Below are 144,179 nucleotides of genomic sequence, written 5' to 3' on the forward strand. Positions count from 1 at the left end.
CATGGAACATTTGGCTCTTCCCTACCATCTATTTCAATCTCTAAATCTGCACCTCATCTAACTCATTCTGTTCTTTTATTTCTTTTCTTTTCTCCTCCTCCCGTTTCTTCTGGTGAGGAGACTTTATGCATATGAAAATATATTTTCGTGTGTGGTGGCTCACTTGCCTTTAAGACGTACATATAAGATGAGTGTATCGATGATAAAAAGTTGGGTATTATTTGAAATAGATGAGTATTTGTATTAAATTACTTCCAAGAGGTTAACTGCTAATTCAAACTATTCATGATGGTGGTTTGTGGTAATCGCTAGATCTAACACTTTGACAAATGAACATTGACAGAAAAGAAAACATTGTAAAGAAAAGGTTATTGTGACATTTTAAGTCATTATGTTTTGTTTTTATATGATATTAGATACTCAAACATTTAATTCTTACTAAACCTACCTAGTAAACCAGACTGTACAAGAAAATTAGTGACATAAACAGATTGATCATTAAACAGATATTGCACGGCGAGGGCGGCTCATTTCCATTGACGAATAATCTGAGACTCGCGTATATTTATCATTGTTAATGAATATGTGCTGTGAAGTTATTACCTCACAAATAAACAGTATGTTTCAACACTTAAAGCATACAGGTAATCAAATGTTATGCTATGAACCAATAACCTATACCAGCATAGCTAAAACTAATATAGAAAAAGTGTCTAAACGAATTTGTTTTCACGAATACAACACTTAATACATGCACGTACCCTAATAAATGCAAATTCATTGCTTTTATGTACCACAAAAGTACTATGGGCGAATTGAGAATTGGACGAAATCGATCATTTTCAAGACGTTTTGTTACAAAACACAAGGCAATAATACCCCTACATACAATAAATAAAATATTACACCACAGAGAATATCGGGTTGAACCATGCAGTTTTTATCCGCAAGACTGGCGTCTGGAAGGAAACTCCTGTCCTCAATTGTGCATAGCATAGAATCACATGCATTTAAATGCGACAAAACAAAGACCTTCTTGGTAATCTAAATCCAACGATCTTTCCATTGACATAAAATATGACGACAAGGTTGTATTTCCTTTGTTGACTTTTAACAACATGGACTTCACGATGAAAAGCAAATCAAAGTTTCTGCAGATTTGAAATTTGATCGGAGAAGCATATCCCGGACTATCCCGTACATTCACCTGTTTTATGTGATTGCAACATTTAGTGCACCCTGATGAACAGAGTGGTATAATTCAACGCAAAAGGTGGGTATAGTGGTACATATGTAGTAATATCAAAATGTTTGTATAGAAAGCCTTGTGTATAATAGAACTCTATACTGATATTATATAATTTCCTTGCAGGTTGTACACTAATCGGTATTTAAAAAATGAACTATCAGAGCTACATATTGTTTAAAAATATGTATGGTAACGCACCTATTGTTGATAGTTTACTTTCATTTGGACTGTTGTTAGCAAGACAGTTATCAATTATAGTCTTCATGAAAGGTGATGGTAACGAACAAGTGAGTGATCAATCTTATAACTCCTATAAGCAAGATAAAATAGAGAGTTGGGTTAACACAGACCTCTGGACACACCAGGTACCTACATGTAGGAGAAATATCGGGATAATGGATTATTAATTAATCAAAATGGTCGATAAGTAAAAATTGAAGCATTCACCCCTTGTAAGATTTTGTCCAGTCTCCATACCCTACTGCATTTTTCAAATTGACGAGAATAAACAAACATATTTTGATGTATTATTACTTAGGGATTATTTCCGTAGATAATTAGCTAAGCTTCGATATAGGGTAATACTAATAATTTTGACCTACAAACTAATAGTATATTACTTAAAGCATGTTGGTTGTAATTGCCAATGACCTGAATTTGATTTGATTTACCACTCGCCTGTTTATAGATATCGATAGTCATGCTTGTTGCTAGGGTGTAAAAACACAAACTTAACTATCTTCGAAATAACCAAGCAGGTCTGGCATATTGTCACGCATTTTTACGACAATGATCAAAAAGATAATGAATGGTGCCCTTTAAAACATGTGATGATTACAACTTCTATATCTAGGTTCTATGACTTAAAAAAACACACCATAAAGAGATGTTTTGTTAAGTGTCTAAGGTTTGATCTTTTCTAACATCAATGTCAAATGTCAGATCTCATATTACTTCATCTTTTATATATCTCCCTCATGCATAGCTCTGATCCTTGGACGAATTTGGCTCCAGTTTTTTGGCACTCTAGGTTTCCTTTTAGTTCTTACGGGTTTTTGTCATTTTGAATATCCAAATATATATGTTATTGACATTATTCGGCTTGAGCATCACTGAAGAGACATTATTTGTTGAAATGCGCATCGGGTGCATCAAAATTGGTACCGTATAAGTTTTACATTCTCATGCACGAAGAAATTGGAAAAGGTAGTCTGTGCAGTATTTTTCATTTGAAACAAAACTTGTGTGGTATAATTAGATCTCTTTTGTTGAAATAGATGAGTATTTGTATTAAATTACTTCCAAGAGATTAACTGCTAATTCAAACTATTCATGATGGTGGTTTGTGGTAATCGCTAGATCTAACACTTTGACAAATGAACATTGACAGAAAAATAAACATTGTAAGGAAAAGGTTATTGTGTCATTTTAAGTCATTATGTTTTGTTTTTATATGATATTAGATACTCAAACATTTAATTCTTACTAAACCTACCTAGTAAACCAGACTGTACAAGAAAATTAGTGACATAAACAGATTGATCATTAAACAGATATTGCACGGCGAGGGCGGCTCATTTCCATTGACGAATAATCTGAGACTCGCGTATATTTATCATTGTTAATGAATATGTGCTGTGAAGTTATTACCTCACAAATAAACAGTATGTTTCAACACTTAAAGCATACAGGTAATCAAATGTTATGCTATGAACCAATAACCTATACCAGCATAGCTAAAACTAATATAGAAAAAGTGTCTAAACGAATTTGTTTTCACGAATACAACACTTAATACATGCACGTACCCTAATAAATGCAAATTCATTGCTTTTATGTACCACAAAAGTACTATGGGCGAATTGAGAATTGGACGAAATCGATCATTTTCAAGACGTTTTGTTACAAAACACAAGGCAATAATACCCCTACATACAATAAATAAAATTTTACACCACAGAGAATATCGGGTTGAACCATGCAGTTTTTATCCGCAAGACTGGCGTCTGGAAGGAAACTCCTGCCCTCAATTGTGCATAGCATAGAATCACATGCATTTAAATGCGACAAAACAAAGACCTTCTTGGTAATCTAAATCCAACGATCTTTCCATTGACATAAAATATGACGACAAGGTTGTATTTCCTTTGTTGACTTTTAACAACATGGACTTCACGATGAAAAGCAAATCAAAGTTTCTGCAGATTTGAAATTTGATCGGAGAAGCATATCCCGGACTATCCCGTACATTCACCTGTTTTATGTGATTGCAACATTTAGTGCACCCTGATGAACAGAGTGGTATAATTCAACGCAAAAGGTGGGTATAGTGGTACATATGTAGTAATATCAAAATGTTTGTATAGAAAGCCTTGTGTATAATAGAACTCTATACTGATATTATATAATTTCCTTGCAGGTTGTACACTAATCGGTATTTAAAAAATGAACTATCAGAGCTACATATTGTTTAAAAATATGTATGGTAACGCACCTATTGTTGATAGTTTACTTTCATTTGGACTGTTGTTAGCAAGACAGTTATCAATTATAGTCTTCATGAAAGGTGATGGTAACGAACAAGTGAGTGATCAATCTTATAACTCCTATAAGCAAGATAAAATAGAGAGTTGGGTTAACACAGACCTCTGGACACACCAGGTACCTACATGTAGGAGAAATATCGGGATAATGGATTATTAATTAATCAAAATGGTCGATAAGTAAAAATTGAAGCATTCACCCCTTGTAAGATTTTGTCCAGTCTCCATACCCTACTGCATTTTTCAAATTGACGAGAATAAACAAACATATTTTGATGTATTATTACTTAGGGATTATTTCCGTAGATAATTAGCTAAGCTTCGATATAGGGTAATACTAATAATTTTGACCTACAAACTAATAGTATATTACTTAAAGCATGTTGGTTGTAATTGCCAATGACCTGAATTTGATTTGATTTACCACTCGCCTGTTTATAGATATCGATAGTCATGCTTGTTGCTAGGGTGTAAAAACACAAACTTAACTATCTTCGAAATAACCAAGCAGGTCTGGCATATTGTCACGCATTTTTACGACAATGATCAAAAAGATAATGAATGGTGCCCTTTAAAACATGTGATGATTACAACTTCTATATCTAGGTTCTATGACTTAAAAAAACACACCATAAAGAGATGTTTTGTTAAGTGTCTAAGGTTTGATCTTTTCTAACATCAATGTCAAATGTCAGATCTCATATTACTTCATCTTTTATATATCTCCCTCATGCATAGCTCTGATCCTTGGACGAATTTGGCTCCAGTTTTTTGGCACTCTAGGTTTCCTTTTAGTTCTTACGGGTTTTTGTCATTTCGAATATCCAAATATATATGTTATTGACATTATTCGGCTTGAGCATCACTGAAGAGACATTATTTGTTGAAATGCGCATCGGGTGCATCAAAATTGGTACCGTATAAGTTTTACATTCTCATGCACGAAGAAATTGGAAAAGGTAGTCTGTGCAGTATTTTTCATTTGAAACAAAACTTGTGTGGTATAATTAGATCTCTTTTGGGGTTTCAGAAAATGTTAAACTTCCCGGAAGCTGTAACGGGAACCGGTTTTTCCATTAAATACTTCAGAATTTTGGTTATTTTTCAGAGGCGTAGCTAGGACTATTTCAATGTGTATGCCCGTAAGATAAAGGTTTGACCAAGGTGCACAGCACCGATTGGGGAGGGTGGGGGTGTAGGTGTAGGAGAGGGTTGCCCATATTGGGACTCATTTGCATTACTCTGAGCATCGAGACATTAGAAATTGTATAACTTTTCAAAGAGTTTTAAACTGTTAAGTCGAGTGATCGAGTCATTGTGGTCACAATAAATTTATAATATATATATATATATATATATATATATATATATATATATATATGTATACATCCATTATTTCTATCATGTAGGCCTAGAATACATTATTTTAAAAAGAATGATTTTATAAACTAGAAATATATATGAAAATATGAATTTTTGCAAATATTTATGGCCAAAAATGTGTATTGAAAATGAAAAAAAAAGAACAAATGTATAGGCACGTGCCAACTCGAGCCTAACGAAGCTACGCCCCTGTTTTTGTCCCATTAATCTCGCTTATAAATGGTTGATATGATTTCACATATGTTATTGACATTATAAATCGCCAGAGTATAGTCAAATGTTTTTTTTTTTAAACACTTCTGGTCTCCAAATATGGCTGATTTTCTTTTTTCAAAAACAAATGTACCCGTGAGTTTTCTCAGAAACGGAAGCAGATTTATTTGTTTTCAAAACTCACTTGTGGTGGACAGCTACGCACCACTTACTGTATTTCTTAGTCCACCCTTTTTGACTAGAACGCTTTTAGATAGAGACGTGAAACTTTCAGGAATTTAAGTCAGTAATGTGCCGCTATGATTTAATGACTGAAACATTTGGAGTTTCTATTACATCACAGGTTGTTTTCTGTATATTTTTGTAGATGTTAACCATCAATTTCTATTGAACTACATGTTGTATTCTGTAATGTTGTAAAATTATTCAATATGACAATCTTCTATAGCATGCAAACTTGTACGTTTACAAGCACCAACAATATTTACACTCTCACCTCGGTATTTCGCCAACCTTTATATCGCCACCCCCATAGCGCTATCAAAACGAATAGAATGGATTGCCATACACGCTAAATAACCCAATATCATAATGCCAAACTCGCTTATTACCATTCGCCCCTCGTTTTCGGGTACAAAATGTCAAATTACCTTCATAAATCCACGGAAAAGAATGTCAATACACCAGGGACCGGTTTTTAGAATGTTAACTTTAATCCACCTCCAGTAGCTGTGTTAAGTCTTCATACTTTGGTTACCAATAGCCACGGGCACTGGAAGTTAATGTAAATATATAGTATGTGCATGTATAAAAAAGGAAGGGTAGGACACTCTTTTTGAGGCAAATTCGGGTTTGGGTTATTGTGGACATTTCTCAAACGGCCTGACGCGATGAATCGTTCACATATGTCTTACTTTCAATATCTGTAGGGTTTCGTTTCGTTCCAATGCCGTTCATACGAAGAAAAAGATGTTTTTACACCTCCAAGTGTCTAAGAATTTCGCTAGACTGTCTTTCTTCCGGTTTAATCGCACCGAATCGAAATGCAAGTTCTGATTGGTCAATGTAATAAACATTTATAAGTTTATATTGTCATTCTTATTGGTTCTGAAATAATGATAAGAATATTTGAACTATAAAAACAAACATGGCTCATGTACTTAACCACTAGTCTCTAATACCATCATGAAGTAATAATCCTGAGAATTTTTTTTTTCTACATATGTATTTATGGATTAGATAACATGTGTCAATTCAGACTTTAATTTTATTATTGACCAATCAGAACTTACCTTTCAATTCAGTGCGATTAAACCGGAAGTTAGACAGTCTAGCGAAATTCTTAGACACTTGGAGGTGTAAAAACATCTATTTCTTTGTATGAACATTTATAATGAACGGCATTGGAACGAAACGAAACCCTACAGATATTGAAAGTAAGGCATATGTGAACGATTCATCGCGTCAGGCCGTTTGAGAAATGTCCACAATAACCCAAACCCGAATTTGCCTCAAGAAGAGTGTCCTACCCTTCCTTTTTTATACATGCACATACTATATATTTACATTAAGGTAGTACTCTACATCGTCATAATGGCTGACTTCCTTTAAAAACATGGATGACAAAATCGATATCAGCAATATTTGACTTTTCCTTTTCCATTTAAATACCTAGCCGAGTAGCTCAGTAGGTTAGAATACCGACTGCTGAACTGTAGGTCGCAGGTTCGAGTACAGCAGGGGTTTTAATTTTTTTTCAGATTACCTTCTACTAAAACTGTATTTTTTGACAAAATAAAGTAAATTTTCAAATTTTCAAATTCAAAATATTTTTGTACATAGCCTACACTTTTCATCTACATCAAATTTCTCTGGTGTAGCATACCTCCTTAACTTACAGTGCCCGTGCCAATAGCCACCGACTTCATTTTCTGTCAACTCCAGAACCAAAACAAAAAATTTAAATTGTTCAGACATTTCCAATTCTGTGGGCTTCGCCTAGACCTACATGGTGCCTCAAGGCGGCCCCATACCCCCTGCTTCATAAAGTTTCTTCCTAACTACAATTCCTGGATCCGCCCTTACCTTGTATCATTTAAAACTGATTCAAAGGAATGGTGATGATAATAAAATTGATATAGCGCCTTATATACAATAAATTACTCCAAGGCGCTTTACAAGGGTAAGAAGAAGAATAAAACAATAAAACACAATTAAATAAATTGAAATCGCGTAATATCTTCTTTCTGTAAAATCGCCAAATTAACAAATTATGATTAAGATCAATATCTAAAGTTTTTTTTTTAAAGATTTGCATGCATAAAATTTATGTATTTTCTTGAGGTTATTTGATATAAACACTATTCAATTAAGGTTAATACAGAACAGTTGTTATTACGATTTTAGGAAGAAGTGAACTGCACTGATATTATTCTTTGCATGGTGATATTCTTCAAATTCAGATTAATCTCTCTTAGCATAACTAGTAGAAATGGAGTGGTGGATCAAGTATTATGCTTTTAATAATAATAATAAAAAAAATGAAAAACAAATAAATGCGTAAGAAAACAGAGATATAAAATGATTTAGATATGTATGTGAACAGACTATCATAAGGTGATTATCATTTTCTTTATGATTATGTCAAACTGTTTTGAAAAAAGAACTAAGATTATAAAGAGAATACATATTGCTATAGCCCCTCCCATACATTTTGTTCAATTATGAATCACACAATGCTATAGACCTTATTAGGTATATTGATGTTCATGGTATGTAACAGCTGATTGATGGGCAGCTATTCAGTTCTTTACATCATGATGTTGTCCTGTAGATGGTTGGCGTATCGCTCCGACTTGTATAGTCCAGTCATTCTACTGTTTTACCTCAAACTAATTGCAACAGAAATGGTTTTTGCGAAACTTGTAGTGGAATATGCTTATAATGATCATATAAAAAATCGAGAAAAATCGAGAGAGGGGAAAGTCGTCGATTTGCTAATTTAAATTAGCACATTTTCATAGCATAAACTTTGTTACGACATGGCTTCCATAGACGCAAAAGAGTTTACAAGGGAGATAATTGAAGTTATGTAGACGCTCTTATATACTGGTAAGTCAATTTTATCCTCTAAAATGCTAGTTTGTTTCAGGCATGTGCTAATTTTTGACCACTAATTACATTTTCATACGAAAAAAATTGACTTAGTTTGTATAAAAGCTAATTAATGAAGTTCAACGTTATACGATATTCTATATATACTATCCATATTATGTCTGATTCTTACAGACATCGGTTCCAAAACATCTAAAACCAAGTGATCATATAATCAAAGAACTACAATTTGAAAAATATAAAATATTAGAGTCCAACTTCTCTCCAAAACAAAAATATCATATCAATATGTAAACCCTCGCTAACAACAAACAAAAAAGTATGGAAAGCAGTTTTATCACAAAGAATACACATATTAAATATGAAAATACTGTCATTTACCATTCAAATGTTATGGCCAAAGTTAAACATTTTGCGGACTGACAAACAAACGAACAGAGCAAACACGATTACGGGATCATACACAGGAGCGGATCCAGTAATTGCGGTTAAGCGGGGAGGGGCGCAAGTTTATGAGGCCGGGGGTCTGGGGGCCGCCTTCAACTCCTGCATGGATTTTACAGGGCTTGAAATATGTCTCCTAATAAGTTATTTTTACTATTTTCTGTCATTTAGGATAAAAGTGAAATTAATAAAATGATGCAAATTTTAAGGGGTTTTTTTTGGGGGGGGGGGGGGTGCAAGTTCTCCCAATAAAAGTAATTAAATAAATAAAAACATTTTGTCATTTATTTCTCCGAGCGTGGAAGAAATTATTGCTTATTTTATCGTTTACAATTTTCTAAACAAAAGATCATGATTTACCTTAATTTTGAAAATTTTAAGGGGGGGGGGGGGCGGCTGCGCCCCCTTAAATCCGCCACTGATACACTCATGATTTTAAAATCTCAAACTGTTAAATATTTTTTATGAATTAATTATCACTTCTTTAACTGTCTCATATAAATAGTATCTCATTTTGTGCCAGAATCAATGTTTACGAGTTTCATATTAACTCTTCTCATTTTCATCGATTTTTCTTCCAAAATAAGGCTTTACACCTCATAAAAAATCATTCATTTGAAATTTTGGTATGAATAAAGTAGTTTGTGAATGTTAACACCGTTCCTGATGATTATAGCAATTATGTTTCTTTTATTTCTTTTAGGTGTGAAGATAAATGATAAATCCCGGTTTTCGGTGATTTTTTTATCAAAATGTACGATTTTGACCCCAAAATACACGTTTCCCCTTTGTTTTGTGCTCTCGATTTTTTATATACGCTAGAGCATCCCTTGACTCACCGTTTGAAAACAAAAACATTTCTGTTGCAATTAGTTTGAGGTTACGCTATATTTTTGTCTAGAATGACTGGACTAGTACGATGCAAGCTTTAACAGAGGACAATAATCCGCTGATTCAAACAGAGGCATTGAAGTAGTCCCAGGTCTACGTACGTCAACTCTGATCCGAATAGGAAACTGAGAAAAAAATATCCATGAGGATATGTAAAAAAGCATCTTGATCAAATCGAATCTTGATAATATTTCATTTTGATATATAAATACATGTAATTGAAACAAAAGTACGTTTAGCGGGACACATGTAGATCTAAAGATTTCATATAGTAACCGTGTTCATCGTCATTTCAGTACAAATACAAATAGTGTTAATATGTAAGTATACAAGGGTGATGATGATGTGTGATGGGGTTTGCAACAACAACAAAGAATAATCCCGAAACCTATAACGGCACAAAAATAAGAGAACACATTTACTTTAGCATTTAAAACTCAGAGTGATTCTTATTACCCCCTTCTTTTGTAATTGACGCAGAAAGATTTAGTTCATATAGGGCTGCACAGCACTTCGCGTGGCTTCACGAGATTTCGTTACGCGAGTTGATGATCACTACTAAGCATATATGCACTAGAATACATAGTGATGTAAAGTTAAAAGTCCGTCAGGTATATAGACAAGATGGTATCACAAATGCACAGATCACGTAAGATCAAACTGATAGATTTTATTGTACATTTGTCAGTTATCATCGAAGTAGGACATCATCAGCTGTAGTGTACATTACAGGAACGACTGAAACCGGAAGTTGTGTTTAGAAATCTACAACAATAAGTTTGTATCATGATACAATCTCGCTAAGAGCATCTAGAATAATCTGCTGATGATGGACACTCCCCTTTAAACAATGTAATCAATTTCCATATTTTGCGAAGTACTTTTGAAAAGCTTTGAATGCTGTTTTATATCAAAGTCATATCTATATCATTACTGTCACTGAAAAAGTTAGAATGATCTGTTAATGATGGACACACTCCTTTAAACGAAAGGTGAAGATAACGAACAGTGATAAATCTTATAACTCCTATAAGCAAGAAAAGATATAAAGTTGGGCAAACACGGAAATTAGTGGGGAAATTAGCATAGACCTAAATTTTGCAGCCCTTCACTGGCATTGATGACATCTCCATAGGAATGAAAGGTGGAGATAACGAACAGTGATCAATCTCATAAATCCCATAACCCTTTAACTACCAGAAATTTTCGAGTTTTCCTTCAAAGCAGATACAAATATTTCAAATTGAAATTAAAGCATTTTCTAGTAACATTTTTGTTATATAACCTATGCATATTCTGAAAGGAAAAATCTTAAAGATTTTAATTATGCACTAAAATGTAGTGTAACGGTTGCCATGACAACAAAAATACCCCACAAATCCCCCCAAAAATGTGTTTTTCACCATTTTCGTCACCTAAAACACACAAATTGAATGTTTATCAACCATCATTTAAATAAATTTTAGGAATAGTTGTATTCATATACATGTATTACATGCATTCATGAAATTGAGTGTCATTTATTGTAAATATAATCATACATGTATATTAACATTGAAGTACAAGATGCGCATAAGTTACAGTAGACTACATGTACGTGTAATTATTGTAAAATGTTCCTTAAAACTTGAAGAAATTTTTTAATGAAAATTAAAACTTTCTCTACGCATATTTTTTAGAATATAACTCATAAAAATTTCAAAATGAAAAAAATAAGTTTCTAATTATGCAGTGTAACGAATTTTTACAGTTACCATGGCAACTAAATGAGTCCATGAATCACAAAAATATGTTGTTGGTTTTTTTTCCGGTACATTTTTGTTGTTGATTTTTCATTCCTTCCTTCACATGAAAATACAAATTGACCAGTAAACTGCTACACTAAGTTTTGAATTATGTAGTATGATCTGATGTTATGGTTGCCATGGCAACACAATAACCCATAAATCGCTAAAATGAGTTTTTCATCCTTTTCTTCCCTTGAAATAGAAAAATTGTTCAATAAACTACCACAATACTTACGTCATGTACGTAATAATATCATGAAAACTAGCAGTACAAGTTCAAATATACATGTAAGGTTTATAAACCTACAATACATACAACCATATGCCTATAGAAATTAGATACCTTTACTCTCCAAATTCTAATATAATATTGTTCAGTAGATCATAAATGCGTCAATAGCTTAGTTCGTTTATAATACAATAAGCCAATTACATGTACATTGCATCCGCGCAAGTCACACTTACTAAGTCCGGGAGTACCATACGTACATTAGGCGTGGTTTGCGACGGTGAATATATTGATAAAACAGTATACCATATATTTACAGCGTTATATGATCTAAATTAATTGTTACTGAATTTTTTCTATTTATATTATAAAAATAATGCGTACATTGTCTCGCCTCGATCACGCATAGAGAACTACTCCATCGGCACCGACGCTTTTTTCGCTGATGTGTCTCACATGCAAGCCGTTTTCTCATAGGACTGAAGAAGTTTCCGATCAGACACTGGGCAACGTCTAGTGAGAAATCAATTAGAGAGTAATGCCTGTGAGGTTTCACAGTACCTGAGGTGTTCAACCATAGAATATAAAACGTGTTTCCTGCAGTCACGTATAATAGGGGGAGGGGGTGTTGCCATCCCCCAACTTTTCTCAACACCTTTCAATGTTAAAAGATACATTTGGTGACCCCTTCCATATTTCATAATAGTATTGAAATATAAAAATGTAAAGTCGAAGTTATGAATTGAACTTGTGTACATGTATTGAAAGGTGCACAACCCCCTCCCCCTTTTTTAAGAAGTCGAAGTTTGGGATTGTTTATGAATCGGCGCTAATACATGTCACATCCCTGCATTTAAAATTTATTTTCGGAATTTTTTAAAGGTTGCACGTTACTCCCGCATCCCCACCCCGAGTTTGGAGAATTTAAGTGCTGATTGTCCTAAAGAAGAACCTTTTTTATGTTTTTGGTTTATCTATTCATTTATCCATTTATTTATTTTTATTTGCTCGTCAAGAAATTTAGACAATGGTGTAGGGATTTTTTCCGGCTTCCCCTCCCCCTGTTGAAAAATTATGCTACATACATGTACGTGCCTGTCCTGTATAAAATACCTGCATGTCGTAATGCGGTTATCCTGCAGGTCTTTGTGTACTGAGTATGTACCGTACATAATAGAATCCCTTTTTACAAAGTGGTTTCCATATGAGTGAAAAATTCTCGAGAGGGACATTAAACAATATTCAATCAATAGAGTACATTTTCTTGCATGATTTTACATGTAGTGATAATTGATCACTAATATTTTAAGCGTACTTTTAAAATCATCACTATTTAGTACTATATGTAGATCAGAGAGTCTTCGTCGGCACCGTACACAATCGTACTTTTTCTCTGACATAATTCAAAATGTTTGCAATATTTTGTATTTACATATATGCATATTTTATGCTGTAGAATCACGTGTATGTGTTTGTGTTTGTGTGTGTGTGTTTTATGGTGTTTTTTCAAATAACGGGAATTTTATTAAAATTGTTGCCATTGTCATCAAATATTTAAAAAAAAATACTGATGCATTGTCATCTGACCAGTGCATATCATAGAAATGATTATATGTCTCTGTATATTTTGATATCGGGTAATTGGTTAATTCCCATCAAAGATACGCATTTCGTTTGTCGGGGTCCAGTTGGGGTCAGGCCGTCCTGTACTCGATCTGCTTTCTGTTCCTTACATATCGATAACTTTTGCTATTTCCCCAAAACTGATAAGAGGTAATATCAGCAGAAAGTAACAGTATAGATGATAAAAGAGGGGGCGGACAGGATGAGAGGAAGGATGTGCATGGAAGAGGAGAAAGAGGTTTAGTGGGGAGGTTCTTTTACTTCTTTTCTTATAACTCCTTCGTTTTTCCTTTTTCACATCTAATTTGCATCAACGGCTATACGTATTCGATGCCATACCCATTGTGTTTTAACAGATAAAAGAAACAATTAACAAATACAGAATATAAAGAATACATTTGCAACATCGCGTAAGCCTGTTTTATCTATATGTATCATAATCGTTGCGGTGCATATGGGTAGTAAACTGGCATGCAATACGCTTTAGTACCCAAATGAAATATGCAATTCATCACTATTCAGGGGAAGAGAGGGGGAGAGGACCACCGCCTGTCCGCCCCCTCATGTAAGGAGTCCATTTCATGAGAAGGACCAACATCTTCATAGAACTTTACAATATTTACGCTATGGAGTTGATGCGACTAGAAGTAGAAATCCTCGTCCGTAATGTCACTCAAATGACTGTCCAGTGTACACTGGTGACCGTGTTTCTCTATATTCTGATTCATTGTCCTTATTATAGAAACTTCTTCATAACTGTAGTCATCTACACCAATGTCTGACGGTGACCCAACGGACAACAAAACTGAGCCTGTATCGCTATCAGCGATATACTCCATGATTAAATTATTCGCTGTTTATGTTAGTCATGACAACGTAACAAGAAATGGAAATATTTAGTCAAAAGAACTCATTTGACTTACTTGTACTGAAGTTATTTTTCTTTAAATTCTAACAGATTATTATTGCAAATATAAACGAAAAAATCATAATCTAAACGCTAACACTTTTAAATGCTCTTTAAACCAGGTAGCACGCAGGAGACAGGTGAGATGCGCAGAGATCTCTTCCCCCTTAGAACGTGATCACCCGTTCAGGTCCAGGCACCTATGTCCACATAGGGCCCCCTGTGTTGCCCCTACGTTGGTAGTCAAACTGACCGCCTCCCCAGTTCCCCACAAAAAATTGCACGCGACCCTTTCCGCCATATATGTAAATTTGCACCCTGTTTCTTATTACGATTAATAAATATTCAAATTTGTATCACTCTTGTTAATCCAGCTAGCTAAGCAGCCTATAGGGGATTACAGGGCAGCCACCCAAGCTTCGACATAGCTACTGGGTTTATTCAGCATATTAGGGCAAGGTCAACTATTCAATTCAGGCAGTAGGCCAAATGTCTCACGGCTGGTAGTGCTGTATATTTATTAAAGTTTAATTTTAGCAGAGTAGCTCCTCTAGTTAAATTTAAGGGGTACCTGTAAATTGCGAAACGAAATCGAAACGAAACGAAACGAAATCTACCGAAACGAAATCTACCGAAACGAAACGAAATCTACCGAAACGAAACCCTCCGAAACGAAACGAAACCTACCGAAACGAAACGAAACAGATTGTATAACCGAACTCTTTTAATTATAATAATTAAAAATGGTATCTTAGGCCCCTGTGAAAGATACCACATATAACATTCGCCTCCCCTTTGATGTAGGCTTTCGGCTTGACTGTTACAAAGTTTTAAAAGTTGGAAAAGGGGGGGGGGGGAGTAAGCACAAAGTACATATCCGTAGTTGATTAAATACCATGTACAAGTAGTTTTGGATCCATAAATTTCAGAACCGAGGGTTACAGTCTCAGAGATCTGGGGAAACACATTATACGAGGGGTGGGATCGCCGACGTTGGATCCGCCTTTGGGCATAGATACATTGCTTAAAGAAGCTCGTGTCTGAGAAAATTGAAAGCAGGAAGAGCTCTTAACCTCTTATTTTATCTCTAATTGCTGAGGTGCGAGTACTTTCAATAATGGAAAAACTCTATACATATGGGGTGTTGCGAAGACGGGGAATTGAAAACGGGACGGAAAACGGAATTTTTTTAATGCAATAATATTAGGAGGAGGTCGGCATTTTGTAAACTGAAAAGGCTTAAGAACGAGGGAATTTTAAGCAGAAATCACAAAGAGAACGGGAGGGCATATTCAGAATCCACCGTTTGATATACTACATACAAATACACAATATCCACATGTATACATATATTTGTCTTTAGAGCAAAAATACTGAAACATGTATTTATGTCCAAAGGCGGATCCAACGCCGACGACCCCATCCCTCGTTTAGTGTGTTTCCCCAGACCTCTGACCTGTGAGACTGTAACCTTCCGTTCTGAAATTTATGGATCCGAAGCTAATTGCACATGATATTTATGTACTTTGTGCTTACCCCCCCCCCCCTTTCCAACTTTTAAAACTTTGTATCAGTCAAGCCGAAAGCCTACATCAAAGGGGAGGCGAATTTTATTTATATGTGTAAACTTTAACAAGGGGCTAAGATACCAGTTTTAATTATTATAATTAAAAGAGTTCGATTATACAATCTGTTTCGTTTTGGTAGGTTTCGTTTCGTTTCGATGGGTTTCGTTTCGTTTCGGTAGATTTCGTTTCGTTTCGGTAGATTTCGTTTCGTTTCGTTTCGATTTCGTTTCGCACTTTACAGGTACCCAAATTTAAGACATCCGAGGTCAGGTCATGGTCAATGAAGCTAATTCTTTTATCAATTTTTGAAATTATGCATTTCACCTACAATCAATATGACTAAATTCATGCGTACATCTAGCATGTGTACATCAACATTATCAAATACGAATCAAATATTATGGAATATAAATCGAGATTTATATAATTATCGCATATAAATAACAAGGTTACCAAATGTAAATAAATAACAAGATTATCGAATATAAATCAAAATTTTCGCATATAAATATTAAGATTATCGAATATAATTAAAATTTTCTCATATATGAATAACAAGATTATCGAATATGATTAAAGAGTTTCGTATATAAATCAAGATTTGTATAATATTGCAACGTTTTACACACCGTAAGTGTATCTGTTCAATGCTGAATTTTTATATGCATATATACAGTACATCGTCGCAAACCACGGGTTATTGTTTCATTCTATTTCACAAACGTTTGTGAAATAGAATGAAACAATAACCCGTGGTTTGCGACGATGACATACAGTAGTACATTGTCATTTGATAAAGTCAATTAAAGTATATGTACCAGATCTAGAGTAAAACATATCTATGAGATACACATACTATAGCTTAAATACCTTGTATACTATTTTTAAAAATCATTTTAATTTAGATCATTCAAAAATAATAAAAGCAACATTTACGTTTTAGCTAGACGTAGGTTGTGTACATTGACGTCGCGTCATTGCGCGACAAAATCACATGGGACATTTATTTGGACATTAAGTATCTTTTCGTTTTCCTAAATGGACGCGGGATAAAATGAAATGTTGTATATTCTATGTAGTAAATTTTATGTACTTTCTGTTAGTTATATTCATTAAAATATTCGCGTTGGAATAATGCTTAGAAATAAGACGTAAAATGGTAGAATTGTTTAAAAAGCGCGGTATTTGTAGAATAAGGACATTTCACTGGACACCGATAAAATCAATCTACTTTATGGATATACTCAGAATTATATAATACTGGCATACATTGTGCTCCACGATACATGTACATTATAAATGTAACAAGGATAGTCAACTTCCCCCTGCATTAGGCATGCTACTGGTCATGATGATTTGCATTTGCAGTCTATCTACAAACACGGGACACCACTGACAGGCACTGTCTTTGCCATTTTTAAGGTCGCTATATCAATTCTATGAACTAAATGTTTAAAGTAATTGGATTATGGTTTTTAGATAAGGACGTCACAATCATACACCAATTCTTACGTTATGTGAGACAAAATCAATCATTTTATTAATCTGTGGATAAAGCGTATGCGTATTTCATGTAACGCGGGACAACGAAAAATGACGACATCTGCGTGTATTTATTGCTAATGAAATGCGTGTAAATTATATTTTATATAAGCTATTATCATTATTTATATATTTTCCTTGCCATTGATGTATAAGACTTTAATAATCCACAAAATATACAACTGTGTAAACATAGCGGAAACATTTTCTAATGCACGTATGAAAGTAACACCAGTACCGTGCGCGACGTCATTACATATTTACATCTAACACACACTGACAACTTGTTCGTAATGATTAACTTATCAAAATGTACATTTTAATCCTTTCCATAACCTACATCATATTTATTGCCTATTCATCTAATAGAAATATACATATATACCTTTTTTTAATTCATGCATGCGAGGCACTCAAATGTAAACAAAACTTTATTCTTCTAGATTATATAATACATGTACGTGAAAAAGATAGAGAAAAAACACAATTCCGTGCGCTTTAGCCATTTTTCACACACATATACTTAGGCTGAATGCGGACATGTACGTGATAAAGATAGAGAGGAAAAAACTCCACAAATCCCGTGCGCATTATACCACCTTCACACTCGCGGATTTTTCTTACGAGTCCTTACGGATCTCCGACTCGTAGTCAATCACAAGCATTCGTAAATCACTCGTCGGTATCCATGTCTAAATTGTAACAATCCGTGTACTTTTTTGGATTTGTGGAATATGTAAGGATCCGTAAGAAAAATCTGTGAATGTTAAGGTACCATTAACCATTGTTCACACACGTATACCTAGGCTGAAGGCGGACACGCTTACATAGGGAAATAAATGTACATTGTATTTAGGTTGTAAAACAGTAGTTCTAATTCATAAAACAAAAACAAAAACTCAATCACAGATTTACCGTTATAAATTTATTTACTTTTTCCACGTAAATATAGTTATGTATCGTTATATAATCTATTTGCGCAATACACACGCACGCTAATGTCAAATGACGTCAAAGTGCATTTTTATCGCGTTTAACTTGTAAAATGCATTACTTTCAAGAAAAAATAGGTCTATGACACTTGCCCGTACCTAAATATGACCGTAAGAAAAAATGAAGCAAATGTTTCAACCTTTCCAAATATGATATACGTTTTCAAATATTGTGTTTTTTAGAAAAGATTTTACTTTTACTAACAGAATATAGCACAATTTTTGTCATTTCGGCTTAATTTTCCTACTTTCCAGTAACGGTGTGCGATTTTGAATGCATGTTTTCGACTAGTTCCGAACATCGCACAGAAAAACTTTGAGTAGAAAAACTGTTTAGTTTTTACTCTACTTTAGAAAATATGATTTGTTTCATTATATTCCAATTATTAACAAACCCCCCCAATTTAATCCCGTCGGCACATAAAAGGCGTCAAAATGCGTCACTGGGCGTTAAAGGGATAAGCAATAGAAATAGACAGTTGGGCAAACAAAGACCCTTAGACACACCAGAGGTGGGATCAGATGCCTAGGAGGAGTAAGCATCCCCTGTCGACCGGTCACACCTGCAGTGAGCCCTATATCTAGGTAAACGGAGTTATCCTTAGTCAAAAACAGTGTGCCCCGGACGGTCTAACAATCGGTATGAAACACGTCGGATAGCACTTGACCCAATGGTAGGTTGTATCGTGAAAAGTTCTCAAACGAAACGTTAAACAATATTCAACCAACCAATCTACATAACAAGAAGTTCTTGCGGCAGTTAGATATATCGATCATGTTTTATCTATTAACAATAATCATTTTCATTCATGTATCGATTCAATATACCCCAGGGAGCTCGGAATGAAAGACACTACAGTCATCCACATATGCTGAATTATTTGATATTTTATTGAAAATAGATCATAGACATCAAAGACAAACTAGCAACTCACCTTTATGACAAACGGAATGATTTCAGCTTCTACATCGTGAATTTCTCATTTTTATGTAGCAATATTCCATTATCACCTTCATATGGTGTTTATATCTTTCAATTGGTTCAAGTCGCAAGAGCGCGCTCTACGTCTGGTCAATTCTCGTTTAAAGTAAGCATTTTGCAAATTCTGTGGTCGTTACAATGATCTATTTTGCCAATACAAACTATCCTTGGGTCAAATGGAGTCTGACGTGTTTCACACCGATTGCTAGCCCCTTCTTGTCAGAGAGATTTTGACTACGGATTGCTCCGTTTACCTGACAGAGACATAGGGCTCATGGCTGATGTGACCAGTCGGCAGCGGATAATTATTCCTCCTAGACACCTGATCCCACATCTGGCTTTTCCAGGGGCCCGTGTATGCCCCGCTCTTTATTTTGTATTTCTTATGGGTATTATGAGATTCGATCGCTGTTCGTTATCTTCACCTTTAATCAATAGTTTGTTGATATAGGAACATGCGGTAACTTGTTTGTTTACAATCACTGTAGTACCAACCTTATCGTAGGCCGACGTTGTGTCCTTTGGAAAGGCACTTTACATGAATTTCCTCACTCCACCCAAGTGTAAAAGGGGTACCTGGCTATAGACAGTGAAAGATATTGTTAGAATGTTAGTGCTCTAGTGTTTGTAACGGCAGCTTGCACTGTATGCTTCCTAGGAGGCTGAGAAAGTTCTAGATTGATATGAGGTCTGCCGGGGTAATAATGCATTGTGAAGCGCTTTGAGCAGCATACGCTGGAAAAAGCGCTATATAAAACCAATCATTATTATGTTATAGCTTATTGATATAATAGTGTAGCTTGTTGATATAGTTATAAGTTGTTGATATGGCGATGTAGATTTTTGATGCGGAAAAATTTACATATATTTTTAGATGTCTAGTCACGCCCCCTCAAAGAAGAGGTGCTGGGTATTGATATAGGTGGACTTTGTGGTACTTCGAAGGAAATGGATGTCGATTATTCCTCGTTAGAAGACCTTGGAGAAATTCGAGATTTAGGACTGAAATCTGTGGATGAAAAAAATGTATCGGTCTCTGAAAGCAGAAAATCACAGGTTTGTGCTCTGCGGAGTTTACATATGGTATAAGACAAGTCTCACATAAATCAATTTTGTCATCTTCTTTAGAATCAATCGACCAATGTTAACCTTTGTCATAAAGGATCTTTGGGATTCAAAATTATTCAGATGAAGGACCACATTCCTTTGCAAGGGGGGGGGGGGTAATTAAGAAAAGGTGAAGATATGGTGCAATTTAAAAAAAAATCTCAATGGACATTGGACCAGAGAAGACAAAACTTATGTTCAAGCTGATGAGTATAGAATCAAATTTGTTCAGGTCATGACCCCGGGTGTATAAAGGATGTAAAATTTAAACGGGGTTATAAAGGAAACTATTTTTGAAAACTGATTAAGAATAGCCTTGATTAGTCATATTTATAGGCAAGCATTCTCAGGTAGATGAACAACACAACCAGGGTGACTCATGAACGCTTTGTTACCCGTGGTTCGCTTGATAAAATATTAGAGGATAAAATGGTGTGATGAAATGCCATTCTGATGAAATACATAGAGGGTATCTACTTTGCGAATTAAACGGCATTTCAACGCGTTGGATACACAAATTAAAAAAATCTTGCAATTGTTCTCATCTCATTTATTCTTTCTACATGAAAGGTGAAGATAACGAACAGTGATCAATCTCATAACTCCTACAAGCAATACAGAATAGATTATTGGGCAAACACGTACCCCTGGACACACCAGGGATGGGATCAAGTGCCTAGGAGGAGTAAGCATCCCCTGCCGACCGTTCACACCCGCGATGAGCCCTATATCTTAATCAGGTAAACGGAATTATCCTTAGTCAAAATCAGTAACAATCGTTATGAAACACGTCAAACAGCCTTTGGCCCAATGATAGGTTGTATTGACGAACTAGATCGTTATAACGACCATAGAATTTGCGAAAAGCTGACTTCAATCGGGCTGTTGAAACCCCTGTACCATCAACCTGTTTGTCAGTAGCTTGCCTCGATTTAAAAACTGATTATACACAGAACAAGCTCTTGCGTATCGAATCAGTTGAGAGATATAAATACCATATGCAGGTGATAATGGAATATTGCTACATAAATATGGGAAGTTGACGATGGAGAAGCTGAAATCATCCCGTTTGTCATACATTTGAGTTGTCAGTTACATGTAGCACTTTGAGATAATCCCAAATACAATATAATAGCTGATTAAAATCACTCCAAAAGCGTCATTTCCGATACACCGTGCTTGTACGTGTTCCTAAAACCATGATGCAATAAAAATTTAAAAAATTGTTATCAAGTTTCAATTTTATGAGTTATACTTACCAGGCATACATATACATTAGGATATCTTCCCCGTATTAACGTTCATAACTCGCGGGCAGCGTTTTAAAGAATAAGATTCAAACACTCATAAGACCGAAATCCCATCTCAGATGCTTGCCCATATCAGTTCATATTGGCGGGTGTTATAGAGGCAAACTTCCTCCCATAATGAGACTTCCTCCGGAAGTCTGGCTCTAGAGTGAACCTCCCCCAGGGCCAGACTTCCCACCGCGGAAGTCTTGCTCTATAGTGAGCCTTCCCCCGGAAGTCTGGTTCCAGAGTGAGCCTTCCCCGGTAGTCTTTCTCTAGAGTGAACCTTTCCCCCCAGCAAACTTACTTTAGAATAAACCTTACCCCCAGGGGCAAGACTCAATCTAGAGCCATAACACCCTAGAGAGACACCCCCGCTTTCATCCCCTCCTGCGCAAACTATGAAATAAATTTTAGTTTATCGGGCAGGGAATTACTTACCTACTTACCCACCTACCAACCTACCTACCTCTCTACCTCTCTACCTACCTACCTACCTACCTACCTACCTACCTATACCTATCTACCTACCTCTCTACCTACCTACTTCTCTACCTACCTACCTACCCATCCACCTGAAGTTGTTCAAGTTTAAAAGCTTAACCGATATTTGTACGCAGATGAGAAGAAACATAAATTCGACATTTCCACATTTTATTTTTCAAACTTCTAAAACTAACCAAGGCATAAGTATTGTGTGGGTCAAAGTTCAAGGTCTATGGGTCAAACAAAATGACTTCCAATGTGTTTTATTCATCGTTTTCTTCTCTTGAGTTTGATGAACGACTTAAACAAAAAACCATTTAATGCCCTGCTGAAAAAAGTCTTGGTGTGTAGATAATCTCCATAAAGTATAGTAATTTACCAGGAATAAATGAAGGGGGAAGTCCTGCTATGGGGTAAGTCTGATTCTACAACTAGTGAGGAGGAGGTCTTCCCACGGGGAAGTCTGGTTCTAGAGTGAGACTTTCCCAGGGGTTCTACTCTAGAGTGAGCCTTTCCTCAGGGGGAAGGCTCACTCTAGAGCTAGGCTTCCGGGGGGGGGAGTCTCATTATGGGGGAAGGCTCTCTTTACAACACGGGCAACAGATCGTTCCCAACCTACATGAAGGTACACTTTCCAAACCTTTCCTTAGGGGTGGAAGGTGGAAGGTGGGATGTTGACTGGTAAGTATAACTTACGCATAAAATTGAAATTTGATAACAAAGTTTTCAATTTCATTTCGTTCGTTATACTTACCAGTCATACATATACATTACCTCAAATTCAAAATTTTCAAAAACAGCAATATTCATCTGTCTTGTATTCTGTCTCTCAAATATTATGTACACGAACAAACACTGAATGATTGAAAACTATATACAAAATTGATCATATTCGCAACTCGCCGAAGATGATCACATCTCTGACAAAAGAAACACTATTTACACAGTACGCATCAACCAGTTATTTACAGCACATTTAAGAAGTGGAACACAGTAATCTATATCTCTTAAGTAGAAATTGCAGAAAGTAGATCCTTTACTCCAATCTGCAGAATCTACCTTTGGTAAGATCTGTCAAAAAACTAGCTACTTCAACTAAAGAGGCTGGATAGGGATACATCTTCCTTGAACTTCATCAACCACTGAATTGTTTGAATTTACAGGAATAATCTTTTTGAGTTCCTGACCGCCAACTTGTTGCCAAAAGGCTTCGAGTGTCTTTATAAAAGCCTTTCTTTTTTAACCCTCTGTCGATGATAAATTTCTGTTGTGGGTTGTTGTAGTAAATTGGAATGTTTGGAAGTCTTTTTCGGTATTGAGATTAGAAGTTGAAGTTCTGTGTACCAAGGTCTTCTTGGCCAACATGGGGCTATTAGAATTACTTGACAATTGCATTGTCTGATATGTTGAAGAACTTTGGATATTGGACAGATTGGAGGATAAGCATACAGAAACATCCCCTCCCAAGATATTTTCAGGGCATAAAATGCATATGCTTGGTATTGGGGAAGCCAAGTGCAAACGATTTGAGTTTGACGATTGTGAATAGATGCGAACATGTCTAACAGGGGATGACCCCACATTTGAATAATTTTCTGTAAAATATCTTTTTCAACATCCATTCTGTTTACCTGATTTTGACCCTGCTCAACTGATCTGCTAATCTGTTTGATGTCCCTGCTATATGAACAGCTTTTAGTTTGATATTCTGGTCTATTGCCCAGTTCCACAACTCCCATGCTTGATAACAAAGACGGGGAGATTCGGTTCCCCCTTGTTTGTTGATATACTGAACTACAGTAGTGTTGTTGCATCTGATCAAAACTGTTCTGTTCTGAACTGGGTTTTGAAAATACTTCAGAGATAAAAACACTGCTTCCATCTCTAGACAATTGATATGAAGATTTTTGTGATGATTGTCTCAATTCCGTTGGATTATCTGATTGTTTAGGTGACCCCCATACCCCGTTAATGATGTATCGGTGGTTATAGTCACCCCTATTTCTTCTGGTTGCAAATATCTGCCCCTTGAATTGTTCACTGAATCTAACCACCATTGTAGATGTTGAATTAGATGTTGTGTAACAGGGATCGTTTTTCCAATTCTAGAGAACTTGGTTTCCAAAAACTTGGTAGATGCAGTTGAATAGGTATCATATAGAGACGATCATTGGGAATGAGATCTATGCAAGAGATATCCCCAGCCACCTGAGAAAATATCTGGATGTTATCTAACCTAGCATCAACATTTTGGTTGTTTGTATTAATTTCATCAATCTGTCCCTAGAAGGAAGCACTATTTTCTGCCTGAGTAAAAACAAAGCCCCCAGATACACAATATTCTGTTGGGGTTCTAGACAAGATTTCTCTTTGTTGATTATGAAACCGAATAGATTGAGACATTTTTCTTGATCTTGAATTAACATTTCTTTTGATTGGTTTACAATAAGCCAATCGTCTAAGTAAACTGCAAGACGAACATTGTGTGTTCTCAAATATGCTGCTACTACAGACACCATTTTCATGAAAACTCGTGGTGCTGATGTTGGTCCGAAACACTTGTTTTCCATTGATAATAATGGTTTTCTACACAAAATCTTAGAAACTTTTGGTGTTTTAGAAATATTGGAAAGTGTAGATAAGCATTTGTTAAATCGATTGATATTGCCCAATCGTTTGGTTTCACCAGATTCAACACCTTATATAAAGTGTCCATTTTGAAATGTTGCTTCTTTACATACTCTGATTCCACGCACAAATACTCTGAAGTTGAAATAAAAAATATGCTAGAGTTTCTCATTGACAATATCTTCGTGGTCTTTGGTGATCAGGTCTTCGAACAGTCTGTTGGAATTCCCATGGGCACGAATTGTGCTCCTTTCTTAGCTGACCTGATTTTATATTCATATGAAGCAGAATTTATTCAAAAATTTCTACGTGAGAAGAAAAAATTTCTCGCTGTGGCCTTCAATTCGACTTTTAGATATATAGATGACGTTTTGTCTATTAACAATGATAGCTTTCATTCATATGTCGATTTGATATATCCCTGTGAGCTCGAAATAAAGGACCCCACAGAGTCGTCCTCTTCTGCTTCATACTTAGATATTTTATTGAAAGTAGACATTAACGGCAAACTGACAACTCAACTGTATGACAAACGGGATGATTTCAGCTTCTCCATCGTCAACTTCCCATATTTATGTAGCAATATTCAATTATCACCTGCATATGGTGTTTATACATCTCAACTGATTCGATATGCAAGAGCTTGTTCTGTGTATAGTCAGTTTTTAAATCGAGGTAAGCTCTGACAAACAAGTTGATGGTTCAGGGATTTCAACAGTCTCGATTGAAGTCAGCATTTCCCAAATTCTATGGTCGTTATAACGATCTACTTCGTCAGTACAACCTTGCATTGGGTCAAATGCTGTCTGACGTGTTTCATACCGATTGTTAAGCCGTTCTTGGCACACTGATTTTGACTGCGGATAACTCCGTTTACCTGATCAGGATATAGGGCTCACGGCGGGTGTGACCGGTCAACAGGGGATGCTTACTCCTCCTAGTCACCTGATCCCACCCCTGGTGTGTCCAGGGGTCCGTGTTTGCCCAACTATCTATTTTGTATTGCTTATAGGAGTTAGGAGATTGATCACTGTTCGTTATCTTCACCTTGCATACTGAATGAGGGGTCTCAAATTCAAAATTATTGATCTCATTTTCCACATTTGTTTGGTACAAGGAAAAATGTACTGTAAAAACATGTTTGGTTCTCTTGGTTTTATATAGGTTCTATTGCATTTTCCCTGATAAATCGTTTACCTCTTTTGATAAAAATGTTTTTGTGCCCATGGAATTATTGTCTTTTTCACCCCTTGAAACGGAGGTTTTTGCAAGAATTCCAATTTGTACCCTTCTTTGATTATTGACAATACCCAACTGTTTTGAGTTATCAAATGCCAATTCTTTGAGAAAAAATTGAGACGACCCCCAACTAGTATCTCTGGAAGCATTGCAATTTGTGTTACCTGTTCTTTATTCCAGTCATTTATTGGATTTGTTTTAGAATCCGAAAAGAACTCACTCGGTCTACTGTAGTAGATGAACTAGTAGATGCGGTTCTTGGATTCTTTTGAGCAGATGCCCTGTTGTTAGTCATTGTGGACATTCTAGGATTTTTGAAATTTCCAGAGTTGTCAGTATTTTCTGAAAATTTTCGTTTTTTCTTTCTTCACTCCATTCTGGAATTAAGTCTGTAAGAGAATCTTTCTGTACTTTCCTCTTTTTTTTTTAGTTTCTCTTCTAATTTCTTACCAAAGACACCATCGTCTGATAATGGTAGACAAATAATCTTACTATGAACATCTTTCAGAGTATATAAACCAGTATCTTGAGCTGCGCGGGTATGTTAAGGCAGGTCATGCTCAATTTAAGCACCTAAACTGCATACTTTTTAAAATCTGTCCTACACAGAGAGAGGGAGCTACTAACTTTTAAAAACTATTTTGGTTGTTTACTTGAGGACATTTTGTATTATAACAACATGACAAACATGCGCTTCCGTATGACGTCATTGCATGACTGTTATAAATAGATCACAGATGTACCTTAATAGAAAATGGAAAAGTAGCACACTACCCCAGGATTTAAACATTGGTCTAACTGGCGATAATGACGGTAAAACACCCATAGTTTATCAGAATTACTGATAGAATCCTACCACTTTCGGTATTAAATAATTATTAAACATTTAAGCACGAAACCATCTAGCCCATGTTTTACATTTTGCACTGATGCTATGCAGTTTTTTTAAAAAGTTTTCTTAGGCCATGTCAATTTGTAATCTAGTTCGTCGGATTCACCGCATCTATTTGTAATATATATAAATCATAATATTATCAAAAAATAATATCCTCCCGCGAGTCCAAAAATATCTGCGTAAAACATTTTCGACTTTTTACAACAACCGCACAAACGACCTTGATGCATGGGACTGACAAATGACAGAATCGCAGGCTCTCGAGAAATTTCCTAACACTGTAATACGGTGTTTTTAAGTTATTCATGATGCCTATCTTTAATATGTACGATACTTCATAACACTGGATTGGAAGTTGTTTTTTTTAAATACTGCAATAGAACTGGAGGCGATGAAAATTTTGAAGCGCAGCTCTGAAAGCATTGTTCAATGTCACTATGGAGAGAACATCAACAGTGTACGATTGATTGATTATATATTGTCTAAGGTCTCTCTTGAGAATATTTCACTCGCATGAAAACGTTACCATTGCCGTTGAAGGGCTGCAAAATGTAGGCCTATGCTCAGCGTTTATGGCCATTAAAATTTAAGAATATGTATTGTGACAGAGGAAATTTCAAAACCGGGCATGTCCCTAGCAATATGTATAGATCTGAATGGAAAGTTTGTAGAAATGATACTAAAATAAAATTCTTCAAAAAGACCTTATCAGCTAATGTTGCAAAGTACATGTATTAGGCACGAAGAAAATAAAGTCTTTGAGACCTGAAATACTTATTTACTATAAACTATGAAGTTCATGTGGTAAACAACTGTATCTTTATTTTTAAGCGCTCGCTTTTTTAAAATCACACCTAATTCAATTAAAATCATTTATATTTCTTCTATTCGCTCGCCTCAAAATAAAAAATAATATTTGTAAATAATCTCGCCTTACCTTTGTTTTGGTTGAAAATCCGAAGAACTATTTTACAAATTGGTGTGGCCTTAACAGACGATTCTATCAGTAATTTCCGTGTACATTCGTTTATGACCTTTCACACGGTGTATAAAAAGTATCTTAAAGTATGCAGCGTAGTGTGTTACTTTTGCAGTTTTATTTTAGTGTGTGACAGAGGAAAATCGGATCGACATGCTAAATGGAATGTTTTCCCCGTTGATGAATAAAATCAACATACCTTCATAATATCAATAAATTCTCAGCGTTTCACATATATATCCCATGTCATATATTTAAAATACTCCACATTTTGTTGATATTTACACGGCACACTTTAATAAATTCTTTACATGTGTCAACGTCACTCGATGTATAGTTATGACGTCATCAGTGTACTTTCATATTGATCAGACAGAAATTAAACGACATCAGTATAACCTTCCATATTTCTTTGGATCTTAGTAGCTACATGGTTTATTTCATGCATAAATAAAACTTAAATGAAAATAATATCGGGATGTAATATATACTTAGTGATATACTTATTTCAATTATGACGTCACATTGTTTTGCGAATTTTTTTCCCAGTAAAGATTTTCACAACCTGCCTTAACGTACCCACGTGCAGTTTTCCTTCTTATTAAATGGTGAAAAGATCATGTCCTTCCCATTTGATCAAGATCTTTGGTAGATATTGAGAAAACGTCTTTAATTGCTTGTACTGTCTCAGCATCCTGACAAGCTAACGTGTTCAGCAATGTTCCAAGATCTTGCTGCATGTAACCTAATGAAATTATACCCATACGAGCTGCCATCTGACCTTGGTAAGCTAAGGTTTCAATGCTCTTGAAAAGTTGTGAAAACAAGTGCCTACTTTTACCCCAACGTTTGTTGGCCTTATAGCCATGTTTTTTCCGTAACATTGGTTCCAAGATGTCGTCTAATCCTGGTACTTGTAAAAATGCTGACGATTGTGAGTGCATAGGAAAACATTGTCTGTATTCCTCTTTATATGCTGACAGTCTCTGAGGGTCACCTATTCTGCAAGATTTCTTCCTGAGTCTTGTCTAATATCAAACCCACTTTTTCTTCATCTGTAGAAGAAACATTGTCAAAAATGTCATTTAGCGTTTTTATTTGTTCAACTTTTTTATTTATCAAATTCTGAAATCTATTGTTGTTAGAGTACATAAAAGTTTGATTATGATCAGAATCAAGAGAAGCAATATATTGCTCCTGTCTTGAGGATTCGTTTTCTCCTAATAACTCACTAACTTCTCTAACACTGGGAGCTAACGATATCATGTCGTCCATTTCAGGCACCCTAACTGTCTTTTCAATCTGGACTTCACTTTCTAAAGATATTAACGGACGCATTCCAAAAGAATCGTCAACACTTGATAACATTGATTCAGGTCTCCGCGTGGATAAACCACTGGTATCCTGGTTTACTGACAAAGGCATGTGCGAATCATGCACACTTTGAGCATTAGCATTTTCCAAAACAGGGTTAGATAAAGTTTGAAAACTTTCTCTAAAAAAATTCATCATAATATCCAACCTGTCATTTACTCTGCTCTCGAGTTGTTCCGTTTTGTCCATAGTATCTTTCCTTGAACTGTCGCTCGTGTTTTCTTGGTTTTGGCCTCCATGGTTGTTTGTAAATTCTGGCATTCCGAACCCAAATTTAATTCTTCGTTAGTAATACTGGCCTCTTCCATAATGAATGGAAGAAAATATTTACGAAGAAAAAATAACAATTTACAGAATCACTTGATAAGTTCTGCAGGAAAAAAACCCGAACATTCTTGTTGCACGCCGGAAGATGAACTAATATGAGGAAGTGTCTCAGATGGGATCTCGGTCTTACGAATGTTTGAATCTTTTTCTTTAAAACGCTTGCCCGCGAGATATGAACTTTATATATATATAATCCAAAATATACACACAAGTAATAGTATAATAATGAAAAATTAGAACGCCGAAAATAACTCAATCGGTCTCATTTTCAATCTTGAAGAGTAAAGATTGAAAATGACACCGGTTGAGTTGTTTTCGGCGTTCTAATTTTTCTTATATATATGAGAAAAAGAGCTGATTTTTGGATCAGCTCTTTGGACGAATAAGGCATATCCTAATTCGTTCCACTTTTAACATCGATTGGAAAGCCTAAAGACCAAAAACATGTAGTCTGTGTTGTAAATACGTTTGTAGATTAGTGCAATTGTAGTGCTAGATGTATTTATATGTAGTGTTTGTTATTATTCTCTGTTGATATTGGCCACATTATGTAATTCTTTTCGTTTGTCCTGAAGAAGGGACGGGTCGTCCCGAAAATTTGACAATCTGGTTGTTCGTGTCGTTGGTCATTTTAGTGCTTTTGATAATTTTTTGTATTTGACCTTGTATCCATGTTGTGGATCCGACACTTTGAGTTATCGGGTGTTGTTGGAACTTTAGTGCTTATATATATATATATATATATATATATATATATATATATATATATATATATATACATACATATATACATACATACATACATACATATATATATATATATATAAAGCACTAAATAATCACAACTAGGTACTGAAAATTTTCGCCCCAGCCCGGGGTCGAACCAGCGACGTACGGCACCTACCGCCTAGCAAGATTGTCAAACCAGTGCGTAAGTCCACTCGGCCATAACTACTTCCCTAAAAAGGAAGCTTTGTTATGCTCCTAAAGCGCTACTTATACACACTGATGCAATCCCACACAGTCGCTGTGTCATTCAGTGTTTAAGATATTTTATAAGGAGAGTGGATCTCTCGATGCAATTGTATAGAATATTTAATATAAAGCACAAACAAACAATTATAACACCCAACGTTTTAATATATATATATATATATACGTTTACCCCTAGGATCTAAACGATACATGTGAAAATCAATTAATTAATATAAAGCAAAAGAAAGTACACTATCGAAGAAAACACCAAGGTTTCGAACACAGTCCGAGTTGGAAATAATGATATTTCCAAAAGACAGTTGAAAAGATGGTGAAACGTTTGAATGTTTCGAAGTAAACACTATAAATTCAGTTTTTTCTTCGTTTAATTTCAGCAGGTTGACGTTCATACAAGATTTTATATCTGCTAAGCATTCCTGTAGCCGCGATGAGATAACATTCCATGTATCTGTAGGTCTAAAAACTAAGTATGCCTGGGTACCGTCAGCATAGCAATGATACATGATATGATGTCTGCGGCAGATTTCACCAATCGGTTTTGCAAACATTGCATAAAGTCTTGGTCCCAGAACTGACCCTTGGGGCACTCCATATGGTAGCAGAAAGTCCTTAGACTTTGCAGTTCCTACAACCACTTTCTGACTACGACCAGTTAAGTAAGATTTGATCCATGTAAGTGCTGCACCAGTAATACCAAATTATACCTCCAGTCGCTTAATGAGAATTTGAAGGTCTATAACATCAAAAGCTGCTGAAAGATCTAGCATCACCAAGGCAACACAAGAACCTTTATCCAATGATGTCACAATATCGTGGTGTTCTCTTAGAAGAGCTGTTTCTGTTGAGTGACAAGGACGATATGCAGACTGGGTCACGTCATTTAGGTTGTTTGAATCTATGTGGTGCCCTATCCGAGCTGATACCACTCTTTCCAAATGTTTGGAAAGAAATGAGAAGTTTGAGACAGGTCTGTAGTTCCGTAACGAGTCTGGCTCCAATCCTGCTTTCTATAATAACGGACGTACAATGCATGGCTTCTTTGAAGGAAGATGGAAATATACATTCATTCAAAGATTTATTCACTATTTCTGCAAAAATAGGTAACACAGATTCTAAAATGGGTTTCAGAAGTGTTGTAGGGATTGGATCAATTTCACATGATTTTGATGAAGCCGATGAGATGATCATGCGAACTTCAGATTCTGTAAAAATATAAATGTCAGTGTTTTATTGTCGCGCTCATTTGAAAAAGTTTCAATTTTTATTAAACAGTTTAAAATCTGGGAATTATTTGCGCACTTTTTTGTTGGTAAATTGTCGATTTCGTCTACATCATCGCCATTATCAAGTGCTACATTATGTACATTCGTCAAGTTTGTGTTGTGTTCGTCTAAAATTTGTCTTTCCCAGCTTTCGTTGTAAATGTATCGCTTTCAACTGTCTCAATTTGTGAAACGGAAACTGATGTAATGCCGAGTGATCGACCGGACATGGCGAGTTGTGCTAACTAACTGCATATCATCACTGTCTGACTCACCGGAGAGCTCTGAGAAGTCCACGAGGGGAAATCCTGCTTTTGGAAAACATAACTGGATTGTTGCCAATTTTGTTTCATTCCCAGAATCTATCGAATTCATCGATTAAATAAATTGAACTTTGTCTTTTAATGTCATTTCTCGTCTCTGTCGTTAGGGGGAGGGCGCCATTACCTTGTGCGTGGTGCTGTCATAATTGAAAAGTGCACCACCCAAAAATCAGGTTTTATTTTAAAATTTATGATCGCGACTCATCGCCAGTTGCAATCTTTTACTTACCTGAGGCTCCCTTTGAGACACCCTTTGTATACATCGCGTGTGATCGACCGAATACCGACAGATTGGTCATCGCGGGGTGGCTGGTTTAAATGCGATAATTAGAGCTAATTACGAGCAGTTGGGACCTCGTGTACACCGAATAGAATTGACCTTAAGAATTAGGGTGGTGTATCATCGAGGGGCCGGTTTACACAGGATAATTAAAGTTAATTAATAGCAGTTGGGACTGTGTAAGCCGACCGATATACAGAATATGCAGTATCCGAAGTACAGGGAATTATTAATAAAGGATTTGTTAAAGAAATGTTAGGGATGTTAGGGACTATATTTTTGGGCCGGAATTGACAGAGCACTGGAGTACTCAGAGGCCTGTTTGCACAAATTATATATATATATACGATTTGGAAAAAAAGATTAATGCATTTATCTAGAGATGTTCATTTACTTATAGGCCCCTGGTGAATCCATGAGGCAAATCATTGAGAGAGATGCTGAAGTGAGAACGATCGGAGCGAATCTCTGTACCTCTGTATTAGGTATGCTGAAGACGAAAGAATTTCAGAAAAATCTTGGTGAAGAGATGACCAAAGAATATGATGAGTACATTAGCACGATAGAGAATCATAGGACACAGCTAGAGAAACGACATTGTACCATTGTCGTGGCTGGTGGGTATCTCTTCATTAACAACTATAGATCTAGAACTTGTAAATGTTTATTTCATATCAATATGAAGTGCCTATGGGACGCATCAATACAAGGTTCGGTTTCTCTTTAGAGTAAAGTTTCTACGATATATTTTGTCAAAGTACTTTTAGAGCATAAATTAATTTTTTATTGTATCAGTATGTTCAGACAACACTACCAAGTTTCGAAATGTGTCCTTATAATATCCATTGCAAGAACTCTCGATAGCAGTAGCTAAAAGCGCGTAGAGATTTTATTTAAAGATATGACAAAATATGTAAAAGTCCACAATAAATTGTTTGTATACAGTTTGATTATCCGATTCTAGTTGTTATACATAAACACATCATGTATGTCAATCATTATTTAGAAATAACAATGGATGTGAATTATGTAGAAATCATGTTGTTTCTTATACAAGAGCACAATAAATATTGATTTCGATTTGATTGTGTCTACCAATATTGCTTTGATCGTTTTTGTATTTATATATAAAGTATTTATTTCGCTTTTGAAGCTTTTTTGTTGCTTTCTTTCCATCCACTTGAGCAGTCAAAGAACATCTTAATAAACTGTCGCCACATGCATATACCTGTCAGAGCTGACATCGCAACACCTTCAGTTACAGTTGCTTTCTTTAATTACATTTTAGATTACAAAACATAGTTTGATTTATTGTCCAATAATATGAAAGTTGAGTTACTTTATTTTTTTTAAGGAGAGACAGGGGCGGGGAAATCGTCCTTGTTGAACCTTATTATGGAAGGAGATATCCTTCCTCAACATGTCCTTAGATCTACGTGCACCATTTGTCAGATATTCAACAGCGACACCAAGCGCGCAGAAGTCATAAAAAAGAATGGTGAGAAAATTTATCTTCATGATGTTACGAAGGAAACTCTTTCCAAGTACGTCTGTGTGGATCGCTCTGGGAAATCAGATGAACGATACAAACGAGTAAATATCTACTGGCCTCTACCAATGCTGAAGGTTAGTTTGAATTGTGTTTTTTGTAACTAGCCAGATATTTATTTTCTGCATTAATTAGGGATGGAGTCAATTACATTGTACATATCTGTGTAATTAAATTACAATTATTTTGCTAATGTAGTTTTATGAACTACAATTACCGTTACTGCATTTTGCAGATGTAATTAATTAAAATACAACTACTTTGACAACATAATTATATAGGATTAATTACACGTTGGTATAGAATTTCATTACCAAAACATTTTTACACACATGTCAGAAGTTGTTTAGATGCACATGGTCTTAAACATTTCCGACCCTGGGTTTGGGAGAAATTCGAAGTGCTTTAAAACATACACCATCTTTGAATTTGATGTTTCAAATCACTTTCGATGTTTGGCTAGGTGATTTGTTAAGAATACTGTTAATTGTCTGGATGTCCCTACCTAGCATTAGTAATGCATTCACCACCTTGGGACAGGTGCTCATGAATATATATTGATGTAGTATTTATTTCAAGGACAATAATACACAAACAATTAGATATATTTGATATATCTAATATACAGTACAATCATATCGATTTGTATAAAAATAGCTTGTTCCAATCAACAAGAAGTTCTGTATTATCTCTATGAAACTACAGTTATCTATAATTAATCACCTAGATATTTTATTGAAAATAGATATTAACGGCAAAGTAATAACTCAACAGTATGATAAACGGGATAATTTCAGCTTCTCCATAGTTAACCTCCCATATTTATATTGCAATATTCCATTATCACCTGCATATGGTGTTATGTCTCTCAACTGATGTGATACGCAAGAGCTTGTTTTGCGTATGATCAGTTTTTAAATCGAGGCAGGCTACTGTCAAACAAGTTGATGGTGCAAGGGTTTCAAGAGTCCCATTTAAAGTCAGCATTTAGCAAATGTTATGGTCGTTATAAGAATCAAGTTTGCCAATACAACATTTCATTAGTTCAAATGCTGTCTGACTTGTTTCATACCGATCGTTGGACCGTTTATGGCACACTGATTCTGACTACAGACAACTCAGTTTACCTAATCAAGATATAGGGCTCACGGTGGATGTGATCGATCGACAGGGATGCATACTCCTCCTAGGCACCTTGTCCCACCTCTGGTGTGTCCAGGGGTCCGTGTTTGCCCAACTATATATTTTGTATTGCTTATAGGAGTTATGACATTGATCGCTGCTCGTTATCTTTACCTTTCATCAATGGTTTGTAAAAAAGGAAGTGACTTGGGAATTTATAAAGAGAAATTAATCTAATAGTTACTGTTAAACATCCTCATTTGAAAATAACCACACAAGAAGTATTTATTGTGGATTACTGATTAGTCTTGTGTTATCTGTAGGTGATTAAAATTCATACAGAGAATCCAGATCATCATCACCACTATCGTCACCACTATCGGCATCTCTTGTCTCTTTGTCTCTGTGGTCGGAAAGATTGTCCCTACGCAATCTTTGTGTTGTTCTCAATACACCTTTTTGAAAATATTTTGTTTATGGTATGAACAGGATTCACATTTATTCCCTTGTACGAATATAGAGTCCTCCCTTTGTTACTAAAACTTCTCTGCTTTTCTCCATCATATTCGGGTCCTGTTCCCAAGATCTGGATTTGTGTGTTGTTTCGATCTCACTGATTCCAGTTTCTTCATCAAAGTGGTGGACTAAAGATTCAATCACTGGTGCTGCTTTAGTGATTCCAACAATATCACTATCTGTTTTATTGGAACCAAATCTCTTAATAGTTCTTTCATACTTGATTCTCTTTTTCAATATCTGCTACTTTCTTTTTTCCAATTCGTCCACTTTTGTTAATAAATAACACAGCTCTTACTTTCATGGACATTTTGTGAGAGAGCAGGATTTCAGTTTTCTGAATGCAGTCAATGCATTCTGTCATATATTTTGATAGCGCTGAGAGACAGAAAAATAAAGGAATCACTGTTTTTAAACACACATTTGTTCGAAAGATATCACTTCTTTTATTGCATCTATGAAATTCCAAATTAGGAAGACATACTGAAGAAAACACCGATTAATTTTGAATTTCATCAATTCCCTGGTTAAGTCTTCTAACAGTTGCTTGTAATCCATTGAGAGTTACTTGAACTGATCTGCCAACAGTAAGCATGGTAACAGATATTTGTATCAGTTATTTTCTTTTCGATTCCTATGCGCAAATTTCATTTTACATATCCGTTTTGCACAGGAGTTTTTACCAATTGCAATATTTTACTTTTTTAATATTGACTTTCAAGTCCAAAATCTGAGAAGACTGGTCCTCTCCTAGATTCTGCAAAACAAAAGAAGATACATATCAGGATATGGGGCTCACGGCGGGTGTGACCGGTCAACAGGGGATGCTTACTCCTCCTAGGCACCTGATCCCACCTCTGGTGTGTCCAGGGGTCCGTGTTTGCCCAACCATCTATTTTGTATTGCTTGTAGGAGTTATTAGATTGATCACTGTTCGTTATCTTCACCTTGCATATACTGTGACATTGGAGCATTAGGAATGGGACATTTTCAACATGCTTTATTGACTTACATTTTTCACAGCAAGATTTTTAATCCTGATGTTAAATCCACATTAAACAAAGCAAATTTTCAAACATAATTTCTAACAACCTGAGATGACATAAAACAAGAGACCCATGGACCACATCGCTCACCTGAGCCACTTTGGCCCTGCCTTTGTTCAATGCCAACACCAAAGTATAACAAAATTTTGCCATATAGAATTCATTTTCAAAATCTGAAAGACTTACCTTAAAGAGTTCAGGAGATATTGAATAGGTCAGATATTTCTTAGAAATAGGTCAAACTTCCAGGTCAAGGTCACAAGATTACATAACATTGGATCACATGAAAGGTCTTGCCATAAGGAACGTATACAATACAAATATAAAAGCACTTGCTTAAATGGTTCAAGAGATATTTTTAAAGATATTTCATAAATATTTCAGCATATAAAACTGAGATCCCTTATTAGGAATTGATTTTATCAACTTCTCTATGCAGTCACTCGGCTCAGAGTAGTGTGGACTTCTTTACAAACAGATGTAATGTTCAGCGCTAGAAGTAAATAGTTCGTAAACCGTTTACGTATTACACGTTTAAATGCATAATTTCTGTACAATTGACTTTTCTACCGTCGATCAGTTGAGTATGTAAATTGAAAAACTACCAAAATATCACTAGAAATACAATCTAATGTCAACAGCAATATTTCACACTATTCAAAAATCCATGCACGCAGATAGAATATCACCGATCATAATATGTAGTACAGGTAAAAAACACAGGCCCCGCGGACTGAAAGTCCATGCTTTAGCGTGGGCCTAGCAATAAGTCGGTGTCTTTTGCGGTTTATTGGTATTCTATAGCAGTTGCGTGAATCTTTCAAATTCAGAGATACACATACATGTTTACACACGTGTCCACAATCGGGAAATCAAACAATCGGCAATGATAATAGCGTTAACTAAGTTAGCGTCTAATTGAAGCGAACCAAAGATATCGTGAATCGTCACATTCAATGTTAGAGTGGCTGCATTCATTGTCCACTTTAATGATAAAGCTTCTGAGCTCGACAGTAAATTCATTTTAATCATTTTAGAATGGAAGCAACCATCCATGCAGTTTAAAAGTTTTCAAACTTTCAGTTGTAAATTAAATTTAAATATCGATGACAAATAACCAAACAAATATTTTGTTGTTTTGAAGACAATTTGTCATAAGTATGAAAATCAAACCACATGCCATAGAATTGCAGGGTTTTTAAATGTGCATTTTAATACACATTTCCCCGGGGGTACGACCAACAACATCTTAGATAAACAAAATATTTCATCAAGCCCGTTCCATGTGTTCAGATCCAAATTCGATCATAAAAATGAAATTGTATTATTTCTGTGGGTAATTGATAAAAAGAACAAAACTTTATGTTATAAGATTAAAACAATTATCAAGTTATCAAGTAGCACTTGTGCATGCATCTCACTCATACATGTTTCTTGTATACATTGCGCGTAATAATGGTAACAATAGTTAAAAACAATTACCCTCTTCCAATCCCTAACCCCCATATCATTTTAGATCATAATCAAACATTGTTCTGTTCTGATCTAACCTTCAATTATTCATTTTGTCAACACCATTATGCCCCAACTCATTATTAAGAGTTTACCATGATAAGATATTTGGATGTTTTTTCAATAATTTTTCCAGACATTGGAAATCTAAATATTTCTTTTATATCCAAATATAAATGACCATTTAAACATTTATTTTCTGATACTTACGACACCAAAGGTAAATCTCCCTATTTTCCAGGCTACCCGGCCGTTTGTACACAATAAACTAGCGTCTTCTTACTACCATCTGTATTCTCTTACCTTTCGTGCAGCTAATAGTATTGGAAAACCTCGTCTCGTTTTTTTTTCGTTCTAAAAATAATGGGCCGCGACAGAAATACATAACACCACACCTTCCGTTCATTGTGAGTGGTGATTAATTGAATATTGTTTAACGTCCTTCTCGAAAATCTTTCAATCAGATGAAGACGCCACCATTGTCGGTGAAGGGCTACAAAATTTAGGCTATCTTGGCGCTTATGTCCATTGAGCAGGGAGGGATCTTGATCGTGCCACATCTCCTATGACACAGGACCTCGGTTTTTACGATCTCCGTAGATGGTGAGGTTAGAAAGATGTAACTGAACGGCGTCAAGAAATTATTGCGTATTAGTGATACATCTATTCCAAAAATCATCAGTAGATTCAGACTGACCGTTCTTTTCAGTTGATAATTGCTTTTGGATTGGATTTCTCAGCGAAATGCAGATTTTGTCCACAAAATGTCGCTGGCTGAATTGTACACCTTATTCATCTCTTATGATCGGTGATATGACATTTAAAAAAAAAAACCCGGTTTCTATACAGGATTTGTGTATTCCATTTCGATAAACACACTGAAGTTTAATATTATATCAAAAATACACCCGAAATACCATTCAAAAATACAAGATGGGGAATGGGACCTGAAGTGCTAAACACAAGTACCTATGTGTTTAATTGAGCAAAATATAAGACTTAACACAGGTGTGACTGGTCGACAGGAGATGTTTACTCCACCTAGACGCCTGATTCAACTTCTGATGTGTTAAAGTGCAGGACTCCGTGTTTGCCCAAATTTTAATTCTTTATTCCTTTTCAGGATTTATGAAAATGATCACTGTGCGTTATCTTCACCTATTCTCATGTACAAAATTAAGACCACATAGCTATTTTTGTAGATTGAATAAATGATAGCTATTGTACTGTCATTTGTTGATGCTTACGAAGTTATGTAGGTCGATGTTTTCCTAGATGATTCGCATAGAGCTCTAGGAATTGAATTTCAAATTTAAAGTAAGATCATACACAATAGGATTATTAAATGTCTGAGGTTTAAGTACAAGTTCTTGCACGTTAAGCAATGAGGAATTGTTTAGTTGTGTAAGTCATGTCAATCTCTAAAGACAAAAAAAAAAAAAAAAAAAAACCCAAAAAAAACCCCCCACCTTACGGTTTCTCCACGGATCAGTGAATGTGGGCGGAGCTTATCCATGGTCAATGTTATTTACCTGGAATTTACCTGGCCAAGAGATAAGTTGTGTATATTTTTATGATATACACAGGAAACGTTTCAGGTTATCACAAATTATGCTTAGTGTCTTGATTTGTGCAAAAAAAAAAAATTTAAAATTTCTACCTACATGCATACCGCATTTCTATTTCCCGTAAACCTTCAAACTTGGTCATATTTATGTATTGCAGATAACAGGTTTAGCCCATTTCTAAACCTGTGTTTTTTAAAACTTCTAATTAAACTGTTATATATCGTATATAAATAATTTCCTAAATATAATATTACCCTGCGTTTCCGGGCACTTCCTGGTGTCCTTGGAGTTCGCGGTGTCGTTGGTGTAGTAGGTAAAATATCCATGTTTCGAGAGAATGAATAAATCCAAGTAGATCTGTGTACATGTACAACCAAATGGAGAATGATCAAGATACCCCTCAATATGGACTGTCTGTAGGGTTTCTGTGGCTGTAGTGTTTGTGTAACGATGGCATCCCAAACAGAAGCTGACACGTAGTCTACACCCCCTCCTCTCTCTCTCTTTAGGGTTTCTGTGGACGTAGTGTTTGTGTAACGATGGTATCCCAAACAGAAGCTGACACATAGCTAGTCTACCCCCCCTTCTCTCTCCCTTACTCTCAATCATTGACTAAATTAGTAATTATTGTCATACGTATGCAACACTATTGTCATGCCATATTATTTCATCTATCTTTATTATTGCTACAGTTTTACACATTTCTCTCTCTCTCTCTCTCTCTCTCTCTCTCTCTCTCTCTTTATAAATATAAAAAAAACCTCTCTCTCTCTCTCTCCCTTTATAAATATAAAGCCGTGATAAGTTATGAATAGAAATATCTCAATAACTTATTTATGCTATTTTACTATTGTTTGATTTCTGATTGTGTAATTTATAATCCATGTGACATCCCAAACAGAAGCATTTTTTAAAACTACTGTAACAGTTTTACGCATGGGCAATATAACCATTACATGTTGATGTGCTGCGCCAATAAAGAATTGTTCCTTTTTAATAAATATAAAGTCATAATAACTCATTAATAGAAAATATTCCAATAACTTATGTTTGTTTTTATTATTATTATTATTATTGTTTGATTTCTGATTGTTTAATCTATAATACATGTATATTGATGGGTAGATAAAATACGATGATAAATTGCATTGTGTAGGGGACGTTAGCCATTAAAATATTCTAGGTGCGAGTCAATGCTATCAAAACTTAGGTATACTGGGGGCTTTCCTTGAGATCTAAAGACTGCCGGTCATCATTAGCCATGATTGTTATCAAAACATCTTTCTCAGGTAGCAGTAGACCACGGTCTCTGCAAACGTCAATCAACCTAAGCTCTATTGTTAAAAGTTTGATTGACCAGCGGCTTATCATTGATCACCACACAGGTAAAATTTAGGGGCGTTAACTTAAAGTTGGGTCTTTAAGAGGAGTTGCTCCTCCTATATATCAATTGGACAAAGTTCAAGCGAATGTAGCTGTAATGCAAAATATTTATCGATAATTATTTTCAGAGTTTAAAATTGTCATAAACCATGTACCGTTACATGTATGAGTAGCTCAGTAATTATAATAATTATACATTGACACACTGATTTTGACTACGGATAATTCCGTTTACCTGATCAGGATGTAGGGCTCACGGCGGGTGTGAACGGTCGACAGGGATGCTTACTCCTCTTAGACATCTGATCCCACCTCTGGTGTGTCCAGGGGTCCGTGTTTGCCAAACTATATATTTTGTATTGCTTATAGGAGTTATGATATTGATCACTGTTCGTTATCTTCACCTTTCATTTTCTAATAGTTCAACAAAATGTCCCCTTTTAGATTTGTTCCCAAAGATACTAATGAGTCTGGTTAGCAATTCAGTGCCGGTAACGCAGTGTCATCATTTCATCCGGTGTGAAGGATAGGGGTTGATTTTATTAATTCATTATTATTTACAAGCTTTCAAATTATTTCATTCCACTCATAAAACGTAGAAATCATACTAAAACGTTAGGCATCACGTTAGGTTGACGATCCTCACTCAGATTTTGCAAGGCTTAATTGTGATTGCTGTTGTCAAGCAGACTGTTGAGATTTGTTTTCCATACATTTATTCAATAATTGCTTTACTTGGTCAGCAAATTAAAATTTGTTTATATATAGTAATGATCAGCATAAACAAAAGTCGCCGTCTCGGTAAATTCGATATGTTTATGATCCACTGCTTACAGACTGAAGACTTGTTCAGGTTTGAATATTAAAATGAGTTCATCCGGATTCTTCATATTTGAATAATTAGATCTATACACATTTATAGTAATCTTGGCCCCGTGATATATTGCAGTTGTGTACATTCTGTAAAATACGAACAACAACAATTTTACTACCTAGTATATGATATTAAGTATAACTAATTTTGTTCAATACGCTCTTTGGAACATGTTCTGGTACATGCAACAACATTGGTATAAACTGTACAGCAATGTAAATAGTGACAGATTTAGACGGGACCTACCCTTTTTAAGTGACCAAAGAAAATAAAAATAGTAGTACAACAAAAGTATAAGATTTGGCATTATAGATAAACAAAATCCATTATTTGTTGTTATTTATTGTTAGAATAGCAAGAATAACCCATAAAATTAACAAAAAATGCCTCAAAACCCTAGAATCACTAGTCTAATGGGTTCCCCTTTGATGAATATTAAATCCGCCACAGGTAAACATTTTAAACTAAATAAACTTTCTCCAACGTTTCCATGCACAAGTCTGTGTCATTAGTGGTGCAAACTAATAGGTTTTTTAACATGTATCTGTTTCATCCATGGTATTTACAAAGTCCAAACCAACTCCAGGAAAGAAAAAAAATTGTACACAAATCAAATCAATCATGAATAAACATCAATGTCATTCATTAGCAATTCCGTTTATTTTTTACTAAAATACATGTAGCAATATAATGATAGCAATCATTATTGGTTTTGAACCATCGGAATGAAAGGTGGTATGAAATTTTCTGTTCATTCATATAAAATTCCTGATGTAAATATTGATGATATCAAAATGCTTACACTTGATCTGTTACTGTCACTATTATACTTGCTGCAAAAATAGACTTTTGTAGAGGGATATGTAATCAGAGTATTGTGAGGCAATATTTTCTTCCTGTCCTGTCCTCCTTTATTCTCCTTTTATTTGTGAGTTCTTTTTGCATATATACTGGTAAATTTACATATCTACTAAATACCCATACCCACTGGTTAGGTTGGAATTTAGGGGTTTGTAAAATCCTAACCCAATAAATACCAATAAACAAAATTTACTTAGAAAAATATATTTGCTGCAATAGTATATTTGTTTACAACAATGCATTTTAGGAATTTATCTTTAAACTAGCATGTCCACATTAATATCTTTTCGTAGACAACGTCAAGATCACTGAATAAGGACCCTAGGCACTGCTTTTCCATATGGATGCAATGATAATGTATATGATGTGGGAAAGTTGAGTAGTCCACCAGGAAATAACATGAATATGATGAGACTCTTTCCGAATATTCAAAGACGGAAGCGCAGTCATGGACCATTGTTCATACAAAAGACCAAGTATAAATAATGTCATGTTTGATTCACCTTTACCTTACGTCAACACACACGTAGGTCAACATCATTTTCGCACAAAACTTCTCTGTTCCATTGAGAGTTTTACATACGTTATTTGAAGAAGTCACAGCTAGTCTTTACATGGATTTTTGAACACCTGAATATAAACAGAACTCTTGATTATGGATGTTGCCAATCACAGGCTCTTTAAACCACCACAGATCATGGCTGATATCCCTTCGAAATTATGACGCCAGTTCCTTAAGCTCAAATGTACAAACAAAGGAATATACGCCGTCAACATAAGCAGCATTCTTCGTCATAAGAGTTCAGTCGTGTATTCCAACTTATTTCGAGTTCATTTCTACACCCAGTATATCCCACAAATATTCTTCTACTATTGCATCCAAACCATTTAATTGTAGACACACTTTGTGGTGTCAAGATATAGACCATCTTAAATTTAATCCACCTACGTGTTGTTGCTCTTCGTCTGCGTTCAACTATAGTCCAACTGGACATATCATTACTGATGATGTTGATAAAGTTAAAAATGAGGACCTTAAATCACGTAATCTAAAAGGTTCTAAATACAGAGAACCTCAGTCTTTCAATTGGAGACAGAACTTCATCTCCATTATGATTTCTGTCAAAGATTATGCCAAACGATGGGCTAAATATGAAAAAGAAAAACTTAGTACATTATCAGGATGGATTAAAAGTATAAGAGGAATTTTAAAATTCCGCATTAGACATATGAAAGGCGAAGATAACGAACAGTGATCAATCTCATAACTCCTATAAGCAATACAAAATAAAGAGCTGGGAAAACAAGAATTTCTGGATATACCAGAGGTGGGATCAGGTGTCATAGAGGACTAAGCATCCCGGTCGATCGATCACACACACCGTGAGTCCAATATCTTGATCATGTAAACGGAGCCATCGTAGTCACAATCAGTGTGCCAAGAAGGGCCTAACAATGGGTATGAAACACATCAGACAACATAAGCCCCATTGATAAGTTGTATTGGTATATCAAATCACAAGTACGTACCATCTTCTTCTGTTTAGTAAACCAGACGTTATAAAGAAATTAGATAATTTACATGATGAAAATGTTTGGGTTCCAGCTGACAAAGCTTGTAAGAACATTCTCTTTGTTTGTAAGACTCATTATTACAACTGTATTTTAAACGAACTTGGCATTAATTCCACTTTTGGTAATCATACTTTTACTCCAATTGCCCTTTCAAAAGATGAAATTTTTCAAAACCATGCTTCAATTTTAGGCACATTTAATATCCCAGTCAATGGATTGGGTGAATACATATATGAGTTACTGTACATATACTGGATTCCTAAACTTCATAAAACCCTTTCAAACAAATATACATCGCTGGGTCCAGTAAGTGCTCTACCAAGCCCCTATGTTTGCTCCATTCTTGGCACACTGATTTTGACTATGGATAACTCCATTTACCTAATCAAAATATAGGGCTCACGGCGGGTGTGAATGGTGGACAGGGGATGCTTACTTCTCCTAGGCACCTGTTCCCACCTCTGGCATATCCAGGGGTCCGTGTTTGCCCAACTACCTATTTTGTATTGCTTATAGGAGTAATGAGATTGACCACTGTCCGTTATCTTCATCTTTCATTTAACTATCGATCTTATATATCTGCTGGTGAACAGTCTGTCTGCGAGGATATTTGTCGCTTGATATATGTTCTTTCATGAATATAAACAATAACGACACAATGCTGGCTGACACGTTGCCCAGTATAAAAAGATGTCTACAAGGGGCACAGGCTCCAACAGTTTGATTGGTGTCCCTCGGATTATCCTTCGAGATATAAACGATTTGTCGTATGTACTGTCAAATAATAATCAGCTTTGGTACTAAAATCAAAATTTATATACCCAAAGTTGTCGTGTTCCTTTAAGAGATTTTTGATGATTCTTTTCAGATCTCATATGTTTGATCTCAAAATGTTCCGTAAAAATTGTAAAACTTGTGATATACTGATCACTAGAAATTGACTTAGTAGTAATCTCACCGGACGTAGTCGCTGTATTAAAACTTTCGTTGACGATACATGTTCTTAGGTTACCTGAATAAGTCATCCAAATGACCTATTGTAATCTTGATTTTTCTGTCGTCTTGTGTCTTTTGTTGAGTTGTCAGGGTTAACATTTGAACATCCTAAACTTCTCAAAAGCTGCACTTGGTTATATGCTACTAAATTGGTAAATTAAACCAAAACCCTTTGAAAGAATATAATTATTTGACATACCTTCTTAACATCTAGTAGACAATCTCTATGTCTTTACAATACCCAATTACAATTGGCTAACTAACAAATACAGAAACATACTTTATCTTGCAATCTGTTGTTGTCATTTTGACATTAAGGGGGCATGGACACGATTTCAGCTGAAATTTTAAAATTCTATTTTTCCGTTTTTAATCTTTACAATGATCAAGTAAGGCATTTGTAATGGTCAGTAAATATCTCAATGTCCGTTGTCGAGGTACATGGGAGATACAGAGCTCACAATTATTTGTTATGCCAACAAGGCTCGTGTCATGTTTTAGGTCACCTGAATCATTCAGGTGACCTATTGCTATCTGTTTTTGTCCGTCGTCGTTCGTCGTGCGTCGTGCGTTAACATTTGAACATTTTCAGCTTCTTCTCTGAAACCCTTGAACCAATTTCAACCAATTTTGGCATATAGCATCTGTGGGTGGAGGGGAACAAAAATTGTGAAATTCGTGGTCCCTGCCCCCCTGGGGCCTGAGGGGTGGGGCAAAAACCATCAAAATGAGTGTAATTTTAAAAAAATCTTCTTCTTTACTCCTGGACATCAAGAAGCCAAACTGTGGGCATAATTATAATGAGCGTTGAGCCCTCTACCAAAATTGTGAAATTCATGGCCCCTGGGGGAGGGGTTCTTGTGTTAGGGTGGGACTCTATTGGTCAAATAGTGAAAATGTAGAAATTCTTTGAAAATCTTCTCTGTCTCTGGGTATTAAGTAGACAAACTAATAGCATGGTAATGATGAGCAAGGATGCCTCTTTAAAAATTGTGAAATTCATGGCCCCTGGATCAGGGGTTCTGGTGTGTTAGGGTGGGGCTCTATTGGTCATATAGTAAAAATGTAGAAATTCTTTGAAAATCTTCTTCTCTGTCTCTGGGTATTAAGTAGACAAACTAATAGCATGGTAATGATGAGCAAGGATGTCTCTTTCAAAATTGTGAAATTCATGGCCCCTGGATTAGGGGTTCTGGTGCTAGGGTGGGGCTCTATAAGTCATATAGTGAAAATGCATTATTTCTTTGAAAATCTTCTTCTCTGTCCTTGGGTATTAAGTAGACAAACCAATAGCATGGTCATGATTAGCAAGGATGCCTCTTTCAAAATTGTGAAATTCATGGCCCCTGGGTCAGGGGTTCTGGTATTAGGATGGGGCCCTATTGATCATATAGTGAAAATGCATTTTATTTCTTTGAAAATCTTCTCCTCTGCTGCTGGGTATTAAGTAGACAAACTAATAGTATGATAATGATGATCAAGGATGCTTCTTTCAAAACTGAAATTTATGGCTCCTGGGTCAGGGGTTCTGGTGCAAAGGCGGGGCTGATTGATTATATAGTGAAAATGCAATATTTCTTTGAAAATCTTCTGTTTTTGTCCGTCGTCGTTCGTCGTGCGTTAACATTTGAACATTTTCAGCTTCTTCTCTGAAACCCTGGAACCAGTTTCAACCAATTTTGGCAAATAGCATCTGTGGGTAGAGGGGAACAAAAATTGTGAAATTCGTGGTCCCTGCCCCCCTGGGGCCTGAGGGGTGGGGCAAAAACCATCAAAATGAGTGTAATTTTAAAAAATCTTTTTCTAAAATGACACATGTACTTCATGACCACATAGCTACTCAATGTTTCTTCCATCCAAAAGTAAAATTCTTATATTTAAACACACACCTAATTCAAACATTGGAAAGTTGTTACATGATACTCAGGTGACCTATAAGGCCCCTGGGCCTCTTGTTATTTACACATAGGCTAAATATACTAGTAAAAGTTCGTTTAAAGCAGATTTTTCAATATACAAGTTAATACTTAACACAATTAATTTTTTTCTAGTGTTTAGCAAATCTATTTTGTTTTTAACATGCCATTTTCTATTAAGCAATCTATATGTAAATAAAAACAAGGCACGAACCTTGTTTACAAAACAAAGAATTGTGATTGCTGTATCTCACTTGTAACTCAAAAACTGGTATTCAAATTTTGGTTGACCATTTGAAATACTTTAGTTAAGCATTGTAAACAATAAAAATGGCAAGATAAAATTTTCATCTCAATCGCGTCTCTGCCCATTTAATCGTCTGACCATGTCTCTGTTTTGTCATTATAAACTCCCTTGGTACACTTTGTTCTTGATCATGCCGATTTGCATATCAGAAAAATCCATCATCAGAATTGTGGTCATAAAAATAACAAAGGATTGGAAAGTTCGTATGGAGGAAATTCAATTATGCTCACCCATGGCGGAAGGCATGTGGTCACTGAGGACAAAAGACCCAAATATTTTGAAATGTGTTGATATGAAATTTTGTATATGTCGTAGATAGTAGAGCCAAATCATGGATATTCCTCTCAATAGAATGGACTGTTTCATTAGAACTGAGTGCAAAATTTGAATTTTTTGTTGATTTTAAACCAAAAGGATGTGGGTGATATTTCTAGCAAAATTTGAAATATGAAAATAAAGATCATCGCTTTGTTTTTAAAATAAAAGATATCGTGATTGATTTTGCTACTCGCAACTATATTAAGGACTTCCATTGTAAAATGCACTATAGTCATCGGGTAAAATTACACATCAAAGTGAATTTTTAGAAGCATCAATCACTAAGATTAGGAGCGATTTTCACGTCACACTATAATATGAATATCACCTTCGTGCATACAATACATGAAAAATGGAGAGTGATTTGTTATCATCAAGGAATAATATAAAATTATTTGATAAGCATTTGACAAGAAATGTTTTCATGTATACTGGTAAATAACGACAAAATATTACGACACTTTCCCCGCGATGCAACTATAAGAACTTGCACGTTTTGACGTAGTTTTTCATTATGACGCCACACGGTACGAAGTGCAGAGAGGTACATTTATAATAGCACTATGATTTTTCTCGGATAGCCTTAACCGAGCTGAGTTTCATTTTTAAGGTCGACATCCATATATATATATATATATATATATATATATATATATATATATATATATTAATTTATCATATTTGTTTTTGTGTCTCAGGTCATTTCATTTAATACCATTTCACAAAGTTGTTATAATCACATTAACTTTCATCGATCAGATTGTCAGCTGATAAGGTTGATCCATATCGTTTGATGGAAATTTTTTTCCATTAAATAAATCAAGAGAAAATATGAAACTACAATGCCTGACAACTAGATACATGACTATTTTATCAATTTTGTTGGAATCATATTTTGTTCATGAAAATGTTCAATGCATCCTTTAGAAATTATGAAATAGTGCGACAAATTACATTAATGAAAACATCTTTTTAATCTGTTACCATGGAAATAAAGCCCGATAGGTAGTCATCTTGTTTTGTTTTATAAATGTTTAAAATTGTTAGGCCGTTCTTCAAACAGTGATTTTGACTACGGATAACTCCGTTTACCTGATCAGGATAGGGCTCACGAGGGTGTGACCGGTCGACAAAGGTTGCTTACTCTTCCTAGGCACCTGATCCCACCTCTGGTGTGTTCAGGGGTCCGTGTTTGCCCAACTATCTATTTTGTATTGTTTATAGGAGTTATGAGATTGATCACTATTTGTTATCTTTTAGTACACTTGAAATCGCAAAACTTTTCTCAAATCAACAACATCAAAACCTATGACTTTTCAACTCTTTACAAGACCATTCCTCATGATAAATTAAAGACTAGACTTTTTGACATCATAGACATTTGCTTCTTTAACAAAAATGGAAAACGGAAATATTCATATCTAGTGATAGGTCATCCAAAAAATTACTTTGTTAAACACCTCTCTGATTCCACGCACAAGTATTATTAAGCTGAAATAAAAAATATGCTAGAGTTCCTCATTGACAATATCTTCGTGGTCTTTGGTGATAAGGTTTTCCAACAGTTTGTTAGAAATCCCATGGGGACGAATTGTGCTCCTTTGTTAGCTGACCTGTTTTTTATATTCATATGACGCAGAATTTATTCAGAAACTTCAACGTGAGAAAAAAAATATCTTGTTGTGGCCTTCAATTCGACATTTAAATACATCGACGACATTTTATCTATTAACAATAATAACTTTCATTCATATGTTGATTCAATATATCCCCGTGAACTCAAAATAAAAGATGCCACAGAGTCGTCCACTTCTGCTTCATACTTAATACTTTTAATGAAAGTAGATATTAACGACAAACTAATCACTCAACTTTATGACAAACAGATGATTTTAGCTTCTCCATCGTCAACTTCCTATATCTATAAACCCATATCCCATTATTACCAGGTCTGGATATGGTGTTTATATATCTCAACTGATTTGATACGCAAGAGCTTGTTCTGCGTATGGTCAGGTTTTAAATCGAGACAAGCTACCGACAAACAAGTTGATGGTACAGGGATTTCAACAGTCTTGTTTAAAGTCAGCATTTCGCAAATTCTATGGTGGTTATAACGATCTAGTTTGCCTATAGAACCTACCATTGGGTCAAATGTTGTCTGACGTGTTTCATACCGATTGTTAGATCGTTCGTGGTACACTCATTCGGACTACGCATAACTCTGTTTAGCTGATCAAGATATAGGTCTCACGGTGAGTGTGAACGGTCGACAGGGGATCCTTTCTCCTCCTGGGCACTTAATCCCACCTCTGATGACCCCTGGTCCTTGTTTGCCCAACTGTCTATTTTGCATTGCTTATGGAATTTATGAGATTGATCACTGCTCGTTATCTTCACATTTCACTTCACCTTTCATTGATCGCTGTTATCTTCACCCTTTATTCAAATATGTTAAAAGTGATATTTTTTTGTGTGACGTGGACCTTGTGAAGCTGCTCGATATGTGTTTTAAATTTTTTATTTAAGATCTGAAAGATGTCAATTTTCAGTTTTGAATAAAATCTTTTTACCAATTAGTATCATGTGGTTGATAATACCTCGTTTTTTAATTTTACTACGTTTTACCCCCATACGTTTGCTTTGTGTAATATTTATACATGCATATACCACTATTATCCCTTTTGTACAAAGTTTCAGAAACAAAAAAAAAAAAAAACAAAAAAAAAAAACAAAAAAAAAACAAAACAAAAAAAAAAAAAACAAAAAAAAAAAAAAAAAAAAAAAAAGCCACCCCCCCCCACGAAACGGGCACCTTATAAAAAATCGGAACATTTTAGAATGTTTCCTACTGAAGATACTGATATGCAACATGATGTTCTTGGCGTCATGGTAAAACCTTATGAAACATTATAATTTTAGGATTACGCTACCATCGTGGACACACCCGGTATAGGAGAAAGCGTTGAAATGACTGATTTAGTCCTGGACTTTCTACCAGAGGCTATGGGTTTTATCTACGTCATCAACACGTATAACGCTGGAGGAGTTCAAAGCGATCGAGTAAGTCGTAAGGGCAACTAGAAATGTAACAAATTCAAATTGTTTCAAAATTCTTGGCAAATTCACATTACTAAATAAATCAGCAACCAAATTCAGCACGTCAAATTTAGTCCCACAAAATGTCTGTGATAGACATAAATTAATACTATAGTGTTACATTGTTCGTTATCTTCACCTTTCATATACTGAATTATATCAATAATTGATTTTCAACTCTTCACGATATAATTAAAGTCACCTATACTGGATTCCAAAACTTCCCAAAACTCTTACCAAAATAGACACATTGCTGGATACAGTACAGCAAATGTTTTACCAAGTCCTCATGCAAATATCAACTGCTGTGAAAGAGAAACTTCAAACGTATTGTGTCACAACATATGCTAGAAGTGGTGAAAATCAAATGTGGATTAAAGCAAAGTCTAGCGAATTTTTAGAAAATTTAATTGAAATCACAAAACCTTTCTCAAATCAACAACATCAAAACGCATGGCTTTTCAACACTTTACACGGCCACTCCTCACGAATAATTAAAGATTAGATTTTTTGACATCATAAGCAGTTCAAGCAGCTGGAAACGGAAAATATCCATATCTTGTGATAAGTCATCCAAAACATTTTTTTTGTTAAAAACCATTCCGATTCCACACATCAGTACTATAAAGTTAATATTTAAAATATGCCATATTTCCTCATCAACAATGTCTTCGTTGTATTTGGTGATAAAGTCTTCCAACAGTCATGAGCAAGAAGCATGCTCCTTTGTTGCCCGACCTGTTTTATTAGTTCTCCTGAGCTGAAAGTTCAAGTGAGCTTTTCTGATCACCCGATGTCGATCGTCAGTCTGTCTGTCTGTCTATCCGTCTGTCTGTAAACTTTCACATTTTCGACTTCTACTCTAGAACCAACGAGCCAATTTCAACCAAACTTGGCACAAAGTATCCTTGAATAAAGGGGATTCCAGTTGTTTCAAATGAAGGACCACGCCCCTTTTCCAAATAGAGATAATAGTGAAAAAGTGAAAATACATTGATGACATTTAAAAATCTTCTTCTCCAGAACCACAGTCATAATTTCAACCAAACTTGACACAAAGCATCCTTGGGTGAAGATAATTCAATTTTGTTCAAATGAAGAGCCACGTTCCTATCCAAGGAGAGATGATAGCGAAATAGTGAAAATACATTAACAACTTTTTAAAATCTTCTTCAGAACTAATGGGCCAATTTGACACAATCTCGGCACAAAGCATTCTTGGGTAAAGATATTTCAAGTTTATTCAAATGAAGGGTCACGTCTCTTTCCAAAGGGAGGTAATTCCGAAATAGTAAATATTCATTGCCTACTTTTAGAATCTTCTCTAGAACCATTGGGTCAATTTCAACCAAACTTGCCACAAAGCATTTTAGGATGAAGGATTTTCTAGTTTGTTCAAATGAAGGGTCATGTCCCATATAAAGGGAAGATAATCACAAAAATGCAAAAATAGGGTGGGGTCATTCAAAAATCTTCTCAAGACCCACTGAACCAGAAGAGCTGATATTTACATGAAAGCTTCCTGACATAGTGCAGATTCAAGTTTGTGAAAATTATGACCCCCGGGGGTAGGTTGGGGCCACAATAGGGGATCAAATTTTTACATGTGAATATATATGTAAAATCTTTGAAAATCTTCTTCTCAAAAACTACTAGGCCAGGGAAGTGCAAATTTACATGACAGATTCCTGGCATAGTACAAATTCAAGTTTGTTAAAATGATAGCCACTGGGGATAGGATAGGGCCACAATAGGGGATCAAAGTTTTACATGTAAATATATAGGGAAAATCTTTGAAAATCTTCCCAAGAACCATTGAGCCAAAAAAATTCACATTTATATGAAATCATTCTGACATAGTGCAGATACAAGTTTAGAAAAATCATGACCCCCGGAAGTAGGTTGGGATCACATTAGGGATCAAAGTTTTACTTGCGAATATATAACGCCAATGTAACTCAAGTAAGTGATGTGGCCATTGGGTAATTGATAATTAGTAATTGATTATTAACGTTAATACAATCCTTAATTAATTAATTGCTCTTAATTACAACTCTTTCAGATTAGGGGGTAGATAAATTTGTTCCATGAAATCAGTCTTTAAAACATCATATATTTTAGAATGCTTATTAATTTTAATAGATAACCATTGAATTTGTTAAAGAACAAGGTACGGTAACAAAATAAAATTATGACCAAAAAAAACCCCAAATTAGATAAGAAAATTAAAAGACACGGATCAAAAAGTGTCTTGCTGAGATATAATAAGTATTACTTCCTATCAATTTACAAAGAATGACATGTACATTGATTATAGTTAACAGGGAGGGATATTATTGTTTCATAGGTGCAGATTATAAATAAAATAAAATAAATCAAATATTTAAGAAAAATAAACAAACAAACAAAAAAAATACCAAAAAAAAAAATAAAAAAAAAAAAAATTAAAAAACACGGATTAAAAACTGTCTTGCAGAGAAATGATGTGTATTACTTCCTATCTATTTACAAAGAATCTTACATGTACTATTGACTTAATCAAAGTAATATTAACAGGGAAGGCGAATATTTCATAGGTACATATTATAAAAATAGGTTATAAAAAATAATACAATAAAACTAAACTATGAAAATTTTTTCACCATAAATATTGTTTATGTAAAGAACCATTAATCATTATATAAACTACTTAAATGCGACTTATCTGGTATGTAATGAGAATTCTCACGAAGCATATGTTGGTCCTAGGTATACCCCATTCTGTTTAAACTAACCATAACGACCAAAATGGCATCCGGTAAATACGATTGGCTTCAATTTATCCGGAATTTATTATCATTATTTCAATAAATGACAAAATCATTCAATAGATAATAAAACTAACAAATTTCATTTTGAAATTGATTTAATACCCAAATAATTCTTATTTCCTCTTCCGTTATTAAGATGTCTGCATTGATTACCGCAAATCACGTCACGGTGGCGATTTTGAAAATATCTTTAAAGAGATATTTGAACCCTTCTTCCATCGCCGCCCGGAATGAAACCAAGAAGAACTGTCAAATTTCTCTGAATTTTTTTTAAAATTCATATAAGAATCGTCCCGGGCGACGAGGAAGTGGTGTTCAATTTCACTGATTTATCTATACAAAAACTACGAAAAACCCATTATCAAAGACAAAATATGGTATACACATGGACAAGCAAACTGGTACACACAAAACAAAATAGACAGACTTGTAGCTTGTTAGATTTATTGGCGGTAATGATCACGGCTGCTCATAACTAGTGCAAGGAGAAAAACCATAACCCGAAGTGAACCCTGGGACCAGATGTACACCCGGGAAAAAATAAGATAATGTTTATTTATATTTGTAATATCAATTAAATGAATGAAAAATCGAGGTGAGCTCTACTGGCAAGCTGAATCTCCGCCACTAGACTATGCAGCCACTGCATAGACTGCGCCACCAGTAGAGCCGACCCTCCTCAAGCAGTGGTAGTCATACACAAAAAGGTAAACCCTCATAATAGGTTGGAACTATCATCTCCAAACACACACAAAGATTAATAGTAAAACTGTAGAATCGTCGAAAAGCTCATCTTTCTGTAAGCACCCCAGGTAAATCAGCAATAAGGAATTACAGTGCAAATGCCTCACGTGGATGGCAAGTATGAGCTGATTACATGCACCGTGTAAATACAACGAGCCAGCAACGATTTGTTTAAATGCGTATCCCTAATAAAAGTGATCACGTCATCATTCAGTGAACACTACAAATAAGGATTTAATGTGCAATATGCTACAAAGGGAACCAGCAATAATTTTGCTTAATTGGGCATCCCTAAACAAAATAGGATCACATTGTAAGCAGTTAACACTGAAAAAAACAAAACAATTTAATATTTTGTCACAAGGAATACTCATGTGAAATATCAAAGCTCTTACTGTTCAAAAGTTATTGACAAGGTTAAAGTAGGTCAAACTCCAAAGTCGAGGTCACAGGGTAAAAAATGTTGGTACCCACGGAAAGGTGTTGCCATAATGAATACTCATGTGAACAAGAGATGTTTGTAAAACACATATGCCCCCCCATGGTGCAAAATTGAAAAGGGGTATACACCATACATCATTTAATTGATAGTAGTGTCATAAATTCAAAAATTGAGCAGACAATATTTTCCTATGTCAAGAGTGGATTGACCATGTGACCTAAAAATCAATAGGGGTCATCTACTCCTTATGCTGTACCAGTGTACCAAGTTGGGTGTCAATCAAGCAAATAATTCTTAAAATATAAGAGACAATATATTACTATGTCCAATTCAACTATTGACCTTTGACCTCAAAATCAATAAGGGTCATCTTCTCCTGAAGATGTACCTGTGTACTAAGTTTGATGTCTGTCAAGCAAAAGGGTCATCAAGATATTGAGTGGACAGTATATTACTATGTCCAATTTGACCCTTGACCACAAAATCAACATGAGTCATCTCTTGAATATACACCAGTGTTCTAAGTTTGATGTCAAGATATTGAGAAGACAGTATATTCCAATGTCCAGGTTGACCCTTGACCTTTAAACATTTCACCTCAAAATCAATAGGGGTCATCTTCTCCTGAAAATGTACCAGTGTACCAAGTTTGATGTCTGACAACCAAACGGTTCTCAAGATATTGAACGGACAGTATATTCCTATGTCCAGTTTGACCCTTGACCTTTGATCATGTGACCTCAAAATCAATAGGGGTAATCTTCTCCTGAAGACGTACCAGTGTACAAGTTTGATGTCTGTCAAGAAAAGGGTTCTCAAGATATTGAGCGGACAGTATATTCCAATGTCCAGTTTGACAAGGACCTTTAAACATGTGACCTCAAAATCAATAGGGGTCATCTTCTCCTGAAGATGTACCACTGTACCATGTTTGATGTCTGTCAAGCAAAGGGTTCTCAAGATATTGAAGGACAGTATATTCTTATGTCTAGTTTGACCCTTGACCTTTGACCAGGTGACATCAAAATCAATAGGAGTCCTCTTCTACTGAAGATATACCAGTGTACTAATGATGTCTGTCAAGCAAAGGATTCTCAAGATATTGAACGGGCAGTATATTGCTATGTCCAGTTTGACCCTTGATCATGTGACCTCAAAATCAATAGGGGTAATCTTCTTCTGAAGATGTACTGGTTTACCAAGTTTGATGTCTGTCAAGCAAAGGGTTCTCTAGACATTGAATGGTCAGTATATCCCTATGCCCAGTTTGACCCTTGACCATATGACCTCGAAATCAATAGTGGTTATCTACTCCTTAGGATGTACCAGTGTGCCATGTTTGATGTCTGTCAAGCAATGGGTTCTCAAGATATTGAGCGGATATTATATTCCTATGTCCAAAGTAGATTGACCCTTGACATTAAAAAGAATAGGGGTCCTCTTCTACTCATAACCAACCCACATATGAAATATCTTAATCATCAAGTGAATGGTTCTCAAGATATTGAGTGAACAACATATGGTCTACCGACCGACAGTTGCAAACCAATATGCCCCTCTTCTTTGAAGGGAGGCATAAATATCAAAGCTCTAACACTTACTGTTCAAAAGTTATAAGCAAGGTTAAAGTTGCATACAGAATGAAAAAAACAATACCCCTCCCCCGATCTTCGATCTCGGGGGCATAAAAAGGGAGCCAGCAACAATTTTGCTGAAATGGGCATCCCTAACAAAATGTGATCATGTCATCAATCAGTGAACACTGAAATAACAATTCTATATATATATATATATATATATATATATATATATATATATATATATATAAGGGGGCCAGAAATGGGCATCCCTTAACAAAATGTGATCACGTCATCAATCAGTGAACACCAAAATAACAATTTAATATACAGTATATACAAAAAAAGGGAGCCAGCAACAATTTTATTTAAATGGGCATCCCTTGACAAAATGTGAACACGTCATCAATCAGTGAACACTGAAATAACAATCTAATATTTATACAAAAAGGGGGCCAGAAATGGGCATCCCTTAACAACATGTGATCATGTCATCAGTGAACACTGAATTAACAATTTGATGTGCTAGATCTATATACATGCACAAAAAGGGAGTCGGCAATAATTTTGCTTAAATGGGCATTCCTAGACACATTTGGGCAATTAATCATCAATCAATGCACACCGTCAATCAATGAACACCACACTAAAATCCACACAAGAGCCAGTCACCAAAAATATAAAATTGAAGTATTTTCCCCGTTGAATGAACACTGATATTGTTGTCTATTCATGAAATGATTAAATATTGGCCAGAACAAACTGTTGCCCACTAAGGACCAATTAACGTACATGTAGCTCCATCCTCATGTGACTTATCAACATTAATGTTAAAAGTGGAAAAACTGTATTAATTTCCACTCAATATAGTTTAATATAATTAATAACCAAAGAAAATATATATGTTTCCACCTTTTTAAAGAGGTCAGACATACAAAAACAGAAGTATACATCAACATCAGAAAATCACATATTTTCGTTAAACAGAATAATAAAAATAGATAAAAACTTGTTGAAATGACAAAATTAAATATCAACAGTTTAAAAAAACTGATAATTCATAAATATGTATAGATTAATTGTGGATACTAGGTAAACCAATGTATAATAGACATCAAGTAGAGGAAATTCCAGTCTAGGAGTTATTGCCCTTGACAAAATTATTTTAATCATTTATAATTGATTATCTATGAAAATTATAAACTTTTTCAGTATTAATAGTTTACCAGATTTTTTATTATATCTAGTGAATAAAATTCCTCAGAAAGATATATTTCTATCATGCGCAAAGTTTAATTTATTAAGATTTTTGCAAAAACCTATGACATCACATGAGGATCGATCAACCTTAAACTTGCACCATAATAAACCCCATCATCAATATTTCTCCCATCAATTCAAAAACGCTAGAGCAGCCATGGTCACCAACATTGGGGGTTACAAATACTTAGTTAACTTGATCCTTGAACACATCAGGGTTTTGAATTTTAGCTTTGGATATCGTAACCCCCCCCCCCCCCCCCAAACCTTAGAATGAATATTCCATGGATTTGGACTTCCACCTGTCATCTCATCTTCAGTCACTGGGAATGGGGGTTACTGAAGGGGCTTGCATATACAAAAACCACAGTTCCTGATCGACGCTAGCAGATGACATAATGGGGTTTTACTCTTTCTTTAAACGAAACTGAATATCATAGTCACGTAAAACCAGGTGACCTGCTAGCCCCCAAGCGAATTGTGTGCATATACTTAAATAAAGAAATGGTGCATTCTGGATGCACAGTGGCAAAGATAGATGAGTAAACAAGGAATAAATCTGTCCAGACCTGGATATCTGTGATAGATTTGAGCTTAGATTGTTTAGCCACTGCTAAGTTACCATCTTGAAGTGATATGTATTTGTTTGATCATTGGGGTCCGAATAATTATGCACCAATTTGGCTAGATTGACATATTGGCCATTAGCAATTTGAACTTTGATTTTATTGGGTACATTGTAACCCAGCTCAAGACAATAACTAGGCGCTTGCCGAAGCGAGTAACTATCACCCCTATTTTCATTAAAAATAAAGGCCAAATCTGCATAACCTCGCTGGCCCGGACTGGGATGGGAGTCTTGGTTACACTGGCCGCCATGCCCGCAGCGATAGCATCCGTGATCTGCTACATCTGTTCAGCAGTAAATCGTAGCAAATGGAGGTCGTAAACACCCGTGAACTGAACCTAATTATCAATACACTCGGGCTCACTTACAGCGGGGATCCGTCTCTTTCTTCCCCTGGTCGGAAGTTGCTCTCCTCCCTTATTTCTTGGCATTTTATTTTTCAAACAATATGTAAAAGTAAATTTAATCAAACTGTGAAAGGGAAATTCAGGTAGTATGAAATTGGTGTGTGTGTGTGTGTGTGTGTGTGTGTGTGTGTGTGTGTCAAAATTAACCAGAATACATGAATCCAAAATCAAAACAGGCAAAAGTTAGCAAAATTAAAGCCAGGAGCTTTATATATATATATATATATATATATATATATATATATAATCTTGGTTACACACACACACACACACACACACACACATATACATATATATATATATATATATATATATATATATAATCCAAATAGAAAGATTCCTCTATGTGTGGATCCGTGAAATAATCCAAATAGAAAGATTGGAACTGTATATTTTCCTGCTTTTTTATTGATTGGAACTGTATATTTTCCTGCTTTTTTATTGATTGGAACTGTATATTTTCCTGCCTTTTTTATTGAATTATATATATATATATATATATATATATATATATATATATGTGTGTGTGTGTGTGTGTGTGTGTGTGTGTGTGTGTGTGTGTGTGTGTGTGTAGTCTTGGTTTTAACTATAACTTCTTTCTTTTTTCGCTCCGAGGCTTAAAGAAAAATTCTGTCTTACCTCCTGAATTTCCATGTGCGAAATGCTGGGGAATCTTGCACGGTGGTCATGACGTAATTGATGACCTCACTAATACCCGAAAAGAGAATAGCCGGCAGCGGGGAATTACCCCGGTGATGCAAATTAATGATTAATGTTGATATTTAGCTTAGATAAACCGATTTAACTTCGATGAGTTAAATCCCATAAATTGCTTCATAACCCTTACTTTGTTCGATTGTGTACTATGCATGCGCATACATGAGTTGATTTTAATATGCTTTTGAGAATAAATAGGAGTGCTCTTTCAGAAAATAGACAAAAAAATATATCAGGAACGCAAATTTAATTTTCCCCTTAATAGTCGGGTAGAATTAAGCCTAAACATACTTCTTACATTATATTATTGTGTAAAAATTGGTTGATCTTCAATTTTCATAGTTTAACCTCATTTGCAATTGATAGAAGAGTGAACGATGTTGACGTTTTTGGTCTGTAAATAACAAATGTTTTGGTATGAATTTGAAAAATGACAATTTATAATACATGTAAAAAGGACTTTTTGTTTCACGGGGTGGAGGGATGCTTCAAAAATAATTTCCGTTTTCCATTGATTTCTATAGTGAAATATGCGATTTTAACCCAAATTATAGTTACCTCTCTTCGTTATGTCTTATGAATTAACTTTTATTAAAATTCATATAAACATCTGTATGTATTAACGTAAAAAATAATTTAAAAATGATAACTTTTAAAAATTGATTAAAGGGTAGGCGGCGAAACAATTATATCGTTTGCAGTTCTTACGAATGATTATTATATAAAGTAAATACAAATTATATAGCGTAAATTACAACTGCTTATTACAACTGCTATATGTGACAAATTAGAAGTTTTAGGAGTTTTATCCACCGAGTAGTTTTTATCACATTCATCTGGTAGACAGCAGCAAGTTTATGTTAACAATATACGATCCAATTTTAATCAAAGAGCGTGTACAGTACCTCAGGGTAGCATTTTAGGCCATAATTACAAATTCTTATTATTCAACATAACTGCAAATCTATACTTATCCTATAGCCTAGTATAAATTACGAATGCCTATCATATAACGTTAAATTAGAAATAATTATCATATGACGTAAATTATCATCAATTTTTATATGTTTATTATATACTAGCGGAAAAAAAAGAAACTGGGCATTATATAATATATCAAAAAACATATTAAAAATAACTATGAACAAATTTTATTTTTTGTAATACTGTTAACAAATGTATTCGTTACAACATTTTATAATCCATTAATGTAAACGTAGAATAACGTCAATTTCAGCACATTCGAAAGACAATGGTATTCGAACTTGAATTAACATAGTTAATGACGCTTGTGACCACCATTTGCATTCACGCATGCTTGACAACGGCGCCTCGTCGATGCCACTAAAGTGTTAAGAAATGCTTGAGAGATGTTGTTCCAGATGTTGGTTAAAGCCTGGCCTAAATCAGCAAATGTCACTGGCTGATTTGGTAAACGGCGCAGACGTCGTTTCATTTCATCTCAAACCAGACGTGCTTGATCGGCGATGAATCGGGGGGGGGGGGGGGGGGGGGCAGCTGGCCAAGGCAAGACATCGACACTCTGTTGAACAAAAATGTCCTTGACTACACGTACAACATGTGGCCTTGCGTTGTCTTGCTGCAGAGTGATGTGAATTTGCTGTCTCTGTATGAAGGGTATCACATGGCGCTGAATAATTTTGTCTCGATAGCGTACGCCGGTGAGATTTCCATAGACAATTTGTAGAATGGTCCTTCCACATACTGTTATTCCATCTCACACCATAACACTGCCTCCACCGAATTGTCGACGTTCCACAACACAAGCGTCCTAATACCGCTTCCCAACACGACGATACACTCTACAACGGCCGTCAGTGTATTCCAAATGATATCAGGATTCATCTGTGAACAGAATATTGGCCCAGTCCTGTATTCTGAATGGCAGATGTCGTCTGCACCACACTAGTCTAGCGATACGATGACGTTGAAGCTGTATTGGGCGCACCGCTGAACGTCTTGGTCTGATGTTGTGCTCGCGCAGACGATTACGCACAGTTCTTGGACTGATTGATCGAAGTCCAGAAATGCTACGAGCAGTCAATCTTGCTGTCTGGAAACGATTTCGCAGGTGCACAAGTCTAATGTGGTTGTCCTGTCGACGCGACGTTACACAAGAACGCCCAGAACGTGGCCGATCCCGAGTGTTACCAGATTGTTGGAAACATCTCCATAATGACTGGATGGTGTTCCGATGAACTCCAAAGTGTCTTGCTACGATATGTTGTGCCATTCCAGTTTGAAGCATCCCAACAGTGCGATTGCGTTGGTTTTCGCCGAGTCATGGCATGACAGAAGGGTAAATTTTGTCAAAACTAAAGTGCTTTCCTTGACGAATAGTGTCCAAACAAACCTTTTACACTTCTTACTCCAAGCAGTATTGGCCAGTAAAACTTGTGAGTACGAACACTTCAATAAACAACATGTCTTCACTAACCATGAACAAGTCCGTCCATCTCAGTCGGGAACTATCCGATATTGATAAAAAACATCAGCTTTATCGATTGTTTAGATTTTATAAATATAAAAAAAAAATTATACTAAAGAAGGTGTTGCACGTCTCCTGTTAATTTTCCTAGAGGTGTTGCATGAAATATCGAAAAATTTAAGTTATTCAAATATATGACAAAACCAATTGGAACGTATGTCTTGATTCAATAATTTTTGAAAATAAGTTTAAAAGACGTGTGTTGACAGAATTAGCCAAAATATTTCGAGTTTAAATCAAGCAATAAGCGATTTATATGATTTTTAGCGTTAAAATTGAAGGGTATCCCCGAATTTCAGAAAAACTGCCTCCGTGAAACAAAATAAATTTAGTGTGAGCATGTTCTTCGATTTTTCCTCTAAAAAACTGCCGCTTTGAAATTTTGTTTCACGAGGGTATTTTTTTTTGTAAATTTAAAAAAACCGAAACGACTTCACAAGTATTATTTTCAACTTCGCCTGTACGTTAATTTTCCTCAGTAATGTATGGTCTACTGCGTGGTTCAGTGGATAAGGTCGTCGACTCTTAAATATAAAGATGTTTTCTATTTTTAAAACAACCGGGTTCGACTCCCTCATGAACATATTTTTCTTTTCATATTCCTTTTCCATCTAGATTTTTTTTAAAATTGAAACACGCTTCTAGTTTTTATAAATGTTTCATGTCAAATCTCTGTTTATTACCATGTTCCGAGTTTGAAATAAGCTTCCAACCTGGACACTGTTTAGTTTGTGAATAAGACTCTCAACAAACACTCCGAATAGAGCATGCAATACCCGTGTTTTGATAGTCAAGGCTGCTAACGAGAACTTGTATGTTTTTCTGAATGAAAGTTGTTGACAAAGGCATGGTGCCTTTTACGAAAAACCGTTGTGAACTTTGCAAAGCTTTGGAAGAAAAACTTTAAGGCCAAACGAGGTAAATAACCGTTAAGCAGTTTGAGTTTATATGTATTCCAGTAGCAAATTCCTATGTTGAATCAAATTTTACAGGTGCATGTACTTTAAATAATGTTGAATTTCAGTAATGCGTATTAAACTTCCCATATATTGTTTTGTGGCTAGAGTCATGTACAGTTGCTAATTGTTGGTTGTGGGAAATAAAACATACGGGTATAAGAGCTTTAGGACTGTAGTAGTATAGAATATTAAATATTTGATACACTCGTAACATGTAACCGTATACATTGTATCTGATACTCAGGAAAAAAAAAATAAAAATTTAATTTTCACGATTTCAAAAATTATCTTTAGACTACATGTATAATGTATTGACACATAAAATGTATTAGGCTTGTCCCTAGTACTGGGGAATCCTTCAGGTATTTAAATGGCAAATTCGCAATGAGTATAAATATGAATGAAGGTCAGTTCTACGTCACGAATGTTGGCACGGAGCTCCGATTAGGGAAATTTCCGCTTCTGTGCAACACCCTCTTTTATAATGCACAGTTTCTTTTTTCCGCTAGTATATAACGCATATATTACAAATGTCTACTATATAACGTGCATGTACCCATGCAATTTCAAGGGTTCCAAATGAAACCATGTGTATTTTAAAACTGAAAATGCACGCAAATAGGCATATATATATATATATATATATATATATATATATATATATATTTCCACCTTGCCCATCAGTAGTAGGTTTGGATCCTATATACCCCAATACGTGTATGCTTTACGCCATCATGTATGATATATGGTGAAACAGGCCGTTTTCCAATCTATATCTAAAATGTGTATTGTAGAATGATTTCATACAGAGCTAAATTATTGTCAGGTTATGAATTTAAAATTGTTAATGTACTTTATACATTTTTGCAAACACAATATCTTAACGGCATTGTTAAAAGCCCTGGTTTGAATGTATTCATAGAATTTTAAATATATGTGGACTTTCAAACATATGACATCATATATGACATGAAACAAGTTGATGGTACAGGGGTTTCAACAGCCTCGATTGAAGTAAGCATTTCGCAAATTCTATGGTTGTTATAACGATCTAGTTCGTCATTACAACCTATCATTAGGTCAAATGCTGTGTGATGTGTTTCATACCGATTGTTAGACCGTTTTTGTCCTACTGATTTTGACTACGTATAACTCCATTTACCTGGTCAGGATATAGGTCGCACGGTGGATGTGACCGGTCGACAGGGGATGCGTACTCCTCCTAGGCACCTGATCCCACCTCTGGTGTGTCTAGGGGTCCATGTTTGCCCAACTATCTATTTTGTATTACTTATAGGAGTTATGAGATTGATCACTGTTCGTTATCTTCGCCTTTCATCAACAAGAGAACGTAAATGAAAAACGTATAACAAATGTTGCCAAACAAAGACTTGAGGTAAGGTTTGCAACAGCAGGGAGATAGCCCTTGATATAACTCAGTGCACTTCGGGCTTTATGACGTCACAATGAAAAAATACGTCACGCCATTGTTGTATCGTGGGTAAATGTCATAATATTTTCTTGTTATCTACTACCGCTGTCAAGTGTCAAGCGGCGCATGTGTAACCCTCTATGAGAAAATAATAATGTTTCTGAAATGATCATTTATAGATTATTTTATTTGTTATTATAAAAGTCTACAATTCTTTATATGTAGTATGCGCTACGGTTAATTTACATTTTATGGTGTGACCTTGAAATCGCCACTAATGGGCATCGGTATTTCGAATACATGGATAAAGTCAGTTGTTTGCAAACAACGGCATGCTCTGGTAAAAGATGATGATCGGTACCGGTTGCTGATATTTTGTGTGAAACCATGAGTTGATCACATGTTATATCTGCGAATCTTGCTTGGGAAAGTAGGATTTATTTTGATGCTGTTATAAACGATCATTGTTTGTGAATAGTATCCTCAAATTTAACAAGGTTCGACATTAACGAAACTAGGAATTCTTATGACAGTCACAAGCATTTTTTAAATTAAACACGAACATGCTTAACTTTACCTCTTTAATTACTTGCACTTTATATTTCAATGCTATGACATCTACTTGCGCCGATCGAACGATTTATCGCATGAACTTTGAAATCTAAAAAACGCGACTGACATGATCAGGTAAGAATAAAAGAGGGATCTTCTCTAGCATATCTCTAAAAAAGTCTTAATTTTGTCTGAGGAACATCTGCATAACGGTATGGATCTTGTCGACATAAAACATTTTCTAAGTGTAATTTTTACTAACTTTACATTAATTCCCCCTCCCCCCTTGGATCCGCCGCTGACCGAGCTTTATATTGTCGCGAAGGTTACAGTCGTATGTTCAACTATGTAAACAAACATCAAGCAATGGAACAAGATGAGGGAATTTATTTCAAAGATGTAGCATATAAGACAGGTTCGAGCTAATGAAACACGGAATTTATGACGAAGCGGGACCGTGGAAAACCCGCCGCGAAATTGAAGATATTGTATTGTATTGAATTTAGAAGAACAAATATCAATATATTCACCCAGGGATCCGAGTTGCATGGAATACATTGTAAAGTCAGGAATGATGTGGCATATTTATAATTCTGAAGAACTAATATCAGTTTTAAACTTTTCAAGTTACTGTCCAGAAACCATATTTGTCTGAAGTTTTCAATTTATTTTCGGTCACTGTGACCTTGACCTTTGACCTTTGTTCTCCAAAATCAATAGGGGCCTTGCTTTGCTGGTATCCAACAATATATCCAAGTTTAATTTGATTCAAATTATAATTTTTCGAGTTATCTTCCGGAAACCAAATGTTTTGGAATTGTAAATCTTTTTTCGGTCACTGTGACCTTGAACTTTGACCTATTTTCTCAAAAATTAATAGGGGTTTCTCTTACCTAGTACCCAACAATACTTTCAAGTATCATTTGATTTGGATTTAAACTTTTTGAGTTATCATCCGGAAACCAAATATTTCTGAAATTTTCATTCTATATTCGGTCACTGTGACCCTGACCTTTTTTCTTCAAAATCAATCGACCTCTTCCTTACTTAGTACTCAACAAAATCTCAAAGTTTCATTTGATTCGGATTTACACTTTTTGAGTTATCATCCGGAGACCATTTTTTTTCTGAAATTTTCATTCTATTTTAGGTCACTGTGACTTTGACCTTTGACCATTTTTCTCCAAAATCAATAGGGGTCTTCCTTACCTAGTACCCAACAATATATCAAAGTTTTATTTGATTAGATTGTAAAATTGTCGAGATATCATCCGGAAACCAATCGTTGACGCCCGCCCGCCCGCCCGCATCACCAAACCAATAACCGAGTTCAACTTCGTTGCAACTTGACTAAAAACAACTAACATCTAAATTCTAATAAATGTGATACTACAACACTTGACAAATGAATATACATATCATTTATCATTTTTGGGCTGAAATTGTATTTTGTTCATGAAAATGCTCAATGCACTGTTCAAACGTTGTACAAAATGACAAATCGCATGTATGAAATATTTCATTTTAATCTGCTACCATGGAAGTAAAACCTGATGTGTAGTAATTTTAGATGCTTTCTTAAATGGTTATGATCCAAATATTATGTTTAAAGAGGATTTTTTTCTGGCGTAAACCATGTAAAGCTGCTCAATATACATTTTCTGTTGCCATGACAACCAATTAAAATTTTTATTCGTGATAAGAAAAGTGGCTTTTTTGTGTTTTAAAATAAAATTTCTCTACCAATTAGTATAATCGTATAGATAACACCCTTTAAAAAAATTCTACCAGCTTTTTACCCCATAAGTTTGCCTCGTGTATTTTTTATACCACTAGTATTCCCTTTTGCACAAAGATCCCGAAAATGTAAAACATCACAAAATGAAGCCCATCTAGTCAGAAGACACGGGCGATTTTTAAAAGATAAATTCCTACTGAACATACTGATATTCAACATGATGTTGTTCGCTACATGTCAAAATGACACAAACCTTACCTTAAGGATCAATTTATTCAAACATGATCGAGCGATATGATCAATTCATCCAAAGGTAAAATATACAGAACTGTCTAGATATAGACCTGGGAACTGAAAGATATTTAGGAAAATTGTCTGAAATTTTAGAACTATTCTTCGTAAATTTCGCACTACAAATTATCGCCTTCCAGTAGAGACGGGAAAATGGATTATTATTTCATCTATCATCTTGTTAGGCATTACAATTCGTTATACCTTAGGCCTACTACAGCGAACTGCATTGTGTCGGGGACCACAATATTAGGATGAAATTGAGATAATCTACGTCAGTTCGTACTCTAAGATCAATTGAAGAGATGTGACTTTTCGAGATCTTAATCATTTGTAATGAGGGACTTCAGAGATTGGTGACATAGAGTATGCCAGACGATGGGCTAAATATGAAAAAGAACTTGATACATTGTCAGAATGGCTTAAAAGTATAAGTATAATAGGATTATTATAATCCCGCATTAAACATATTAAAACAAACGTACGTACCATGTATCCTTCTGTGTTTAGTAAACCAGAATCGATAAAAGAATTAGATAGGTTACATGAGGAATATGTTTTGGTTCCAGCCGACAAAGCTTGCAACAACATTGTCTTTGTTTGTAAGGCTCATTATTACAACTGTATTTTAAATGAAATTAGCATTGATTCCACTTTTGGTAATCGTACTTATACTCTAACTGCCCTTTCAAAGGATGAAATTCTTCAAAATCATGCTTCAGTTTTAGACACATTTAATAGCCCAGTCAATGGGGCGGATAGATATGAGTTACCACACCTAAACTGGATTCCTAAACTACATAAAAACCTCTACAAACAAAGATATATTGCTGGATCCAACAAGTGTTTTACCAAGCCCCTATCTTTGCTTCTCACAAAAATATTAACAACTGTGAAGGGGAAATTTCAAACATACTGTGCAACTACATATGCCAGAAGTGGAGTTAATCAAATGTGGATTCTAAAAACTTCTAACGAACTTTTAGTAAACTTGAAATGGCAAAACGTTTCTCAAATCAATAACGTCAACACGTATGACTTTTCAACACTTTACGCGACCATTCCTCACTATGAATTAAAGACTACACTTTTTGACATCATAGACAGTTGCTTCTTCAACAAAAATGGAAAGCGGAAATATTCATATCTAGTGATCAGTCATCCAAAAAAAAAAACTACTTTGTTAAATACCACTCTGATCAATTCCACACACAAGCACTTTGAAATTGAAATAAAAACAAATAACATGGAGTTCCTCTTTGACAATAGCTTTGTGGTTTTTGGTGATCAGGTCTTCCAACAGTCTATTGGAATTACCATGGACACGAATTGCACTCCATTTTTGCTTACCTGTTTTTATATTCATATGAGGCAGAATTTATTGAAACACTTCTACGTAAGAAGAAATAATCCCTTGCTGTGGTCTTCAATTCGACATTTAGATACATCGACGACGTTTTATCTATTAACAATAACAATTTGCATTCATATGTCGATTCGATATATTCCAGTGAACCCGAAATAAAAGACACCACAGAGTCGTTCACTTTTGCTTCATACTTAGATATTTTATTGAAAGTAAATATTAAAGGCAAACTAACAACTCAACTTTATGACAAACGGGATGATTTCAGCTTCCCCATTGTCAACTTCCCATATTTATGTAACAATAGTCCATTATCACCTGCATATAGCTTTTATATCTCTCAACTGATTCGATACGCAAGAGCTTCTTCTGTGTATGGCCAGCTTTTAAATCGAGACAAACCAGTTCATTGTGTAAGGGTTTCAACAGTTTTGTTTAAAGTCAACATTTCGCAAATTCTATGGTCGTTATAATGGGGGGGGGGTGTCAAATGCTCTCGGGCGTATTTCATACAGATTGTTAGGCCTTTCTTTGCACACTGATTTTGACTACAGAATTAACTCCGTTTATCTGATAGAGATATAGGGCTTACGGCGGGAGTGACCGGTCGACAGGGGATGCTTACTCTTCCTAGGCACCTGATCCAACCTCTGGTATATCAAGGGGTCCGTGTATGCCCAACCTTTCGTTCTATACTGGTTAAATAAATGTTTATTCGGTATATATAAACATACATTCATAAATACCAAGGATAACCCATGAAAGCTCGAAAGCTTATTTCCAATGGGGTCCTTTGATATACGGATCTTTGCGCTAGGGGTCATTTATGTGGGAGGAAACCGGAGTACCCGGAGGAAACCCACGTGTCCGAGCGGGCGACCGCCATACCCTCTCACATACAACCATTGACGATCACGGGGATCGAACTCGGGCCGCAGCGGTGAAAAGCGAGAGCGCTACCTCTGTGCTACCCAAACACCCTCTGCGCTAATCAAACATTATTGGAGTTATGAGATTTTATCATTGTTCTTTATCTTCACCTTTCATTAGACGAATGTGCAGGTCTACTACAGACTTTTTGCGAGCCTTTATCATTAGAGCTTGCAACATGGTTCGCGCTGGCTCGTTATACCGTTAAGTACAAGACCCTCATGGTTTTCTTGTTATATTACATGTAGCATTGAAGTTTGAAAGCTAAAATAGACTTCACAACGTTTAGATTTCACAAAAACCTCATATGAGTCAGTTGTCAGTTGTCCAAATGAAATGAATATAAATCAGTGATACATGTAACGATAAACCAAAAAAAAAAAAAAAAAAGGAAATTAATAATTCACCTAGTTAAAAAATCAAAACAAAGCAAAGTTACATGTAAACGTTAAATTGCCTGCTTGAAGAGATATGTTTTATGCCAAATCCTAAATTAGTTAATTCATGATGTATTTTTTCTAATCAAAGATAGACTATCTTACTTATAATTCATTTTGTTGATATAATATTTTGAAAATAAAAGATAATTAATAATGTGATCGTGTTCACAGCTTGTGAGAATGTTTCAAGAACAAAAGGACTTTGAAAAGAACGGTCGTCTGCAGCAATTTGATCCTGAGAGCGCCATCTTTGTCTGCAACAAGTGGGACCTAATTCCTCCAAATGAAAAAAGAGAAGTTTGGGAGTACATAGCAAAGAAGATTAAAGCTCACTGGCCAACTAGACGAGACATAGACATCACAAGACAAATGTTCAAGATGTCCACCACCGAGGTAAGCTGAATGCCTACTAGTTTCAGAAAGGACTAATGGGCGACGATGGTTGATTTTTTATCTATAAAAGAAAGACAAAAGCAGATCTCTTAACGTCAACGAGAAAATTCTGATCAAGGACATTGAATGGAAAGTGGGGAATAATGTTAGAATAGAATTTTGAAAAAATAAAGTTATAAAGGTGAAGATAACAAACAGTGATCAATCTCATAACTCCTACAAGCAATACAAAATAGAGAGTTGGGCAAACACGGACCCCTGGACACACCAGGGGTGGGATCATGTGCCTAGGAGGAGCAAGCATCCCCTGTCGACCGATCACATCCGCCGTGAACCTTATATCCTGTTCAGGTAAACGGAGTTATCCGCAGTCAAAATCAGTAGGTCAAGAACGGTTTAACAATCGGTATGAAACACGTCAGACAGCATTTGACCCAATGATAGGTTGTATTGACGAACTAGATCGTTATAACGACCATAGAATTTGCGAAATGCTGACTTCAATCGAAACTGTTGAAACCCCTGTACCATCAACTTGTTTGTCAGTAGCTTACCTCGATTTAAAAACTGACTATACGCAGAACAAGCTCTTGCATATCAAATCAGTGGAGATATATAAACACCATATGCAGGTGATAATGGAATATTGCTACATAAATATGGGAAGTTGACGATGGAGAAGCTGAAATCATCTCGTTTGTCATACAGTTGAGTTGTCAGTTTGCCATTAATGTCTACTTTCAATAAAATATCTAAGTATGAAGCAGAAGAATGGCATAGTTATAATTCAATTTTAAGATAAGTTGCTTGGATAAATACATTGCAGTGTGCTATATATTGAAAAGTTGAATTTAAAGGTAGTAGAGGACTTCTGTCATATAACAGTGAAGTACACAACATATTGTACATGCTAGGTTACACATCGGATACCACTATTACAAGTCTAATGTAAATGGTCTGTTTTTAAAAGGATATCAGTCGAAGCAAAAACGGACTTCCTTGCACAGAAGAATTCAGATCTCTTCTTTTTGGTATGGATCATCTAACCGGCGCCAGCTTGAAACAAAGAGCCAGGAAACATGTAAAGTAAGATATTTTACATCTTAAATCTCGTTATTATACATAAGAATTTGTTTGGTAAAGACGTTTCATGAGATTGTACTTATATTGTACCCTCATTATTTCGTGGAAATGGATGACGAAATCATGGCAGTAAGACGTCAGAAACAACGCGCCTCTATCAAGGAGAATTATTTCTTGGCAAACATCGTGATGGTAAAGACAAATGAAAGGGGAAAATAATGAACAGTGATCAATCTCATAAAGCCCATAAGCTATACAAAATAGATAGTTGGACAAAAAAAGGACCCCTGAACACACCAGGGATGGGTTCAGGTGCCTAGGAGGAATAAGCATGCCATGGTTTTCGGACAGCTTAAAATGTGTAATAAAGATGAATTTGTCTCAAATAGTAAAGTTTATTCCATTGACAGAAGACGTATACTGAATATTGAAGCATGAGTGGACATCATTAACATCATCTACTACAGTTCAATTAATTATGTCGATTTATTCGTTGCTACCTATTTGGGACATTTACCGTCACATCGTTCGATGTGTATTGTAGCACGATTTCGTGGATGATGATACTCCTGCATAGCTCTATTCCATACCTTTCCAATGGTATAAACACGAGCTTGCAGCTTCACAACTTTCTAAACTTATTGTCATTTCAATAGAGCCAGTCGTTGACCACTGTTGTAAAAATGGTTGGGAAACGGGTTGAGAATATTGAGGAACAGAATCCCCTTGGCCCATATCTGAGGACTTCCCATATATATTTGCATGTAAAACCTTAGTCCCTATTATGGCCCCAACCTACCCCTGGAGGCCATGATTTTTGCAAACTTGAATCTACACTATGTCAGAAAGCTTTCATGTAAATGTCAACTTCTTTGGCCCAATGGCTCTTGAGAAGATTTTTAAAGATGCTCCCCATATATTTGTATGTAAAACTTTGATCCCCTATTGTGGCCCCATTCACACCCCGGGGGCCATGATTTGAAAAAACCTGAATCTGCACTATGTCAGGAAGCTTTAACGTTAAAATCAGCTTTTCTGGCTGAGTGGTTATTGAGAAGATTTTTAAAGATTTTCCCTATACATTTATATGTAAAAGTTTGATCCCCTATTGTGGCTCAATCCTACCCCCGGGGGCGATGATTTGAAGAAACTTAAATCTGCACTATGTCAGAAAGCTTTCATGTAAATCCCATCTTTTCTGGCTCAGTATGTAAAACTTTGATCCCCTATTTTGGCCACATCCAACCCCCAGGGGCAATGATTTTAACAAACTTAATCTGCATCTATATCAGAAAGCATTCATATAAATCTCAGTTTTTCTGACTCAGTGGTTCTTGGAAAGAAGATTTTTAAAGATTTTTCCTGTATATCTGTATGTAAAACTTTGCTCCCTTATTGTGGACCCATCCAACCCCCGGAGGCCATGATTTGAACAAGCTTGAATCTGCACTATGTCTGGAAGCTTTCATGTAAATCTCAGCTTTTCTGGCTCAGTGGTTCTTGAGAAGATTTAAAAAAAATTCCCTGTATACTTGTATGTAAAACTTTGATACCCTATTGTGGCCCCATTCAACCCCCGGGGGCCATGATTTGAACAAACTTGAATCTGTACTATGTCAGAAAGCTTTCACGTAAAAATCAGCTTTTCTGGCTCAGTGATTCTTGAGAAGATTTTTAAAGATTTTCCATATATATTTGTATGTAAAAGTTTGATCCCCTATTGTGGCCCTATCCTACCCCCGGGGCAATGATTTCAACAAACTTTAATCTGCACTATATCAGAAAGCTTTCATGCAAATCTCAGCTTTTCTGGCTCAGTGGTTCTTGAGAAGAAGAGTTTTAAAGATTTTCCCTGTATATTTGAATGTAAAATTTTGATCCCCTATTGTTGCTCTTGAGAAATAAAAAAAAAAAAACCCACCCTATTTTTGCAATTTTATGATTATATCCCCTTTGAAAGGGACATGGCCCTTCATTTGAACAAGCTTGAAGGTCCTTCACCCAAGGTTGCTTTTGGCCATGTTTGGTTGAAATTGGCCCAGTGGTTCTGGAGAAGAAGTCAAAAATGTAAAAAGTTTACAGAAAGACAGACGGACGTACAGACGGACAGACGACGGACAACAGGCGATCAGAATAGTTCATTTGAGCTTTCAGCTAAGGTGAGCTAAACAGCTCAAGAAATATTATCATAAACGGCGCCCTGTGTCAGGATTTAGGTATGTTCGTCTACTTCATGATAATGCGCCATCACATACATCTGAGCTTGTGAAGCAGTTTTTGAAGTCGGAGAAGGTTATCGCCTTGCCACACCCACCATACTCTCCAGATCTAGTCCCATGCTAAACTTAAAAAAGTTCTTATCTAGTCGTCGTTACAAGTCCCGACAAACCCTTGGCTCAGCCATCAGTCAGTGCCTCAGAGGTCTACCTAAATCAGCGTACCGTGACGATTTTCAAAAATGGATTCAGAGATTGAAATTATGTATTTCAAACCGCGGAGAATACTTTGAAGGGATGTTATGTTCATTTCACTATTTGAGTCGAATGCTTTTGAGATATCGTACAATACACATTACATATCGAATAGCCCTCGTATATATTTTAAAACATATATTTAAAATTTAACGCGCTTATATCTGTGGCAAGTTCATTGTACTGTTTTTCAATTTTATACATGGGGTATTTTACATCAGTTTTTATGAGTATTAATAACAAATTTCTGCTCTCTTTATATATTGAGTAGCTTCATTAGCAAAATCGTGATAATAAAATTTGAAGATATTCTAAAGGCATCAAAATATTGTTGTTGTTGTTTTTGTTATTCTTTTATATTTGCAATGGTCTTTTATACAAAAAGTTAAATTTTTGGGTCTCTTATTCATGATATAAAAATTATTCCGCCCGGACGCTTTTTAGTGGAAAATTTAATGAAAAGTTGTCAGAGAATTACCCATAACAAATGCCGGTAGTATAAATACGACTGTTTTGCGAGAGATAGTATCACTGCGAAGTAGACGCTGGTGAGGAGTAAGTCGATCGAACGTACGGTGAATAAAGAAACTAACGGTATACTATGTCTAGTATACTAGTAGGGAAACGTTTAAAGGTGTGGACGTTCACCTGTTTTGTTTTTAATTTGTTTGATCCTTCGACAAAAGGGATCTGTCCAGTATAAGGACACATATCCTGCACTCCCAGATATGTCACGTTAAGATCTATAGTTACTTTTTATAATAATTTTCATATCATAAACATTTCGCATACCAGTGTATATTGACTCATAAATATTTTATAAGGATAAGTAATGTTAAGATATATGTATGACTCGTATTTGTGTAAGATCTATACCAATAAGTATAGGGACACGAACCCTAACACGTTACATAAGTATGAATCATGTATTTTTTTTTCTCTAGTTGGTTGCAAGGTTTCATGGACAGGCTTCTCATTAAAGTTGTTGCCAGAATAAATGCCACAAGAAAGAATCAGGAGGAGAAAGAACAGATGAAAAATGAGGTGGAAAGAAGACTCAGGACTCTAAAAGAAGAAATTGAGAATGCAAGTGTTAACAGATTTCCAATTAGTCCTTATTTTGTTGGAAAACCAAAATCTGATTTGGGGAAAAATGCATGTATGTGTGTATGTTTTAAAATATTAAACATTTGTCAAATTCTAGAACACAATAATTAAGAGAAATTTAAATTACTTCAGGTAAAAATGAGAATGAAATCTGCAGCAAAATCAAAATGCAACCACATAGCAAAGAATTTGACAGAGCATTTGAACAGTCAGGATACTAAAATTAGAATGTTCCAATGGCCTATTGGTAAGAACGGCATTAAGGTAATAAGAGACTGGGAAGAAATGTCCTTAACTTTATAAATTGTGGGTAGATGTGCTGATAAAATAGTAGTAACTATCTATTTATACATATGTATATGTACAAAATGTCAGCTCTAGACCCAGAGCTCCGAACACATTTTAAGGTATTCAATGTATAACGAAAGGAAAATGAACAATTTTGAAGGATTTAAATCAACATTAAAATGTTTATTGTTAAAAAATTATATGAAAGTAAAGTAGATGAAATCCACATGACTGATAAATTATTTTTGCACTTGATTCTTTTTTGAAGAGTTATCTGCCCTTTGTAAAAATAAGAAACATCTAATTTTCTAAAAATGTGTATGGTAAATGATTAATTTTATTTCATATTTTCAAGGAGAAAACATGTATGCAACTTTCTACAAAGACATTTGTATAAAAATATCATTTCTTTTAAAAACAATATTTTAATAAAACATGTTCTTCCATGTACTTCAATGTTAAATTCTAGGTGAAATAAATCAAGCAGTAAAAAATGTCTCCAATATTCCTATGGTGGATTATTTTTATTTAATGAACCTTTCAAAATTATACCATGATTACAAAAACCCCACCATCCATTTTCTAGATAAGAAACATGGTTGTTATACATTGAATACCAGGTAAAGGAGTAAAGATCCATTTTTTTTTCTGATAATCAATTAAAATGTAAGGATTATATGTTTTTGAAAGTAAAATTTGGCTTAATCAAATCATAAAACGATTTCTTTGAATTTTTATAACACCTCCAGCAATAAAAGTCCAGTATAAATGATGAATTTTGTAATCAGTGAAAAGAAAACATGATATACGTAACCTACATGTACTTTAAGCTTTTGATATTCTTTTTCTGCATTGTGTGCAATTATGATTTATTAATAGCAACGGAAATGTGTTCGTAGTTGACGCTAGTGTTTAGCTAGAGTTCGAAGCTTTAGTATACAATTCAATTATTAGTTGTACTGTATATGCATGTCTGAAAGTTATCATAATGATCGTCAATGTTTCTACAGCTTGCATTTAAAGGTCAGTTGTAATACTTGAATTTTCTTAGTACTCCATTGTCTATCAATTCTGTAGATGAACTACCAGATGGCAAAAATCTAAGAAATGAAGCAAAACAAATGATCCTGGATAAAATCAACTACGAGGTCGACCACTGGTGTTGGGAAAACGATATTGCCGAAACTTCCACTCAGCTCTTTGATCTTTTCATGCAAGAATGTAAGCTGATCAAGGGGAGCTACACAGAGATAGATGTGATCATCCAGGGCAACCGCAACGTTCCACGACCACCAGAGGCATCCCCTATTACATTTTTTGAACGAGTTAAATATTTGGCTAACGATTGGTCCCTGCGCTTCTCCAGTCGATATCCATCAAAAATTTTCATACCCCCAGCATTGATGAAGGTGTTGTATAGTGACACAAATGAAGAGAAAAAGTACAGAAAAAACAAAAAAACATACATGCTAAAATGGGCCGAGGATGAACTGATAGCTTATAATACAGACCTAGTGTTCAGCGGTCTACAGCAAACATACTTAAGGAATTTCATGTTCAGCATAACACAGGTTTGTGATGAAATTATTCCCAAACAAATCGAAGCAGACGAACAGCTTATAGAAAACATAGTAAAGGAAAATAGAGATTCAGGAACTGTCCGACAGCAGTACTTGCCGATAGAGAAGAGGTGTAAGGAGATCATTGGGGAACTGCTTTATGCTAAAATGACACATCTGTCGGATTGCCAACCACGCATCCTTAAAGAATATGAGGAAATCGGAAGTGGTTCATATTCTACAGTTCTGTCGTGTGATGCAGAATTTGGAAACAGAACAATAAAATGTGCAGTAAAGAAAATGATGTCAAACTTACATAAAGATATGTACTTGCAGCTAACAGAAGTTGAGAATTTAAGGTAAAAAATATGAAAATGGTTGCTAAACTGCCTAATAAGATTATATAAGAACATAAAAGACGTAGAGAATTATCGGTTTTACAAAAAATCTAGTTTCTACAGATTCGGAAATGATGAAAATTGAGTGAAAGCTTCATAGTATAGTGTACGTGCTCTCCAGATAGTAATTTTGGGCTATAGTAGAGGATTGCTTTCTTTAAAGAGAATCTTTAAAAGGCTACCTCCCCAGAAAAACATACACAAATCTTCTGATAGTTTTATTCTTCAAATCAAGTTCCATTGCGGTTAGAGTGGGGCTACAATAGTTGTGTATTGTTTCATAAAATTAGAAAGCAAGGAAATAAGCTTTGTAAAACACTAATTGTCAAAATATAAGTTTTTCAATCCATGGGTTCCGTGAAACTATGTGTGCAGTGAAGTTTGAAATTGGAATACATCCATTAGCAAAATCTTGATTGTGGCGAGATAGTATTCAAACATGTAGTATAGATTAAAATTAAGACCGAATAGGGTTGTCATACTCTGGTAGTATAGACCTAAACTTTGCTTCTAGAAATTTTCAAATTTGTTAAAATGATTTAAGAGCGTAGAGATGTTATTTTCACCATTTTGACTGTATTGTGAAAACATAAGACTCTTATTTTGAATACAGACAATTCCAACATCAAAACATCGTCTTCTGTTATGGCGTCTCCATCGACAGGAACCAACATGGATCAAGCCATCTGAATGTGTTGATGGAATTATGTGACTGTTCATTGGAAGACCTAATCCTCTGTTACAAACATCCCATGAAGTTGTGCAAGTGCAACACAGACCGCCGAAAAACGTGTCATTTATTCAAAGAGAGTGAAAGAAAAAGTCAGGAGTTTTTGGATTCGTGGATGTTCTTCTTAAACATGTTGAAAGGCGTGTTGAACGGTTTAGTCTTCCTTCACGACAGTGGGTTTGTGCACAGAGACCTGAAACTGACAAATGTTTTGGTAACCAAACACAATTAATTTCTTATAGGTTAAATCATTCATACAAGAACCATATCAATATTAAGTGAAAGTAGTCATATGAAATGGAAATGTCCTCCTGTTCAAACTGATTGTTTAAAAAGTATATCATATTTCCTTATGATTTCGGAATTACTTCCCTTGACTTATAAATGCTTCTCTACATTAATTGAAGGTTAAAGACAACATTGCAAAGATAGCAGACATTGGGTTATCTAAACCGCAAAATCTCCTAACTGGTACTGTCACAGGAACTCCTTTTACCATGGCTCCAGAAGTATTTCAGGGGCAGATATACGATAAATCAGCGGACATCTTCAGCCTCGCTATCATGATTTGGGAAATGTGGTACGGTAGAAAGGTTTTTAGTGAGGAGATGTATGCTGACGTCATCAAAAGCATACAGAACGTTAAGGTATAGTATAAGCTGTATGATAATTACTGTATCAGAATCTAAGACTATACACACAGGAGACAGTGCAGAATCTAATAATGCCTTCCTAGCTTTGAATATTTGCTTAATGGAAGGATTAGGGTAGCAGATCGAACTCGACTATACAAAATATACAGACCTTTTAGACTTCCATGCAGTGAATTTCAATCCAAATCAATAAATTTTAAGAATAACAAGAGGCCCAGGGGCCTTATAGGTCACCTGAGTATCATGTAACAACCTTCCATTTGTTTGAATTAGGTTTGTGTTTAAATATAAGAATTTTACTTTTGGATGGAAGATACATTGAATAGCTATGTGGTCATGAAGTACATGTGTCATTTTTATGTTCAATCAATAATCCTTTTTAAAAAACCTAGGTCTGAGACATCATAAAGAAAAGGGTTATTTACTCCTTAGATAAAACCAATATAAGAAGATTTTCAAAGAATTTCTACATTTTCACTATATGACCAATAGAGCCCCACTCTAACACAAGAACCCCTCCCCCAGGGGCCATGAATTTCACAATTTTGGTAGAGGGTTCAACGCTCATTATAATTATGCCCACAGTTTGGCTTCTTGATGTCCAGGAGTAAAGAAGAAGATTTTTTAAAATTACACTCATTTTGATGGTTTTTGCCCCACCCCTCGGGCCCCAGGGACCACGAATTTCACAATTTTTGTTCCCCTCCACCCACAGATGCTATATGCCAAAATTGGTTAAAATTGGTTCAGGGGTTTCAGAGAAGAAGCTGAAAATGTTCAAATGTTAACGCACGACGAACGACGACGGACAAAGTTAGTTGGTATCTTTGCTTATTTAGTGATCGCAGCAATAAGACTTAGTAAGCTAGAACTCAATCACCATGCCACATCACACACAAGATGTTTAATATAGGACGCAAGTGGTGATTGTTCCTTTGCCAATCGCCCAGCATTGGAAGTGAAAATTGCGGGTCTTTTGGATAGGTGACCTTACAAACAGGAGTCAAGTGTCATCTTAAGCGTTGACTACGTGTATGTGTAACGAGTATGTATACGTGATGAGTGAGTATGTATACGTGACGAGTGACTATGTATACGTGAGGAGTGACTATGTATACGTGACGAGTGACTACATGTATGTATACGTGACTATGTATACGTGACGAGTGACTATGTATATGTGACGAGTGACTATGTATACGTGACGAGTGACTATGTATACGTGACGAGTGACTATGTATATGTGACGAGTGACTATGTATATGTGACAAGTGACTATGTATACGTGACGATTGACTATGTATACGTGACAAGTGACTATATGTGACGAGTGACTACATGTATGTATACGTGATGAGTGACTATGTATGCATGACGAGTGACTATGTATATGTGACAAGTAACTATGTATACGTGACGAGTGACTATGTATACGTGATGAGTGACTATGTATACCTGATGAGTGACTATGTATGCATGACGAGTGACTATGTATATGTGACAAGTAACTATGTATACGTGACGATTGACTATGTATACGTGATGAGTAACTATGTATAAGTGACGATTGACTATGTATACGTGATGAGTAACTATGTATACGTGGCGATTGACTATGTATATGTCTACGTGACGAGTGACTATGTATGGAGTGTCCTTTTGATCGTTCAGTACCAGTAACTAGATGAAACAAGTGTCTTTGTCTTCGTTACCGACCAGTAACTAAATACAACTGTTGGTTATAAGCATTCTCCATTCTATAATTCATGTACAATGTACTTAATACTTTCGCCAATGTTATATTAATATATTTGGATCATTCAATATATTAATTTGTTTTTCAACAGGAGCATGTGGTTGGAGGGGCACGCCCCTTATTTAGTGAGAAATATCCACCCGTTCAGGAAATACGAGACTTTATCACGGATTGCTGGGCGGCGGAGCCAGACAAGAGACCCGAAGCACGTGATTTATTAACACGACTCGAACAAATAGCGGACAGCCTGTCATGATGTCTAATAGCAATGGAGAATAAATTGGAACCAATAATGTGGAATGCAGTATATATAAATGATATGAGTAAAAATATTTCACAAGTTCAGATATTCTATCAACAGTGGTGTACTGTATAAATATAATGGACTATTACGCACAACGGTTCATTGTGCGTCATATTCTGCCAATTTGATGAAATTATGATGAAGTGTAAATGCAAATTTTCACTTGGCATGGATTTCCATATTTTAAATGAAAGGTGAAGATAATGAACAGTGACCAATCTCATAACTCCTTTTAATAGGCATCCCCTGTTGAATGGTCACAGTCACCGTGATCCCTATACCTTGATCAGGTCAACAGAGTAATACGTAGTCAAAATCAGTGCGCCAAGAAGGGAGTTAGCGTAACAATCTGTATGAAACACGTCAGACAGCATTTGACCCAATAATGGATTGCATTGGCAAACTCCTCCTAAGTACCTGATCCCACCTCTGGTATTCCCAGGGGTCCGTGTTTGCCCATTTTGTATTCCTGATAGTTGTGAGATTGATCACTGATTGTTATCTTCACCTTTCATATTTATAATGATGACCATATAATTTGCGAATTTTAATGCTGACTTTAAACAAGACTGTTGAAACCCCTGTAACATCAACTTGTTTGTCAGTATGTATGGCTATAGCCGGCCTCAATTTAAAAACTGATGATACGCAGAACAAGCTCTTGTGTATCGCATCAGTTGAGAGATATAACACCATATGCCGGTGATAATGGAATATTGCTACATAAATATGGGAAGTTGACAATGGTGAAGCTAAAAACATCCCGTTTGTCGTAAAGTTGAGATGTAAAACTTACATGGTACCAATTTTAATGCACCAGATGAGCATTTCGACAAATAATGTCTCTTCAGTGATGCTCAACCGAAATGTTTGAAATCCGAAATAACTATGAAGTTTTAGAGCTAAATATAGCCAAAAACAGCGTGCCAAAAAAGTGGAGCCAAATTCGTCCAAGGATAAGAGCTATGCACAAGGGAGATAATCCTTAATTTTGAAATGAATTTCTAAATTTTATAACAGCAATTCAATATACATCCGTATTTTCAAGCTAGTAACGAAGTGCTAAGCTACTGGGCTGTAGAGACCCTCGGGGACTAACAGTCCACCAGCAGAGGCCTCGACCCAGGGGTCATAATGTAAAACTTATATGGTACCAATTTTGATGCACCAGATGCGCATTTCGACAAATAGTGTAAATTGTCGTTAATATCTATTTTCAATAAAATATGTATGGTAAACTGGTATGCAAGTTTAGTTTTCTTTTTGATAAAAAAAATGTAAGTTGTGGCTATAGTAGAAAAAACAAAAGAAATGTAAAGTAAAATTTATACAACACTTCCAAATTTTTTTTGTACGTACCTCCTTAATCACAAATAAATGTCATCAGAAATAATATACACAACACTGTAATATATGCAAGTTCCTTTCCCTGTGGGTTTTTTTTTTGTCTATCAGAAACCTTCAGCCCATTCAAAAAATCCACACTGCTTCTGTTTTGGAAGAGGACAAGCAAAGAATTTTCTTCCATTGTTGGGACCCTCCTTCATCACAGTTCTGAAAGCAGCTGGTTTGCCATGATTAGGGCAAATTGGGAAACTCTCATCAGCCCACTGAAATACAAATAAACAAGAGATGGGCCACAATGCTCACTTGAGTCCACCTGGTTTTGCTATATTCCTCAGAAGATTTTTTACTCTCTTTATTCCTTCGAAAATTTTTGAATCCATATTTTATGACCTCAACTAAGCCAAATAGGATCATGACTTAACCCCACTTGAATCTACACAACCTAGGAATGTCCCATATTCATGAACGCATCATGTGAATCTTTATCCCCCCATACTGACCCAACCCATGGTCCACCTTTTATCACCTGTTCACTTTCTGACCACAACTTCTCGAAAACAAAAAACCAACTTTGGTCAGAACTTGGACTTAAGTCTAACATTTTACTCAAATCTTTACTGCTCAAAGAGAAGAAAACTCCAAATAAGTTTGAGAATTTGTTTTCAAGAAGTCCAAGCTCGGACCTTTCTGTGTTACCTTGAAGAATTTGCACTGGTTAGTCCTGGGACTGACTCCACAAGTGAAGAACCATCGGAGGTAATTGTCTCCTTTTTTTCGTGTCTGCTTCATGGTGCATGGCTTACAATGGACAGGACACCGTGGGATTTTACTGGTAACCGTGGCAACCACTCCTTCCGACTGTGATGTCATTCCCCGAGGGACTGATGCTTTACAGTCCTTCACATTATTGTATTTGGTCCTGGTAATGATTTTGTTTACATTTCGTGGTTCCTGCGGTTTGTTCATTTCATTTAATGATATAGTTTTTTGAAAGGTTCCTTGCTTAAACCAAGGAGATGCTGTTTTTCCTGTACTTTTTGCATCCAAATTCACAGCGGGAGATTGTCCAGTATCACAAATCTTATTGTTTGTTACAGAAATGATCCCACACACATCTTCACTTCCTTTTAACCTCTTTGAAATCTGTTCCGAGGAATCCGTAGATTGTCTTTTCAAACCTGTTTCAGCTGTGCCTACTCAATGAATAAAAGATGCAACTACTTATTCTGACAGTCTAGAAATATGTTCCCTACATCTGTTACATGTAGAATCTAATAAATTCATACAAAGGAAGCATAGCATCACATTTCAAGTTGGCTTCATGACAGGGTGTAGAGACATGAAATCCCTATACAAGCCTCAGACACCACACCAGTCCCATCAAATGCTACTAGTGTTTACATACAAAGGACCACAGTTTATATGTTTGTACTTATAGATTTGCATACCTACTGATATCATCCATCATGAACTCTTATAACATATTTTGATATTTTCCCTATAGATTCCATAGAGAGTACAGAAGCTTTAACAGGGCCATAAAAGCCTATAATGTAAATGCCCTGGACCAACTTTATAGATATTTGCACCGGAGATTTGGAGTAATGTCAATTTTTAGGGATGTGTATTTTTGATTTTTACATTGAAGGAGAATTAGGAAATTAAAAAAAACCCAAAAACCTGGGGTCGCAATGCTTGTTATTGAGCTAATGTTCTAAACATGACCTTTTTGCACTTAAAATTTATTCAAATAAGCTTGATTTGTCTGTTGGTGTCAACACAATATACATGTATTAAGCAACAAAATTCAATCATTACATAAAATAGATATATAATCATGTCTTCTAACTCTAAAGATAAATTTTTTTTTTAATACTAGTAATGGAAATAAATAATGACCTTTTTGCACTTGATATACGAAAAAAATTCATGATATCAAATTTGAGAGTTTAAAAGGACATATTAGGAGTAATGTCAATTTCTAAAATTTCACAATTTGCATGGTCTTGTCTTAAAATTTAAAACTGAACTTTAAAAAGGGGGGTTGGAGACCAAATTTTTAAATTATTGGCGAAAATACTGAATTTTTATACAAAATTTCAAGTAAATCAATTAAAACCTTTACAAGAATCGGTGTTCTGTCTGGAAAAATATATCAACCACATTCATAAATTACAGCATTTGAACTAGTTCCAAGTCTCAGCTACTTCCATCATAAATTATAAAACTGAAATACATGTATAGGAGTATAAAAATAGAAGATTTATTGGATGAAACAGAAACAATAAAATCACGCGGATTAAAAACTTTTTGGTTAATCAATCCTTCCGCTACAAGATATAGTCCCTGCAAAACCCTTTCAAAATTTGAATTGACAATTTTTTTTTTCAACTGGACAGGTTCAGTAATAGATGAGTGATATGTTTGCATTAGTGGGATCAGTATTGAACCAGTAAATACTTAGTTGTAGCATCCTGCACAGTTGTGCTAAAAAGCTCAGAAGCTAACTTCCTTAACTCAATTGTGATGTCACATCTGCTTACATAACTCAATGCTTGTTATGTCACACCTGTTTATAAATAATAATAGATACTTACCCCTGAAAATGTAAAGAAACATGCTCTTCTACAAGTAAAAGCCTATAGTGCATAGAATTTGAAAAAGATGTAAATCAAGTTATTGATTGAATATCAGAAAATATTTGCCCTCAATTGTGCGGAAGCAGAGCTATAGCCCTATAATCTTTGTCCGCTATACCGTGCAAGAACCTCGGGCTGGCATATTTACCCGATATTCAGCCAATAACCTATAACTTCTAAAAGAATAGTGTTTAATTAAGGCTTGAATACATCACTGTAGAGGTTGAGCATATTAAGCCAAAATAAAATTAGTTTGTTTGGAATTTTCGCCTGCCTCATTAAAATTATTCCCACTGGGAAAATGTTATTGACCAATTTATTCATATATTTATTTTTATTGTTCCATCAGTTAAAAAGTTTGTTTTTTAAGGATGGCCTTCCGAATCATTCCTCCCCCTATTTTCTTTCTAATGCAATACTAAATATGAATAAGTCAAGTACTCGTTTTAAAAATATTGGTATATACAAGACTGTCCAAAAGTTTGGGAAGGGTGATATTTTTAATATTTTAAATAGTTTAAGTCTATGTACATGTACTATATACCATAACTCCCAAATTAAAATGAGGTGGTATTTAATGTTTTCATGCCATATTAAATGAAAACAAGAGTACTGCAAATGGTACATCGTACACCCATCTGACAGTGATGACAAAATTTCAGTGCAATATCTATCCATAATGAGAAAAAGTCCAGGAAACTATTTGACCTACTTTTAGCCCTAAAATATGTCATGGTGCACCATCCAGCTGAAATGCAAACTGAAACTATTTCTCTGAGAGGAAGGTTGTGATGTTGTGAAGTAATACCTCTATAATCCATAACAAAAAAAAAATCTGGAAAACTCTTTGATCTACTTTCAGTCCTAAATTAGGTCATGGTGCATCAATCCAGCTGTTATTCAAACTGCACTTGTATTCCTCCAAGAGGAAGCTTGTGACTATATTTCGGGCAATACCTGTATCCTTAATGGATAAAGGTCCAGAAAACTGACCTACTTTTAGACCCAAAATAGGTTACGGTGCACCAATCCAGCTGAAATGCTTACTGAAATTGCATTCATCTGAGAGGAAGCTTATGACTAAATTTCAGTGCAATATCTGTCTCCATAATGGACAAAAAATCTGGAAAGCTGTTTAACATACTTTCAACCCTAAAGTAGGTCAAGGTGCACCAATCCAGCTGAAATGCAAACTCATTCTTATTCTTCGTTTTTGAATTAACATTACTTTTATTCACCTGAATGAGTTTCCTCTCTATCTGTGAGGCATGCCTGGCATCGGAGGTGTGTCCCTTTGTTTATCAGTGTACAGATTGGACACGCCCACTCTGTTTCCTCAATAGGATGTTTCCCAACAGCATTCTGCCTGCCTGATTGGACCCATCCCAAAAGACTGTTTTTACATGGATGAACTCTGGAAAACAAAAAGGGGGTAATACATGTATTTACAAGGGTTTTTCGCAAAATTGTGGACAAGTTTATACAGTGAAAAACATTAACACTGTGTTATAAAATTTGTGGGGATCCGGGTTAGAATACAGTGTAGGTCCTCAGTAAGGGGCAACTAATTGGAATGCTCCTTCGAATGAGACTGTAGAGGCGAGGTCCCATGTCACAGCAGGTGTGGCATGATAGGTGCCAAGCATAGGCCTAAATTTTGCAGCCCTTCACCGGCAATGGTGACGTCTCAATACAAGTGAAAAATTTTCAAGAGCGATATTGAACAATATACAATCAATCAATCAATCAATCACTACCATTTACTACTTTATTCAAAAACATGCATAGCTAATTTCAAATTTTAGATATGTGCGCAAATAAGATAAATAGGGCATTTCATGTTATACATGATGGTATCGCCTTATGATGCACCGATGATGCTGTCAAAGAATATGTTGTGAAAAATCTGCTAAGAAAGTTGGATAAGCCTTACAACAATCGTACATGTATTTCTCTACATTTCTGTCTTCTGTAATTATTCAAAATTCTGTAACGTCGTCATTCCTAAATCTCCACGAACTACACTCGTCTGCTCTCTGGTGAGCCATTATGTCATCCAATGTTACCAAACTGTGTGTCCTGTTTATCATTCATTATTTCAAATGCTCTGGAAACTACTGAAAATGATGCAAATGTCTTAAAATTCTCAAAACAACTCCACCATAGATAATGACAAAAAATATGATTAATTTTTACTGCAACCTGATTTATCAGATTCTTTGTAATTGAAATCTTACTTAATGAATTTTCTTGTGTAACCCTAATTTTTTGGTTGTGCACATAAGACCACACCTTGCAAAATAGTGTTTGAGTATGGGCCTGTATTTTATCAAAACAAGAGTATTTGTTAAAATCATCAATATCAACAATTAAGGGCCGTCGTGAAGCCTAAAAATATTCCTGTTCTGCATGTCCAAGCTAAATTCTAATATTCACCAGGAGTATAAAACAAACTGTGTTCTTTTAAAAATCAAAAATGCACCTGAACGTGTCCAAACTAATAAAAGACTTTATGTAACCTAATATATGTTATACATGTATCAACACTATAGGCTATTCTGGATCCTTCCTAAAGTCAGAAATCCCATGGGGATCCGGGTTAGAATAGGTCCTTAGTACCCCTTGCTTGTCGTAAGAGGTGACTAAATGGGGTGGTCCTTTGGATGAGATCGCAAAAACTGAGGTCCCGTGTCACAGCAGGTGATCCCTCCCTGCTCAATGGCCATAAACGCCGAGCATAGACCTAAATTTTGCATCCCTTCACCAGCAGTGGTGGCGTCTCCATACAAGTGAAAAATTCTCGAGAGGGACGTTGAACAATATTCAATCAATCGATCAATAAAGTCAGAACCCTGGGATTGTGAAAATCATGATTTCGTACATAAGCTTTTCTGCTTTTTCTAAATATTTATTTAGTTTTTATATAGTATCCGCAAACTTAAACAAGAAGCCTGATAAAGATATTTAATTACTATGGCCATATTGGGTCCAACCTGATGCCAAAAACCTCTACTATAGGGAACATGATTTACTGGTAATTAACAATATGCCAGTACTTTTAAAATCATTATTAATATTGAAAACTATAAAAACCAAGAAAAATTAAACTTGATATCTCTGAGTGAAGCTGACAATATTTTCCTGACCCCTCCCCCTCCTTACTTGATTATCGACTTCAGCTCGTGACATTTTCCTGACCCCTCCCCCTCCTTTCTTGATTATCAACTTCAGCTCATGACATTTTCCTGACCCCTCCCCCTCCTTTCTTGATTATCAACTTCAGCTCATGACATTTTCCTGACCCACCCCTAGCCTTACTTGATTATCGACTTCAGCTCGTGACATTTTCCTGACCCCTCCCCATCCTTACTTGATTGTCGACTTCAGCTTGTGACATTTTTCTGACCCCTCCCCCCTCCTTACTTGATTGTCGACTTCAGTGTGTTGGTCTGACAGTCTGGGCAGTAGTAGGTCACTCTCTCACTGTCCTCTCCTGTCCGAGTTATGGTCACTTTTCCTTCACACTGTCCACATTTCCGCTTGTTGTAAATCTTCATATACTGATTTAAATTGCTGCCTGTCTTTCTACACTGAATAAAAATGAAATACATTATGACCTAATTCCTACACAAATCTTTTAAAATGTACATGTGCAATTACATTTTTGAAATAAGAAATTTCAAGGCTGTTATTCAATTAATTTGTAATTGCAAAGCATAGCAGAAATTGAACAAGATTTGAAATACTTGTCCATGAATCAGTACTTGAAATTTAATATTCTCAGGTCTTTTTACAGTCAGACAGACAGACGATGCACTACATGTAAATATCCCCACACTTGACATTAAAGAAGTTGAACAGGGTCAACAAGAGGCCCATGGGCCACATCACTCACATGAATCACCTTGGCCCTGCTGTTGTTCAGCTACTGTGAATTTTAAAAGATTTTTTGCAAACTTTAATGCCATGCAAAAATTTGACCCCATATTGCGGTTCCAACCTAGCCCCATAGAGGGTTAGGACATAACCATGATATTATAGGTCACAAAGTAAAAGTAAATCATGGTATGAAATGTAAGGTCTTTCTATAAGGAATTTATATAGAACACATGGACTTCCTACCTTAAACAGTTCAGAGAGTAATGCCTGAAATAACATTTCTTACAAGTCAGTCAAAATCGAAGATCAAGGTTACAACATCAATTTTAGAGGTTCTGTCACAAGGAATGTATATATGAAATATGTATTATTCACTATTCATAAGTTATGAACAGGTACAACTTTAGAGTAAGGTCATATTCCATGGTCAAGGTCACAAGACCAAGCATCATGGCATCAAATGAAGTTTTTTGATATATGTAATCTTTAAACAAAACATGAAAGCCCTTTCTTGAATAGTTCAGGAGATATTGCCAAGATTAAAATTTCAGTAAACTGGATCAAATTCAAAGGTCAGAGTCACAAGGTCAAAAAAGAAAGATTCCTGTTTCAGATATACAAGACAAAAACAATATCCCTCCATTGCATATTGACTAATCCATGTCCCTGCACTTCTAAGAAGATGATTTTTCAAAGATGTTTCTCTATATATTCCAAAATAAAACTTTGACCCCCTACGGTGGCCCTATCCTATCCCCAGGGGCCATGATTTGAATGGACTTCAAACTGCACAACCTGGGGATGATTGCATATTAATATAAGTATTCATGGCCCTGCTTAAGGTTTTAAATAGTTTTCCTATATATATTCCTATGTAAAACTTTGGTCACATATCATGGCCTCACCAAACCCCCGACCAAAACTTGAATTTGCACTACCTGGGAATGCTTGCATATTAATATGAGAAATCCTGGCCCTGTTGTTCTTGAGAAGAAGATTTTTAAAGATTTATCTTATATATCACCATGGAAAACTTTGATCCCCTTTTGTGGCCCCAACCTACCTCAATGGGGGGGGGGGGGGGGGGGGGGGGGGGGGGGCAATGATTGGAACAAAATGGAATCTACACCATGTTAAGAAGGATTCATGTAAGTTTCAACTTTTCTGGTTCTTCAGAAGATTTCTAAATGACCCAACCTTGTTTTTGCCTTTTCTTGATTATCTCCACTTTTGAACAAACTTGAGCCCCCTTTACCCACGGATCATTTGTGCCAAGTTTAATTGACATTGGCCCAGTGGTTCCTAAGAAGATTTTTAGAAGATGCCACAAAATATTTACTAAATCTTGATCATCTCCACTTTAAAACGGGTGAGGCACTTCATTCAAACAAACTTGAATTCTCTTTACCAAAGCATGCTGTGTGGCAAGCTTGGCTGAAATTAGACGCATGGTTCTGGAAAAAAGTTTAAAAATGTTAAAAGTTTATGGATACAGACCGACACCAGACAAAACATGGTCAGAATCGCTTACTTGAACTTTCAATTCGTGAGCTAAATATGTTTCCTCTATTTGAATTATACCTTGTAGAAGATGAGGGAGAAATCCCTGGTCATTTTCACCAGATGCGAAACAAGATCTTTTGAAAGTTCCTGAACCTAAGGCAGAGAAATCATTTAATTGTTAACAATTTTTTAACAAGGTCATAACACCTTTGCAGATACAGAAAAAAATGCTGCATCTCAGTTTGTTTTTTGATGATTAAGGTGGTTCACTACATCGTCATAATGATTGACTTCCTTTTAAAACATGGATGAAAATATAAATATCAGCAATATTTGTCTATTCATTTCCAATTTCATTGCATAGCTGAGTAGCTCAGTAGGTTAGCATGTCGATTGCTGAACTGTAGATCGCGGGTTCGAGACCAGCAGGGGTTTTAAATTTCTTTTTAGATTACCTTCTTCTAAAACTGTATTTTTTGACAAAATAAAGTAAATTTGAAAATTTTCAATTTCAAAATATTGTCGTACATATCCTCCACTTTTCATCCATATCAAATTTCCCTGGTGTAGCATACCTCCTTAACAAACTACCCATCACATTATCATGTTAGTTTTACTTCTTCAAAAACAAGAGGCCTGTTTGTCTTCAATTTTTAAAGCATGACCAGAAGTAAATGACACACTACACGTGGGTGTAGGTAACAACTGGTCACACAGGGGTCTTCAAAACATAAAATATCATTCACCTTAGAACTTGGCTTGATACCACTGTCAAACAGCGCCTGAAAGACATCAATAATTCAGAATTATCGCTAAATGTGTATTAAATTGTATGAACATGAGTAGCATTAGAAAGTTGGGTGGAGATTTAGTGGAAATGAAGGAGCAGAGATTTGGTAGTAATGAAGGGGGTGGAGATTGGTGGTAATGAAGGGGGTGGAGATTGGTGGTAATGAAGGGTATGGAGATTTGGTGGTAATGAAGGGGCAGAGATTTGGTGGTAATGAAGGGATGGAGATTTGGAAGTAATGAAGGGGGTGGAGATTTGGTGGTAATGAAGGGGCGGATTGGTGGTGTACCTCTGCTAGTTTGAAGTGACCAGTAATATTCAAGATAGCCAGCAGATGACAGGCTAATCTTTGAAAGGTTTAACTCTTGTAGACTGAGGCAAGACTCAGAGGTTAACTTTGCCGATCTGAGGTGAAAAGTTTCAATGGTATAAAGCTAATTTTACCTTTTGCTAGTTTAAGGTGACAGCCTTATCTTTGCTAACTCAACGTTACAAGTTTATTTCTGCCAGTGAGGTGACAAGTTTATTTCTGCTAGTCTGAGATAAAAGGCTGAACTCTGCTAGTGAGGTTACAAGTTTATCTCTGCTAGTCTGAGGTGAAAGGCTGAACTCTGTAGTGAGGTGACAAGTTTATTTCTGCTAGTCTGAGGTGAAAGGCTGAACTCTGCTAGTGAGGTGACAAGTTTATTTCTGCTAGTCTGAGGTGAAAGGCTGAACTCTGCTAGTGAGGTGACAAGTTTATTTCTGCTAGTCTGAGGTGAAAGGCTGAACTCTGCTAGTGAGGTGACAAGTTTATTTCTGCTAGTCTGAGGTGAAAGGTTGAACTCTGCTAGTGAGGTTACAAGTTTATTTCTGCTAGTCTGAGGTGAAAGGTTGAACTCTGCTAGTGAGGTGACAAGTTTATTTCTGCCAGTGAGGTTACAAGTTTATTTCTGCTAGTCTGAGGTGAAAGGTTGAACTCTGCTAGTGAGGTTACAAGTTTATTTCTGCTAGTCTGAGGTGAAAGGTTGAACTCTGCTAGTGAGGTGACAAGTTTATTTCTGCCAGTGAGGTTACAAGTTTATTTCTGCTAGTCTGAGGTGAAAGGTTGAACTCTGCTAGTGAGGTGACAAGTTTATCTCTGCTAGTCTGGGGTAACAAGTTTTAATGGTAAGGGCTATTCCAGAAATAACTACATGGGGGGGTCGGGAGGCACCTTTTGTATATACCAAGCACCCATAAAAAAAAATAAAAAATTACCCCATGACCCATCAAATTAATAAACTCATTTTACAATGACCCATCTAATAAAAAAAAAAACTAACCAGACCCACCACAAAAATATTTTTAAAAATGAAAACGGTACAAATCTCGCGAGGTTTTCGGGACAAACATTCTAGTCAATGACGCGGTAATGCCTGTGCGACATTGTATCACAGTAGTTCTGAAGAAACGATGTCACATCAACAAGCAAAGGCATCTATGGCGGGAATGTTGGAAAGATTGGGAGTCCAAACGATGGTATTATCATGAAATGGGTATGGATATGTTTTTCCACGAATCGTTCGTCTTCTAATGGAGCCCGCGCCCGGAGGCCTCTATATCACCATCACACCGACTGATAAATATAACGCATCGGTACCCTCGTATAAATCAACTAAGGTTTGCCTATTTTTATTAGAAAACGGAATACCTATTGGTTTCAAAATATTCCCAAAATCGATGCACTGTAAACTGTAATAATCTACAGAACAGAGTTCGCCGCCATCACGTCCAAAGAGACCCTATTAAACGCGCCTCTAATTTGAAGAGTGCCGTAATGGAAAGTTATGCGCTGCAAAGAGCGACAACTCGAATAGTTCTATGTTACTTTCGATTTCGAAAGCAGAATTTCCGACGTTTTGTAACCAACACGACAAGAGCGACAATAAAAATATTCTGAAAACTCAACACCCACGTAGCACAAAATAAAACAATAGAAACTACCCACTACCCATAATAAATATTTTATTAACAATCCCACCACGGACCAATTAAAATATGAAAAAATACGACCACCCACACAAAAAAATATCATTTGCCGCCCGACCCCCCCATTTGATCATTTCTGGAACAGCCCTAAGCAGAATTTACCTTTGCTAGTCTTACCTGAATATCAAATTTGATTTCCTTCGATTAAAAAAAAAATGAAAAAACAACAACAATCTGTCATTCTTTCTTCCTGTAAATATCAGATTTTTAAACCAAAATACGACTTGGCTGTCTTTTCATTAAAATGACAATGACATAATGAAATAAATATGTACTTTAGTCCATTTTGATACCTCGTTTTTGATGATATTTCCGACGCCGGGTAGAATGGTCTGATCCAGCAGAACATCACAAACCTGGCGATTAGACTGCTCCATAACCATAGCAACAGCCCTTTGATGGTTAAAGACTGGGGAGCAAATGTCAAGTTCATGAAGATCTGCATACCTCATACTGCACGACCCAGACTCTCTGTAATACACAAGAAACTTTTTAAAATATCTACCAAGGTCAGAAAGTTTTCCTCTGTTCATTGTCCCACTTCTGATTTCTCCATATTCAATCTGTTTAATTTACTATCATTCTGAAGGTGATGTCAAAATGAATACATAATCAAATATAAAGCCTTCAGTAAGAATACTTGGTATAGTCCCTGAAACATTCCCTTTTTCTCCTTTCACTTTCCATTCACCAACTGCTTGTGCTCACAAAGCATTCAGTGATTTTTCAAAATGGTCCTGTGGCTTTCAAATTGGGAAAAATTGTCAACATTTTGATCAAATTAGGAAAACCTAGTCTTTATTGTAAATATGCTAAATATATCATATCAAACAATAAATCAAACACAAATTGATGTCATTCTTCTTTAATTTTACATATTTAACTTTAAATTTTCTTTAAGCTTTTAAAATTTTCGACTATTCTTTCTAAATCATGCGTCTTTGTCATGTTGTACATATTAAACTATATTCACGTTGAACTTATTTTTTAACAAATACTTTTTTTGCCAGTTTTTATTATTGGGAAAAATGCATGTTAAATTGGGAAGAAATTCAATTTGGTAATTTTTGGCTTTCCTCGATATTCAGACCTAGAATGGGTCTTAAAAAATCACTGGCATGAATCATTCACACACCATATATTCAGTCTTTCATCTTTCCATTGTTATTCGGGACTCCAAAGTGAAAGAATCAATCTTTATAACTTGGACAAAATGAAAAAAAAAAACAAACTAGATGTGCAAGAGTGAAAGGAAACTTTCATATTACATCAGAAATATGATTCTGTGAAAATTAAAAAAAACAACCCAGTTCACTTGTTACTATTTGTTATATCAAGACTTCCTAAATTTCATAAATCTATAGAAGATCATGCAGTTCTGTGGTGGATCAGATAGGTTTCTTTTCTCCAACATGGAAATAATTCTTCTGTCTACCTGATTATTAGTCAGGATTTGTATTCCCCCAGTCCAGTCGGACTGATAGGGTATAATTTCAACCAGTCTGCAGAAAAATTTACCAGTCCACTGGATTTTTTTTTTTTTTTTTTAGAAATAATTAAATATATTTCGTTAATGTTATCAAAATAAAATAACGGAATTTAAAATGATATGCCTCAGACAATATTGTAACACTTAATATATCTACTAACCGGGTTTGTCTGATATCTACAGAGGAATGCCAGATATGTGTATAAGATTCCATAAGTATGTTTTCCAAAATGATGTTTTAAGAAAATTGACAGTCTCATCAGACTGACGAAATCAAACGTCAATCAGTCCGCCAGACTTTTAACCAATTACGGCCTGACGTGCATACATTGTATGTTAATTTCAAAAATACATCCTATAAGTGTACGACCTCAGTCACTGTTTCTGCACACTTTAAGTTTAATTGCATGTTTGATTAGTTTCTGTTCACAACACTTCACATAGGCCTTTTACCAACAATGTTTACTTCTACAAAATCTGTAACACAATACAAAAATACATTTTTAAAATGACAATTGCTGCAGCAGTCACAAATTGCAGACTTGAAGCGACTGTCATTGAAATATTATTTCTGTTTGGTGTTACACACTGAACAACCGAACATGCAATCAAAATCAACATAAAGCGTACCAAAACACTGTTTGAGCTCATATATTAATATTTATATATAAATATCTTATATGGAAATAATATTTCAGTAAGGGAGATAGAAATCATTATCAATGATCAGTTAGACAGAAAAAATATTTTCTGGTATCAAAAAAAACCCAAACAACAACCACAACCTGTTCAACCACGGCAGAAGCCTTCTGATAATGATGCTGAGTGGACTGGAGTTTTCTTTCAATTTTCACAGTTGATAATCTAATAATTTTCAATTCAAAAGTACACAATTTTCACAAAATCATATATCTGATGCAATATGAAAGCTTAATCCTTCCACTTTTGTGCATGCTATCTTTAACATTTTGTCCTCATTATCAAGATCAATCTTTCACTTTGGAGTTCTGAATGACAATGCAGAAATCAGAGACTGAGGACTAGATGGACACACCGGGAGTGAAGGACGAGTGCTTTCTGTGAACGTAAGCAGTCCGGGAACGGACAATGAAAAACAGAAAAATAGGATATAGCAGGGACTGTAGAACATATATGTCCTGGGCTGCATTCAAGATCATAACGGCTAGTCTAGGGGCTAGGTATGGTGACTGATTTGTGCCATTTCACAATGTGTTGTGTTTATGTTATTTTGAGACGAAAAGTAGCTGATATAATCATTTTGTCGTCTTTTCGTTATCTCAGGACGAAAAGTCACTAAATATCGTTTTGTTATCTTTTCGCCTCAAAATAACAAAAAGACGATAAAGTGAAAAATGACACAAATCAGCCACCATACCTACCCCTAGACTAGCCGCTACGATCTTGAATGCAGCTTTGTATTCTGTTGTATTCAGTGATTTGGGTTCACTGTACAACTCGATGAACCCTGACCTGATTTGAACAGCAGACTTGTAAAATGTCAGAACGTCTTTAGAGAACTCCACTTTCAGGGATGGTGTTTCAGTCAATTTCCCATAGTCCTTATCCAGGGCTTGCCCATTTACACGAAATGACCCAGCCATTAAAAAATGAATTCTGAAAATCAAACAATATATATATATGTAGCATTGCCAACAATACAAAATATGACCATAATTCATAATTTTTTAACCAATATATAAATAAACTACATCAAAATTGGCATTTTACTTTTCAGAATATCAAACAGAAGTATGACAAGATGTGTTTGTGAAACACAAATGCCCCCAATAATGGTCAATTCCAAAGATGGCCAAGGACAAATATCTTGGTACCAGTAGAAAGATCTTGTCATAAAAAATGCTCATGTGCAATATGAATGCTCTAATATTTACCATTTAGAAGTTATGACCATGGGAATGTCAATTTTTTAAAAAGAAGGTCCAATGTCAAGTCAAAAGGATTAGTACCCATGGAAAGGTCTTGTCACAAGAAATTTTCATGTGAAATATCAAAGCTCTAGAACTTACTGTTCAAAAGTTATTAGCAAGATTAAAGTCTTAGACAGGATGACAGAATTACAGATAGGAAAAACAAAAACAATATGCCCCGGGGGTCTTCGATCTCATGGGCATAAAAACTTAAACCACTAGGCCACCAATACAAGTCACCAGTGCTTTTTTCAATACTTTGGGACTGGGATCCTTACAGTTGGGAAAACTAATAATCATTTTTTAATGAAAATTTGTGATATTCATCAATCATACATTTAGAATGAAGTGTCTTTTAGTTATAATAAGGCATAACAAACATGCTTCATATCTAATAAATACCAGTACTTGGACAGTGTCCACTGTACTAAAAACCCACAAGGTTTTCATCACTGGAACAGGGAGTTTTTTACCCCTTGAATCCAGGAGTTTGGGGAAAATAGCGATGTTTGATTGAAATTGGGAAATTCGTTTTATACAAGTAAATAAATAAAACAAGCAAAAAGTTAACCATTCAATATTTTATTATCAATGTGGCTGGCTTAAACAAGCTTTAATTTCCAGTCTTTAGCAAAGAAATAACTGTCACAAATGTTATGCAACAGAGTGGCACTGAGGTTGGATGGCCCCTCATGGTATATTCTCATCAAACCATCCATTATTAGGGAATTTTTAGGCATCATTATGGGAAAACATCTGCTTTTTAGCCCTCTACAGACTCTTAAAAAAAATACCTGCCGGAAGTAAAGTGTACAAAATATTAACATTTTGTTTAGATAAGTCATATAAAGAATTTTCAGAATGATTACAATTGAGAATTTTTTAAGTCATATTTTGGGAAAAATTCATGGAATTTCGGATTGGGGTGGAACCGAATAACAGCCCCCCCCCCCCCCCCCCCCCCCCCAATCACTGGTGGGCCATAGGCCACATCGCTCACATGAATCACTTTGATCCATATCTAAAGATTTTCATTACATATACATACATGCCAACTTTCCCGATTTGTGCGGGATTCTCCCGATTTGAAGCAACTGAAAAGGCAAATCCCGATATCCCGATCGGGATTGCAAAAATACCCCGAAATCCCGATTTTCTAAAAATATCTCCCATTTTACGACAACAAACCCCCATTTCCAACCGGAATTTGAAATCCCGCATCATTTCTGAACTGGTCAATCAGAAATCGGGACAATAGTCAGCCATTGCTGTTTACCTGTGTCGTAATGGTATCAGGGTGGTGTAGTTTACCTGGTCTGCCTGTGTCGGGGTGCTTATTGGACAGTGCGAAGCATGTTTTGATAGTAATTAATCGGGAAGACGGATTTCAAATTGACATATCCTTTACACAAACGTGAATAACAACGATTATAGTGTCACCACCAAACAATCGGACATTCCCGATTTTTGCCTCTCGCTGACAGCATACAAAATTTGCAATAAGGTACGTCAAATATATATTTTTTCCAACTATAATAATATAGGCTATCCGAATCTATCTGTTTATAGCGATGTATTATATAGTCTATATAGTGTAGTATTCAATACATAGACTTTGTGATGCGTAATTCGCACAAGTCAGTACTGAATTTTATGTTTAGCAAGTAGCCTTAATTTACAAGTTAAATCGTATATTTTGATGTGTTTTTTTCAATCTACTAAAAACAAATGCCTAAAATCATGATCTATATTACATAAAATTGGGTCAATAACAACCTTAAACAGACATCCCCAAAATACATGAACAGCTCCTTTCCCAGGCTTTGCACACTTGTCAGTGACCGGCCAACCACGACATCAAACTGAGAAGATGTGATGCCTTTCTTTGGCTTTTTCTCCTGTAAATGGAAGGAAAAAAGTTTTCAATTTCAAAATATTGTTGTGCATATCGTGACCACTTTCCATCCATATGGGATTTCTCAAGTGCTTTATTCCTCCATAATTATACACTTATTAATTCAAAATTAGTTACAAATATTCGATCATAGTTATGAAGGTTAATAATTTAGACAATAATGAAGGCATCTCAGAAAATAGAATGTTCACTAAAAATGTTAAAATAGTGGATGTGTGGTCCAGCCAAGTATTGATCGATTGATTTTATATTATTCAACGTCCCTCTCGAGAATTTTTCACTCATATGGAGACGTCACCATTGCCAGTAAAGGGCTTCAAAATCTAGGCCTATGCTTGGCACTTATGGCCTTTGAGCAGGGAGGGATCTTTATCATGCCACACCTGCTGTGACACAGGGTCTAGGTTTTTGCAGTCTCATCCAAAGGACTGCCCCATTTAATCGCCTCTAACGACAAGCAAGGGGTACTGAGGACCTACATGTATTCTGACCCGGATCACTACGGGACAAACTAGGTATTTAAAACGTCACATTTTGAACTCTCACATGTTCAATAAAATGGCGTTGGACATTGAAAAATACATACATGTACAATAGACATAGAATTGACAAAATTTACAGGAAATATGTTTTGCACATTAAAAATGTGGTGGTGGATCAAAGGGTGTGGGACCCTCTAGCATGAGCTACATGTACTATGAGCAGGCTATGTCTACTAAATGATAGGCCTGGTCGGGTAAAATGTTGATTTACTAGTCTGACTGGTCGTGTTGAAAAAATAAACAAGAAACTTTACTTTATACCATAAGATATTTAATTCGTAACTACACAAGAATAACTGTAGACTTTGCGAGGAATTTTGAACCGCATGATGACACAATCTCTATTTTTAGTTCTAATAAATAAGTTGCAGTTGGAAGTGATGTTTTACGACATCTACTCAATGTTAATGTGTGTAAAGTTATGTTTTAGACAATTTATTTTCATTTTGTTTAACAAATCCAGTTTATTTGAATCAAATATAAGAAATTATTTATCAAATTAATAAATTACATCGTAAGCAGCCATTTTTCGGTGTTGACATATGTGCAGGAATGTCTAGATATTCAAATACTTCTCGTCCTCAAGGAAAGATGTCCCAACTGAGAGAAAAAAAGTAAAAGGTTGGGAAGAAACAAAGCAGGGCTTATGAAATAGAGATTTAAAAAAAACGGTTGAGATCATTTTATTCTATATGGACTAGAGAATTTCCATGCCAGGTAGAATTTAAAGAAACAGAAAATGTGTTTGAAAATTAAAGCATTAAATTGAATGACGAGACTAAAGCTCTTTCTTGAGACAATTAAGTACGTTTCAGTTCATGCAAACTTAATGTTTGTCATTTGAATTAAGTACATTTAAATATGGAAAAACTATCAGTTTCTGGAAAGTTGGTCGGGGCTAGTGGATGTAAGGTCAGGTCTACCAAAAATCATATGAAGTAGCCGGTATAGCCCGATTGGTCTAGTGCTCAAAAAAGTAAATGTCAAACTCTGTTTAACCACTGGAGCCATCCAGACAAATATCGACGGTCCTATAACTCCTACACTAATTTCATTCTTTTTTGCATAATGCATCTGGAAAAAAATCCCTTAAGAGACGCGAGTATGTTATTGACATTGTTATGCCCTCCTTACCCTATTGACAGCATTTCCTGACACGGTTTTAACAGTCTGGTTCAGAAGTTTGGATTTTATTTTTTCGCCTTTGATTTTACATCCTGGACCCTCTACCATTTTGTTGGTTCTACCTCAATCTACTATCTTAGTATCGAAATCTAGATGACGTGAACACTCAAAATGTTATGAAAGTTTCCCGCGATATTCCCAAAATTCGAATTTCCGATCCCGACTTCACATTGTGTGTACATTTGTAAGTCGATCTCGACCTCAGATATCAACCAAGGTCTAGCGGGGGCGCTTATAGTTGTTACAAAACCCATCCATCCCATTTAGTTCAGTTTTAATTAATTTTTTAACGGTTATTTTTTGCACTTTTTGGATTTCCATCCCCCTTTTCTTGGACTGAAAAGGTAAATAAGAAAAAAGAAAAAGAAAATTGGGTCTACCCTTTGAAAACTTGATTTTCTGGATCCGCCCATGGGTCTGACGTTTGAATCCACTATATATTCAATATGAATATTTATGAATCCGAGAGAGAGAGAGAGAGAGAGAGAGAGAGAGAGAGAGAGAGAGAGAGAGGAAAAAAAATAATTTTATCTAAGGGCTATTCCAGTAAAAAATGTAGGGGGGGGGAGGCAGTTGATATTTTTTCGGGTGGGTGGTGTTGATTTGGGAAAATGTATTTGTATGGGTAGTGGTGAGTTGGGAAAATGTATTTGTATAGGTGGTTGTCTTCTTGGTTAAAAAAAATATGGGTGATAGTGAATTATGATAAAAATGAAGACAAGGAAAATTTTAAAAATTCTTTTCAAAAGTTCAAAGGGTACACTAAATCATATTAATATGCAAACATTCCCAAGTTGTGTGAATTCATTTTTTATTTTAAATCATGGACTCTTGGGTAAGGGTGGCACTAGAATTGGGGGTCAAATTTTACATAATTTATGAATATAGGCAAAATTATTTTTTTTAAAAAGCAAGGCTAATTTGACTCAGGTGAGTGTTGTGGCCCATGGGTCTCATATTATTTGATGTAAAACTGAAAGAATATACTTCATAATAAAATCTTTTTTTGTCCAAATCATAGCCTATTTTTTTAACATTTCGATTTCATTGTATAACAAACAACTAGATGCTCATTTGTCTGAAAGAATACACTCATGTATATATTTGTACATCCAATCTCCTAAATAAAAAAATGCATATAATTTGAAATTTTTAGTTATTTTTGAATACCAATATTGTGATGGAGAAAGTGTCAGAGATACTCTAAATTCATATTATGTATGGCCAGTGGGGGATCCAGAAATTGCACAGCAGCAGGCGAGTAATCTCTCTTTCAAATACTGAATTTGCAATTGGATGCATATTTGGCGAGTGAAATTTTGGCGGAAAGCTATCTAACCCCGAGGAAAAAAACCCGCTAAATGTATACGGTATTCCTTCAATTCATAATAAGGAACTCGGAGGAAGCCACAGCACAGAATGTGATGAGACAGTGGTTGAAATGATATCTCAGATCTCGATATTCCAGGTCTGTAAGTTTTCATTGTACAGGAACCGTGCCTAAGACATAGACTATTCTGTAATGGAATACACCACTGTAACATCTGAAGGAGTCGAAAAGCTCCTTATAAAACCTGATTCCATCCGATGTTAGTGGACCTTTAGACAGGGTATATGGCTCCTGAATTCTCTCCAATACTTTAATTAATATTGCAGAAAACTTCAGACACAGGTGACGTTCACACTGATTGGCGCACTGCACATGTTTCCCCAGTCTACAAAAAGAGTTGTCGGATGACACAATAGCATGTATACAAAAAGAGTTGGTCAGGTGACACAATAGCATGTATACAAAAAAAGTTGTCAGGTGACACAATAGCATGTATACAAAAAGAGTTGTCAGGTGACACAATAGCATGCCTCTACTTATCCTATCCCCTTCAGTTCAAAAAGTTAAAGTTTTTGAAAAATAGGTCAAAGTTTAATGTCATTAGGTCAAAAGCTTTAAAACCATATGAAAGGCATGGTCATGAGCCATCTAAATATAAAATCTCTATCACCCATGGTTCAAAAAGTATAGTCCAGGTTTTAATTTTTGAAAAGTAGGTCAATTTTCAAGGTCAGGAGTTCTAGTACCATAAGAAATGTTTTGTAGTAAGGCCTCTATATTTGAAATAGAAAACGTATACCACTCTTGGTTCAAAAGCTATAGCCAAGGTTAAATTTTTTGAAAAGTAGGTCAAAGGTGAAGGTCACTAGGTGAAAATATTTGATACGAAAAAGGTAGATCTTACATGTTTTGTGTATAAATTCTTTCATTTCATACTATGACATTTAACCTTGAAAGCTTACTTTTGAGAACACGTAACCCGTTAGATATCTTCAAATCTATTGTAGGCGGGACTTTTACATTTTATATATAGTTTTTCTATGACATGGTATTGTGATACAATAGTACTTGATCTTGTGACCTTGACCCACTTTCTTGATTACCTTATCTAATCTCTTTTTTTTATTTTGTATATAGATTCTTTATGGCAAGACATTGATATACTTCAGTCTTTGACCTTGTGATCTTGATCTTGAAGTTTGACCTACTTTTAATAAAAAATCTTACTTATTCAATATCTCATGTTTCATACCGATTGTTAAGCCGTTCTTGGCACACTGATTTTGAATGCGGATAACTTTCAAGGTTCACAGTGAATTGTTGTGGCTTCTTACAGAAACGTATTACTCCATCTATGCCCCTCCAAATTTGAAAGAAAAAATCAGAATAGATTTGTAGATTTGAACTGTACAGAGTAAGTAAGTAAATTTTATTTAATTGTACAAGATAATAAAAGACAGTTAAAGAATTTCAAGAGCACAAGGTTAAACATCGTTGCAAACCACGGGTTATATTGTTCATTTCACATGGAATGGAAATCTGATCCCCTGATGACCAGCAACACCACAAAATTGAAGAGTTCCAATAGTTTCTTTTATAAGAAAAATTATACAAGACGGTATGTGGAGATACAATGTATCGGTAACTAGATAATACAGACTATAGGAACTCTTCCATTTCAGGAGATAAAATATCGTGCCATGGAAGTCATCATTTGAACGAAAAATTTAGTGACTTTTCATTTTTGGAATTTTCATACCTAAACGGTCGGTAAGTGATGCAAAATTAGTAGTGATAGAGAGTTACTTATTTGAAGCGAACAGCAGTGTCACCTACGTGTACATTAATTATTAGAACCAATCGAAGCTGAAAGTAAATTTCCATACATAAATTATGAAGGACTGCTCCGAAATTCGGTTAAGGCGTCAATCCAAGTATTCAGCCAAGCCAAATCTCAGCCGAGATTACCCTAAGCCTTACGGAGAGAGAGAGAGAGAGAGAGAGAGAGAGAGAGAGAGAGAGAGAGAGAGAGAGAGAGGGGGGGACTCAGCCACAAGTACATGTAGTTCGATTTGCACCGTTTTACACGTCTCGGCGCAACGACGGCTTTGATTAACACTGTATCTGATTAAAATGACAGACGCTCCCGAGACAATTCTAATAAAGATTGAAGTACAGATAACATTGTGAAGTGCAAAACTGTTAATATCAAATGTTGTATTAAAAAAAGTATAATGAGTTTATATACTGATTAAAATGCGCCTCCAGAGATAATTCTATTAAAGATTGAAGTACAGATAACATTGTGAAGTGCAAAACTGTTAATATCAAATGTTGTATTAAAAAAAGTATAATGAGTTTATATACTGATTAAAATGCGCCTCCAGAGATAATTCTATTAAAGATTGAAGTACAGATAACATTGTGAAGTGCAAAACTGTTAATATCAAATGCTGTATTAAAAAAAGTATAATGATTTTATATTCTGATTAAAATGCGTACTGAAATGTTCTTTTATTTCTATCTATCTATGTATATGTCCGTTCGTCCATCATTCTACATTTGTACATTTTTCACATCTCTAACTGTGTCAGTTTCAGCCAAGCGTGATACAGACCATTTAGTCAGAGTATAAAATTCAGATTTCAAATGTTCAAATACATGTCCATGTTCCCTTACAAAGGGAGATGATTGAAACATTTGCGAAAATAAGGTGGGATATTTTATAAGTTCTGACAACTCATGGAAGACTATTTATATCTCAACATTTTACAAGGAAATATGTTTCAAGAAATTACACTGAAACTTAGCAGTCAATAATGATAGAAGCTACCAGTCAATAATACTAGAAGCTACCAGTCAATAATAGCTAACAGTCAATAATACTAGATGCTATCAGTCAATGATACTAAAAGCCACCAGTCAATAATACTAGAAGTCACCGGTCAATAATAGTGAAAGCTACCAGTCACTAATAGCTAACAGTCAATAATACTAGAAGCTACCAGTCAATAATAGCTAACAGTCAATAATACTAGATGCTATCAGTCAATGATACTAAAAGCCACCAGTCAATAATACTAAAAGCCACCAATCAATAATGCTAAAAGCTACCAGTCACTAATAGCTAACAGTCAATAATACTAGAAGCCACCAGTCAATGATACTAGAAGGAAAATACGTATAAAGTCAACATTTCGCAAATTTTATGTTCGCTAATAATAACCTAATTTGCAAATACAACTTGTCAATGGGTCGAAAGTTGTCCGACGTGTTTCATACCAATTGTAAGACCATTCTTTGGTATACTGATTTTGACTACGGATTATTTCGTTTCCCTGATCAAGACATAAGGGTGACGGTGGATGTGACTGGTCATCAGGGGCAGCATACTCCTCCTGGGCACCTAATTCCATCTATGTATGTCCAAGGGCCCGTGTTTGCCCTTGTGCTAATTTTGTATCTTTTATGGGATTTATGAGACCGCTCGTTGTCTTCTCTAGTTCATGTACAATTAGGAACTTCCAGGTGACGGCAAATGCCTAGCTCATAGGCCGACCCGACCCCTCGTTACCGTTCTATGGCCATAATGGGTTTATCTTTACCTCCACGATCGCGACATCTCTACACAGTGATAATGTCATTTAAGTAAATCAGTAAATGTACGCTTACGTGCGCGTTTTGTCAAAATTCAAGAAAACCTGATTTTCTAAAGAGATAAGTTTTATTTACCTCTTCAGTCTTATCTGCTTATATAGAATCGATTTAATTAAAGGCCGCGATTTTCGCTGGGAGGTAAGGGGCGGAGCTTGTTTTCAAGGTGTAAAATCATATGTATGAATATGTCGAATAAATCAATCCCCCAAACTTCCCCTTAGATTTCGGCGAAATCTATAATTGCTGATCAATATTTTTTGTTGCCGTTATCTATTCTAACACATAAATAAGACGTCTGTGGTGATTTTGCAGATTGGTCATCATAAGGTATGTATAACCAGTATCATTCTTTGGGGTCTCTAGCAGAACGGTTTATGCTCCTCGAATTTTTCTTCGAGTTATCAAAAATTTGTCATTTGTACAGTCGTCAAATAAAAGTTTAGGGGAAAAATGATAAGTTATGTACCCAAATTAAAGAATGTCGTGTTTCTCTGAAGGGTATTTTTGATGATTCGTTTTCGTACTACATGTGCCCCATATCACATGTTCTGTTAAAACCGTAAAACTGGTGATATATTAATCAATAAGAATTTATTTCTTTGTAATCTCATTGGACGTAGTTCATGCACCAGAACTTAAAAAAAACACATGACCTGTACAGCTTCTAATATTGTCTACGCTAATAAGTGTAAACTTTGTAGAATGACTTATGTCGGGGAAACCGAGGGATCCAAGATCATTTCATCTTCGGACAGTCCCGTGGGGATCTTGCTTAGAATAGGTCCTCATTATCCCTTGCTTGTCGTAAGATGTGAATAAATGGGACGGTCCTTCAGATAAGATCTCAGAAATCAAGGTCCCGTGTCACAGCAAGTGTGGTACGATGAAGACCCCCCCCCCCAGCTCAAAGGCCGTAAGTACCGAACATACACACCGTATACACAGTCACACTCGAGGGGTTGTCACTGTGGATCACGAGGGTTCGGCCCCGAAGCGGAGCAAAAGCAGTATCATCGATTATGAGATCGATTTTCTCATAAAATACTGTGGAATCATCATTCTTCGTGGGGGATTTACGTGTCTAAAACATTTTTTTAAAACCAAGTAGAGTTATCTCTCCCAGTGACCTTGTATCGCTTTTCCACGAAATTACGTCTCCACGAACCGGCAAAATTTTGCTTACCCACGAACATTGGCCCCCACGAATTAAAATATTTTCACTGTAAGCAATACATTGTATTTCTGCAAACATCACATAGTGTCGTAGAATCAACAAGCATGGTCTGGGATATACATACTCTATACCAAACAAATCAAGTATGCAAAGAGATGAAATGACCGTGAAAGATGGATGTAAATCATTATTTTCAATGTTGTAGACTTCGTGAAAAACGAACCAAGTGTTTGAGGTAAGTACGGGTTTGTGAACTCGGTGACAAATTTGATTGATCAAGATATATCTACGACACTATGCAACATGATGTTTGCAGAAACATTGTGTATTTTGTGAGAAATCGAACTTATACCCGGTGATACTGCATTTGCTTTTCTTCGGAGTCGAGCCCTCGTGATCCACAGTGACGACTCCTCGAGTGTGACGTTGTATACAGGAATACATGTAGGCCTAGATTTTGCAGCCCTTCACCGGCAATGGGGACGTCTCCATATAAGTGAAAGGTTCGCGAGCTGTCTGTTAAACAATATATTACCAACCATCTTGTCGATGATGATAAAAATTCTAGAGACAATTTACCATAAAAGCTACAGTAGTCCATGCTCAGATTTTTCAACATCAGAATACAGACTAAATGATATACATGGTTATGAATGTTGCCCATTAAGGAATATAAACCAGCGCTTGTCACGTTTGATAATCCTTAATTTTACTGAAATTTACTAACAAAAGTAGGAATGGTGTCAACATCAGCAACATTTTTCTTCCTAAAATGTCCAGTCTTGCATTCCATAAAATCTCAAGTTCAAGAACACACCCATAATATCCCACAAATATACCCATACTACTGCATCCAAACGTTTTAATCACAAACCAGCTTACAGTGCCAAAACACGGACCATGTAATAAAAAATCCACTTACATCTTCTTGGGCTTCTTTCACCTACAGTACGAGTGAACATGTCAAATGTTGCTGGTGATGTCGTTATAGTTAAAAGTGACGACCTGAATTCACTTCCTGTGGAATCATTTTAATTCGTGGGGACCAATGTTCGTGGGTAAGCAAAATTTTGCTGGTTCGTGGGGACCTAATTTCGTGGATAAACATTTCGGTTGAGCATCACTGAAGAGACTAGACATTATTCGTCGAAATGCGCATCTGGTGCATCAAAATTGGTACCGTTTAAGTTTTACATTATAACCCCTGGGTCGAGGCCTCTGCTGATGGACTGTTAGTCTCTACAGCCCAGTAGCTAAGTACTTCGTTACTAGCTTGAAAATACGGATGCATATTTACTCCACTTTTTGACACTCTGTTTTTCCCTATAATACCTCTAGCAAATTTATCGTTATTTCGAATTTCAAACATTTTGGTTGAGCATCATTGAAGAGACATTGTTTGTCGAAATGCGCATCTGGTGCATCAAAATTGGTACCGTATAAGTTTTATATAAGCGATACGATGTCACTAGGAGAGACAACTCTTCTTGGTTTAAAAAATGTTCGAGGACACGTAAATTCATGCGTAAGAGTGACGCACGAAATCCCCGAACATCAATTCCCCATCAACAATGATGATTCCACAGTATTTTAAAAAGTTAAATTTTAGAGAGTCGCGATCTTCAAAATGACGATAGAACTTCGTCTCAGAATAGTCTATGGTGAATTCTGTAGAAGATTATGCCAGACGATGAACTAAATATGAAGAGAAATAATTTGACACCTTTTAAGAATAGATAAAAAGCTTAAGACGTCTATCAAAATCCGGTAGGAGACACATTGAAACAAAAGTTTGTACCATCTGCAAAGAAAGATAATATGGTAAAGCTTTCTCAGCTGTAACCAATGCATATTTCTAATTCTTTCATCACTTATGGTTACGAAAAACAGAAGGTTATAAGGCTTTTCTAATAACTGTTGGTCGTTGGTTTGTTTTAATTCCCTCTGAGAAATGCATTCATATTGAGACATCACCAACTGTAGGTGAAATACAAATTTAGACTTACAAAGTATGGTTGTGCTCAGGGTCATAGCAGTGAGGGTTCTTTAACATGACAACGCCTGTCGCAATACTGGACCTCCGGTTTTGAGGTGATACTAGTATACGAAAGACCTGTGATTCTCTCTTCTACAGGGGTTTCAACAGTCGCGTTTGAAGAAAGCATTTCTCAAATTCTATAGTCGATATGATGATCTTATTTGTAATTATAACATGTCGTTAGGTCGATCGCTGTCTGATGTTTTCATACCAAATGTTAGGCCGTTCTTTACATACTGATTTTGACTGCGGATTACTCTTTATATGTTCAAGATAGAGGGCTCAAGGTGGGTGTGACCGGTCAAGAGGAGATGTGTACTCCTCCTAAACACCTGATTCCACCTCTGATATGTTCAGGGCTCCGTGTTTGTCCAACTATCTATTTTGTATTGCCTATAGGAGTTATGGGATTGATTACTGTTCGTTATCTTCACTTTAATTTTCTTGTAAGTGCAAAACAACTGACGAAAGAACAATCACTACCTATCTTTACATCATAGGTTTGACGCGACCATGGCACGAGAGGGCCTCGAACTCGTGACCAAGCGCACGCTCCACCGCTGTACCACCGCGACCAGTATTTCAAACCAACTTGGCTTGCAATCCAACTTGTACTCCAAGTTCCTTTTCAAAGACAGTATTCTTTAAAATTATGTCTCAGTTTTAAACAGATTTGATATCCTAGTCAATGAAATAAATGAAAATAAATTAGCGTACTTAGGGTTGATTCCAAAACTAAACAAAACCCCTACAAACAGAGATACATTGCAGCATCTAGCAAATGTTCTATCAAGCCCCTATCTCTACTTCTCATGAAAACATTAACTGCTGTGAATGAGAAACTTCAAACGTATTGTGTCACAAGATATGGTAGAAGTGTTGTAAATCAAAGCCGCAGATCCTCAAAAATTCCACAGAAAATTGAGTAATTTTGAAATCACAAAACCTTTCCAAATCAACATCAAAACATGCATCTTTTTAATAATTCACTGGACGATTCTTTGCGATAATCTAAGACCACCTTTTTGACAACATAAACAGGTGTTTTTTTCCAATAAAACTGGTACATGGAACTGTTGATATATTGTGACCTACTTTGTTAAATATCACTCTGATTCTACACATAAATTAAGTTAGCATTGATTAAATTAGCTGGAGTTCCTCATTGACAATATTCATGTCGTTTGTTGGTGATCAGGTCTTCCAACAGTACGGAAATCCCATTGGCACAAATTCAGCTCCATTATTAGCTGACCCATTTTTATGTTCTCATACAGCAGATTTATCTGAAAGCATTTTTGCATGAGAAGAAAACATCTCTTGCTGGGACCTTCAACTCAATATTTAGATCAATTATCTATTAACAATACTCCTTTTCATTCATACGTATTTTGACTTCAGTGTTCAAAAATAATATATATACCGGGCCGCTTTTTCCTCCAGGGAGACCACCATCTGGAACAACATCCCGCAAACATTTCTGAACACTTTAGTGACATCAATGATGCGCCGTTGTCAAGTATGCGTGAACGCAAATGATGGTCACGCGTTATTAACTTTGTTAATTCAAGTTCGAATACCAGTGTCTTTCGAGTGTGCTGAAATTGACGTTAATCGACGTTAACATTAATGTATTGTGAAATGTTGTAATGAATACATTTGTTAACATTATTATAAAAAAATTAAATTTGTTCACTGTTATCTTTTATTATTTTTTCATAGATCAAATAATGCACAGTTTCTTTTTTCCGCTAGTATATATCGGGGGAGGGGGGGGGGGGCTCCGTGGCCAAGTGGTTAGAACATCGCACTCAAAATAAATCTGCCTCTCACTTCTGTCGGCGAGGGTTCGCACCGATAAGTGAGAAAGTTTGCCAGTTTACTCTCGGAAGGTCTGTGGTCTCTTCCCGGGTACATTTTATCTGGGTTCTCTCTTCTACTAATAAAAACTGGGCGCCACCAGATAACTGGAAAAATTGTTGAGTGTGGCGGAAAACAGCAAAACAATCGATCAAACAAGGAAAATAAATTGTATATAGACTATCTGAATCTACAAATCATTATTAAAAAAATATCTTAAAAATCTGACGAAATTAAGCAACGTGCAATTTGATATGTGCGTCTAATAGTATCCGACTTCTGGGTATAATAACGTATCCATTCCGAAATTTAAAGAGCTTTTCGAACGGACCCACATGATATTGTTTTCTTCAAAACTACCTTTTGCTCATGTTGATATGGTTCTCACCAAAGTTAGCAATATAATAAAACATAATGCTTTATCATTTTACAGACTGTTACCTGACGATGAACAGGTGCGAGGAATGATCTTGTTGTAAATTATATCAAGATTGCATACTAAACAGTGACAAAGGATATACGTGCAGAAGATGGGTATCGACGAGATCAAAGAGGCTGTTATAAAGCTAAAAGAAAACTCAGAGAACATCACTTTGTATGTTGTGCATCAAAATGTATACGATTCTTGAGTACTGAAGTATTACGTGTATTATCGTGATGATTGTCCCCCGGGAATAGTTCACTCTTATGGACTACTATTTCAATTGCAATTTATTGCTTTTTATTGATATGCAAAAATCTATCTTGATACAGCTCATAGATATAAATAATTTATAAAGACTTTTAATTCTTGATATAATAAAAAAAATTGTTTATTGAAAGTAATGATTTGACATTCTGAAGAAACTCCTCTTCTGATAATTGATTAATTCAAACACTGCATCGTTATTTCATTGTCTAGAGACGCTATCATATTGTTTTATGGTTATATCATTTTCCCGTCTTTTGAAGGGAGAGTCCAAAGAGTTGGACCACCGCTAAAGACGTGGTCAGCAAGACACATGGATGCCTAAAATCTCTGTTGCAGATTTTGGAAAACACAGACGATTCGGAAGAGAACAGATTTCTGTAAAACTCTCATTTTCAGAATTACAGCCATTATGTATTTTATATTGATTTGCAATATAGTTATAGATAAGTTATCACTCATGATTTTATTTTGAGAGTAAATGTAATATTACCATGAGCAATGTAATTAGTTTCTGGATATAAGGTTTACTTATTAGAAATGAAATCAATTCGATTTTATTTTTTAGGGGTCGGGTGGGTTGGTGGATGGTATGTGACGTATACAACCACAGACGTTTGACTGTTGTTCTAGACCTTTTTACGTTGACGTAGAAACTCCAGCTTTACCAAACTCCTCTCCTATACCCTGCGATTAATTTAGATAAAACAGAATGTTAAAGCAAAAGCGCGGTTTGATTTAGAACTTTGCAGGACTTCATTAGATTAGTAATAACAAAATCGCGTTGGAAAATAAGTCATAACCCTCACCCCGGGAATCGGCCTAATGTGGTGCCCCATTTTCAAAATGTAATTTTATGTTCATTTACTTTTCATGAAAGTCTACATTGCATACCAAAGACGATTAATTTGGTCATTAATTTGACATTATTTCAAGTTTAGGACGCACTGACTGCTTGTACGAAAAAGGTCTTTATAGTTCTGCGATCATTTTAACGGCAGAAGTATCACAGTGATGGTGTTTGAAACACAGCCATAAATGATGTTAGGGTTTCCCAAAAGTTCGAGTTGTAGACCAAAAGCATATCCGTTTTAATGGCAGACGTTTGGCAAAGGAGCTGTCACCACCGTCACTAACGCTACGCCGGGACCTTCCGGTGGCGACGCGAGCGCCCTCTGACTAATCAACAGACTATCACGACTGGGAGTGAAAGGGGATGGTTCTATAGGAAATGTTTAGGAATATTCTAAACAAAGATTTAATTTTATTACAATTTCGTGAACCTCATGATACACATACGAATGATTACATGTATTCCATTGAATTCCATTACATTAGATACAGTAAAGATATTTTGCCAGTGACGTTGGACACGGTCCAGTCCGCAAGTGAATTAGTGAATCGCCTCTTCATCCGGGTCACTGAAAGGTTCGTGAAAACATAGCTATATCTATGATCTTTTTAGTCTGCAACAACCATTTGTCTTCATTGCACCCCCATAGCTTTCATATATCTTACTTTCTTCATCCCAGATTTGATGTTAGAGAGTCTGAAATTGTCCAGGAACTAACTGAAATTCCAGCTGTTATGGACGATATTGCGGGATTTCTCACACCTGAAAAACCTATAGATTTATCAGATTCCGCAAACATCGAAGGGGTAAAGGTAGAAGAGATAAAAAGGTAAGATATACTACAAAACATACATACAGTCCATACACTCATGCATTACATGTAACAGAGGAAGGGTAGCTGAACAAGAATTAAATAGCAATATGATATATACATAATGGACCTTTAAGTGTACAAATATACATAATGGAATGTAAAGTGTTCATAATTATTTAATGTACAGTACATTTAATGGGAAGTTTACTGTACTAAAGTAGATATACAAAATATATTTCATCGGCTGTTAAGTGTACAAGATATACTTAATGGGAGGTTAAGTGTACAAAATATATCTGCTGGGAGGTTAGGTGTACAAGATATAGATAATGTGAGGATAAGTGTACAAGATAATATATCTAATGGGAGGTTAAATGTATCAGATAATATATCTAATGGGAGGATAAGTGTACAAGATAATATATTTAATGGGAGGTTAAATGTATCAGATAATATATCTAATGGGAGGTTAAGTGTACAAGATAATATATCTAATGGGAGGTTAAGTGTATAAGATAATATATCTAATGAGAGGTTAAGTGTACAAGATAATATATCTAATGGGAGGATAAGTGTACAAGATATATATCTAATGAGAGGTTAAGTGTACAAGATGATATATCTAATGGGAGGTAAAGTGTACAAGATATATATCTAATGGGAGGTTAGGTGTACAATATAATATATCTAATGGGAGGTTAAGTGTACATGATATATTCAATGGAAGGATAAAGTGTATACGATATATTCAATGGAAGTATAAGTGTGTAAATTATCCATTAGTCTTTGATACACCATTTTACATGTAAAAACAAATGATGTAGTTATACTAATATATCGTAATTTTGTGTCCGAGAGGAAATGTTTGCACATGAATTCATATCAACAGAGGACAATGGATCTGGGCTATATTATCATGTACAAATGTTTAACGATGCTTAATGTTTACAGAATTAAAATGTCTGTAAAATGTACATGACCAGAAAAGAATCATTCATATACAGCTACAAATGTACTATAGCCAAAGTGTAAGATCCAGGGGCACTTGCGTACAAACGTCACATACAGATTTTCGGATTCCGAACATTTTGGTTGAGCATCACTGAAAAGACCTATTTGTCGAAATGCGAATCTGGTGCATCAAAATTGGTACTGTATAAGTTTTACATTATGACCCCTGGGTCGAGACCTCTGCTGGTGGACTGTTAGTCCTCGAGTGTCTCTACAGCCCAGTAGCTAAGTACTTCGTTACTAGCTTGAAAATACGGATGTATATTTAATTGCTATGATAAAAGTTAGAAATTCATTTCAAAATTATAGGATTATCTCCCTCATGCATCGCTCTTATCCTTAGACGAATTTGACTCCACTTTTTGCACTCTGTTTCCCCCTAAAATAGCTCTAACACGTTTATTGTTATTTCGGATTCCAAACCTTTCGGTTGAGCATCACTGAAGAGACATTATTTGTCGAAATACGCATCTGGTGCATCAAAATTGGTACCGTATAAGTTTTACTTGCACTCATTACATCATTCCAACAAGGCACATGATCCCACCTCTGGTATGCGAAGGGATACGTGTTTGTCTTGGTAACATTGACTTTTGTTCGTTATCGTCAGCTTTTTATCACTGAAATAGTAATGTTCTTTGTAGAATATATAACTGTAATTACTCATTATTTTCATTTATAGTGTCAGAGTGGATCTTTTTGGAAAATGTGTAACGTTTGCCAGTTTCATGTGTGATAAATTAAAATCCCTTTTAGAAGTCATCAGGGAATCCAACTGTAGGTAAGACACGCCTTACTGATTATAAACAATCCAAGTTCAGAGATTAACCTCTATATGAGTGAAATATTCTCGAGAGAGACATTAAACAATATACAATCAATAAACAGAGATTAAACAATGATTTACATATTTTTGTATAATTGTATAAAAGGTAAAGTTGCCAGTATTCCAAAGTGACAAGCATAAAACGGGGAATTCAAAGAGCTATTTTGATTTCATGCATAAAACTGTCTTTGTCAATGTCAAAAAGTCCTCCTAATTTTCGTAAAATATTTCAGAGATTTCACTATTCACGATTCACTATCTAGCAGTTCTTCAATAGAATTTATATTAGAACAGAGTATGCGAATCTATCAAGGTTTTGATTCTTATAGGAATATATATTTGACAAAATTATTCTAATGTCGTACATATTCATTTTACGTACAAACGATTACTAAAATTCTGTCGTTATTATACATCTGTTGAAACATTTCATGTATAACTTACTTTCAATTCTTAATATTCCACAGGTCGTTTGAGGCATTCAAGCCATTTTTGGTCGGCGGAGTGAAACAGTATATGTATATTCAGAGAGCATGCGCATGTTTAAGAGAACTACTTGAATTTACATCAGATAAGGAAAGGTAAATAAAGATAGTCAATCAAAAAAAAAAAAAAAAAAAAAAAAAAAAGAAAGAAATAAAACAAAAAACAAACTAACGTTGTTTGCAACGTAAATATATGTTTAGATGTATTGTTTCCCCTTACGATCTATTCCGGTTTATTGATCTCAGACATCAACACATGGAGGGAATGAAGAACTTCTTTGGCAAAATGAAAGATATTTTGATAGAAGGAAAACGAATCATCAACTCACTGAGGTATATTATCGCAGTTAATGGAATTGTAATAAATGTAAAGTAAATCTAAGGAGAAAAACGAGCCCTAACCGATTTCTGAATATCATACCATGTTTTCCTTGTCTTGCATAGAACAGCGTAAAGAGAACCCCTGCATAAAGAATAAAATAATTAATAGCTGATTTTATATATATGGTCGTGATCTTCTTGTACAGTACAGGTAAAGTTTATAGTACATCTTGATTTGTTGTGCATTTAGTTCTGGTGAGGAATTTCCAAACGATTTCAAAGCGACAATACCCCCCACGATAAACCATATCAAACAGTGTTACAAGAACATAAATGCCTTTGAAGGCGGGTGAGTATTATGTCCCTTATTTAACTTTTAAGGTAGAGTTTAAAGGATATCATGACAACTGATTTAAAAACGTGTAAAGGACAATTCATTTTTCTTTTTAAAGAATTGTAGCAAAGTACACGACATAACAATGATGGATATATTGATATACATAAAATCATAGTGTTTAATTAGAAGTGATTTTGTTTATCATTATTTCTCATTTAATATAGATCAAACAAGGAACTGAACAAAGTGCTTATGGATATTGAGGAAGTGTGCGATGGGATAAGTAGAGTGGCAGAGTACGGGAAGAAATGGTGAGTGACGCTTCTTCTAAAACATCTAGCGCATATTCCAACTTAAAAAAGTATCCGTACCTATATAACTTATCTTTTTTCCAGTACACATACGTGATGAGACAATTGTGTTTTTGTAGAATTAAAATCCAAAACACAATTAATGGTTTACCTAAATATGAGCAAAATTGAGAAATTGAGTTACTTGTGATGCAATATACCTCAAATGACTGTAAATGTCAGAGAAAAATTGAGTGACAAGTGAAGTACAAGTGCAGTGGTTATAATCTCTTTTATGGAGTAAAAAAGTCGTCCCTTTATTTTGAATTTAATTGGAGACTAGCCTGGTTATCGTCCTTAGTCTTTGTTATGTTGACTGTTCTAGAATGGAATCTTTTAAAACAAACCTAGTCATAGGAACTTCCGCATTGGATATTTTATCAAATTTAGGGATTTTAGAATAAGATGCCTTTATTTTTTACACTCGAAAACGTATTTAACGCTTATAATCTTCTCATTTCTAATCAATTTTTCATAGATAGTATAAAATGACCAAATAATATGGTATTGAAAACAAGAATGAATACAAAAATCAACGAGGAACTGATTAGCTAAGGGGATTTACTGTAGTAACTGAAGATCGTAGGTGTACGATTATTACCCCCCCCCCTTCCCCCGAAGGACCCCCTAAAACATTACAGGAAACGAACTTAAACACGGACGGATACGCAGGCTTATGGACTGGAAACCTGCTCTCTGCTATATGGTTCAGGTTCACACAAATCTGCAAAATTAGATATTTCAAGTCATATGCATATTCATCAAATTTATTTCTATGAATTAAAATAGGGTTGATATTTACATGGATCACATTGTATGTTTTTCGTATTCCTTGCATTTTATCCACATAATAGGACTACACACCTCTAATAGTTACAATCTCGTTCAAAGTAAGCATTTCGCAAAGTTTTTGGTCGTTGTAACAATCTAGTTTGCCAATACAACCTATCATTGGGTCAAACGCAGGTCTGACGTGTTTCATACCGATTGTTAGACTGTTCTTGGCACACTGATTTTGACTACGGATAACTCCGTTTACCTAATCGAAATATAGGGCTCACGGCGGGTGTGACCGGTCGACAGAGGATGCTTACTCTTCCTAGGCACCTGATCCCACCCTTGGTGTGTCCAGGGGTCCTTGTTTACCCAACTATCTATTTTGTATTGCATGTAGGAGTTGTGAGATTTATCACTGTTTGTTATCTTCACCTTTCAAAATACATAACTACTGTGAATGGTATTTACAATATTCCCATAGTGCAAAGTCTTACACACATCTCAAACCAAACACATCTTATAAGAGAACATTGGATTCTTTACAGATTCATGTGCAGCGTGTTTATCCTTTCCAATGTCAATGTCCGTTTTGACATTCATTGAATATGTTTCAGCTTACCACCAGGCGAAGAATATCTAGGTGAAGATGTTGCCGTTTTGTGCTCCGATTTTGATCCAGATTTCGAACCCAGCATCACAAAAGTGTCCCTAAGTGAGTATGAGGAGGTAACCAAAACCAACGATCTCCTCCCCACAGAGGTTGTTGGTGTATACAAGTTATGTGACATTACACGTGACATCAAAGTCAAAGTAGATATCAGACGACTGCCTGCTACGTCACACGTAGGGGGGAAAATCGTGAAAAAAGGTGCAAAGCCTGTGCCAATAAAAGAAAAAGACATCAAAGTTCAGGTAAGAGGTTTAAAATTCATTAACACAAGTATTACGATGTATGTTTGTAATTAATGAGTGCACAGTGGATTACACGTGACAATGGTGCAGCAGTGTATTTTACAATAGTCGTATAAATTCCAACAGGGTATGGTGATTGAATGTCCAATTATTTCTGGCGTGGAATTTCTTCTACTTTACTACAAGTTCCCATTTGTTGAAAGAAAGCTTTCGAAAGCAGAGGCTAGAGATGGAGTTGTCGTGAATGAGGAAACTTCTTGTAAGATTAGGATTCCTGCAACAGACATTCAGGGGGAGGTCAATGTAAAATATAAGGTATGATATCGACAAGGATTAGTATTAAATGATTACAAACTTTTTATTAGAATAATAAGGAAAACGACTACATGTTGAATACAACTTTAGACCTGATATACTACAGTTTATATAATTTTGTGCCTGTGCGATTGTTCATAGTACTACAATATCAGTTTTGATATAAAATTTCTTCAGGAGTACAACATTGAAAAAGATCGAGTGGAAGGATACAAGAATGAAAATCCGGAGGAGTTTGGGTGTTTTGAAATATCAAATGGTCTACACATAGATGCCGACAACAATTCAACAGGCGTTGTCGTAGAATTCAAAAATAAAAATGTAACCAAAGAGTCAAAATACTTTAAGATACAAGTGAAAATGGAGGGTGGAAAACGAAGATGGGATGCAGAAAGCGTAACGTGCACAGAAGGAAAGGGAATGGTATCAATCGAAGTTGAAAAAAAAACAACGTATGTAATATTTTGATATTCTCATTTTTTTTACATTCTCGTGGATGAAATGTCTAGTAGAATCAAACTGCAATGAAATAAAGACTATTTCTTTTCAATATGAAGAAAATATTCGTAGAGGGGTGGATCACCCAATTCATTCATTATTCGATCAATTCATATATCAAATAGCTCATTTATCAATAAATAGGTATTTTTATCAATTATAACGAACAGTGACCAATCTCATAACCCTCACAATGAAGAGTTGGGCAATCACGGACATATGGTCATACCAAAGGTGGATCAGGTACCTGCCTAGAAGGAGTATGCATCCCCTGTTGACCGGTCACACCGCCATGAACACTATGTCTTAATTGGGTAAAACTTTCGTAAAATCGGCTCATAGATTCCATGCAAAGATAACTTAACTAGAGATATATAGACAACATCGCTCACGAGACCATATTTTACATTTTTCTGAGTAAATATCTAATCAGAATTAAGCTTGGCATGCACAGAATGGTGTGAATAAATTTGAATCTACACTACATTATGACTTAACCGGTCACGGTAAGGTAGTTGTAAGTCGTTCGATTCACAACCGGGAAACCAGATTCAATTCCAGTGTTGTGTCAAGCTTAATACATTTAATATATTGTGACTCTTTCTTCCCCGAGCTCCCAGTAGTGTAAGTCACGTGTCAATTGGATATGCGCTGTTTCATGTCACGGTAGGTGTTGACGCGTTAACGGCTACTCACTGCTAAGGCCATGATCGTCATACATAGGTCAACATTTTGTGGTACTATACCTACAGCTGGTGACGTGTCTATATGAGTGACAAATTCTTAAATGAAACGTAAACTACATAAAAAAAAAAAAAAAAAAAAAAAAAAACCAATATGAATTATTAATTTTACATATGTCTTTTTAATTCTTGAGGAGATGATTTTCAAAGAATCTTTATATATGCCTTTGGAAATCGATTCTACAATTTACCAGTACCCCTCCCTAAATACAGTATTTAGGTTCCGTTAAAAGATTGTGTAAGTATGAACATCTTTTGCATAGCTTGCAATTGCTTGGAATACTATTTGAATGATTGTACATTTGTTGTTCGTAAGAATATTCTTGGAGACGTTCCTTTTATGAATGTTCTCCTATGTAAAATTTAGAAAAATCAAAATAAAAAGTAGCATGGTCTTACCTATACTAAGAGTCAAACTGGTAGCAAACTTGATACAACACATTACGTAGATTCTTGTATTTCAAATCGTCTACCTTTGTAGTTCTTGAGGAGATGCTATTCGATGTCAATTTCACTATATTATCTGAGAAAAAAGCTTGACCCTTAATGCTTTCCTGAAACCATGGGCCAGGGTATGAACAAACAGGACACCCCCCCCCCCCCAATATTCTTATGTAAAATTTAAACCACTTGTACACAAACCAAGGCTTTAGGGATTAAGGTATGGACAGACGTCAATCCACACCAATCTCATATTCGCAAGTTCTATGGTCGTTATAACGATTTAGTTCGTCAATACAACCTATCATTGGGTCAAATGCTGTCTGACGTGTTTCATACCGATTGTTAGGCCGTTCTTGGCACACTGATTTTGACTACCGATAACTCCGTTTACCTAATCAGGATATAGGACTCACGGCGGGTGTGACAGGGGGTGCTTACTCTTCTTAGGCACCTGATCCCACCTCTGGTGTATCCAGGGGTTCGTGTATGCCCAACTATCTATTTTGTATTGCTTATAGGAGTTATGAGATTGATCACTGTTCGTTATCTTCACCTTTCATTGATCACTATTCGCTATATTCACCTTTCATTGATACAACACTTCAATGAACCTTAATGGTATTTCAGATGATTTTTGTGAAGAAAAATATCTTATCGATTTTTAAATTTACAATGAATTGTCACACATGGATTCTTCTTTGAACAATCTATGAATATAGGAGAAAACTCTTACACAAGTTATGCTACATGTAGTGTAATTCAATTGATTTAAGATGTTGATCACATCGCTAAAGACCTTTCCTTTGCACTGGAATTCCCTGATATTTACCAAATGAGTTTTAAAGTGGCAAGATGGTTTAAGATGATAATGCGGTTCCTGGACTATTGTCAAAATGTAAAAAGTTATCAGACAATTACTGGACAAACATCAATCATAAAAACGCATGATAGATTGTAGCTAAGGTGAGCTAAAATGTTTAAAACGAGATATGTTGACATAGGGCTGGGACGATTCAGGGTTAGCTCGATTCGGTTCGGTTTCGATTCAGAACAGCACGGTTCGGTTATTTTCGATTCGGTTCATGTTAGGTCCAATTTATCTAATGACACCACAAAAATTAACAATTTTAATGAGTAGCATATTTGATTTGATTTAATTCAAGTTATATAACTATATGTTGTCATTTGTAAACATCATATCTATTCATAATGGCATTTTATAACTTTGATAGAAAAAAGAAAACACTGACAGTCTATCAAAATTTGTTATATTAATGTGCTGCATAAGTTTTGGATTATTAAACAAATCTATAGTGAATCTAAAATGTATATGATATTGTTTTCATTGATATGCAAAAATTCAACAATTCTATCAATTGAGTATTTGAAAATCTCTCCTTTATTGATTTACTTTTCTCATGTTAACTGTCAAATCTGTGTTATTACCTACGATGTTGATTTCACTCCACCACTGACAGAAATTCTATATGTCATGTAAAGATAAACTGCAATGATCTTACGAACCATATTCTGTTGGTATCTGAGTGGTGAAAATGCTAACTCTTAACACAGTAGTGATTTAAATCTCCGTTGCATAAAAAACCACATGTTTTCAACATCACTCGGACGCCATATTTGTTGTTTAGGTGTAAGTAAAATCTAAACCGAACCGAACCGAAATCCGGAATTTGTAATCGGTGCATCGAATCGAATGGTATGAATCGCGGTGCACCGAAATTTTCGGTGCACCGCACAGCCCTAGTTGACAACATTTAGAGGTGACAAAGAGGATATAAATCACGTAGAATATGTTATGATAATTACAAATTTTGGTTGCTGAAAGAAGAATGATATTGTCATGTATAAAAATTAATAGATAAAACATCAAAAGTACAATGAAGGAAAATGAATTGATTGTTGAATGATTTTAAAACCTCGTTTCAATTCCTACTGAATGGAGAGGTATACTTTGATTTCAAAGGTTAATAGTGGTACGCCATTAACTTACATGAAACTATGATGACCGATGCGCCTGCTATTGATTGCCATTGGTAGAGTCAATCTAGCAATTATATACTTACTTCTACTCTTTGTTCCAATTTCGTAAAGGCTTCACATTTTCATTCCACAGGACCTACATCGTCACGGTAAATGGCAATATCCCATCTCCTACTGATGACCAACCAACCGATCTACCTAAACTAGTGAGAGAGAAATCTCTCACCCTCCTAGGAGTCCAATCCCAATGTAAAGCTTTAATACTGTACAGAATTCCTCACTATGATGAGTTCGATGAAAACGAAGATGATGAGATTGAACTACGCGTGGAGTGTATTGAGTCCCAAAGGTTCTACCTCCACAATAGGGCAGAAAGCCAAAGGAAGAATGGAAATTGGATTCAGTTTGTAGATGGCGATGAATCTTCAGATTTTTTGATAAAAGATAGAAGTAAAATAGAGGTTGTAATCAAAGGGATATTGAAGGCGTCTGATCATTATATTGGGAAGAAAGAATTGCAGTTCTTAAAGGGTAGCAGCTGTTTCATTGAAATACCATTGACGGTAACAAAGAAAACCAAAGGAAAAGGATGGGTATACTGTTATAGGAGTGATAAACCTGTTCATTGGAAGAGCATAACCTGGGATCAGATAGTAAAACGTTACACAGGTACCTATAAATGTAACGACATGTCGCGTACATGAAATGAAATTTTTGCGAATAAATTAAAGAGTTATTTACTTGCCATCGTATACGAAAATGCTGCGGTGTGCACCTGTTTGTAAAACTTTGAAATAAAATGTTGATACTGTCTATCAGAATCACCGATCCACATCTATTGTGGATGAGACATGCAGTTTTGAGAAGCGTGTCTTTGAAAGCAGCAGGTCGTGACTAGCATTATGCGGGCACAAGCCAATATTTTGGTTATAATATTCTTTGAGGTTATGGGTTCATATTCCGAAGTTGGTTAATACCTATTTTGGAATTATTATCACAAAGTTGCAACACTATTACAAAAGGGGATCATTTCCTTGTTTTTCACTGCGTTCGGTCATGTATATTGCAGGTAAAAATATTTTCGTCTCTTGGTTTTATGACTGTCGAAATTATTTTGCGATCGTCGATTTTTTTTCTATAAAAAGCTAATTTTGTTTTGTCTTACAGAGGCAATGGAAGCACCAAAGACAATATCTAAAGGTAAATGATTCGATTACTAACTATTGCAGAAAGCCATGCTGTGTTACTATGGATTTGTAAGAAAGCTCAGAAGACTTAAACGACATAAAAGATTCGCAATACAAGATTCGAATTTCGAGATTGGAATTCGAAATTTAAAAAATTCAATATCCAAACCAACCAATCAAAATATAGGTCACAATATATGATTTAAAGAAGATAACATATTTTAATGAACCTCATTAAATGTAAACGAGCGCCATCTTTATTGTAAGTTTGGAGTTTTAAGTTTATCGTACATGAATTTGAAATACGACAGAAAGGAAGTCTTGAAGTCAGCATTTCGCAAATTCTATGGTCGTTATAACGATCTAGTTCGTCAATACAATATAGCATTGGGTCAAATGCTGTCTGACGTGTTTCATACATGTTAGACCGTTCTTGGCACACTGATTTTGACTACGGATAACTCCGTTTATCTGATCAGGATATAGGGCTCACGGTGTGTGTGACCGGTCGACGGGGGATGCTTACTCCTCCTAAGCACCTGATCCCACTTCTGATATGTCCAGGGGTCCTTGTTTGCCCAACTAACTATTTTGTATTGTTTATAGGAGTTATGAGATTGATCACTGTTCGTTATCTTCACCTTTCATAAAAAACTATGCATTTATGTTGTACACAGTAGACGTTAGGGATGCGGTTCATTTTTATGTTCTGTTAAAATTCAACTAATCGGTAATACAATCCCTGGATTTATCTAATGCCTAAACTACTGATCAATTTAAAAAAAATGACCGTAAAAACTCAAGCCAGACTCAATACGCCGGTTTTGAGATATTTCCCTTTGAAGAACTGTCGTACATAGTAAGGCGCGAAACAACTTGTTTACATGCGGTAGTGGGACGAATATTCATCACTGCATAATTGAATGTACTCAGTAAGTTTCTCATACGCTGTTTCATCACCCAAATTCAACTGATACACAAACTAAGTAAGTGATAAGTATTCAGGGAGTAATTAGATATATGGAATTCTTATTATGTCACGTATTGCCGTTGGTCGTAGGTATCATATCCAGGATATTGCTTTCAAACATAACATTGTTTTTATGTTTCTGCTCTAGTAAAACATATTTTTCAATAATATTTTGTATTTCCTACATTTTATTTAAAGAGAAACCGCTTTTAATACATTTTATCGTCTTCCTCACTGACTTTAGGTTTACCCTGTCCCACTTAGATAGTCAAATTTCTATTAAACGTACCTCCTACGCAGGATAGCTCTTATCTCGAAACTGGCGTATTGTTAGAGAGGTGTATATTTTGTAACAATTACTCTTTGAATTCAAGTTATATCATGAAGTGTCATAATTTGAACTGGTTCACATAAAATGCAGTTAAATATGGGGGTGGAGCAAATTTTCTGCCCCTCCTGTTTACCACGGGCTTGTTTGTATGCTAAGCATACATCACAATATAATACGACAAAAAAAGAAAAGAAATGTTTCGTTGCTTGGTAAACATATTAGAAAAATAAGCCGATAACTGCTTGATTAGTAAGAAAACATAGAATTTCAAAACGATATTACAAGTGCACCACATTCCGAATGTCTGATGCGCACGTACGCAAATTGTAAATGCGTAGTTTTAGACAAAAGAAACCAAGAAACACTAAGTGTGATTTTCTTTCTGTCATATTTCAAGTTAATTTGTATGTAACATTCAATCTTTAATCCTAAAACATAAATATGGTGAAATATATTTTGGTTTGTTAATTCAGATTTTGAATTCCAAAATAATCCTTCTGGGCTTTCGTAGATTTGTCTAAATGATTTTGGGAATTTTTAAAGCAATGAAGTGAACATCGTTTCTAAACGTGGGCAACACTATATGCAAATCTAAATAGTAGTTAGGAAGATCTTGCCCAAGTTGGGAAATTGGATAGTGTATCGTCTGTAAAACATTTTCAGGTATCTATTTTAAAAAAAAAGACTTAATATTTAGTAGAATTTGTGAAGTCCCTTGACGTGGCCAACTGTGTAAGGACATTTTTTCGACTTACTGATAATTTGAAATGTATGGGATCTTGTGTATATATGTTTGTAGAGAGTCGTAGTAGATATGTCGTAAACCGAGCTGTTTTATGTTCCTTTCTGACATTAATATTATCATTATATCTATAGATGAAAGGAAGCTGAAACATAAAGGTTGTGAAGACAATCAGAAGACCATGGAAAGTCGCGTCAAGGAAAATATGAAAGTTGTTGTGCAGGAGATATTTAAGAAATTGACGCAACAGGAAAAGGATGGCATTCAGGAGAACCATATGTTCAAAGGGATCGGAGGTCAGCAAGGCTTAGTTGATAGATTTGTCGCACGCGCCAAACAAGAGAAGAATGGCTTCAGGTTTCTGATGAATGTGCTGAGAGAAGTCGGTCGAAATGATCTTGTACAGGAACTCACTGAAAGGGCAGAGGTCTACGGCAACCCAACCTAAATTTGATCTTTCAAAATGAACTAGATATCGAAGTTAATTTTTTACCTCTGCAGTTTTGAGTATTTATGCTTTTTACCTTTTGTATGAACGGACAATAATGCTGTACAAGTATGTACAACGAACAATAAAAAAATAGAAACTAGCGCTATGACCACCATAACCCAAATGATAACGTCACTTGATTAAGATTACACTGTCCTATGTTACATCAATTAGGATATCACATTCATATTCTTTAGTTTGCTTTGAAATATCGTACGGGCACAATTTGAAAAAAAAGAGTTTTCTGAAGATGGAGGTCTTTCTCTCTTTAAACGTCATAGTTCACGGAGGGTTCAAGTGGCACGCAATTCTTTGATCGGTTACTGCATTTGATTTCCGCCGAAAATCTATTTTAAGTAATTTTGAGCTTTTTGTGTTCGGCGTAAGATTTGAAAAATGTAGTGACTTCGCCGCCAAACGCTGGGCATTTTAACGTAAGAGGTGCAGACTTTCAGCTGAGACCTTAAAAGTGAGTTTCGTGTCGCTACAGGCGTTGGAATGATAAAGAACTTACACTGCTACAGTCATGCATGGTTTGTGCTAATTAATTCACTTACAGATGATGACGTTTCAATATGAGTTAATTATCTGGAAGAGACGTATTGTAAACAATCAAAATAAACGCTTGTGTGAGCAGAAGCAAACAAAATGTTTTATTTTCATAGTTGGTTATCTTTCATATTTTCTGTGTTATGCATATTATCTATAGATTTGTGCTTTTATACTAGTATTGATTGTATGGCTTTTATGTAACATTCATGGTGATTAAAATCTTTTTACATGTTTTTAAGAATATAAGCATTAACTTCTAATTACACTCATGGTCACCTAGTAGTTAGGGCATTCATTTTGCAACCGTAACGTCCGCGTCGCTTTCGGGATGTCCACATCACCCCCGGGATTTCCACATAATATAAATAGATCGGGGAAGTTCCTCCTTTATTTAAAGCAGATTAGTCATAGATGTCAAGGTCATGAACAGTGATTTGCGGATCTACCAAGAGTACCAGTTGTCATACCAGTCTTAAATTTGACACAGCTCCGGGGAACATCCTCTCATTGTGTGGTTATGTACCCGTTCAAGAAATACATAATGTACAATTATATTCAATTTTGTGTTTCCATTTCAATAGTAAATTCCCTATTTGTACACGTATTTTTTTCATCGCATATAAAATAATCTTCACATTAACTAAACTATGCAACCAAAATCAAGAAAAATAACTAAGAGCACTGTTAGAGATGCCATGATATCAATCAAAATAAAAGAGAGCAGTTTTTATTTGTGTAACCAGATATGATTAGGGAGACCTGCATAATGTAGACATAACAGCAAGTAGCAGCAATGAAGATTTTGCGGACGAAAAACACAATAATGGATAGTTTCGGATATCGACTTCTCGCTGTTTGCACGTGTAGAAGATAACATATCAAGAAAAATTGTGTAGATAAAATATCTGATGCTTTATAACGTATACATTCCCAGGGTTCTCCATCATTTCAAATTTTACTGTGTTATATACAGTGCGCGAAACGTTTCATGTGAAGTAGAAAAGACCACGCGCAAAGCCAATACATTCTTCTACATTTTCGTAAGAGTCACAATGAAGCGTAGTATGAAAAGTGTAGATAACGAACATTGATCAATCTCATAACTCCAGTAAAGGTGAAGATCTCATAACTCCGGTAAAGGTGAAGATCTCATAACTCCAGTAAAGGTGAAGATAACAAACAGTGCTCAATCTCATAGCTACGCAAACGTCGTTTCAAAATAGAATATCCTGATGTTCAAACCGTGATCTTTGGGACCAGAGGAGACTCGTATGGAGATTTGATATCCCATATAAAAAACGAATGTACTCAGCTGAGCAATGTGGCCTATGGGTCTCTTGCCTATGGGACGTATTATCAACTGACAAGTTTGAGTGCATCGATGATAAAATTGGGAGTTTAATTAAAATTGATGAGTCAGTATTCTGAATTTTTCATGCAAGAGGTTAATTGCCAATTAAAACGATTGATAATGGGCTACAAGGTAATCGCTACATCTGACACTTTAACAAAGAACTTGGATATAAAAATAAACCAGAAACATAAACATTGTAAATAAAATGTTATTGTAGTCTTTTGAGTATTTATGTTTTGTTTTTATATCAAGTTAGATGATTGCACTTACCCCTCCTAGGCATTTGACCCCCACCTCTGGTACATGTATATCTGACCCCACCTCTGGTACATGTATATCTGATCAACCTCTGGTACATGTATATCTGACCCCATCTCTGGTATATGTATATCTGATCGACCTCTGGTACATGTATATCTGACCCCACCTCTTGTACATGTATATCCAGGCTCTGTGTTTGTTTTGTCCTACTCTTAAGTTTGTATTCCTTATTGGAGTTATTAGATTGATCACTGTTATCTGCACATTTACTTCTAACTAAATTTACTTTGTAAACCAGACTTTAAAAGACAAGTTGTACCTGTAAGATAGACATATTGATCAATAAAAATATTGCGACGCGATGGCAGGTTTGATTTACAGATATATTTCCTCTAAGCAATACAAAATAAAGAGTTAGGCACACATGGTTACCTGGACACAGGTGGGATTAGGTGCCTAGGAGGAGTAAGCATCCGTAGTCAAAATCAGTGTGCCAAGAACGACCTAACAATTGGTATGAAACACGTCAGACAGCATGACTTTAAACGAGACCGTTGAAACCCCTGCACCATCAACTTGTTTGCCAGTAGCCTGTCTCTATTTAAAAACTGACCATTAGCAGAGCAAGCTCTTGCATATCGAATAGCTTGATACATAATACATAACGTGTAAAATACTCTCAGTGAAAATTGTCGCCTCTCGCTTATTTTTGTTGAATTGTCCCCACATCGTTGGTGAATGAATTTTGCCTAATAGATGCATTTAAAACTTGTTTCATAAATGAATAAAATTTATGCAAAAGATAGATTTAGGACGTGCTGAATGTGCATTTATTACTTGTATAACATATACATTTAAAACTTGCCTAATAAATGCATTAAAAAATTGCCTAATACATGCATGCAAAATTTGCCAGATATATGCGTTTAAAACCTGACTCATAAATAAATGCATTTAAAACATACTAAATCGATGCATTTAATTTTTCGTCTTATATAAAACAAAAGTACTTTGGAAGAATCGAGAATCGCACGAAGTGTTTTAAGGCCTTTTGACACAAGCAACACTAGGCGAGAATATCCTTGCGTACAATAACACGAGTCTAACCCTGCAGCTTTTATATGCAATGCTTTCAATGTGAAGATTAATGATGCTGCAGTTTTACACGTATAAGCATTAGGGTGATACGCCTCATTGTAGTCCGGGTGTTCATTCATTGAATGATTTTTTATTCTATCTGGACTGCGCTGCTAAGCATGAAGTCAAGAATAAAATTTGTGCTTCAGGTATCCGTGTTTTCGTAACTAATTCATCTCATAACTCCTATAAGCAACACCAGAGGCGGATTCAGGAATTGCAGTTACGGGGGGGGGGGCGCCACTTTATGAGGCAGGGGCTCTGGGGGCCGCCTTTAGGCCCCCAGTGGGTCCAGGGCGAAGCCCTAGTTGGGGCCAAGGAGGCGAAGCCTCCGGAACCTCCTGGACATTACAGGGCTGGAAATATGTCTCCTATTTAGTCATTTGTACTATTTTCTATCATTTTTTATAAGGTGAAATTAATAAAATGACGCAAATATTGGGGGGTTTTGGAAAAAATTAAGTTATCCCATCAAAGTAATTCAAGAAATCAAAAGATTTTTTTGGATTTATTTCTCCGGGAATGGAAGAAATTATTGCTTCTTGTATCGTTTAATACATTTTACTAAAACAAAATACCACGATTTACCTTAAATTTGAAAATTTTAGAGGGGGGGGGGGGGCGCGGTTGCGCCCCCCTTAAATCCGCCACTGAATACAGAATATATATATTAGGTATTGTAATCGTGAAAACAAAATGTGTTTGGATGCAAGGTGAAGGTGATATATACAACTATGAGATTGATCATTGTTCTTTACTTTCACCTTTCATTACTAAAACATATTGAAGTATTGTACCCTATGTGTAATAAAAAGATATGTAGCATTGTTATTACTAGAGTTTAATTAATTAACAAAATTAAAACAACAAATAACTGTCATGATTTAAGATATAAATATCATAATCAATAAGATGAATAAATGATCATTAATATGAAATATCAACATACTTACAGCTCAATTTTAAAGCTTAGCAATCTAACTTTGGCGTCATTCTGCAATGCACGCATTTGATAAGTGCATGTATGTTGGGCGGTGTATTACGACATCCACAAAGATCGTTACAAAAATGGTATAAACAAGACTGAAGTACGATGGATTGATTGATCATTTAGCTGTTTTCCGCCACACTCAACAATTTTTGAGTTATTTGGTGGCGCGCAGTTTTTAATGGTGGAAGAGAGAACCCAGACACAATGTACCTGGGAAGAGACCACCGACCTTCCGAAAATAAACTGGGAAACTTTCTCACTCACCGGCGTTAGCGGGATTCGAAACCAAGCCGACCAGATGTGAGAGGCCGTGTGATTTTGAGCGTACAGATGTCTGTTTTAAAAGAGTGAAACTGTGACTGGACATTGAAATGTACTAAACAACAGTCTTATAACAATGCATATTTCAATTTAGAAGACTACACTTGGTAAGCAACTTATCATATCTATCTCTCCGGAACGTGTCTCATTTCTGTCTTTGGCCCTCCGAATTGAGTTGTATGTGGTGTACTTTACAGCAATGGGAATGGAAATGAAAACCAAGATAAGATATTTCTCTCGCATAATGGACATCATAATGGACACAATTCTGTTTATCATGTTTTGTGATTAGATGATTATAAGCGTATTTTCGTTTAACAATTAAATGGTCCGATCTTTTATGGTTCAGAAGGAAAATCTCGTCGATGTGAGGATTTCCACCTTGTTCAGTTTGACGAATGAACAGCTAGAATCGCGTCTTTAAGGAATACCCTGACCTTGATTGAGTGTAGCATTGAATCATATCTATTTAAATGGTACAAAACCCAAAGACCTTCTCGGTAATCTAAATCTAATGGTCGATATATAGACAACATTTTCTGCTTATCATTGCAGCATTTAAACTTCCTGATTAAATGAAAATGAGATGACTAAGCTGCCTTACCTTGACTTCTGACAATATTGCATGGACGTTACGTTGAAAACACAAACCAAGTTTTCTGCAAATTCAAAATTTGATCGGAGAAAATTTTCCGGGACTATCTATGAGACGTTTATAGTCCGCCTGTTTTATTTCATTTCAACATTCGGTGCACCTGATGAGCGGAGTGACCTGGAGCTACATTCAAATTCCACGCGATGGGTAAGTATAGTGCTACTGATATCAGAGCTATTGAAAGTTTGTAAAGGAAGTCTTTGTCTATATTTCAACGTGAACGTGTGTGTCAATTACATGTTCATGCACACTGAAATGTAAGTTTAAAAAAAGGGAAAGTCTATGAAAACACGTGTACACTTAAATGAAATTTTGAAAACGGGAAAGCCTGGGGGAAATGATCAACTTGAACGCCAATGTTGCCTAGTATACTGGTGTTATATCATTTTATTGCAGGTTGTAAAATAATCGATTTATCAAAAATAAACTACCACAGCTATATATTGTTTTTGAAACAAAAATGGGTATGGTAAGGCATGTATCGTTGCTTACTTGGATTTGGCACTGTTTTCAGCAATACATAGTTATCAATTATTATCAAACGTGGCCGAATATATTATCGTCACTGTTCCGACTTAAACATTTTTGTAATCGTTTTGTAAACTAGAGTTTTAAAGAATCGATTTCGGGTACTATCAATGGGATGTAACGCTAAGTAAAAACCGAAACATGAAACATATTCCATGCATACTTTACAAGATTTCTCTCCAGCTCCCAGTGATCTCCTGCATTTTTCAGGTTGACTAGAACAAATATAGATTTTTGTTTTATCAGTGTTTAGTGAATATTCCCGTCAAACATTTGTTAAGTTGCGATATAAGGTACATTTACTGAAACCTTTAAAACGCCGAGCTGTCGTCACTGTGTAAAACTTATTTTATTGAATAGTGTATTAGACACGTTTTTCTCAATTTTTAAAAAAATATCTCGAAAGCATGCCGGGTCTTTTTCAAATAATTTTAACCTACACACTAATACTAGATTACTTAAAGCATGTCGACTAAATATGCCAATGTTCTGGAACTGATGTTGTTTGCCACTCGTCCGTCTGTAATTAATGATACTAGTCTTGCTTGTTGCTATGGCGTAAAACACAAACTTAATTATCTTCGAAATATCCAAGCGGGTCAGGCGTATTGTTACCAATTTTTAAGACATTGATTAAAAAGATAATCAATGGCGCCCTTTAAAGCATGTAATCGTACTAATTTCTACACTCAGGTTTTATCACATGAAGAGGCACGCAACGAATAGATGTTAAGTTAAGCGTTGTTATCAATTAACATCACAGTTTCAAATATACTAAGCCCATTAATACATCTAATCTTATTTTAATTCTTTTACTGGCATGCATGAAGATTTTGAAAGAATTAGTCTGTGCAGCTAATGTATCCTTTTGCATGGTATGATTCGGTCTCTTTTGGATATTCAGAAAATTTTAGACTTCTCAGAAGTTAAAACGGTAACTTCCGGCTTTAAAAAAACCCACAAAAACCCCCAAATCACCCCAATCATTTTGAGATGTTTTTGTCCACATAAATCTCACTTATAAATCAAGCATTCAAACATTATTGTCACTATTTATTGTTAGAGAAAAGTCGGATATCATTTTCTTTAAAATTCACTTTCCTACGGTGAATATGGCCAATTTTTTGCTTTCAAAAAGAAATGTGTCTGCTACTTTTCTCAGATATGGTTGTACATTTATTTGTTTTCCAAATTCCCTTTTGGTCGTTATGGCGACGCACCACTTAATGTTTTTATCCTCCCTTTTTCCTTTTTGACTGGAATGCTTTCAGATATGGATTTGAACCCTTCGTGACTACAATGCTATCAGATAGAGACGTGCACCCTTTTTGCGAGACCGCTTTCAGATAGGGACGTGAACCCTTTTTGACTGGAACGCTTTCAAATAGAGATGAAAAGCTTTCTGGGATTAAAGTCAACAATATGCCGCTATGATTTGATGACTGAAATATTTGGAGTTTCTATTACCTCCCATATTGTTTTCTGTATATTTGTCTTTATGTTAAATTTCAACTTCTATTGAAATGATATGCTATAATAAATCAGAACCAAATGTCAATGTAGAAGGGTAAGATACATATTGTAATGGCAGTTCTTCTAAATTATTGATTGATTGATTGATGTTTTTCCGCCAAACTCAATAATTTTTCAGCTATATGGTGACGCCCAGTTTTTTATTTGTGGAAGAGAGAACCCAGATACAATGCATCTGGGAAGAGACCACCGACCTTCCGAAAGTAAACTGGGAAACTTTTTCATTTATCGGCGCGAGCGGGATTCGAACCCGCGCCGACCAGATGTGAGAGGCCGTGTGATTTTGAGCGCGATGCTCTAACCACTCGGCCACGGATGCCCCCTCTCTTCTAAATTTTCTAAATTAAAGTAAAATGATGATCCGATGGTACAGATAGTCGAGTGACATTTTCAGATACAATATACACAATGAACTGACAGAGAAACCAAATTGTGATTGTTCATGCACACAAAGCTACCTTCAACTGTTGTAAATTCTGTGTATCATGTGACTTTGTGTTTATTTTATGTGTGCCATCATATTTTAATGTTCCAGAAACAAAAAAATTGTATTAGTTATTTCACTTGTATCTGAACTTCTAAACTTATTCAATCATTGTAAAACCTACCATGACAAAATGGAAACTATCATAAAATCCTGTATTTACATGGTATACAAAGACACAAGAGCAGAAACCGGTCGCAGTTGCTCAGTGGTAAAGCGTTCGCTTCGTGACCGGAAGGTCGTGAGTTCGAGCCCCTCTCATGCCATACAATGTACAGTTAGGTATTGTTTATTCCTTCTCCAAACGCTTAAGGAGTATTTAGAAGTAAGTAAAAATTACTTGTCTTTCGAATACGACCTTAAAAACAGAGGTCCCGTGTCGCGATAGACGTTGTCACCTTAAAGGACCATCACTGTTATGACCCTGACCTCCAAACATAAGTCTGAATTTGTGGTACTTTTACTTACAGCTGGTAGTGGCAAATCATCCACGGGACTTAAAACAACCAACCAATCAAACCACCAACCACAAGCGCATGCTATCCCAAAAAAATTTCAAGAACCAATACCTGCGTGTTTTTACATATTGTGTATCGGACGGCAACAAAAAGACAATAATGATTTAATTTGATGACCCCATTATCGTTAAAGTGTTGAGTTAAAATGGCCAAACTCTTGATAACGACACCCTCGAAATAATGCCAAAATGGTTGAGTCAAAGGTGACGATATAATGAGGCGATAGTGTGCTTCTAAAACAAATCAGGATTGTATTATATCTGAAAAGTTTAGGATTCTGTATCATTGTAGTCAATGTGCTAAAGCATATGATGAATTCTAATTAAATCATGTGTGTTTACATTGCAAAACGCTGCCACTGAATATCTATCAAACATACTGCTATCATATATAATAATAACACACAAATCTTGGACTCTCATAGTCCTGTTCAATTGTGATATCCAGTTGTCTTTAAGGTACCCAGGGGAACTACTTTCTATCGTTTCTTTCATTACTAATGAGATTTATTCTGTGAAACGATAAAATGTGTGTGGAAATGAAATGACTTATTTTCTTTTATTTTTGTTGAAAGATTATAAAAGTAATGAAATCTTGTATTACTTCATTCCCTTTTATGCTTTTACGTTTATTCAGAAAAAATAAAACAGACAGCTGACAAGTTAATCCAATTACTTCCTAGAGCAGATCAAAACAAAATGTGAGTATTTCTGTATTTTACATCTTACAGGCACAGGGATATATCTTGGTAATTTCAAAACATTTGTATCCTTATGTATACACTTGATAGGAATACGATTAAACAGTGATTTAGGTGCAATGCGTACACTATTTTATTCTCTAGTCAGCAATTTGGAAATATAATTTAATTGACATATATGTATTCTAATTTCGTATGTCTCACTACATGTGTGTCCAGGGGTCCGTGTTTGCCCAACTCTCTATTTTGTATTGCTTATAGGAGTTATGAGATTGATCACTGTGTTATCTTCACCTTTATAGGAGTTATGAGATTGATCACTGTTCGTTATCTTCACCTTTATAGGAGTTATGAGATTGATCACTGTTCGTTATCTTCACCTTTCATGTTAATGAATGAAAATTAAAGATAAGAGGTATGTATTTACACCGTCTGTTTCAGTAAAGTTCATGATATAATCACCGATGGAATCAAAGAAACCAGAACATACATAGGAAGTTTGAAAGATAAGGCTTCTCTGTTATCAATGTGAGTATGCAAAATGAGACAATTATATGTGTAAGAAATGGGTATTGTCAAATTTCATTATACTGTGCACTGAATACGATCTTTTCCAACATTATCGTTACTTTCATAAAGTTATAGCATCATATATCATACATGAAAATAGGTTTAAAGATATTGAAAATGAATTGCAGATTGGGATACATGTTACTGAAGATATTGCCCCATCTTATCTATACGTTAACACATTATGTAATACATATATCTAGTTTACGAAAAGAGGTTTTTATGCATATGTTTAAATAGGACAAACGATGAAGCGTGGACAAAAGGACATAACATTATTACCGACACCACGACGTGTCTGAATCTTCTACTGAAGATATACCGCGGTACAAAGGATTCACCTGTCATCAGATTCAGGTAAGAAATCTAATATACCGCGGTACAAAGGATTTACCTGTCATCAGATTCAGGTAAGAAATCTAATATACCGCGGTACAAAGGATTCACCTGTCATCAGATTCAGGTAAGAAATCTAATATACCGCGGTACAAAGGATTCACCTGTCATCAGATTCAGGTAAGAAATCTAATATACCGCGGTACAAAGGATTCACCTGTCATCAGATTCAGGTAGGAGATATAATATACAGCGATATAATGGATTCATCTGTCCTATAGTTGGATCATGAGTTCGAATGCCATAATTTTGGATAACAAAATGATATCTTTATTACATATACATGGAATGCCAATAAATTAATTGTTTTTAAAAATAGAATTAATGTACGGAATTGCCAGCCAATTTTTAAATGTCATAGATGAACTGCTGGGAGACATATGAAGATTCCTAAGACTTAAAGAAAGACTGTCATTATGTATTGTCCTGCCTCTGACAAAAATCTTGAAATTTCATTGGCTGAAATCAATATTACATACAACGATGTTATGTCTCTTACTAACCTAATATTGTCAATATGCCCCTTCCACGTGGTTTACTGACCACATATGTGTATTATGACGTCATGAGAATACATATAACCTGTCACTGGACTCAGCGATTATTATGATGTCATAAGTATAGGAAAACAAATGCATTCATTTTTAGCTCTTCTGAGCCGAAGGCTCAAAGAGCTAATGGTATGGCCATTCGTGCGGTGTGCGGTGTGCGTAAACTTTTTAGAAAAAGGGCTATAACTCAAGAACCCCTTGGCCAATTTTTTTCAAATTTGTTACAGGGTATCATTGGCCCAAGGGCTTTCATACATAATAAATAGAGGGATGTGACCCTTTAACAAGGGGAAATAATCAGGAAAATACAAACAAAAGTAGTGATTGCTAAAAAATCTTCTTCTCAAGAACCACTGGGCAGATTATCACCAAACTTACACATAAGGATGAGGATATGTTGTAGATTAAAAATTGTTCAAGGCATTACCCTGGGGCAAAGGGCGTGGTCTCAAGGTCACTTCAAAGTTGACCTAAATTTATATTTCCTTAAATCTTTGATATTTTAGTCATTATAAGGACTAGGATCATCAAATTTTGACAGTTGATGAATCTTAGGACCTTGTGTCAAGTTGTCTCAAAAGTAGGTCACGGTGACCTACTTTTTGAATTTTGCAGGTATTTATTTTAAAATTAATTTTGATGCATATCTTGGACACTTTGAAGCCTATGATCATCAAAATTTGTCAGTTGGTGGATCATGGGACCTTGAAATGCGTCAACTGAAAAATAGGTCACCTTCACCTACTTTCTGAATTTTATGGCTTATCATTTATAGATATATTTTAAGTTGTTATTTCAAATACCGAGAGGTTTAGAATCATCAAATCTTGTAAGTTGATGCATCTTGAGGCCTTGAAACATATTTATAAAAAAGTAGATCACAGTGACGTACTTTTTGAATTTTGCAGATATTCAAATTTCACATTTTCAATTTTAGATGCATATTTTGGGCACTGTAAAACCTAGGATCATCAAACTTTGTCAGTTGATGCATCTTCAGTCTTCGGTTTGTGTCGACCAAAAAGTAGGTCACCTTGACCTACTTTTGGAATTGAACGGCTATATTTATATAATTCAGATACTATTTGACCTACAGTCATCAAACTTTGTCAGTTGTTGGGTCTTGCATGTTTGAAGGGTGTTGACGAAAAAGTAGGTCACCTTGACCTACTTTTGGAATTTGACGGCTATATTTATATATTTCAGATACTATTTGACCTACAGTCATCAAACTTTTTCAGTTGATGGGTCTTGCATGTTCGGAGTTCGCTGACCAAAACGTAGGTCACCATGACCTACGATTGGAATTTGACAGCTATATTTCAATATTCAGATACTAATTGGCTTAAAATCATCAAACTTTGTCAGCTGATATTTCTTGGGTTCTCAAAATGTGTAAACCAAAAAGTAGGTCACATTGACCTACTTGTTTGAATTCTTAGGATTTAACTAAAGATTTAGAATACTAAGAGGCTAAGAATAGAAATGGTGGGGTTGTACAATTTATTAGAAGAGCGATTCTAGGCCCTTGGACCTCTTGTTTAATTTACAGTTTGTTGAAAAACTTGTTTTTATCCCGTTGTTGATGGTTTAAATGTTGCAGCCACTTTTTCATTGTTGTACGTTTGATAAAGTATCTCAAGAATACATACATTGCAGTCATTTATCATGACTGTTACATGTATACATGTACAGTAGAAAAGCAACAAGAATGAATAATGTCCAAATGACTTTAATTTATATATAGGTAGGTCTAAAATCAGCGACGGGATTAATTCGTTATATATACGCTTTGAGGGGTAATACGGAAATGTATGGGGTCCTCGCCTAATATGATTTTTTCAAGGACCCCATATATTTCTGTATTACCACTTTAAGTGTCTACATAACTAATAACATGTTTTACGTCTTTAACTGTAGGGAATGATAGCGGTGATGCATACACTGGATTTAAAAAGAATCATTTAATGTCATTACATATGTATATTTAAGATTATATAAAGCATGCGTTGAATGTGAAATACAAAATTGGAATGTGAGCGTACATGTAAATTATTTTCTACTCAGACATTGCAGGGATATTTTCCCATTGACCTTTGATATAGCCAACGATGTTTGCAAAATAGTGTGCGATTTATGCGGCCAGATTGCACAAAGGTGAGTTCCTTGTATGGATACGTAAAATACAGAAATTTCTCTTTATTTGCAAATACATTAAGCATAGAATATTTATTTCGTAAGGAATATTTTTCATTTCCAATCAGAAATTCATGATTGATCCTCCTTCCAATAATAAACACATGTAGCATATATTTATATATTTTTAAAATCTGAAATGTAATTATTCAAGTGATAAACCAACCACGTTCCCAACGAAAAGTACTTAATAATGCTGTATTGTCCACTATATTTTGTTTATTGTTTATATCGCAAATTCTTACTAGTTACAAAAGATGAAACACTCCTATCAATTACAAAAGCTACAACAAAATATAACATGTCTAACTATTACAAAATATAACATAGATAGTTGGGCAAATACGATCACCTGGATATACCAGAGGTGGGATCAGGTGCCTAGGAGGAGTAAGCATCCCCTGTCGACCGGTCACATCCGCCGTGAGCCCTATATTTAATATCTTTAACCATTACATAATTTAACATATTTAGCCATTACAAAATATAACGTCTCTAATCATTACAAAATATAACATCTCTAGTGATTACAAAAAATATAACATGCCTATTGATTGCAAAATATATACCATGCCTATTGATTATAAAATATATAACACCTCTATTAATCATAAAATATATAGCAATGCCAATTGATTGCAAAAAAATATAAGATTGATATTTATTAAAAAATATATGATATGCCTATTGAGTACTACATGGATACCATTTCAAAATAATCCAATCAAAAACCTCGTCGCAAACAAATTATTGGAATGGAAAAACATCATTTAAAACTATTGTCCTTGAAACACCATATGCTTTTATTTCCAGCTTTTCAATTCGCCACCATGAAAAAGTAAAAGACATTGGTCACATACCAGAGCTACTCGATAGTCTGATGTCTTTCTTCACACCTCAAACCTCAACCGACCTCTCTAACGATGCCACAATTGAGGGTGTTCAAACAACTGATATCCAAGCGTAAGAATCAATATTACACACAGCATCATAACTTATTATTGATGATTTGCTGGAATTTCTTTTTCATTTACGAAACTAATATTGATTGTGACATCACAAAGAGCGGTAAAACTACAATGTATATTTATATACTAAATAGAAGTATCACCTTGCATGGTTTGAGAAAAAATATGCGGGGACTTGATTTAACTGATTTCATTTCTCTTCTTGGAAGAGATTTTGAAGTCATTGGCATATCCTCACTACCACAACCATATGTACCCCTAGAGCATGAAATTGATATTGTGGTATACATGGTCAAGAAATGCATCCTACATTTACGATAGCTGAGATTGTGTGTTTTAGAACCTGTGATGATATTATAATTGATATTGTGGTAAACATGGTCATGGAATGCATCCTACATTTACGATAGCTGAGATTGTGTGTTTTAGAACTTGTGATGGTATTATAATTGAGTGTCTATTTTCTGTTTATAGATGCAGGAAAGACTTGCATGTATACTGTATAACGTTCTGTGAATGTGTCGCTAAACAAATCAATCCAGTGCTAAAAGCAATGAAAAGAAACAATGCTCGGTATGTATTTTGTTTCAATATTTCGGAACATAGAACACACTAAGGACTTTTTATTTGTTCGTAAGATTTGTACATCCCGTTCAAAACGTTTTCCAATGACACCTGCCTTAGATGAAGTGTAATAAACTAAGACCCATGCAAAGCTCTTACCTTCGAAGCAGATGAGTGGTTTTTTTTTTACCATGCCAATGCATCCGTAACATGAAGCGTCCATTTTAAGGCATCCGAATTACCATTAACTTTTACTTCCAATGGTGAACGATCCCGAGGGGATCCGAGTAGATCCACAGTACCCCTTGCTTTTCGTAAGAGGTGATTAAATAGGGCGGTCCTTGCCACAGCAGGAGTGGCAGGTTAAAGACCTCTCCTTCCCAAAGGCTGTGAGCCCCGAGAATAGGTCTAAATTTTGCGGCCCTTCACCGGCAACTCCATATGCGTGAAAAACTCATGAGAGGGCCGTTAAACAATATACAATCAAGCAAGCAACCAATAACAAACGCGTGTCGCTGGAGCAGCCACTACCTATTAAGGTTAGTTTGTTAAACACCCTGGCCTTCTGATCCTTCACACAATTACTCTTAAGTTAATGATAAAAAGGGATTCGTCATTGAAAACATCTATTGAATACAGTCTTCAGAGATAAGGTATTCCAGCAGTCTGTTGAAATTTAAGATATAGATTGTACTCCTTTATTGGTTGACCTGCTATGTGACAGAATTTATCCAAAACCCCGTACCTGAAAAAAGAAAGAAATAGCTTGCTGTGGCTTTCATCGGCGACGTTTGTCCATTACCTATTACCAGTTCTCAGTTTCATTCATATGTCGATTCGATACATCCCGGTATAAGACACATGCATATAGTCTTTCATATCGCCTTCATGATTGAATGATTCACTGAAGAAAGAAGTTAACTGCAAACTAAGACCTCAACTTTGTGACCAACGGGATGAATTACCTTCTATATCGTCAACTTTATATGTTCCGTTGTCACCTGCGTATGTCGGATATGCCTGTTATCTTAATTGATGTGCTAGATTATGTTCGGAATTTAATTAATTTTTTGATATAGGCAGCCTACCAATAGATAAAAGGATGTTACAATGGTTTCAAAAGTATCGTTTAAATTCAGCATTAAATTCAGCATATTCTATACTTGTCATAATGACATTATATGTTATACGAACAATCATTACGTCGAATGTTGTTTGACGTGTTTCATACCTGATCAAGATTGAGGCCTCCCGGCGGGTTTGACTGGTCATCGAGGATGTTTATTCCTCAGTGCTCCACCACTGGAGTTTCCAGGGATACATATCCGCTCTCAATCCTGTCTTCTTTATAGCATTTGTTGATAAATATCCTAACCTGCTTTTCATATCTAGCAAACCTTTTCGAAAGAATTCTGTTTAAAGGCTGCTTTGTTTGATATGCATAACTAGCACCTCTCAATCGTTTACCATATAAATTGTTCAATCATTTAAAGTACTTGCTTATTTTACATTTTGTACCGCATTTCTAATCGACTATTAAATTACGAACCCCCCCCCCCCTTTTGGTGAATAATGCGCCAATAGCCCCCTCCTAATTCATTTCACAATATTCTTAACGTGTGCAAAGTCATACCGTTGGTAAGCACGTTGCAAGCTAGAATTCAAATATATATTATCAACTGATACATGATCTTGCTTTTCCCATTTTGGAAATTAAAGATTGCAAAATCTCGTCTTCAAATCAGTAAAGTTTAAAGTATGCCTCAATCATGATCAAGTAAATGTGGTACTCCGTAGTAAAAACAACCTAGTAATATGGTATGGTACACATCAAACAACATTCGACCTGTTAAGTGATACAACATTCATACAAAGAAGATACCTTTTGCATAATGTGCCCATTTTCCGAAGTATTGTGTAGTGTCTTTAACATAGCTGCATTTGTAAGAAGCACGCACGATATATTCTTTACAGATCCTCTGACGACTTCAAACCATTTCTTGTCTGCATGGTTCAACAGCACTACTACATACAAAGAGCATGCGGTCTGGCGAGGGAAGTAATTAAATGCATGCCGGAGGGAGAAAGGTAAAATATCAGCAACAAGCATGCGAACAGATTTAATGAAACTGTCGTTTAGGCCTAGACTTTCTCTTCATTTATATCTAATATTGATAATCAGCAAGTATTGTACATTTTGAACGTTATACACACATTTACATGATACACATATATCACTAATATTCAACAACACCCGATACTTAAAATCGTCGTATCCACATAGTAGATACATGTACAAGGTCAAATGGAAAAAAAATTACATAAAAGCACCGATTTGACCAACGACATGAAGAATTAGATAAATCTTAGGGACGATCTGTCCTTTGCTTAGTGTAAGAAAAAAAGTTTTACCAGCCACAAATGAAGGGCCGGGCGAACACGGACCCAAGGACGCACCAAGGGTGGGATCAGATTCCCAGGAGAAGTGACCATTCCTTTTTGACCAGTCACATTTGCCGTGAACCCGATAAGATAAGTCGTATATACCACTAAACAAAATATATCTGAACGAAGTACTGTTTTGGAATACAAAAATTACGTGAAATAATCTGTAACAACATAATAATGATATGCATATACTCAAATCCGAAACGAATTTGAAAGAGTTGTGCTGGAATTGGTGTTTTAGTAGACAGGATTACGTAAAATTATGTAATACATTCAATAATGGTACAATTTAGAAACACAAAGTCGATAATGAAGATAATCAAGACCGAAGAGACGTAAAATCAGTTCTATGTTGGAACCTTGCTTTAGAAGACAAAATTAAGTGAAACAATCTGGAACAATACAATAATGAAAGGTAAAGATAACGAACAGTGATCAATCTCACAACTCCTATAAGCAATCAAAAATAGATACCAGTAGTTGGACAAACACGGACCCCTGGATTTACCAGAGGTGGGATCAGGTGCCTAGGATTCAAAATTCAAGTTAACATGAAGACCGAAACGAAAGAAGACGGGTTATACGTTAAATTACATAACGCTAGGTATTACATAATTTATATTATGGTGAGTCAACCAGTAAATACGAGTCAAACGACAAAGACGGTCACACGAACACATATAAATGACAAACAAATGTTGGGGTGGGGGTAATTGAGAAAAACCATGAAACAAACAGGAAAAAAAGGTATACAGACTGGTCAAGATGATGCAGTGGATGAATAATGATGCAAAACAGCAATGAAATTCAACAACACACGATACCGAGAAATATCGCATCCACAAAGCCAAATACATAAAGCACCGTAATGAAGAACGAAACGAACACTTATATATTATATATTTTGTGTTTTCCCTCATTGTGGATGTGTTTTATGTGTATATGTGTTCTAAATCAAACTTCTTCAGAATTTATTTTAAGGAACTCAGAAAAGGCGAAATACAGACTGATGTTTAGACGAACACGGGTACTCTTCAAGCAGTCAGTCAGCATTGTACGCAGCATGAGGTCAGTGTACGAGTACTTTGTCCAGAAATAGGAGATAATTTAGTGAATTTTCTGTCATCATTATGATAAGCATGTATTACTTTATCATGCCAATTGATGTCATAACGATTAGTGATTTTTTATTCAGACATTACTGGTGTTAATATTATGGACATTGTTTATGGAAAACATATTCCTCTTCTTTAGTACTCACAATTAACTTACTGATGAAATTTATTGCTGAATATTAGGCATTAGTTAATAACCATGTTATGTCAAATGGCACTTGCATGTAAATTTATAGGAAATATAGATATACTTGCATTATTATAAGTTGGAACGCGCGACTTAAATGTGAAATAAACTATATTGTAGCTCGTCTAATGAGGTACCGGTAGATTTCAAGCCGGACATAAGTTCAGTGTGCGATTTAATCAAAGAATGCAAACAATTGATGAGGGATTACATTAAAAGGTATGAAGTCCTTACCCTGCAAGGTTACTTAATTTCTGTGTCTCAGTTGTCTGTATTTGTTTTGTATTTTGTAAACTTTGTTTTACTTTAAATCTTTTTCTCTCTGTGTGTTCTAAGACGTATGTATCTTTCATCGTAAAAACTTTTCAATTTTTGTAGACTTGTATGATAATTTTGTAATAATACATGACAAGAATTATATTAAATATTGATTTATATCTTATAGTCTACTCCCCAGTCCTTTTCTGTATTGAATGAAAAAAAAATGAAGATAAAGAACAGTGATAAATCTCACAATTCCAACAAACAAAATAAAACCAAGAGAAGGACAAACACGAAGGGTACACCAGAGGCGGGATGATTTGCCAAGGAAGAGTAAGCATCCTCTGTTGACTGGTCACATCCACCATGAGCCCTATATTTCGATTAGGTAAAATGAATATTTCGTAGTCAAGAACAGTCTAACAATTGATCTGAATGAAATATCCTTCAACTAAAACAGAATGGATGTGATCTGGAGTCAGCACATGATAGTAGCCAGGTTCACAGAATAAAAGGAAATAATGAGAAATTGCATTTGTACGTTCAATTTTAAATCAATGGACTTGTCATGGAGACGATTATAAGATAGAAGAAATAAAGCTTTTCTATCTCTTTTAAAGGCAGCATTTCGCAAATTCTATGGTCGTTTTAA

The 144,179-nt window shown here is 35.5% G+C and overlaps 4 protein-coding genes across 5 annotated transcripts in view; 3 read left to right on the forward strand and 1 right to left on the reverse strand.

The window, feature by feature from the left end:
- Positions 1 to 20,349: 20,349 nt before the first annotated feature.
- LOC130050671 (uncharacterized) lies at positions 20,350 to 82,030 on the forward strand. The gene is made up of 12 exons (XM_056150880.1): positions 20,350 to 20,523; positions 33,053 to 33,269; positions 34,007 to 34,278; positions 51,118 to 51,258; positions 70,268 to 70,489; positions 71,460 to 71,575; positions 74,988 to 75,129; positions 75,283 to 75,397; positions 76,516 to 77,356; positions 78,009 to 78,339; positions 78,533 to 78,772; positions 80,626 to 82,030. Exons 1-12 carry the CDS (start codon positions 20,416 to 20,418, stop codon positions 80,788 to 80,790), a joined length of 2,910 nt encoding a protein of 969 aa, XP_056006855.1. The 5' UTR covers positions 20,350 to 20,415; the 3' UTR covers positions 80,791 to 82,030.
- Positions 82,031 to 82,152: 122 nt separating this feature from the next.
- Positions 82,153 to 100,366, reverse strand: LOC125665483 (endonuclease 8-like 3). 2 transcript variants are annotated; one of them, XM_056152245.1, is made up of 10 exons: positions 100,036 to 100,366; positions 98,221 to 98,342; positions 95,987 to 96,130; positions 93,300 to 93,477; positions 90,953 to 90,988; positions 90,285 to 90,359; positions 88,248 to 88,414; positions 86,063 to 86,238; positions 82,882 to 83,372; positions 82,153 to 82,448 (listed from the first exon to the last, which is right to left on the reverse strand). In XM_056152245.1, the coding sequence occupies exons 1-10, from the start codon at positions 100,132 to 100,134 to the stop codon at positions 82,290 to 82,292; spliced, it is 1,647 nt and encodes a 548-aa protein (XP_056008220.1). In that variant the 5' UTR covers positions 100,135 to 100,366; the 3' UTR covers positions 82,153 to 82,289. The 2 variants fall into 2 exon arrangements, with proteins under 2 accessions (XP_056008220.1, XP_048754089.2); XM_048898132.2 differs by having other exon boundaries at positions 82,882 to 83,381; positions 100,036 to 100,365.
- A 4,912-nt stretch (positions 100,367 to 105,278) lies between these two features.
- LOC125665484 (uncharacterized) lies at positions 105,279 to 126,022 on the forward strand. The gene is made up of 16 exons (XM_056152246.1): positions 105,279 to 105,400; positions 110,579 to 110,740; positions 111,097 to 111,213; positions 112,172 to 112,261; positions 112,366 to 112,515; positions 114,194 to 114,292; positions 114,805 to 114,918; positions 115,069 to 115,155; positions 115,394 to 115,492; positions 115,705 to 115,791; positions 117,222 to 117,519; positions 117,646 to 117,834; positions 118,012 to 118,286; positions 121,651 to 122,186; positions 122,685 to 122,717; positions 124,882 to 126,022. Exons 2-16 carry the CDS (start codon positions 110,676 to 110,678, stop codon positions 125,193 to 125,195), a joined length of 2,553 nt encoding a protein of 850 aa, XP_056008221.1. The 5' UTR covers positions 105,279 to 105,400; positions 110,579 to 110,675; the 3' UTR covers positions 125,196 to 126,022.
- A 3,578-nt stretch (positions 126,023 to 129,600) lies between these two features.
- The window catches only part of LOC125665479 (uncharacterized), a 25,276-nt gene continuing 10,697 nt past the window's right edge, over positions 129,601 to 144,179 (forward strand). Inside the window, exons 1-11 of the mRNA XM_056152247.1 lie at positions 129,601 to 129,960; positions 130,409 to 130,655; positions 134,208 to 134,271; positions 134,713 to 134,799; positions 135,082 to 135,198; positions 137,856 to 137,945; positions 138,798 to 138,947; positions 139,427 to 139,525; positions 141,491 to 141,604; positions 142,946 to 143,032; positions 143,387 to 143,485. Coding sequence (XP_056008222.1) covers positions 130,652 to 130,655; positions 134,208 to 134,271; positions 134,713 to 134,799; positions 135,082 to 135,198; positions 137,856 to 137,945; positions 138,798 to 138,947; positions 139,427 to 139,525; positions 141,491 to 141,604; positions 142,946 to 143,032; positions 143,387 to 143,485 — 911 coding nt within the window. The 5' untranslated portion in view covers positions 129,601 to 129,960; positions 130,409 to 130,651. The remainder of the gene's footprint in view (positions 129,961 to 130,408; positions 130,656 to 134,207; positions 134,272 to 134,712; positions 134,800 to 135,081; positions 135,199 to 137,855; positions 137,946 to 138,797; positions 138,948 to 139,426; positions 139,526 to 141,490; positions 141,605 to 142,945; positions 143,033 to 143,386; positions 143,486 to 144,179) is intronic.

The sequence above is a fragment of the Ostrea edulis genome, chromosome 10 (assembly GCF_947568905.1).
Source record: "Ostrea edulis chromosome 10, xbOstEdul1.1, whole genome shotgun sequence".
In the NCBI taxonomy this organism is placed as follows: domain Eukaryota; kingdom Metazoa; phylum Mollusca; class Bivalvia; order Ostreida; family Ostreidae; genus Ostrea; species Ostrea edulis.

Bases quoted from the DNA above. Each gene is read 5' to 3' on its own strand.
- LOC125665483 (XM_048898132.2), bottom strand. From the start codon at position 100,134: ATGGTAGAGGGTCCAGGATGTAAAATCAAAGGCGAAAAAATAAAATCC. The intron at 83,382-86,062 runs GTGAATAAAAGT...TTATTCATTGAG, and splicing joins TAGAGAGGAAACTCATTCAG to TAGGCACAGCTGAAACAGGT. The intron at 82,449-82,881 runs GTAACACAGAAA...TTTGTATTTCAG, and splicing joins ACCAGTGCAAATTCTTCAAG to TGGGCTGATGAGAGTTTCCC.
- LOC130050671 (XM_056150880.1), top strand. From the start codon at position 20,416: ATGGATGTCGATTATTCCTCGTTAGAAGACCTTGGAGAAATTCGAGAT. The intron at 34,279-51,117 runs GTTAGTTTGAAT...TTATAATTTTAG, and splicing joins GGCCTCTACCAATGCTGAAG to GATTACGCTACCATCGTGGA. The intron at 77,357-78,008 runs GTAAAAAATATG...TTTTGAATACAG, and splicing joins ACAGAAGTTGAGAATTTAAG to ACAATTCCAACATCAAAACA.
- LOC125665484 (XM_056152246.1), top strand. From the start codon at position 110,676: ATGGGTATCGACGAGATCAAAGAGGCTGTTATAAAGCTAAAAGAAAAC. The intron at 115,792-117,221 runs GTGAGTGACGCT...AATATGTTTCAG, and splicing joins GCAGAGTACGGGAAGAAATG to CTTACCACCAGGCGAAGAAT. The intron at 117,520-117,645 runs GTAAGAGGTTTA...AAATTCCAACAG, and splicing joins AAAAAGACATCAAAGTTCAG to GGTATGGTGATTGAATGTCC.